The sequence below is a fragment of the Puma concolor genome, chromosome C1 (genome assembly GCF_028749965.1).
Source record: "Puma concolor isolate L17-30 chromosome C1, mPumCon1.1.hap2, whole genome shotgun sequence".
In the NCBI taxonomy this organism is placed as follows: domain Eukaryota; kingdom Metazoa; phylum Chordata; class Mammalia; order Carnivora; family Felidae; genus Puma; species Puma concolor.
Genome location: NC_141674.1, coordinates 31,169,014 through 31,271,569, shown reverse-complemented (window position 1 = coordinate 31,271,569; position 102,556 = coordinate 31,169,014). Strand labels below are relative to the sequence as shown.

General features: G+C 38.6%; 2 protein-coding genes across 2 annotated transcripts; both read right to left on the bottom strand.

The window, feature by feature from the left end:
- Window positions 1–5,787: 5,787 nt before the first annotated feature.
- TMCO2 (transmembrane and coiled-coil domains 2) lies at window positions 5,788–9,843 on the bottom strand. Its single transcript, XM_025912721.2, has 2 exons — window positions 9,509–9,843; window positions 5,788–6,191 (listed from the first exon to the last, which is right to left on the bottom strand). Exons 1-2 carry the CDS (start codon window positions 9,749–9,751, stop codon window positions 5,877–5,879), a joined length of 558 nt encoding a protein of 185 aa, XP_025768506.1. The 5' UTR covers window positions 9,752–9,843; the 3' UTR covers window positions 5,788–5,876.
- Window positions 9,844–16,596: 6,753 nt separating this feature from the next.
- On the bottom strand, window positions 16,597–102,331 carry RLF (RLF zinc finger). The gene is made up of 8 exons (XM_025932997.2): window positions 101,817–102,331; window positions 68,467–68,621; window positions 67,307–67,388; window positions 63,649–63,781; window positions 56,231–56,433; window positions 38,714–38,850; window positions 28,825–28,966; window positions 16,597–21,720 (listed from the first exon to the last, which is right to left on the bottom strand). Exons 1-8 carry the CDS (start codon window positions 102,315–102,317, stop codon window positions 17,077–17,079), a joined length of 5,997 nt encoding a protein of 1,998 aa, XP_025788782.2. The 5' UTR covers window positions 102,318–102,331; the 3' UTR covers window positions 16,597–17,076.
- Window positions 102,332–102,556: the final 225 nt, after the last annotated feature.

Here is a 102,556-nt window from a genome sequence, read left to right as displayed (position 1 = left end):
GTCGCCTCTGCCACTCCACGTGAAGGCGGGGTGGCATCTTGCCTAAGAGTGTCCTGGAACAAAGCAAGGAAGGCGTGGGTTAAAAACACCTGAACTGAAAGAGCCTTACTTTCCTTAGGGACCAACCCCTGTCAAAGCTCAGTGCCATGTTTATCTTGGGATTGAGAAGTTACATGTGGTCACGGGGGCGCCTGTTAACACATTTATTTGACTTGAAAAGGGAAATTTTTTTCTCCCCAAAGAGAAGCCTAATTTGGTTAGTTGGTTTGTCAAAGAGACTGGCGTTGCTAATTTGCATAATTATTATTTACAATAAGTTGAGCTAAATCTGCAGCTGCAACTAAAATATATTTAAATTACAGTAATATTGTAATGCTAAAGATGTGTTGAAATTAACAATATCTCGAATTTCCCAACTCTTCCTAAATGCCTCGAAGAGAAAAGTAATCAGTATAATTAAAAATCACTTGAGAAAGTGAAGGACTCTAATGACTGGATAACAAGTTCTTTTGTTAGATTGTTTCCGGGTTTTTGCTTGGTTCGCTTTGCTTTTAACAGAATTAGTAGTAGGTCTATTTGAACTGCCCACTGAGGAAGGAGCATTCTTTGACTTTTGGCGTGTCACTCAGAAGGAAACCAAAGAATTGATCGACAATTCTGTAACAGAATTACCAGCATTCCCTCGTGAGTCATATTTCTTGGCACTGTATCTATGAAAACAAAAAAGAAAATTGAAGCAAAAACCCTGTTAATCTAGCAGTAAGAAACAGTCATTTAGATACATGAATTAATTTCTGGGGAATCCCCATCTATCTCACTGAGAGATGTGTTTCCAGTAGAATTTTACCTTTTATATTTATGTACTATCAAAATTTATAATCATGTCATTTTGAGCAGCTGTATATTAAAGATAATTGTAATATTACTCAGCTCAGAATAACTCAAATACATAAAGCCATACAATTACAGGGAAAAATGTTTTTAATTTCCCTTGATACATATTTTTATCACGAATAAGTGATCAGTAAAAGGTTTTTGAAACGTAAAAATTATTGTCTTTGGATAACATTTTATGGAGTAAATTAGAGATGAAAGAACAATATAGAATTACCAAATATTAAAGAGCTCATGTGTAATTTTAAATGGATGATGGTGGTCACTAAATTGTAACATAGAGTCTGTTGGATACATTATAAAAAGTGATTTGACAGTGCTATCTTAAATTGTCATTATTTACAGTTTGCCAGAGTTTACATTCATTGCAACTATTTAAATTTGTGATCGGGGGTCCCTGGGTGGCTCAGTCGGTTGGGCATCCCTTTGGCTCAGGTCATGATCTCGTGGTCTGTGAGTTCAAGCCCCACGTCAAGGCTCTGCGCTGACAGCTCAGAGCCTGGAGCCTACTTCACGTTCTGTCTCCCTCTCTCTCTACCCCTCCCCCACTCACACTCTGTCTCTCTCTCAAAAATAAAATAAAAACATTAAAAAAATTAATACATTTGTGATGAAAACTTTAGCTATCAACTTAAAAAGATGAGGGGATAAACACTTTTTCAAAATTCCCTATCCCTTGGGCTATGATTGCCACGCTCTCTTTGTTTTTCTTGCCTTCACCTGTCTGGGTTCATCTAGCTCCATCCTGCTGCAGTTTGTCCAAAAGCCTCACGGAAACTCCCGCCAACCAAATGCTGTGACTAAAGCGAGCACAGGTTTAGAATCAGGCTGCTTGATTGCCAGCCACGGTTGCACCACATATTAGCAAGTTACTTAACCTCTCTGTGCATTGGTTGCTCATCAGTGAAATGAGAATAATAGTACTTACCGCCTCCTATTGTGAAGATCAAATGAGAAAAATCATGTAAAGCTTTCAGCAATGTATACGGCTCTGAACAAGTGCCTTATAAAGACTAGCTACTAGGGCACCTGGGTCCCTGGGTCGTTCCGTCAGTTATGTGTCTGACTCTTGATCCCAGCTCGGGTCTTGATCTCAGGATCATGAGTTCAAGCCCCACGTTGGGCTCTGCACTGGCGTGAAACCTACTTTCAAAACAAAAAACAAAGCAGGGGCACCTGGATGGCTCAGTCAGTTAAGCGTCCAACTCTTGATTTTGGCCCAGGTCGTGATCTCACGGTTTGTGGGATCAAGTCCTGCGTCTGGCTCCGTGCTGACAGTATGGAGCCTGCTTTGGATTCTTTCTCTCTCCCTCTCTCTCTCTGCCCCTCCCCAACTTGTTCCCTCTCTCTCAAAACAAAACAAACCAAACAAAAAAGACTAGCTACAGGCTCCCCCAGCTCTGTCACCATGTATCTGAAGAAATGGAGGAACAGGAAGCTGCTAAGAGGTTGCTAAAAGTCAAGACTGGAATTCGCTCATTCATTCAATGAATATTGAATATCTGCTAAGTATTAGGCATTGTTTTGAGTGCCTGGGATATAACAGTGAACTAGACAAAACCCCTTTGTCTCCTGAAGCTTACGTTCTTAGTAGGCTGGGGTAGATAGAGGGGAAGACAGATTATAAGCAAATGCATGACAGTAGAAGTGGAGGAGGTGATAGGTACTGTGAAGAAAAAGCAGGAAAAGGGGGCTATACTATGTTGGCATGAGGGGCACCTTCTTTACATAAAATAAGCAAGGAAGACCTCTCAGATTGACAGTTGAGCATACACCCAAAGAAAGTAAGAGAAGAAGCCACATAGGTATCTGGGGAAAGTGCAGAGACCCTAAGGTCAGATAATGCTTAGTATGTGAGGAATAAGAGGGCGTGGAAAGAGGAGAGAGTAAGAAGGAGGGTGAGGCAGATCATGTCATCAAGCACAGTCCTTTAGACAAGAATTTGACTTCTTCTACTCAGGGTGAACTAAGAAGCCATTGGAAGGTTTTAAGCAGAGGAGTAATGTATCTTTGCCCTCTGTGTGGAGAATAAATTGAATGGGGACACAGATGGAAGCAGGGAGTCCAGTTGGAAGGCCATTTTGAGAATCCAGGTGAGAAATGATGGGGGCTTTGACTAGGGTGGTAGCAGTAAAGGGAGAAGTGAATTATGGAAAGTGAATTCTTTCCTACCCTGTGCTGAGAGATAGTGTTTGTAAATAGAAGCGTTGGTGTGTGTGAAGACTGAAACGGGAGCCTCCCAACAGGCTGTCGTCAGGGTTTTCCCAAAGGAGGCAGACTGAATGTGGAGGGGAAGGATTCTCCTCCGTATGGAGTGGTGGAGGATAGTTGGTCTAGCCCAACTGACCTGAACGACAAAGTAGCTCTCAAGCCCTTTCCCCATTTTGCCTTGATTTTCTGCTCGCCACACATCCAAGTTTCCTTAATTGATGCCCTGGACATAAGTACTCTGGTCTCAAGAATGACCCACTCCCCACACTGGGAACGAACACTTGGTATCAGTTTCTGGTGACTGTGGTGTGACCCACACACCCTTTCTGGAGAGCTGAGAGCCAGAAACAAGGTGACTCCATCAGTTTCTACCACACCGTGCATCCTCATACAAGCAGCCAGCCTGTTTTATCTTTTACATCTAGATCATTCTATTCTGTCTCCCATATGGACTACCAAATCTATGTCACTCTCCTGTCTAAGAACCTACAATGACCCATTTCCAACAATATGGTATGACCTTTAAGGCCCTTCATTACATGATATCAGTCTACTCTTCTGGGCCCTTCTTCTGACACTTTCTTTGAAATACCCCAGAAAAGTAACTGAAACAAGATGACTAGAACTATGTAGGAAGACACTTAAATGTGGACTGTGCAAAAATGGAGATAATGACTTCAATTAAAAAACAAAAATTTTTTTAAAGCAGTCTCCTATCCAACATGGGGTTCAAACTCAGGACCCTGATATCAAGAGTCACATTCTCCACTGACAGAGTCAGCCAGGTGCCTTGAGACTTTGACTTTATTTAAAAGATTGCATGGAACTCTTTAAGCAGCATAGTGAACAAACTCCTCACCTGCACTAACAGATAATGCATACTTGGTAACTTCCGTCTGTTCTGTTCACCACATCATGAATTTTTTTTTTAATGTTTATTTATTTTTGAGACCGAGCATGAATGGGGGAGGGTCAGAGAGAGAGGGAGACACAGAATCTGAAACAGGCTCCAGGCTCTGAGCTGTCAGCACAGAGCCCAACGCGGGGCTTGAACTCATGAACCACGAGATCATGACCTGAGCCGAAGTCGGACGCCCAACTGACTGAGCCACCCGGGCGCCCCCACCACATCACGAGTTAAAAAAAAAATGTAATGTTTACTTATTTTGAGAGAGAGAGAGAGAGGGAGACAGAGAGAGACAGTGTATGAGCAGGGGAGGGGCAGGAAGAGAGGGAGACACAGGATCTGAAGCAAGCTCCAGGCTCTGAGCTGTCAGCATGCACTGACATGAATTCACGAACCATGAGATCATGACCTGAGCCGAAGTTGGATGATTCACCGATTGAGCCACCCAGGCGCCCCACCACATCATCAATTAAAGCTGATCTGAGGATGAAGTTAGTGTGTCTTACCCTGAAGCCCAAATCCTTCATTGTAGCTTAGAAAATAGCCAGTGCTTTAGCCATCCTGAAACTCTCCTTCTCCAGCCAAGCCACCCTCTTTTTTATATGGCTCTGTGGTGATTCACCAGCAGAAATACCTTCCATTTCATTGTCTGCCTATGTAACCCTTTATGGGACTACTCAGATGTCACTTCTTCTGCAAAGCCTTTCCTGGCCCTACCTTGTATTTACTAACCTGTTTTTACACTGAGTACACTATGCCATGAGGTCTCATCTTACAGAGGTTGCATTTCAATGCCAGTGCACTGGAAAAAACTTATGATCAAAATTATCCTTGGAAATCCCTTAGGAAGATGCCAGCTTGGGAGATTGTTATATCGTATCCTGTTGAACAGCACAGCCAGTTTTTCTCCAGGATGGCCATAAATCACTGCTGCTTTCTTTGCCCAAGTATTTCATTTGGGTGGCAGAGAGTTGCAAAGTATTTCAATGACTGTAATCACATTTATTGTGGCAAAAATGCACACACTATAAGGCTTGGGGAATCTGAGTCCCACCCACTGAGGGGATGATTTACTACCATCCCTCTCTCCGTGGGCCCTCCTTCCTATGGGGGGGGGGCACACCCATCAAGTGAAATGGCAGGTAGTTGCCTCCTTCCCTCCCTGCCTAGCTGGGATTCACATAGGAGAATTCAGCTAAGTTCAAGTTGGTATAACCCCACTGTATCACATATAACTCCTTGTTCTGAAATTAACTGCCCAACCAGCCAAACTGGGTGCTCCTGAAGCACTCAGGACAGATTCCCAAGGGTTATAATGCTTAGCCCAGATTAAGTATCAATAAAAGTTGGATAAAATTATAGTGTCCTTTATGTCCACCCCACCCTTGTCCACCTCTGAGTAATTAATGAACAGATTTCCAGGCCACATTATTTACCTTTAGACCAAAGACCAGCACAAGAGCCAGCCTACCTCTACAGGACAGTCCACACCATTGCCCTTCAACAGCACTTTCTTGCTGTTTTTATCATATCCAATCCAACCTCTTCAGCGTGGAACCCAAGGTTGCATCCCTGACCCACTTTCCCTTCTTTTCCCATCCCACATATTCCGGTTTGGTCATCCTTGTCGCAATATGCCTGTTTATGGTCTCCAGCCTACCAAGTGACACCAGTATCTCAGAGACATTTTTAACGACGACTATACCCCACATTACCCCACCGCACACGTCAGTAGAAGCTGGGCCCTAGTGAATAGAGAGCCCGTCCTTGCAGGGTAATTTCAATATAGTTCTCTATCTTTATTGATACACCACCACACACATGAGGGAAAAAACAGTGCTTTTCTGGAAGAGATTGGAGTCCGTCACATTTCAGATGTGGAAGTAAATCCTGATGCGGGCAAGGGACTCTGGCAGTCAGAGCAGCTGCAGTAGGGCTCAGAGGAGCAATCCCTCTTTGTGGCAGGTTTGTGGGAAATGATCATCCCCTCCAGGTCCTTCACTTTGTTTTCCACCGTCTGAAGTTTTTTCAAAATTCTCTCTTGCAGACCCAAGGACAGGAAGAAGTTATTGTCTTGACCTGGGAGAGCGTTCCCTTCTGGGTTGACCAGCAAAGCCTGAAAAAAATCTGCGCTCTTCTTGTAAAGTTTGTAGAGTGTGATGATAAACAACAATATTTTCTAAAATAAAACAACAGAAGTTGAACGTTACTTGTTTATTCGCAGGAATGCCTCAGTTTACTAACAGAGTCAAAACAAAAACCTAACAGTAACAATAATTCCTCATCCCTACGCCAAGGCTTCTGTTTAACAAAACACCTTCACATCTTTTTTGTCTTTTGATCTTTACCACAAAACACAGTGATACGCAGGTCAGGGATTATTATTTGCATTTAATTAGTGAAGATGATAATAATAGATATCATTTACTAAAAATTTGTCACAGGCAGGGATCTGTGCTAGGAGGGCGTTTTGCCTATGCATGACCTGTTTATGTAGGAAAAAACCAGAACTGGGTAGCCATTTAAATACCTTCCAGTTTGGACCCTGCCATTGTCCAAGGTCGTATACTTGGGAATGGTAGAGCCAGGACTGAAACCCAGGAATTCTGACTTCCGTGTAGGTTCCCTCAGGACACAGTGGTCTGAAAAACTAGGTTTCCTGGTCCTGGGGGAAAATTTTTTTTTTTTTTTTCAATTTAGCCTACCTTACCTTTTTTTTTTTTTTTTAATTTTTTTTTAACGTTTTTATTTATTTATTTATTTTTTTAATTTTTTTTTTCTCAACGTTTTTATTTATTTATTTGGGACAGAGAGAGACAGAGCATGAACGGGGGAGGGGCAGAGAGAGAGGGAGACACAGACTCGGAAACAGGCTCCAGGCTCCAAGCCATCAGCCCAGAGCCCGACGCGGGGCTCGAACTCACAGACCGCGAGATCGTGACCCGGCTGAAGTCGGACGCTTAACCGACTGCGCCACCCAGGCGCCCCACGTTTTTTATTTTTGAGACAGAGAGAGACAGAGCATGAATGGGGGAGGGTCAGAGAGAGGGAGACACAGAATCTGAAACAGGCTCCAGGCTCTGAGCTGTCAGCACAGAGCCCGACTCGGGGCTCGAACTCACGAACTGCAAGATCATGACCTGAACTGGAGTCGGCCGCTTAACTGGCTGAGCCACCCAGGCGCCCCTGGGGGAAAATTTTTAATGATCTAGGATAGATTCCTGTCAGGATAAAAAAAAACCCAAACAACCAATCATCTTTCTTCCTTGTTATGATAACTGGCCCTGTTTATTGAGTACTTAGTGCGTGCTGAGCTTTACATACACAATATCTCCTTTAACCCTCACTACAACTCTAAGAGAGGCACTGTTAGCAAACCCATCCTACAGATAAAGGAAAGTGGGGTTTTGGAGGCTGGTTGCTGTCAGTCAACACAGCAAGCGACGGAACCAAGGTTTGAGCCCCCGCAGTCCGACTCCAAAGCCCTTGCTGTTAACCACTTGTTATACTACCTCTTTTTCTTGGCTGAGGTGTCCGCAGGGCTGAGGGTTCATCTAATTGAGCTGAACATTAACCAGACAAGAGCAGAACCCAGAATTATAGAAAACAGTTTGGGGGGCGCCTGGGTGGCGCAGTCGGTTAAGCGTCCGACTTCAGCCAGGTCACGATCTCGAGGTCCGGGAGTTCGAGCCCCGCGTCGGGCTCTGGGCTGATGGCTCAGAGCCTGGAGCCTGTTTCCGATTCTGTGTCTCCCTCTCTCTCTGCCCCTCCCCCGTTCATGCTCTGTCTCTCTCTGTCCCAAAAATAATAAATAAAGGTTAAAAAAAAAAAAAAAAAAAGAAAACAGTTTGGGTTTTTGGCCTTATATTCTTCTATTAGCTAACTGAAGTGCATGTATACACACATATCTCTGTTGGGGATTTACGTTAGTTAGATTACATTAAATGAGATTTTGGAGATTTGAATTTGGCATCCTAAACGTTGGGTTCAAATCTCAGATTTGCCAGTTTTTACAGTCTATGTCAACTTGGTTCAGTGATAACCAAGTTCGCTTGCCTACAAAATGGAGGTGATAATGAAAATGAAACCTCTATATGAAAACAACCTCTATCCACTTCATGTTATTGTTGGGATTCTAAAAACATTTTGACTAGGGGCTTCTGGGTGGCTCAGTCAGTTAAGTGTCTGACTCTTGGCTGTGGCTCAAGTCATGATCTCACGGTTCGTGGGTTCTGCTTGGGATCCTCTCTCCTTCTCTCTGCCCCTCCCCCGAGCACACTTTCACACACACATTCTCTCTCTCATATAAACTTAAAAAAAATTGGGGGGATCCTGGCTGGCTCAGTTGGTTAAGTGTCAGACTCCTGATTTCAGTTCAGGTCATGATCTCATGGTTTATGGGTTAGAGTCCCCCATTGGGCTCTGCTGACAGGCAGAGTCTGCTTAGGATTCTCTCTCTCCCTCTCTCTCTGCCCCTCCCCTGCTCTCTCTCTCTGCCCCTCCCCTGCTCTCTCTCTCAGAAACAAATAAACATTAAAAAAAAAAAAAGCATTTTGACTACCTTGTAAATATAGCTATTATTGCTGGTGATAAAACTATGAAGTTATTATTATTGGTGATTAGAAGTATGTAAAATCCTCAATGTTTCTTACAATCCCAGCCAATTATGCTCCTGTTCCCCAGAAGAATCCCTGTTTATTGAGTCTGATATTGTTGGTTTTTTTTTCAATGTTTTATTTATTTATTTATTTATTTATTTATTTATTTATTTATTTATTCATTCATTTATGTGTGTGTGTGTGTGTGAGAGAGAGAGAGAGAGAGAGAGAGAGAGAGCGCGAGCATGAGCAGGCGGGGGTGGGGGCAGAGAGAGAGGGAGACAGGATCTGAAGCAGGCTCTGTGCTCTCAGCGGAGAGCCTGACGTGAGGCTCAGACTCATGAACAGCAAGATCATGACCCGAGCTGATGTCAGATGCTTAACTGACTGAGCCAGCCAGGTGCCCAAGCCTGATATTGTGAAAACAAAGAAATAATGAAAATATCGGTGCCTAATGAATATACATGCCTTGACATCAGGTACAGAGCAATGTCACAGTAAGAACGCAAAGCCAAACCCAAGATCCCAATTATCCTTGCAATGCCTATTCTATGAAAAGGTGCCCCTAATGGTGTCAGGCACATAGTAAAAACTCAAAGATGAATATGTGATCAAATAAGTTTGAGGTTAAGCTGCCTTCTCAGTTTATAAGCTTGTTTCATCTGTTTTATTCTAAAACAGGCCAAAAACCACTGTGAGAGAGAGAGCATTTTATGCTCGAAACCTAACTGGCAAAAGTTTTTAAGGATAACCTAGTTTCAACCAATTTCAGAGATTAGTGTTCATCCTTTCCTCATCTGCATGGTCTTAAAATACGGGTATAGCAGCAATGTGGGAGAGAACTAACCAAGTTTCAATTTCTAACTATTTAAATTCCTCTGGAACAAAAGAGTATGACCTGAATTGACCGAACACTTCGTTTCCATAAGATATATACTCCTACTCCCAACAAAAGCAAAAAAGAAATCCCCAGGATAACTTGCATAATTGGAGCAAGGGTATCTAGTACTCCAAAATTTGTTTGCTGAGGTGGACTAGTCTCTCCCAGAATAGTTGCTTGTAGCCACTTCCATATTGAGCTCAGAGAGAGATATTCTACGAGGTTGTCCCAGACAGAAGATGAGGACAAAGATGTTGACATTTTAGTAAGACAGCAGCTCCTGGAACTACATGTGCAGAGGCTTCAGGAACCTAGATATGGGCTAGGGAGCGTGGCCTTGGAGCCGAGGTGTTCTGGAGCCATTGTGAACTGTACATTGTGATGTCACTGTTTCAAAGGTCAGCTTGCTTCCCACTCACCCGGTGAACTTTCTCACTCAGAACAAACCAGCTACTGGCCTGGATTTTCGGTTCAGTCATACTGCTTTCTCTGATCTTTGGCAAGTTCTAGCTCTAGCCCAGCACTGTCCAATTGAACTTTCTGCAATGATGGGAATATTCTGTATCTGCTCTGTCCGATGTGAATAGTGTGGCCAAGGAATTGGATTTTACATTTTATTTAATTATAACTAGATAAATTTAATTATTTAGCCAATGTGGCTAGCGGTCACTTTCTTGGGGAGTGTAGATATAAAACGCTTCCAACAATACACTGAAGAGACAGCAATTATTAACTGAGGTTAAGTGGAGATTTGAGGATTTAAAGAAAGTTTTCCTGAAGAGTGAATAGTTTGCTCTTTAGGGATTAGGTAAATGTGGAGGGGGGATATTACTAGATCATTTTGTAGCATTCCCTTTTTTCACATGTCACTATTGTTTAGAAATTGTGATCTTTGGGAAGACTTTAAACATATTTGAGCCTCATTTTGCTCATCTCTTTACAGATGGGAATGCCACATCTTTTGCAAGGTTTATGTTAGAAACAAATGATATCATTTTCTAAACACTTGGTAAACAGTAGCGTGCTGTACAACAACTTAAATCACATGTTATCAAAACAATTATTTATTGGCTACTACCTATGTATTTTCAGCAAGGAGGTATGAAAATACAAAATGTATGGTCTGTACCTAAAAAACTTACATGAAAAGAGTTCACACACAAGCGTATGAACTGTGAGATCAATTGTGAAGACAACCAAGAATCCAAAAGTGGGTTTGCACCAAGAAGAGGGAGAGGCAGAAAAAGGAAGAAAAGGGGTCAGTTATGACAATTTTTGGAAAAACATTGTGTGATGCTATTCCAATCTGCTCATTCTGGTCGAAAGGACAGCAAGAGGGAGGCCTGGTAGAGGCAAGAACTGTTTTGTTCTTGCAAGAAGGGGAGGTAAGGCAAGTTGCTTGAGGTGCCAGAGACACATCCAGAAGACAGAGTCCAGAGTGCCGTTGGAAACGTACTTGCGTCAGGATGAAATGATCTACTGGTTCAGGAGTGAATGCTATTGATGTTAAACCCACAGTCTCCTAGTGACTGAACGCAAAATCTTTTCTAGCAAGGAATAAAAGGGACTCAGATAAGACTTTGGATTTGGCTATTAAAGGTTAAAATAGGTCAGAAACTATTAAAGAATGCCAATCAGAAACTTTTTGGAGAAAGATAGGGCTGTGACAACTAAATCATTGCTTGAGAATCTCTATACTAGATTAGACCCCCTGTTACATGGCACCTCTCACTTTACTTTCAAAGCACTTAACACAATTATAGTTATTTGTGAAATTTTTGGTTTCACATCTGTCTTTCCTATTATCAACTTGAAGACAGGGACCATGTCCCTTTTATTGACTACTGTATCCCTAGGGCTTGGCACATAGGAGAAGTCTAAATATTAAGTGAGGGGTGCCTGGGTGGCTCAGTCTGTTAAGTGTCCAACTTCAGCTCAGGTCATGATCGCACGGTTCATGAGTTCAAGCCCCGCATTGGGCTCTGTGCTGACAGCTCAGAGCCTGGAGCCTGCTTCAGATTCTTTCTCTCCTTCTCTCTCTGCCCTTCCCTTGCTCACACTCTTTCTTTCTCAAAAATAAACATTAAAAACTTTTTAAAATAAAATATTAGATGAATGCAAAGTCCCCTGGAAGAATTCAAAATATCTTTATGGCCTACACTGTTCATTCATCAAGTGCGTATTACCGTATCTGTGCACTTGTTTGGGTAGAATCCTTTTATTTTTATTTTATTTTTTAAGTTTATTTGAGAGAGAGAGAGAGAGGGAAAGAGAGAGAGAAAGTGGGGGAGGGGCAGAGGGAGAGGAAGAGAGAGAGAATCCCAAGCAGGCTCCACACTGTTAGCTTACATCCCGCTGCAGGGCTGGAACTCACAAACCACAGATAATGACCTGAGTCGAACTTGAGTTGGATGCTTAACTGACTGAGCCACCCAGGTGCCCCTGGATAGAATCTTTATAGAGTAACTGTTAAGAGGATAGGCCTTTGGGAATACAATGGATCTGGGTTAAAACTTTTGGCTCTCCTATTCACTAACCTTGTTACCTTGAGCAAATTACTTAACTCAAGCCTTAATACCTTGTGACGTGGGGTAACTTTTACCTTGTAGGCCTAGAGTGAGAAGTTGAAAATTTGTGTAAAAGAATAAGCTACCCATAGAGGTAAGTGCAACTATTATTTGTAGTGACATTTACAAATGCAAGGTATTGTAAATCTCCATAGTATAACATACCTTAAAAGAACCTAGTCGAGGGGCACCTGGGTGGCTCAGTCGGTTGAGCGTCCGACTCCGGTTCAGGTCATGATCTCGCAGTTCGTGAGTTCAAGCCCCGCATCGGGCTCTGTGCTGACAGCTCGGAGCCTGGAGCCTGCTTCGGATTCTGTTTCCTTCTCTCTCTGCCCCTTCCCCGCTCATGCTCTGTCTCTGTCTCTCAAAAATGAATAATACATGTTAAAAAAAATTAAAAAGAACCTAGTCCAAAAACCCATTTATAGTTTGACTCCCTTCTTAGACACCTGAACATATCCAAAGATGAATTATCACTATGCAAGACATCTCAGCCCACATTTTTAATTTTTTTTAATTAAAAAAAATTTTTTTTTAAATGTTTATTTATTTTTGAGACAGAGAGAGACAGAGCATGAATGGGGGAGGGTCAGAGAGAGGGAGACACAGAATCTGAAACAGGTTCCAGGCTCTGAGCTGTCAGCACAGAGCCTGACGCGGGGCTCGAACTCACGGACCGAGAGATCATGACCTGAGCCGAAGCCGGCTGCTTAACTGACTGAGCCACCCAGGCGCCCCCCACATTTAATTTTTTAATTTTAAATATTTACTTTTGAGAGACAGAGGGACAGAGCATGCCAGCTGAGCTGTCAGCACAGAGTCCGACGCGGGGCTTGAAGTCACCAGCCATGAGATCATGACCTGAGCTGAAGTCAGACAATCAACCGACTGATCCACCAGGCACCCCTCAGCCCACCTTTAGATAGCGTCATCCATCCATCTATCTACTGGGCCAGCCATCAGTCACTTCCACATCAGACTGTATTAAGACTTTTTGACTTACATGCTGCAATTTATGAATCACGCAGTGCCTACTTTTAAACCTTCAAAAGGTTCTTCATTGACTTTCAAACAAAATCTGAAATCTAGAAGCTAGTTACTTGGCACTAAAATATGGTTGCTGCTTACCTATCTATCCAACCTTCTCTCTTTTCCCTTTCCCATTTTTTCTCTCAGCATGAGCTATACCAGACTTGTCAAGGTCATGAACACACCACAAAGCCTTTCCACACAACAGGATTATCCTCTCTGGATAATTCCTATTGATTCTTCAGGTTTCAGTTCAAACATGGCTTCCTCAAGGAAGCTCTTCCTGGCCTTTTTGTTTTTTGGCGGGGGGGGGGGGGGGGGGGGGGCGGGGGGAGGCTATCGCAGCCACAGATTCTTTTGTAGCACTTTATGTAGTGTTTTGTTTATTGTCTCTTCTTTACTAGACTCTAATCACCATGATGCAGGAAACTCACTGCCTCATGTTCATCGCTCAGGAGCTAGCAGATAGTGTGTGCTTAGTGAATACTTGGCTATAGCTTTCCTGTACCTCCAGTCTTCTTTTCCAGGCTAAACCTGTCGAATACAGGTGAACAGGTTTTTAAATCTCCTGACTATCCTGCTTCCCTTCCTCAAAGTGGTTCAGACCTCCAAAAGCAGTCTGTCACAGAATCTATTCCTGTAGGTATAGACCAAGCAGGTCAGACTAAGGCAGGCCCCTCTTTCCAGACTCAGCTCTACATAATGGGAGGCTTTGCCTCTGAGTCAGCATATAAAACCAGGGGTATCACAGTTTATTGTGGGGTAGCAGGTGGGGAGAAGGGATTGGGCAACCTTTCAGACTTTTAGAAGTTTCTCTCTGAGAGAACCATGGACTTTTTAACAGTTTACAAATTACTCACTGAAACCATATGAACTAGTTTTCCTTTTTCCTCAAATGAGAAAATGTCAGTAATAGATGTATGATTGGCATTGGATTCGCATGAGCTTTTACTTACATTTCAAACTTTATTCTCCACTATTCACTTTTACAAACCATATACTCAGTTTAATTACAGAGCTAGGGTGTTTTTGGGACTTTAAATACCACCTGCAACCTTCTAATATTCTTCCTTCACATTAACTTCCCCTCCCTGATACCTTCCGTCAGATGAGATTGGAAACTAGGCTCCACCTATTCCTAGCTTTTATCAGCTAGGCAAAACACTTTATTTCTATCTTTTTGGTTGCCAAATAAGGGTAACTGCACCTACTTCATGAACTTATGAAAATTCAACAAGATAATTTTATGTAAAGTGCTTTAAAAAAGTGCAATTACCCTGAATTCTCACAGTGCTTTCCACTTTGTATTCTAGGCCATTTCTTCTCAAATTTTTCTGTGCCTATGAATCATCTGGAGATCGATCTTACTAAAATGCGATTTGGGTCCAGAAGCTCTGGAGTGGGACCTGACATTCTCCATTTCTAACAAGCTCCAGGTGATGCCCACGCTGCTGGTCCACTTACCACACTTTACAACGTTTAAAGCTACCCCAGCCCTCACATGAAAGCTCCACACCGCCAGATGCCTTGATAAATTTACTTTACATTTTTATCTTTTAAAGCATCTGAAACCGTCACTAAATATGTGTGCACTTAAGTATTTGGTTAATAACTATGACTATGTCCTTGGCAGTGCAGGGCAGAAGTAGGCAACCTGGGACTAAGAGACGATAGGTTTGGGATGGAATACTGTGAATACTAATCAAAAACTTTCTTTTCCTTCATTTCCCACCCCACTCTCTCACACGTGTTCATCAACATGGGGAAACACTGAAGTAAGAGAATTCTGGGTAAAAGGACAGAATGAAAGTGTCTGGTACTCTGAACTTCTACCCATTATTTAGGGGGCATTCTTGACTTTAAAAGGGCTTTGAAAACAAAGTCAATGCTTCCAGGTTTGTGCTAGCATTGGGACAAATCCCAAAGACACATCAAGTAAAAATGACAGTATGGAAAGCTAGAAAAATAACTGTCCGACCTTCTGTATTATCATAGAACTACACATGCTGGGTTTGACATAAAACGTGGTCTTATTAAAAAGTCAAATAAAGATGCTCCAACTGGAATAGAAAATAATCTTAGGATGAACCATTTAGGCTTGTACTTGAAGCAAACTTTCAATAGTGTCCAACTAGGGTTTGGTTCCACTACAAACGGACCTACTTGGCCCTTTCTGGGGGTAGAAATTAGGAGTGGTCGAATGGATGTAGTTCAGTCTTAAGCAAATTAGCAATCTTCTCTTGTTCTGGGCTAAAAATGAAGCCGCCAGCTGTTTCTCATGCTCAGATCACAGAAAGTGACCTGTCAAAATATCCCATACCTCTTCACTTTATAGGTGAGGAAACTGAAGCCCACAGAAATTAGCTAAAGGTCCCAAGGAGTCAGTAGTAGCCTCAGCCTCTAAGATGTCCCACTGTCCACTGTTTCTGCCATTTTTTCTTTCAACAGATGCTTGAGAACCCTATGGTTACCTACTAGGATCTGAACCAAGAAAGCACTTAGGCATTGTGTGTCCGTGTGTGTGTGTGGGTTTTAGGGGTCAGAGAAAAGGTCTTAAAATCCTAACGACAGACATAAGAAAGGGATATTAGGAGTGTCTGAGTCACTTCATTGCTAGCTGATGAAACTGAGAACTTCACAAGAACAGAGAATAAAGCTGCTGTATTTATAAGAACACACTGCTTTGTCATTAGACATACAGGGCTCATAGTCCACTGAGGTTCAACACATCCAAAGACCAAGCTCACCTTGGCTTTCCATCCTCTTCCCCAAAATTCATTTCTTCCTTTTGTATTCCAACCTCAACTGGACGCATCACTACTAAATCGGTTTTGCTCAAAACGTTTTTTTCACCATCCAACCCTCTCTTTAAATTTCATCTCCTCTTCCTTGTGCTCCAACTGATAGTATAAACTCTCATCAGGTTGGCCTCAGTTACTTCAACAGTCTTAATATCTACTGTTTCCATTCTCAGCCTCTCAAATCACAATCATTTTAAGACATCTACAAATTGTTATTAATTTAACATTGCAATTAACGTCATGTTATTTTGTTCAAATCCTTTAAAGCCTCTCAGCTGCCTAAGGACTCGAGTCCAAACTCAATAGCATTCATGGTTGGGTCCTTGCCCATCGATCTCTACAGTCATCTCATCCACCCCAGTGCTTCCCTTTCATTGTAGCCTACCACATTCTTTGTAGGTCCCTGGAAACATGACTGCATCCATCTATGCCCTTCATGTTCTCCTTGGTATTCTTTCTATCTGGACAGCTGCCGGGCATCCTCTTTTGGGAGCTATCTTGACCCTCAGAACTAATTACTCAATTTCAGAATTTTCTCTACACAAAAACTTTATGACAACAGTCATTCAGAAAGAAACTTGATCTGAATGGTTTGGTTAATAAGAAACGAGAAACTACTGGGGTAAAATGTAAGTGCACATTCCAGAAAATGCCCAGTGCAGTTTCAGTTAGTGTATGGTATGAAAACTCATTATGAGTAAACAAGAAATGGGTGAAAAATTGTAATTTATTGAAACTCAACTCAAAAAATATAAGATGCTGTAGTGTACAATATATTACACAAAGCACCCTCAGGTGCACATTCAAGTCAAGTAAGAACTCCATATCCCTTTCCCTAGCCCTCCCACCCTGGGATCTTAGTATTTGTTCCATATACAATCATGCACACTTAATTTGAAAAAGGAAGCCCCAATATATTTTGATGTATTAATTAGCACCAAACAAGAGTACAGTTCCATTTCTTTTTTTAATAAACAAAAACAAAAACAAAAAACCCCAATCAATAAACCAACTGGAGAGCTAATGGACTCAGCCAATACTGCTGACATAGATATTATACATTCATGTAAATACACAGCCTATTCTACCCTAAACAATGGTGTGGCTGGTTCGCAGCCTTTGTTCAAATTGGCAATTGTCCCCATGTTGCAGTGTTGGAGCCAGTCTGTTTCTAAAACAAAATTGCTATTTAGGAACTTCCTACACAAAGCTCATCTGTCTTTTTTGTTGGAAACAAGTCTAAAATTGGTGTGGAAAACTTAGATCTTTCAAGGACAACCACTGGCCGAAGATAATGAAGCTGTTTTAAGGCAAGCTCTCCACAGTCTGTTAATGCTTTGTCCAATACAACCCTCAGGTTTTCCAAGGAAGGAACTGTTGTTGTCTCAGCTACTATCAAAGGTGGGATTGCAGTCAGGTTCTCATGAATTGCAGAGTCACTGGAAGAATGAGGTATGTCAACTTCAGGGTCATTGTCATTCACCATATTATTTGCCATAACACTCCCTGTTAAGTCATTACTGGGTTGTGAAGAATTATTTAATGTTAAGTGCTCCGAAGGTTCCCAATCATCAAAATCGTCTTCTTTCTCTTCACTTTCCTGAATAAATTTCAGAAATGAAGATTCAAATCCCATAGGTTTATAAGTCTTCAAATCAAATGACCTGGGCTGTGGATGTTTCCTAAAATTCTCTTTTGGAACAGGGGTTGAATTTTTTACAGTGTTTTCTTGCCCTGAACTTGGCTGCCCAGTTTCTGAGTCTTTGATCCTTGGTAAAGGCAGCTGGAAACTCGTGAAGTAAGTCCCACTCTCAGTCCCACTAGGATTAGGTATGGAATTTTCTATTTTACAAGGAGGAGGCTGAACTATATTACATTGTTCCAAAGAAGTGGTTTCTGAACTATGGTTACATTTCAAAGTTCCTCTGTAGAGGAGAGTATCTGCATCAAAAACTGGTTTGCTTTCTGTACATCCTTTCTGACCTCCATCCCTTTCGCCTGGATGAAGGGAATCCGTGTTCTGGACAGGCACGCTGTCACCTGGGGAATGGCCGTGCTTTGTGTGCTCTGATTCACAGCTATTTTCTTCTTTCTTTATATAGGGCTCTGCTTCAGAAGGGGGCTCCTCCTTAATTTTGGTACCATACTTCACACAAACGACCAGGTTTTCCATCTGTTGCTCTAAGTAGGCACTACTCATCTGATGGGTGCGTTTATAATGCCTCACTATGCTGCTTTCCAACTTCACCACAGATAAGCATCCTTGAACCATGCAGGGGTACTGTGTGTGCTCAGACTGTTCCACACACATATGGAGGGCTTCAGCTCTTGTTTTAAAACTAATCGGAGCCTTCTTTTCTTTGATTAAACTACATTTTTTAGCCTTAGCATTAAATGATCTCCTGGTAGTCTGATGTTCATGCCCCTGAGTGAGAGCTGTTGGACACACCTTTTCACTCCTCAGTAGCCTTTCATTTGCCACTTTCTGACTTCTAAATAGATCATCGTAATAGTCCTTATGTCGGTAATATACATGTTGAGAATAATTACTGCGATGGGTGAAAATCTGGCCACAGCCATTAAGATCACAATGAATTTCATATTCTGAATGTATTTCTCCTTCAATATTATGCTGTTCCATCAAGTGGTGCTTCAACTTGCTGAATGTATAAAAAACAGCAGGGCACTGAGGCTGGTTACAGGAAAACCTTGCTGCAGATTCAGCTTCAGAAAGCACTTTAGGCTCTTCAATATGATCTAGGTTATGAGAGTCACTACAGTGCTTAGCAAGAGCTTTGGAACACAGGAAGCGTTTGTTACATTCCTTGTATTTGCAAGCAAATATCTTTTTACATTTGACAAGTTCCCTTTTGGTTCTTGCTTTGTCTTTTTCTAAACATAATTGTTCTTTGTTGTACTGATGTACAGTTCTGTAATGACGAATCAAGCCTTTTAGATTAGTGAAGGAGGAGTTGCAAGTTTTATGGATACAATGGAATGGTTTGTGGTACTTATTCAAAATATAGCAGAGGTTTCCTTTAGCAACAGTCCTCCTGCTACCTCTTCCCTCTCGTCCTTCTCGTTCTTCTCTATGGCTACCCATGGGTGATGAAATATCAGATGTTTTACTTTCTGTTTCTTCACAAGACGACTCCAAATCTGTTTCTGAACTGCATTCATCCTTTTTAGAGTGACAGTGTGGCTTCTCAGAGTTACTGCCGGGGTCACCACCAAGTTCTGTAGAGCAATCACCTTTCAATCTGTCTACTGAGCATGGGCCTTCATGATCACATTTTTCATTATCTAGTAGTTTGTGAGTGACTCTGTCACTGCCAATTTGATGTTTATTTTTGTAATGAATCCTAAGGTGTGTTTTTCTTGTAAATGACCTTTGGCAAATATGACACTGGAATGGGGAATACCGATGTTGAAACATGGTTAACTGAAGGACTTTTTCTTTTGAGTAATTGTGTTTTTTAAGATAATGCATTAACAAAGCCTCTCTGGTCACAAATTCATATTTGCATCCTTGAAGCTCACAGAAAAAAGGCTTAGCTGCCAACTGTGCAAGGTACTGACTTGGCATATTCTCATCTTGATTCTGAAAATTAAGGTCGGAGATAGTAGGTGAAACCGACTGAAGAGACTTAGCACCACTGGATGGGTACCCCTGCAATGACCCTGAGAATGATCCATGCGTTATTGAGTTTTTCAAGCTTAAATGTTTCAAGCGTAACAGAAGTTCCAACATGGTATCCTCTGTACACGGCCTCTTAGAAGCACAGATAGAAGCTTCTGAGGAATAACCTTGATATTCTCGTTTGCATTTAGTATGAATATTGTGGTCTAGACCTTCATCTGGGGAGTCACTGTTTGTATCTGAACTGGGTTTAGGTTCTGCATCAAACTTTTCAGTTGCTTGATTGTGTTCATTACCCCCACAGGGAAAGAGATCTTTTGTCTTTATCTTTTTGGGTTTGAAGTGGTACGGATGGACCTTGCGGAGATGCTTTTGCATCCCTCTTGCATTTTTGTACGTGGAACCACAGCCATCAAAACCACAGGTGAACTTAGTCCCATCAAAGCAAACTGCCACATTGGAACATTTCTCTTTTAAATTGGAGGGCACAAAGACTTTCTCATGAGATAATAATATATCCTGCATTTCCGAGTGATCCAGTGTATCAATTAACTCTTCATTCATGGAAGCTGAAGAGCTATGACTTAACTGATCACTAGAATTACTGTCACTGTTTTCTTTCAGATTTTCTGCAGTTTCTATTTGAGAACTAGCTGATCCGGCACAGAAAAGAAGATCCTCGGGTAAATGTGATTTATCAGTTTGGTCAAGTAGATGGGGCTGATCAATACAATCTTGCTTTTCACCTGGTGCAGCCTCCTCAAGTTTCACCGATTTCTTCACATCTCCATTTGAACTTTCAACATTATGCATTGAGAGGTGATCCTGGTATTCAATTTTGGAATAATAGAATTTTTTACAGCCAACAAAGTTGCATGTGTAAGATGCATCCCTAAAGTGTTGTGCTTCATGGTGGTAAAGCTGTCCCAAGTCACTGAAAACAATATTACAGCCATTTAATTCACATTTATAACGCAGATCATCATGTTTTTGTTTATGGTTAAGTAGTTCATTCACTGATCCGAACCTTGCATAGCAATCTATAGATACACACATATAAGGTTGAGGACCACAATGCACTTGTTCATGCTCCCGCAGGTGAAAAGCAGACATGAAATGTCGTCGACAATAAGTACACTTCTCTCTTCTATTTTTCATATCCAAGTAGTGCTTGGCATTTTCATCATTATTTTGGTGTTCAGCTTTAAGATGCACACTTAAGTATTTAAACTGCTTAAATACTCGGGAACAGTCTGTGCCAGGACATGGGTACAAATCTCTGTCTTGCAGGTGGCAATCTTCTAATTTGCTGAATGTGACGTATTCATGAGACTCTCCTTTGGCTTGTTCATCCAATGATTGGTTTTGCTCCAGGGTTGCAGAGGGGCTCTTGGGACAAATTCCCTTCTGAGAGCCTTTCAACAGTAATTTCTTTCTAGAACGGTCCCTTCTGCTTGGTGGCATTTTAACATGCTCCATCACATGAGGAACAAAAATTTCTTTTCTCTTGAATTTTTTAATACAAACTGGACAGGTGTAAATTCCATCTTCCATATGCATCTTAGAATGATGAAGAATCCTGGCCTCTATACATTCCCGCTTACATAACAAACAGAAAAATTTATACTGAAGCCACCTCTGGTATCTTTCAGAAGAACCAATGGGTTTTTTGTCTCTTTTCTCCTTATGCTGATCTGTCAAATCTCTTCTTCTATATTGTTTATCTTCTTTACCTTCCTCATAGTCACTGAGAAATGACTCTAAAACGTCTGTGTCATTAATAGACATTTCATAGCCACTTAGATCATCATCAGAATCTGAGGCCTCTTGTCCTAGCAGTTGGTGGCAGTGTCGTTTTAAAGTTTTCCAGTCCCAAAATTCAGGATCAAAAGGCCAGTGGGCCTTTAAAGCTAGTAAGAGCTCACATCGGAGAGAATTTGGAACTGGTGCATTTTCTTCATCAAATTTTTGATCTGGTTGCAGATACAGTTCTTCCAACATATTAAATCCATCCAAACTAGGTTCAATTAAGAATTCTGTAAGCTGACAGGCTCGTCTGACCTCTAAATCTTCTGGTAAAAGACAAGCAATTGTTTTGCAAACTGATGCCTTCATTTCCTCATCCTCGCTTGATCTGAGTTGAAGAGCTCTGACACATAGTAAAATTGACACTCCGAGACCAGCGTCTTGTGCCTGTAAGACAAACAGGGGTGGGGGGGGGGGGGGGGAGAGTTATTACTTTTTCATTATGAAGTATTACCTAACTTTCACTGGTAAGATACATACTTCTCGAACCTTTTAGTGTTCTTAAATTTATCTTTAAACTTTCTTCCTCCAAGTTACATTTAGATCCTTCTCCTTTTTAATTTTTAAAATGATTTATTTTTGAGAAAGAGCGAGAGCAAGCATGAGTGGGGGAGGGGCAGGCAGAGAGAGAGGAAGACACAGAATCCAAAGCAGGCTCCAGGCTCTGAGCAGTCAGCTTAAAAGCCCAACCTGGGGCTTAGACCCACGAGCCTTGAGATGATGATCTGAGTCGAAGATGAACACTTAACCGACTGAGCCACTCAGGTGCTCCAATTCTTTTTGCCTCAACAAGCAAAGAAAGGACTGGATTAGATGTTACAATGTACATTTATAGTGTCCAACTTTACAAGACACTGCCTTATTAAAGCACTGTCTAACCCTCAAGGAATTTATTTATATGCCAAATGTATAAATAATAAAGGTACATGAATTCAAAGGAAATCAGGATAAATAAGGTCACTGAAGGATTCAAAAAAAGAATTGTCTTAAGCTGGTTAAGAAGGACAGGGCTTAAATAAATGGGTGAAAAAGGAAACAGCTGTATAAAACTCAATTTAAGAAATTCAACTGTTATGAACAGCTGCGTGTTTTCAAAATCTCAAGGTTGAAATGATTCTCCCTCTTTTCTCCTAAAAGAATTAGTACTTTATAGCTATAGGTATACTCAATCTCAAGCTTCCCACGGGAAAAACAACAAAAACTTAAAATTCTTTCTATATAGTGCCTGGGTACTCGGTTGGGTGTCTGACTCTGGCTCAGGTGATGATCTCACAGTTTGTGAATTCGAGCCCTACGATGGGCTCACTGCTGTCAGTGCAGAGCTTGCTTCAGATCCTCTGCCTCCTCCCCCTCCACCTGCCCCTCCCTGGCTTGAGCTCTCTCTCAAAAATAAGTAAACATTGAAAAAAAATCAGGAAAAAGATCTGGTCATATATGATACAAGGCATACAAGAAGATGACTTACGTGAGAGGCTGAAATGGAATATGAAAATACTATGAGCAAAGAAAAGTAGGATTGTATGGCAGAGTGGCTTAAAATGCAAAACATAAAAGTTTTTAAAAAGTAATTTCTATGCCTAAAATGGGGCTCAAACTGATGACCCCGAGATCAAGAATTGCATGCTCTATAGACTGAGCCAGCCAGGTGCCCCAATGGCATAGATTTTTGAGTCAGACTTATACTGCTTTTGAACCCAGCTTCACTGCAGTGACAAGTTCTTAATCCTAAGCTGTAGCTGCCTCATCTATAAAATGGAAACAGTAGTGGTAACATTAGATTTTCCTCCTAACATTGTTATAAAAATGAAATAAGCAATATAAAGTGATTACTACATTGCTGGCACATAGTTAGTATTCAACAGAATACCATGTAAAATAACAGGATAAACTCTACTCTTCAAATTGATAATCAATTTGTTAAGCAATTATACTGTGTTGAGCATCATTCATTCTAAGTTCTAGGAACACAGAGAAACAACTATCATCAATTTACAGAACCCTACCCTTACTACATTTTTTTTTATTAAAAAAATTTTTTTTAATGTTTCTTAATTTTTGAGGGGGGGAGGGACAGAGAGACAGGGAGACAGAATCTAAAGCAGGCTCCAAGCTCTGAGCTGTCAGCACAGAGCCCGACATGGGGCTCAAACCCATGAACCACAAGATCATGACCTGAGCAGAAGTCAGATGCTTAACTGACTGAGCCACCCAGGCATCCCTGAAACCTTACTACAGTCTAGGCACTACTCCAAATACTATTTTCCCACATTATCCTCATTTTATAGATAAGAAACCAAGGCTCGGAAGGTTAACTGCCCAAAGTCACCAGCTAGTGAGCAAAGGAACAAGGATTTAAACTTAAAGCTATCTTTGTGCATAACCAGTTTACAACCTTTATGAATTCCAAAGCCTGATATGGCTATATCCTATGTGCTCTTCATACACTATGTCTGCCACTCTTTGTTCCAGCTACCTGGTTTAAAATCAATTTAGTCTTATCTTCAAAATTCAGTTCCACATTTCATATCCTATAATTTATTCACTACTCTTTTAACAAGTAACTTCTTGGTATATCTGTTTAGAATGCATAATGGTACAAAGTCTGTTTTTTTGAAAAGTGCTCTTAGTGATTTTGTAGATTTTACCATTTCATCCAGATTGGGCTATTTAAGAAAGAATGGACGGAGCCTGGGTAGCTCAGTTGGTTAAGCATCCGACTCTTGATTTCAGCTCAGGTCATGATCTCACGGTTTGTGGGATCAAGTCCTGCGTCCGGCTCCACGCTGAGGGTGGAGCCTGATTAAGATTCCCTCTCTGTCTCTCTGTCTCCCTCCCTCCCCCGCTAATGCACTTTCTCTCAAAATAAACATAAAAAAAAAAAAAGAATATTCTTTGCAGTTTATCTCACTCTTCCAAAAAGAATAATAACTTGTTGAGAACCTATGAATTATTTTAAAACTTACCTGACCCTCCAAGACCTCTGTGCTCTGATTTACAAATGATAATCATATCACATTATGCAATTTGTCAAGATACCCATGATCCAGTCCTGACTCTGCTGCAACTAGGTTTACAATCTTTACAAGTCATACACCTCTAATTTTCAGCTTCTCTATTACTAAAGAGAAGGAATCAAAATAGACAAAGTCATGTTTTGCAAAACAGTAAGCACTAGATGTTCCACCAAAAAGGGCCATATGGCCAAATAAACTGGATTCAAGTTTCTTGAATGTTGCCCTCTTCTTTAACTTCCACTTCAAAATATAACCTCATCTACCTTCATTCATACTATTTTTAAAGTCTAACAACTCTAAGCACCTTAGTTTTTTTAACCAATTAAGCAATTAATTAGAGAGACAGCATGCACGTGAAGGACTGGGGGAGAGGAGAGAGGGGGAGAGAGAGAATCCCAAGCAGGCTCCACGTACAGCACAGACCCCGATGTGGGGCTCAATCCCATGACCCTGGGATCATGACCTGAGCTCAAATCAAGATCAGACACAACCAACTGAGCCACCCAGATGCCCCTAAGCACCTTTAAATGATCTGGTTTAAGCTCTTCATTTATAGAAAATGGAAGCCCAGAAAATAAAGAGGTACCATCATAAGGCCCTCTCCATTATACACTGTTGCCTTCTGCAAAAGACCTAATGCCCACACAAGCTTTTTAGCATCATTAACCTGTTCCATCCCAAGGACTAAGTCATTGGTTATAAGCTGTCTCCCAATATCCTTTGCCTCTTCTGCTACAAAAACAGAATGCCTGGTTTCTATCTGGTTACAAAGTAACCTGAAATAATAAATATATCTCCTGTCTCCCTTGCAGCTAGATGGGGCTGTGTGTATTAGAGGGGATGAGGAAAAGGTGTTATCATGGTGTGGTTTGCCTCCCCACTCCCAGTGCCCTGCTATCAGAAATGGACATGACAGCTAGGATTGGAATAGTCAGCTTTTAGAACATGAGACGGAAACTATGTGTTGATGGCAGACAAAAAGGAACCTGGGTTTCTGACACGTGGAACCACTAAAAGCAACCTTGGCCTGTCTGCCTGGATTATCTACCTACATGAGAAAAGGAAAAATTTCCACTTTCTTTAGAGCACTACTATTGTGGGATATCTACTACTCGCGGCAGAACTAGATCCTAACTGATACAGGTTAGATCCATCCCTCTTTAAAAACCCAGAGGTGAGTCTCTCAATTTGAAGGGAATTCTCCACTCACTGCCTTCCACCTACCAGTCCACATCTTTTCTACCCTTTAGGCCAGTTATCATGAATGATTATAGTGGAAAGTACCTGAAATGAGGATTAAAGAGGAATGGGTCTGGTTATGTAGGTGGACAGCAAATTCCTTGGTCTGTGTCAGAAACCCACTTTTTTTTTTTTTTTAAAGTAATCTCCATGAACTCACAACTCCAAGAACAAGTCACATGCTCCACCAAGTGAGCCAGCCAAGTGCCTCAGAAACCCACTTTCCCTAGTCCTCTAGCAGCTTTCCCATTTTCTGTGGTTGTTTGAGGTAAGCAGAATTCCAAAATGACCCTCACTTTTGTATAATCTCCTCCATTCAAGGGTAAGTGGATCCTGTAAGTATAATTCCTATGATTATGTCATATGGGAAAAAGGACTTTGTGGGTGTAATAAAGGCCCCAAATCAGTTGATCTTAAAACAGGTGGATTACCTAGGTGGGCCTGACCTAATCATTCAAGCCCTCTACATCTAGGTGTCTGGAAATCAGATTTAGAGAAGGTCAGATTCAAATTAGGAGAATTTCTTAAATGTCTGCTGGCTTAAAAATGCAGGTATGGAATGAGGATGGCTTCTAGTAGCTGAAAACAGGCTGCAGCTGGCAGCCGGCAAAAAATGAGGGCTTTAGTCTTACAACTGAAAGGAAGAGAATTCTGTCAACAAGAATGAGCTTAGAAGTAGATTTTCCACAGAGCTTCCAGATAAGAACACAAACTGGCAAAAACCTTGATTCCACCTTCTTGATACTCTGAGCAACAAACTTGGCCACACTGTGCTACATTGTGTCCTACAAAACTGAGCTAACAATTGGGTGTTGTTTTAAGTGCTAGGTTTGTGGTAATTTGTTATGCAGCAATAGAAAACTAATACTCTCCTTAAAACTTACAAAATAAAACTTAAAAAAATTTTTTTTAGTGTTTATTTATTTTTGAGACAGGGAGAGACAGAGCACGAACAGGGGAGGGTCAGAGAGAGAGGGAGACACAGAATCTGAAGCAGGCTCCGGGCTCTGGGCTGTCAGCACGGAGCCCGATGCAGGGCTCGAACTCACGGACCGTGAGATCATGATCTGAGCCGAAGTCGGACGCTCAACCGACTGAGCCACCCAGGCGCCCCCAAAATAAAACTTTTTAAAGGCCAATTCTAAAACTAATGAAAAAATGTTTTAATGTTTATTTTTTTTTTAAATATGAAATTTATTGTCAAATTGGTTTCCATACAACACCCAGTGTTCACCCCAACAGGTGCCCTCCTCAATGCCCATCACCTACTTTCCCCTCCCTCCCACCCCCCATCAACCCTCAGTTTATTCTCAGTTTTTAAGAGTCTCTTATGGTTTGCCTCCTTCCCTCTCTGTACCTTTCCCCCCCCTCCCCCTCCCCCATGGTCTTCTGTTAAGTTTCTCAGGATCAAAATAAGAGTGAAAACATATGGTATCTGTCTGTCTCTGTATGACTTATTTCACTTAGCATAACACTCTCCAGTTCCATCCACGTTGCTACAAAAGGCCAGATTTCATTCTTTCTCATTGCCAAGTAGTATTTCATTGTATGTATAAACCACAACTTCTTTATCCATTCATCAACTGATGGACATTTAGGCTCTTTCCATTATGTTTATTTTTGAGAGAGAGAGAGAGAGACAGAGACAGAGAGACAGAGTGCGAGTGGGGGAGGGGAAGAGAGAGACTGAGACACAAAATCCGAAGCAGGCTCCAGGCTCTGAGCTGTCAGCACACAGCCCGATGTGGGGCTCGAACTCACGGAATGCGATATCATGACCTGAGCTGAAGTCGGATCCTTAACCAACTGACCCACCTAGGCGCCCAGCATGTTTATTCATTTTTGAGAGACAGAGAGAGACAGAGTGTGAGTCAGGGAGGGGCAGAGAGGGAGACACAGAATCCAGAGTAGGCTCCAGGCTCTGAGCTGTCTGCACAGAGCCCGATGTGGGGTGCGAACCCACAGACCACGAGGTCATTACCTGAGCCAGTCAGATGCTTAACCGACTGAGCCACCCAGATGACCCTAAAACTAATTTTTAAAAATAACACAAGTTTGGTAATTACTTGAACATGTTCTTTCTGTGACAGGAGATACAACTTCATTCACAGTGATTAGAGATAATTATCACCAGGGGCGTCTGGGTGGCACAGTCGGTTAAGCGTCCGACTTCAGCCAGGTCACGATCTCGCGGTCCGGGAGTTCGAGCCCCGCGTCAGGCTCTGGGTTGATGGCTCAGAGCCTGGAGCCTGTTTCCGATTCTGTGTCTCCCTCTCTCTCTGCCCCTCCCCCGTTCATGCTCTGTCTCTCTCTGTCCCAAAAATAAATAAAAACGTTGAAAAAAAAAATTAAAAAAAAAAAAAAAAAAAAAAGAAATAATTATCACCTAACATATCTGACCATGAATTTACTTTTTAATAACTGTTTTACCTTTTCCTATCTTCACTGGAGAAGACCAGACCAACATATTTCAAATAAAGTCTAGGATATAGATGTTTACATTAAAGGAGAAAGGATGTATCAAAGATACAACTGTGCCTTGGCTTTAGTATAAACAATCCTTGGATGTTGTCAAAGAAGTAGCCCATGAAACATAGCCATGAGCCATTACAGCTATGGGTATATGGAGAGCTCAGTCATGAGCAGATACTAAAAACAAAACAAAAACAAGGGACAGTATAAGATTTGTGCTGAATCTCTAAGCTAATAGTCTTCTATATCTATAGGGCTCAACTCAAAAAACAAGGCTTTATATATAGCACTTCATTTCATTTTAGGAAATATTTACTTCCTAAAAATATCTAACTTGTTTCCTGTTGTGGACAGATTATAATTTTTGTATAGCTAATTCTGGAACTGTTATATTATTCCAAAACCTAGAAAATGTATTACTCTATTCTTAAGGAAAATATAGTTATATTTTCTTCATTTTTAATAATTATGTTAATATGCAAACAAACATGCTGCATAAAATAGAGAAAACTGTTCTAGGAAAAGTAGATATAGGGTAGTTGAGGTTATAGCCCAGAAACATAATCTTCCCTTCCTCCAGTCACTCACTTTACATCACTATCTTCCATTAAGAAAACTGTGGATTCTAAAAGGTCAATCTGCAGAAACACCTAGGTACGTCCAATTCCATAATCTTTCCTCGTCTAAAAGGAGTTGTCTGAGAAGTAATCTCCCCACTCATTTCTTCAGTTCTAGGACAAGCATCATAAAAAGCAAAATTACTCACTTCTGTTTGTATAACTCTAATCAGGCAAAACAAATGCTGTTGTGTTTTAGCTATGACACCAAATTGACGACAGCGCTCCAAAAAAGTGTCTAAAGATGGGTCAATTCTTCTCTGCAGTTTACTCCAAAAGAGAGTCAATTCCCTATAAAAAGAAAGATTAAGGTAAAACATTTAAAGCAACTGGTATTTGCTGTCCACCTCCCCACCCCACTTTGGTTTGTAAAGATAAATTGATAGTGAACAGAAACTAGAAGGAAAAAAAACTGTCTACATTCCCTATTGGGTCCTCTCAAACTGGTAAAATTGTTAAACTCTATCCTAGTGGGCAGAGATCATGAGACATCCCGACACTGCTAACAAAATGTATACAACTAATAAATATTCTAACAGTACACCTCTCCACTTACGTGGCCCTTTCTAGCTCTAAAATGTCATGAAGCTACTTAGGCATGCATTTTGGAATGTTTAAATACTACTAATAAAATTAGCAAAATGGCACTTTTAGAAACAGCTAAAATACGAGAATCTTACAAATTTTCATTATGGAAACAAAGAAAGCTTGAAAAGAACAAGTTAATTAAAGGCACTGAATGGGTTAAGAGAAAAAACTTTTTTTTTTTTAAAGTTCATTTATTTTGAGAGAAAAAGACAGAATGCACGAGCAGGGAGTGGCAGAGACAATCGCAAGTAGGTTTCACGCTGTCAGCACAGAGCCCAACATGAGGCTTGAACTCACCAACCGTGTGAGATCATGACCTGAGCCGAAATCAAGAGTCTGACACTGAACCGACTGAGCCACCCAGGAGCCCCAAGAGAAAATTCTCAAGGAAAAGCACTAGTAACTCAAAAATGTCCAGGATAAAAATACTAATATGAATGCAAGGGAAGTTACTTAGTAAAACTAAAGAGAATGTTACCACTTTAAAAAAGTGACTCTTTTCTGTACACTGCAATACACACTGTAATTATTTCTTAAACAATTTTCATAAAAAAGTATTATTTTCACAAGCCAGTTTTAGAACACTAATATCTTACTGCTATTAACAGACTATTCTAGGAAGCTGGGTACAAATACAAAGCTTAATAAACGAACATACCTCAACAGATTGAAAATAAACATATTTAACAGAACTTATTTTATTATACTTTATTTAATTTAATTAATTAATTAATTTAGAGAGCATGTGTGTGAGCAGGAGAGGGGCAGAGGAAGACAGATAATCTCAAGCAGGCTCTGTGTTCAGCACAAAGCCCAATGCAGGGCTTGATCCCATGACCCTGATATCATGACCTCAGCTGAAATCAAGAGTTAGTTGTTCAACCAACTGATCCACCCAGGCATCCCTATTATATTTTTAAAGAAGTAACTAGGATTCTCATATGGTGAAATTCTTATATACATACAAAACTTGCCTCAAAGATCTAAATGAATATATTCCTTAAAAGATACATGATTAAAGCTTTTAATATTTAATGATGGCAAATTTGAGCTATGATAAATAAAATTAACTTAAAATGCTTTTAAGTGTTTGTCTTTGGTGACTAGTGTTGCTTTCCTAACCAGGAAAAGTAAAAAACTGAGACAGGTCAGCTTTGAAAATAGCTACTGGCTAGGCAAGTAATTGGGGTGACTGTTCATTTTTTTAACTCACAAGATTGCTGGGCACCTGGATGGCTCAGTCAGTTAAGCATCCGACTCTTGGTTTCGGCTCAGGTCATATATGATCTCATGGTTCCTGAGTTTGAGCCCTGCATCAGGAATATCTACTATCTAAAATACGTCAACTAGCTATTAGTTTAAAGTTAGGCAAATCTGATAAAGTGGTAAGAGGCAAGTTGAGTATTAAAGCCTCTTAAATAATTTTTTTTTAAGTTTATCTATTTATTTTGAGGGAGAGAGAGAGAGAGAAAGAAAGAGAAGGAGTGCAGGAGGGGCAGAGAGAGAATCCCAAGCAGGCTCTGTACTACCAGCACAAAGCCCAATGCAGGGCTTGAACTCATGAACCGTGAGATCATGACCTGAGCTGAAACCAAAAGTTGGCCACTTAACCGGTGAGCCACTCAGGAGCCCCTCAAATAACTTTTAAAATATATATCAGAATGTTTATGGCCCGATTTATTCCAAATTAAATATTTCAAGCTATAGTTATTTTAATTCCAAATAACCATGATCAAAAAAGGGTATTTTGTTTTTAAACATACTTACACAATTATGATCCAACAATTTAAAACTACCACTCATTACCCAACCAAATATACAAATCTGCCTGACAGCAAAACAACCAGCTCATGAAAATGCTACCATGTCATCCATTCAAATCTGTACACTGGAAAACGGAAACCACCAATAAAATAGTAACTCAGAACCTGTTGGATCATACGTGCACTGGGACGAATATCAATTACTATAATGGTACGATTTTTTTAAATGGACAACCATTAAAGAATATACTGAAAATGATTCCACTGTATAGATGCTTCCAATTAGCCCACTGCCTACTTCAAGTCAACAAATTATATACAAATTCATAAAAACTGGAAAGGAAATTTAGTTCTATTAATGGTAGGAAACATACTTCAGCAGAGATCTAGCTACCATGCAAGAACTTTAAACTACACTGGGTTTCTGCATATCAGGAAGCCCAAAGTCCAGTCAGTATGTCACACGGTTATCTAGAATTCAGGCATTGTGGAAATGAGTCAAAGAAAACTTTGTGGCATTAAGGGATGACCATCTTTAAAGGTGGCTCCTGCAGATACAGTATGTGATTCTCATGACCACTTTTTACTTCCAACAAAATTCGGTTAAATAAAACATATATGGATATGTGGTCTTCGTCAGGTACTGAGGACAACACACACATTGACCCTGGCATATCACAGTCTAGCCTGGGAGAGAACAGGCATGAGATTACATCAAAGAAACACAAATGTACAAGATTTTTTTATACATATATTTTGAGAGAGAGAGCATGTAAGCGAGTGTGGTGGGGAGGGGCAGAGAGAGAGGGACAGAGGATTGGAAGAGGGCTCTTCCTGATAGCAGCGAGCAGGTGGGGCTCAAACTCACGAACCATGAGATCATGACTTGAGCTGAAGTCAGATGTACAACTGACTGAGCCACCCAGGTGCCCCAACATACATTAAACTCAGATCTAAGAAAGCAAAGGTCAACCTATCAAATACTTACTGAAAGCTTTGTGTGGAGGTTTAAGGCTCACCTGTATGAACTTTATTTGTTTAACGTTTATTTACTTTTGAGAGAGAGAGGCACCCCTGTATGACCTTTAATTTTTTTTATATTTATTTTTGAGACACAGCATTAGCGAGGGAGGGGCAGAGAGAGAGAGAGAGAGAGAGAGAGAGAGAGAGAGAGAAACAAAATCCGAAGCAGGCTCAAGTCTCCAAGCTGTCAGCACAGAGCCCAACACAGGGCTCGAACTCACGAACCTTGAGATCATGACCTGAGCCTAAGTCGAACGTTTAACTGACTGAGCGACCCAGATGCCCCATGAATTTTATTTTAATTTTTTTAATGTTTATTTTTGAGAGAGAGAGAAGAGAGACAGAGAGACTACAAGAAGGAGAGGGACAGAGAGAGAGACAGAGGGGGAGACACAGAATCGGAAGCAGGATCCAGACTCTGAGCTGTCGGTAGAGCTCGACGAGGGGCTCGAACCCACGTGCCATGAGATCATGACCTGAGCCAAAGTCGGACGCTTATCCAACTGAGCTATCCAGGCACCCTGAACTTTATTTTAAAAGCAGCAGTAGTAATTAGACATCTATATGTACACTGTCCCATTCAAAAATGGTTATCTTTCTTATTTGCTTGGCTACTCTAATGGTATTATCACTGCAGACATCTATAGGAAACTCATTCCTCCAGCACATCTTTGATTTTTGCAGAGCCAAAATTCTTTTGGGGCCATGGTTAATTAATAAGCTGAGTAATATACCTTTTGAGATCAAGCATATATATGGTGGCTGATTTAAAGTAATAGGATATATTTTATTGTGATTTGTAAGTATCTCTAAAGGAAATTTCTAAGGAAATTAAAAAAAAAAAACTTTTGGGTAACAGTTACATAGTTAACACTTCAAATACTATCTTCTGTGATGGCCACATTCAAGAATGATACTTCCGATAAATAAATTCTAGTATATGTGTTTAAAAATAAGTGACTGCTTTTATCAGATTCCAACTTAGTCACATGTTTTACAGAATTCCTAAGTTTCAAATATCCCACTCCAATATCCCATTAGCAAAACAAACAAACACCTATGAAAACAACAGAAGGGGTTAAAAAAAAAAAAGATTCCAAATTTCAAAATTTTAGATTCTATTTCTCTTTAAACTGCTTGGAAGAAGCTTACTTTTACCCAAGTGTGAAGTGACTAAATATTTTCTTTCCTTTACTCATTCTAGCTCCTCAGGAGGCCAACAAGAGGGAAATCCTTGTTAATCCCTTCCTGCTGCGTGGAGCAGCATTAATCCTACAGCTGCTAACATCCTTGGAAGGGCTAATGTGTCAGAGTAAAGAAAGGAAGAAGAATAAAGCTATAGGTCACTCTAGAAGGGAAGCTCTATTAGGAATATTAAAAGAACCGTGTGATTATAGTTTTAAAATTACTTTATAATCAAGAAAAATCTCAAATGACCTAAACTTACTCCTTGAGGAGCTAGAAAAAGAACAAAGCCCAAAGCCAAAAGAAGGAAGGAAATGAAAAAGATTAGAGGAGAAATAAGTGAAATAAAACTAAAGAAACCAGGAGGTGGTTCTTTAAAAAATGCAACAAAATTGATAAACCTTTAGCCAGAATCATTAGAAAAAAAAGGAGGATGCAAACAAATCAGAAATAAAAGAGGAAAAATAACAACCTACACCACAGAAATACAAAAGATTATACAAGATTATGAAAAATTGTATGTCAACAAACTTGATAACCTGGAAGAAATGGATAAAGTCCTAGAAACATATAACCTTCTAAACTGAATCAGAAAGAAATAAGAGCATTTGAACAGACCAACTACTAGCAGTGAAGTTGAATCAGAAATCAAAAAATTCCCAACAAACAAAAGTCCAGGACTAAATGGCTTCACAGGTGAATTCTGTCAAACATTTAAAGAAGAGTTAACACCTATTCTTCTCAAACTATTTCAAAAAAAAAAAGAGGAAGGAAAGATTACAAATCCATTCTACAAGGTCAGCATTACCCTGCTTCCAAAACCAGGTAGACACTACACAAAAAGAAAACTATAAGCCAATATCTGATGAACATAGATGCAAATATCCTCAACAAAATATTAGCAAACCAAATCCAACAACACTTAAAAAAAATTAGTCACCATGATCAAGTGTGATTTATTCCAAGGATGCAACGTGATTCACTATTCACAAATCAATCAATGATAGGTCACATTAACAAGAGAAGGATAAAAAGCATGTAATCATCTCAACAGAAGCAGAAAAAGCATCTGACAAAGTACTACATTCACTCATGATAAAAACTTTTCAACGAAGTAGGTTTAGCAGGAACACACCTCAACATTAATTAAGGCCATATATGACAAACCTACAGCAAACATCATACTCAATGGTGAAAATCAGAGCTTTTCCTCTAAGTTCAGGAAGAAGACAGGGATGTCCACTCTTACCATTTTCATTCAACATAGTTTGGACATCCTAGTCACAGCAGTCAGATAACAAAAAGAAATAACAGCATCCAAATTGGTAAGGAAGAAGTAAAATTTTCACTATTTATAGATGACCTGATACTATATACAGAAACCCTGAAGACTCTACCAAAAAACTACTAGAACTGATACATGAATTCAACAAAGTCACAGGATACAAAATTAATATACAGAAATCTGTTGCATTTCTATTTTTTTAAAATGTTTACTAATTTAGAGAGAGAGAGTGTAAGCGCATGCATGCATGCATGCACGCTTGATCTCACACAACATGAGCTCATGACCTGAGCCAAAATCAAGAATCTGAAGCTTAACCGACTGAGCCAGGCACCCCCTGTTGCATTTCTATATACTAATAAAGTAGCAAAAGAAAAATTAAGAAAATAGTCCCATTTACAATTACACCAAAAAGAATAAAATTCCTAGGAATAAACTAAACAAGGAAGTGAAAGACTTGTACTCTGAAAGCTGTAAAACACGGGTAAAAGAAACTGAAGATGACACAATGGAAAGATTCCATGCTCATGGATTGGGAAAACCAATTATTATTAAATTGTCCACACTACCCAAAGCAATCTACACATTCAATGCAATCCCTATTAAAATACCAACAGCTTTTCACAGAACTAGAACAATAATCCTAAAATTTACATGGAATGAAAAAAGATCTCAAATAGCCACGGACGCCTGGGTGGCTCAGTCGGCTAAGCATCTGACTTCAGCTCAGGTCATGATCTCAAGGTTCCGGAGTTTGAGCCCCACACAGGGCTCCGGAGCCTGCTTTGGATTCTGTGTCTCCCTCTCTCTCTGCCCCTCCCCTGCTTGTGTTCGCCTGCTCTCTCACTCTAATAAACAAACAAACAAACAAACATTAAAAAAAAAAAAAAAAGACCTCAAAATAGCAATCTTGACAAAGAAGAACAAAGCTGGAGGTATCACAACCCCAGATTTCAAGATATACTACAAAACTACAGTAATCAAAACAGTATGGTACTGGCACAAAAACCGACACACAGATCAATGGAACAGAATAAAGAAGCTGGAAATAAACCCACTTTTATGGTCATTATATGACAAAGGAATATACAAGACTATACAACAGGAAAAAGACAAGCTCTTCAACAAATGCCGTTGGGAAAACAAGGCAGCTACAGGCAAAAGAATGAAATTAGACCACTTTCTTAGACCATACACAAAAATAAATTCAAAATTGAGAAAGACCTAAATGTGAGACCTGAAGCCATAAAATTCCTAGAAGTAAACACAGGCAGTAATCTCTTCAATATCAGCCATGGAAACATTTTTCTAGATAGGTCTCTTTTGGCAAGGGAAACAAAAGCAAAATTAAACTACTGAGACTACACCAAAATACAAAGCTTTCACACAGCAAAGGAAACCATCAACAAAACAAAAAGACAAACTACTGAATGAAAGAAGATATTGGTAAATGATATATCTGAAAAGGGGTTAATATCCAAAAATATACAAAGAAATTACACAATGGAACACACCCAAAAGCAAATAATTCAATTTAAAAACAGGCAGAGGACACAGGCATTTTTCCAAAGATGACACACAGATAACCAAACAAACACATGAAAAGATGTTCAACATCACTAATCACTAGGGAAATGCAAATCAAAACCACAATAAGATATCACGGCACACCTGTCAGAATGGCCAAAATAAAAAACACAAGAAATAAAAAGTATTGGCCAGGATTTAGAGAAAAAGGAATCCTCATGCACCACTGGTGGGAATGCAGGCTGGTGCAACCACTGTGGACAACAGTATGAAGGTTCCTCAAAAAATTAAAAATAGAGGGGCGCCTGGGTGGCTCAGTCGGTTGGGCGGCCGACTTCGGCTCAGGTCGTGATCTCGCGGTCCATGAGTTCGGGCCCCGCGTCGGGCTCTGTGCTGACAGCTCAGAGCCTGAAGCCTGTTTCAGATTCTGTGTCTCCCTCTCTCTGACCCTCCCCCGTTCATGCTCTGTCTCTCTCTGTCTCAAAAATAAATAAACGTTAAAAAAAAAAAATTAAAAATAGAATTACCATATGATCCAGTAGTTCCACTACTGGGTATTTACCCAAAAAACATAAAAACACTAATTCAAAAAGATATATGCACCCCTACATTTACTGTAGCATTATTTACAATAGCCAAGATACAGAGGCAGCCCAAGTGTCTATCAACAGATGAATGGTTAAAGATGATGTGGTATATATATACAATGGAATTTACTCTGCCATAAAAAAGATCTTGCTATTTGCAATGACATGGATGCATCTAGAGGGTACAATGCTAAGTGAAATAGTCAGAGAAAGACAAATACCATATGATTTAAAACATATGCAGAATTTAAGAAACAAAATAAATGAACAAAGAAAAAAGAGACAAATGAAAATATACTCATTATATAGTATAGAGGACAAACTGGTTGTCACCAGAGGGGAGATGGATGAAATCGGTGAAGGGGATTAAGAGTACACTTATTGTGATGAACACTGAATAATGTATAGAATTGTTGCATCATTATACTGTACATCTAAAACTTAAAAAAAAATCCAAAAATACCCCCATAACCCTCTGTAATGTATAACACATCTCATATGTAATTTAGTGTATTTCTTTGCCCTGAAAATCTAGCTATCACTAGCAGATATTTTTTCATTGTAGGCAAAGAAATTAACTGTAACAAGATAAATTGGGGTTTGTTCCTCAAGTAAATACATCTGTTTTACTGAGGCTGAAATCTCTAATCTCTAATGCATGGGGGGGAAGAAAACCTCTTCTACTTAATTTAATGATCAAAACCCTCACTGCTACTTAATTCTTTTCATTTTTAGCACCACTTTTTTGGTTTCCTAACAAAATGCCATAGTGATTATTACAAAATATGTTTAACTCCCTGTTCCACTATCTCCCTTCTCACAGGAGATATAACTCTGGCATAGTGGACTCAGTGGTAGAAGACTGCAATCTGCATTCTGGCCCTGCACCAAGAAAACCACCACAGGAGAAGAAAAGCACTGGATTAGGAGTCAAAAACCCTGGATGTGAATCTCAGCTCTATCACTTTAGCCTTAAGACCCTGGGCAATCACAAGACTTCTCTGATTCCTCTGGTCATCCACTGCCTCATCTGCACAATGATAATTATGAGGATTATTATGAGATAATTTACAGCACACAAATAATATTTCTATATAAAATAGTAAACAGGAAGAAATATAGTAGCATACAATGTTAATAATAAAACTACAAATACACACAGATGCTCCAAAAGGAGATCAATGAAGGCTAAAGCACACGAAGGGCTTTACTGGGTTTTCCTACAATCAAAATGTTCGTTTCCAACTTCAAGCCATCCTTAGGTTCTAAATCTCTCCATGCTCCTCTAATCAAGATCATGCAAATCCAATCCATTCTTTGAATTAAAGCTCTGATATAACCTCTCCCTTGACACCTTTCTTAAACAGTGAGCACCTTCCACTAATATCCTATGGCATTATCCATATCACTAATCTGATACTTACTGGCAGTCTTACATTCTAGAACTCTCCTGTGTATCAAGTCTGCCCTTTTGGCCTAAACAGATTCTGCACAGTTGGAATGAAAGAACCGTAGGTTACACTTACTGTTTTCTTTTTAGCAACTAAGTACTCTGTAGGCAAACAAGATATAAACTGAATTAAAACCCAATTAATATAATTCTGCTGCTATATAGTACCAAAGTTTCAAAAGAGATTACCTATTCAAATGGATTTCCTTCTCTAGTGCAAGACTGACCTAGAAACCTAGATAATTAATGGGTTTCCAAATAAGAGGGGAAAATGACTACCAAAAGATATAGTAAGTGTAAAGGAAAATGACCTAACACTAATTTGTCTCATGTTGCCATAATTTTATTTCCAAAGAAGACCTATATTAAAGTTAACAGACAACCCTCTATATAAGATGATCAAGAGGAGCTCAAATTCTTTACCCTCTCTTTATTTCTGGACTCTTCTGGAAAAGATTAAACCAGTAACATTTTTTATTAAATGGTTTAGCTTCTAAGCAAGATGTAATTCACATGTCATCAATTAATTTGCTTAGGCTTTAAATTTGAAAGAAGCCAATGTTTTACATAAACTCTAAATGCCATACTATGTACTAAACAAATAAAGTGAAAAAAAGTAAATATACTTACCAAGAACAATATACACTTGCAGTTTGGAGCTGCTGAGTGAGGTAAGTCGTACAAAGAACAAATGCCGTGTTATCCTGACCCTCGGATTCCAGATTACATATGATGTCTAGTATTTCCTTACAGTCGACCTTTGCAATCTATCAAAAATGAGAAGATGGAGTCAAAATAAAAATGGTGACTTTCCTGTATATTTTGTTATGTAACAAGAAGCCTCTTTTAAGGTTTTCTATCTTTGACAATTGATGAGGCAATTAGAGGGACACAATTTTCTTCTATTAACTTATGACTAAATCTCCTGGACTATATCATATTAGAAAATATTAAAGAGAAGTGAATAGACTGAAGTTCCACGGCAGTCCTAACACAGACAAAAGCATTTTTGTACAGTTCAATTATTCATGAACTTTGCTACCATATAAATAAGTCAAATTATGCATAATAACTTCAGATTATTTTCACTTGAAGTATAATTTTTTTTGTTTTTTCTTTCTTTATTTCCTTTACAGTTTTATTCAAGTCACTCTAGTTACAGATAGAAAAACACAAGGCTTATCCTCACAGCCAGTAGGGCTAAACGAGGCCAGTTGAGAAACTTGTATCACTTTCTCAGAGTTAAGGAGAAAAAAATAATACTTGGTATAAGTGCGTTCAAACAGCTAAAACACTCAGAAATACATCTTTTTCATTAACACTATTTTTTTTAAAGGATTCAATTTTTTTAAAGCAATCTCTACACCGAATGTGAGGCTCAAACCCTCAACCCCAAGGTCAAGAGTCACGTGCAGTACCAAATGAGCCAGCCAGGTGCCCCTCGTTGACACTAATTATAGAAATCTTAAAACCACCTCTGGGCAAATCAGAATTTTCTGGGGCTCTTTTTACATACTAATGAAACAGGAGATTAAGACCTCTAAAGAGATCCTTTCTCAACTCTATCACTTCCCTGTCTTAACAAAGAATATGATTAATCTCTTTGTCATATGTCAGCCTTATAAATGTGAATTATACCAGACACCAAATGTACAAAACAGTGATAAATTTCAGGATAAATGAAGTGAATATCAGGGTGAATGAGGCACAAAAGAGTTTAGTTCATCTTTTCCAAAGTGCTATTCAGTTCCAACAGGTGATCGAAACATCTAATTTTAGTCATACCCTCAAGTAGGCACAGAAAGACTTTTTTCAAAGCTTAGCTCACATGCTATTTTCTCATACAATCCTTTCACTTCTAAGACTAGGTCAGAATCTCCAACAAAAACTCGATTCTCATCCATTGAAAACAAAAGACAACTCCTCCAAAAGTCAACTGTACTTCAATTAAAAAACACCCCCACATACAAAAACTCTACTCTTAATTCCTCCTTTGTAACATCTATCACAACTACAATTCAATCATTAGGCAAAGAACTTAGTATCTGTCTTCTCTGCTAGAATGTAAAATTAATGAGATCAGGGACTTTGTATATCTTGTTCAAAACTCAGCACATAGCATTGTCTGGAACACGTTAAAAAAACAGTAAACAGGTGATGAGTGGGATAAACAAATCAAGTTTAATGAGGGTAAAATGTTCACATTTACAAAGTGAACCTCATACAAGTCTGTTTTCTAGTCTTTTAAAGACAATGTGATGACACAATAAGCAGTATGATATCGTGGTTAAAAGCAATTATTCTTTTTTTTCCTTTTAGATATTTTTATTAAGTTTATTTAGTGTGTGTGTGTGTGTGTGTGTGTGTGTGTGTGTGTGAGAGAGAGAGAGAGAGAGAGGGCAGGAGAGGGGCAGAGAGAGGAGGAGAGAGAATTCCAAGCAGGCTCTGCAGTGTCAGCACAGAGCCTGACGCAGGGCTTGACAAACTCAAGAACTGTGAGATCATGACCTGAGCCAAACCAAGAGTCGGTTGCTTAACCCACTGAGCCACCCAGGTGCCCCAGAAGCAATTATTCTAAAACCAGATTGTGTATATTCTTTTCCCAGCTCTATAGCTACTAGCTGTGTGACTCTGGGTAAGTCATGTAACTTCTCAGTGACTTAGTGTCTGTTTCCTCATGTGTAAAATGGAAATAACAGAACCTCCCTCATGGAGTTATTTTAAGAATTTAATATGTTTTAGTACATCATGGTGACTATAATTAATACTGTATTGCATATTGGAAAGTTATTAGAATAGATCTTAAATGTTCTCATCATAAGAAAAAAAACTTTTGTGACTCTGTATAGTGACAGACATCAACTAGACTTATCTGGATATCATTTCACAACCTATATAAATATTGAATATTATGTTGTATACCTAAAATAACACAATGTCAATTATGCATCAATTAAAAATGTGGTATGTGTGCCTATTAAAGTTACAGTTAAGGTTTAAAAAATATATATTCTAACAGGGATTGACAAATAGGGAGCACATCAGAAGAGCTCTTAAGAATTTTTCATGAAATATATGAATTTTAAAAATAAGAAAAAGAAAAAAAGAAAATCAACCTTAAGAATAGTAGAAAGCATTTCAAAAGATCACTCGCAGATGCAAGATCACACCTGATTTAAATTTATATCTAAAGAGCACTGGGAGGCAAAATTACGTTGGTAAAGCCTAGAACACAATTTAAATTCAGTTTTCAGGTTAAAAAAAAAAAAAGACCGTATCAGACTTAATGAGGATGGAATTTTAATGATGCCCTCAACAACCATGTCCTCATCCATAGCTGAATGAATTAGAAGGGTCATCCAGAGACAAAAGACCCACCACAGGGTATTCAGAACTGAAGTGACCGAAGGACTGAAATGAAAATTCCTCAGCAAATGAAAACAGCTATTTATTCCAGGGCAACCACCTACTATCCACACCATGTTAAAGCTCCTGTCAAAAACCCAGAATTCTAAAATTTGATTTTGCAATGTAACAGCAATATATAACATTTCCAAGCTGAGAAATAGCATGAGAAACCCTCTAAGCCAGACATATAAATTAGAATGGAAATAATATACAATTTGCATTTCTAGAACATTTTTTATCCTTTTCAAATACCTTGAATGAGATATCATCTCACTTTATCAGCATGATAAATCTGTAAGATTAGCAATGCAGGTAATATTATTTCTACTTCACAAGTAAAAGATGAGCCTGAGAAGAGACTGTTTCTTGTCTCTAGTCACCTGTGGCTAATAATAAAAAGTAACAGTAAATAAAATGAAAAACTAATCTCACGTCATTTTATTCCTACAGGGAAGCTCATTTTAAAAGGGTATACTTCAGAGAGATATGAGCTTTCACCTTGGAACCAAAGTATTAAGAGAAAGGGACAAAACTGAAATAAATTAGAAATGTAGATTTCAAGTCAAAAATCATTAACCTAAAATGACAGGGGAGGAGGAAATGATATGAAAAATCCCGACTAGTTGTTTAGAAGGTATACGTAGTTCTATTATTTCTATTTATTACAAACACGAAACATTTATTACAAAAATGATTTATTACAAAGATGAACACTACCAGTTAGTGTATAAGCCTAAACAAACAGCCCTCCTCCTCTTGCCTGCTGAACCGATCCTCCCCATCCTTCAACATTCAGCTGAAACTTCCTTCATAGACTACTCTAGCATCCAACGATCTCTTGCCTTACTCTGAATTCACAGCATCTTATCAACATTTTTAATTGGGCTATTTTTTATTCCATTTTGGGCCAACTTCTGAACTAGTGACTCACAGTGGCCTTTACCTTTTATTATTTTACTTTTTTTACATGTGCTTTGAACTTTGGCTTTCTAACTAGACTATGAATTTCTGAAGACGGTCTTATATCCAAAATCCTCTGTTCACAAAATGCCACAGGAAAAAAACATGTTAAAATTAAAATGCACATGTCTTTCAAAGCAGTGCTGTGTATTACTAAGCACCTGTGCTGTGCTAAGTACTGGGGATACAAGCCAACCTGACTTTTGCCTTCACAGAAGTCACAGTCCAGCCACAGATAACAAATGAGGCAGCAGCAACTGCTAAGAATTACAGTGTATATTAACTGTTACAATGGGGATGTACAGAGTATTTTTCCTACCTTTGATAAAAAGAGATCTAACCCAAATTTGGGGGATCAAAAACAACTTCCTGGATGAAGTCACATTTAAAATGAGAATTAAAGAATGAATAGAGATAAGCCATGGGAAAGGGTAGAGTGAAATAAGAAAACTGTTCCAAAGAGGAAGAAAAACACATCGCAAGGGCCAACAGGTAAGAATGAACAAGGAACTGGAGAAACAGAAATAAATTATTTCTAGTCAGCTAATGGTAATTTAGCAATAGTGTTGGAGTATCAACTCTAGTGGTTTCCTAAGAGTAGACGCCTTCTGCTCTTCCAGTATCTTAGTGCCTTTTCTGAGACTACCACAAAGATTGCTGGTAACCTTGCCTGCTCCTGTACCAATCTAACCTCTACCAACTTCTCAAACTTAACCTCAACTTTCTCCAAATGTTACCCATTTCCTAGTAAATTTTAAGAACTAGCATGCTTTTATGGGGCGCCTGGGTGGCACAGTCGGTTAAGCGTCCGACTTCAGCCAGGTCACGATCTCGCGGTTCGTGAGTTCGAGCCCCGCGTCAGGCTCTGGGCTGATGGCTCGGAGCCTGGAGCCTGTTTCCGATTCTGTGTCTCCCTCTCTCTCTGCCCCTCCCCCGTTCATGCTCTGTCTCTCTCTGTCCCAAAAATAAATAAAAAAATGTTGAAAAAAAAAAAAAAAAAAAAAAAAAGAACTAGCATGCTTTTAGTTCATGCTTAATATTGTTGTTTACCTGACATTTTAGAATATATGCCTGATAAAGAAGTTTCTAAGAGGTCCGTAACACCTAATAAGAATGGTAACTTACATATATTTTTTTTATTATCCATTACCTTCATTGTTTTACTTCCATCAAGGTTTCTACTGACAAAACAGGACTAGTTTATAGTGGGGTTTCTGTACAACCTTCCAATTCAAGAACTCATTTGCCTCACACATACTCATCTATGCTAATAACACAGGGGCATCCATCTAGACTTTTTTTTTTTACACTCTCATTTAAGTAATGAAAAAAAACCTCATCATTCTTCCAAGTGAAGAAACTGAAGCCAGAGTTCCTTCAGTCTGTTACCTACTCTGCTTGATTCTAAGTCCTTTGAAAGCTGGTATCTTATCTCATGCTTTTAACCTACTTAGTGCCTGCTTTAGGATCTTTACGTGACAAATAAGCAAGCACTCAGATAATATTTTTAATTGAAGAGGATATCAGTATTTTGCCCCAAATACCTGTATTTTCTTGAATACAGAGGAAAAAGAGTTATGATAAAGTGACAAAACTAAATAAAAATTTTTTTAAATAGAAAAATCCAGGTAAATTAAAATGACATATTTTTTAACACTTCACTAATAAGACACACTATGGTCCCCAACCTTTTCTAATAGAATAGCTTAAGACCACATTAAAAACCAAATATATGCCACAAAATACTTTTCAGCTACAGTAAATTAAAATGAGGTCACTGACAAGCTTCTGAGAATTTCAGTGAGTGTCTAGGAAATTCCTGGATAGGTACTGAAATAATTTTTTAGTTCTTTTTTAAAAATTGTTTTAAAGTTTTTTCCCCCTTAATTTATTTAAACATCTCTACACCCAATATGGGGCTTAAACTCACAACCCCAAGATCAAGAGTCAGATGCTCTACCGACTGAGCCAGCCAGGTGTCCCAATACTTTTTTTGTTTACTATCCATCTTGCCTATGAGAATATAAGTTCCATTTGGGCAAAACTTTGTTTTTATTCACCACTGTATCTTCAGTGCCTACAATGGTACCAGGCACTTGGGGGAACATCAATAAATATTTGTTGGAATAAAAGAGAACCACAGATAAATAACAGTGGCCACAGAATAAATAAATGGGACCGACTGGAGATAAGAATAATGCAGACTACAGTAAGCAAAGAAGGCTTCAAAGAAAATAGCTCTTGGGGGGATATCAGGGTACAGTTTCATACTACACAGAGGTAACCAGCTAAGTATATTAATGGAGGCTGAAATTCAGTCAGCTTGCCAAGCCCTAAGTTTTGGCATGAGGCTCTTCCTCACAGAAGGGAGACCTTTGGAAGCAATCGTATGAAGGAGGACATAGTGGAACATGGTCCTTTTTGCCAATTTCCATAAAGGATATAGGCTAATGATAGCAGGAGACTGGAGGACACGTTGATCATTTTGTTTCTAAGGGCTGTCAATAAACATTTATTGAACTGGAATGGAAGGACAGTGAGCAGAACCAGCTAGGAACTTAAAAGGACCTGAAAGATTAGTCAGGAACATTCATTCCATACCATGTTCTCACCTTCAACCTCTTCAAAATCCTAACTAGTTCCTCCAGATCTTTCCTTACTAAAATCTACTTCATAACAAAGTCTGCTACACTTAATAATACAAAATTATAAATCATGCATAAGCACTATCAATGCTATGTGTATTTACAAAGTATCACAACTTACAGCGTAAGGCAAAAAGTGGCTAATGCTGGAAATTCTGGTGGCAAAGATGAAACATACCACCTTACCCTGTCAATTTAATATATAATGATTACATACCTTCCTGCCAGTCCTGAACAAGAGTAATGCCTGAAAATTCTCCTGTGGCAAAACACTTAGAAATCCTGGGTAAAACAGAAATGCCTTTTATAGAACATACAGCCGAACATTAAAGAAGTAAAAGAAATCATGAAGGGGGAAAAAAGTGTTCAAGTGTGACTGGACAACCGCCCTAACTTGCTGGATCACTGCTAATCTCACTAAGAGGCTTGTGTTTTACAACTCATGGATAGATGATAAAGCTTGGACCTGGAGACAGGAAGTTGGCAGTGAGACTTCTGCATACAACTGGAACCCCAATAGAGCTACAAACTCAGAGAACGGGTGGACCAAAATAAGGCACACAGCAGGAAAACTTGTATAGCAATCTCAACCTGGGTTCTGGTGGGATAAAAAAAATACTTGAGAATTTATAACCTGTCCTTCAAGCTTGGAATTTGCCCTAACGCTACTCCGTTGTCTAATAATGCCAAACTGAGAAAAATGATATAAAATAAAAAGAAGGTTCTGGCTGGTAACATCTCTGAATCACCTGGCAGAAGGAAAACTGAAACTGATTTATAGAGACATATGCTAACTAAGCCCTATTAGAATTCTCAGAAATAAAGCACTCCTTGCTTCCACCCACTACCATCAAAACTGAGCTCACAATCCCAAACTATAAAAAGTACAACTAAACCAGCCATTCCAGAAATGCAGTATACATAATAAGCAGCAGGACTAGACTCCCAAGAACTTCAGATAACAGAACGTACACCACAAAGACTGAACCCTAACCATGGACTTTGGTTTGTTTAAAAAAAAGAAAAGAAAAGAAAAAGAAAAAAGAAAGGCAGAGAGGAATATGAGTTTGGTGAAGGAAGGAAGGAAGGAAGAAAAGGAGGGAGGAAAGAGGAAAGAAGGAAGCATGAAGTCATAAAATGATATGGTGAACCTTAAACGCATACTGCTCAGTGAAAGAAGGCAATCTGAAAAGGCTACATACTACATAATTCCAACTATATGACATTCTGGAAAAGGCAAAACTGTGGGGGCAGTAAAAAGATCAGTGGATGCCAGGGGCCTGGGGAAAAAGAGGGAAGGATAAATAAGCAGAGTACAGGACATTTTCAGAGTACAGGACATATTCTGCATGTTACTGTGATGACAAATACACACAATTATATGTTTGTCACAACTCACAGAATGTGTAACACTGATAGTGAGCCTTAATGTAAACTATAGATTTTAATTAATAATATACTAGTTCAACAATTCTAACAAATGTAACACACTCATGGCAAGATGTTAACAGGTAAAATGTGGGGTAAGGGCTTTGTGTACTTGCCACTCAAACTTTCTGAAAACTGTTTCTGCTTTTAAAAATGTATTAATTTTTTTAAAAAGTCTATTAATTTAACAAAAAAAACCTTTAACCATTTTTAATATTAGATTATTTGTCTTTTTACTGGTGACTTGTAAGAGTTCTTCATTAATTCTAGATTCAAATCCTTTATAAGATATATGGTTTGCAAATATTTTCTCTCATTCTGTGGATTAACTTTGCTGTTCCTTGATGTTCTTTCACAAAGTTGGATGAAGTCTTATTTTTCTTTTGTCACTTGTGCTTTTGGTGTCAAATATGAAACAACTGCCAAATCCAAAGCCTTAAATAATTATTCCTGTATTTTAAGATGTCATACTTTATATTTAACATTTATATATTATAGCATAATATTTACATATTATATGTTTATATTTTAATATGGATTATATCTAATATATTTTATAGATAATATATTTGTATATAAATTATGTATTTATAATATATATTTGTATTATATGTATATATTTATATCTACAATCCATTTGGAGTTATTTTTTTGCATACAGTATTAGGGATCAAACTTCATTCTTTTGCAACTGATATCCAGTTGTTAAAGACCCGTTCATTGAAAAGATTATTCTTTTCCCCATTGAACTGTCTTGGAATTCACATAGATAATCAACTGGTGGTAAGTGTGAAGGGCTTATTTCTAGATTCTGGATTCTAGTCCATCGATCTTTTTGCCTGATGGTTTAGGGACTTTCCTAGAATTAATTCTGTAAAGTCTACATTCTTTGTCATGTGTGGCCACTACAGCCTCTGCTTGGTTCGCTTAATGGTCAGCTACATGTTCAATGTATTGAAGACATTTACTTAAATGCCTGAATAAGTCTCTGCTTTTGCCAAGCAGCTTTGTGTATTGGGGCATACTTTCAATATTTCAGTAGGCAGTTTAAAACTCTGCCCTGCCTTTCATTTCCTACCTGTGCAGAGCCTCAAGATTAGGGCCATTTTAGGTCATTCCTCACCAGACACAGAGCCCTGTTACCTTCCAGAATCCTAGCAATACATCAAAGTTTTCAAAGTCCCATATGACGTCCCATATCCCAGTTTTTCTTTTTTAATCTTTTTGGGCAGTCTCTTGTTAGCCTGACTCGTAATGCCTCCTCTGACCACTGTCACATTAAACAATTACCACTGATTGTTTCTGACAAATACATACTGAGGACACAGCTTTTGTCATTGTGAGCTCTGAGTCAAATAAAGACAAGTCTTGAGAATGGAACTTTTTAGAAGTTGCCACAAAGATCAAATAGTGACAATGCTAGGTATGGGCTTTTGCAGAGTTCCAAAGCTCATTCTGCTTCCTCAGCTGGTTGCTAGGCTGCTGGTTTTCATAGGCTACTACTACTGTAGCTTTGAGGCTGTTTGTTTTCAAGGTTACTGTGAAGCTGGGGAAGAGACAGGAAGTAGGACAAGTTAAAAAGGCATCAAGTTGTTCTTAGGGAGATTCATCGGTTTTTCTTGAATAAAACCTCTTTGGATTGTAGTAAGCCTTTAGTTAATTTCCAGGGTTCTGAAATAGTTAATCTTATTCGCCCTGTGGTTTCAAATGCTGATGACTTGAACACCTCATTTCCAACTCAGAACTCTGCCCTCAGTCTCACAGTGTATGAATACTGTTTGCTGTTCCTCTCCCTTGTGTCTTGTTCATCCTTGTATCCCCACTGCCTAACAGAGTCCTCCAATGAATATATGTTAAATGACTGGAAAGTATGTCTATATTGTTTCTTACAATAATATGTGAATCTAAAATTATCTCAAGGGGCGCTTGAGTGGCTCAGTCAGTTAAGTGTCCGACTTTGGTTCAGATCATGATCTCAGTTTGTGAGTTTGAGCCCCACATGGGGCTCTGTGAGGACAGTGAGGAGCCTGCTTCAGATCCCATCTCCCTCTCTCTCTGCCCCTTCCTCGCTCATACATGTGTATGCGCTCTCTCTCAAAAATAAACAAAATATATACTTTTATTTTAAAAAGGAAAGAAAAAAGATCATCTTGGGTATTGTAGAAAGTGAACTGTAGGGACAAGAATGCAATTAGAAGACTTTCATAATAATCTGGCAATTAAATACCACTGGTCTAACAGGTAGCCAACTGGCATAAGAGAAGGGGAGTAGAGGCAGCATATCTGCCTTCTTATTTTCACTATTAGGCTACCAAGGCAAACCAGTATTCTGGCCAGTGCCATTACTGGAATATTTTATCATTTATCTTTCTCTAGATTACTGGTTTTGAATTTAGTATTTTCCTGATCTTTTTCCTTTTTTTTTCCCCTGATCAGTTCTGAGGCACAATGCAAATCATTTGTTCCTCATAACAGACTCTTTAAACTGAAGCTGATGTTTTCTCAAAAGGGAATCAAAGTGGATTTCAGGTTATCCAGATAATAAGACTCTTGTCACGTGTATCCTCCAACAGGAAAAAGGTAGGAGTTACAGTTAGCAAGTCTACATTTCACATAAACCTGGGTCTACCTTTGGGAGAATCATCCCTGTTAGGTTCAGAGACACAACACAGAAAAAAGGCCATGCTCCTAAAAATCAGACTTCTTTTAAACTGCAATAATACCACAGACCAGCACTAGGTTAACACCAGTGGTTACCTGCATGTAATGGTCATTGATGCTTCTAATTAAACCCTATCGCTGTGTGTATGTAAGCCTGAAATGTCCTACTAAATTCTTGAAAATTATACATCTAACTCTCCATGACTCACTAGTATAATCTTACACCAACCAAAATACCCACACATAACCCACGAAAGCAAGACTAGATGCAAGATCCAGATGTAAACTGCCCTGGGAAGATGTCTCTTCAAAGCTATTTGAAAGACCTCTGCATTAGGAGAGAAAATATTTAAATACTCAAACCCTCAACATCTTCATACAGCCTTTCTACCTTTAATGTATTTAAGTTTATTTTGAGAGCAAGCAAGAGAGAGAGAGAGAGAGAGAGAGAGAGAGAGAAAGAAAGAGAGAGAGAAAGAAAGAGAGAGAGAAAGAGAATGAGCACAAGCAGGGGAGGAACAGAGAGAGAGGGAAAGAGAATCCCAAGCAGGTTCCATGCTGTCAGCACACAGCTCAACATGGGGCTCAGTCTCACAAAGTGTGAGACCATGACCTGAGCCGAGATCAAGAGTGAGTCAGAAGTTTAACCAACTGAGCCACCCAGGCATCCCTTTAATGTATTTTTTGAGAGTACGTTTCATTCCCCATACAATAAAGTAAAATTATTTACACTTCAATTTTAAATGTAATTATACACTTTGTTATTATTCCTTGTTTAGGATCGATCTTAATCTTGATTCTTATTTAAGCTACACCTGAAATTTCTATGCTCCTGTTTACTTTTTCTTCTACTCCCAAACTGAATTCCCAATGGATCCTGCTTAAATGTATTTGCTGTTTATCATCTATACCTAGTGATTATGTCAATTCCCAACAGTGCTAGACTAGTGAGTAAATTAGGTACTGTTTGTCTTTTTCTTCCCACATCAAGAAAAGAAAGAAGCCTCTCCTGTTGTGTCTATTAACATTAGACACTGAAGAAATAGTTCATTCAGGGATTGAAACAGAAATGGACTCCTGCCTTAACTGTGCCAAGAGTTCTACTGACAGATTCCTTGGCTCTTCGTAATAATAGAAGGGCTTCATGTTTACAATCTCATTATCCTTCATATTATATGTGGAAAACTTGATCTTTGCAAAGATTTCCTCCTTCAGTAATGAAAAAAATATAGGAAACATCCACTTGGGACACTAGGCCATGACCAAGTCTGTAACTTTCATTAAAAATCTTTCATGTGCAGAACTAATAGTAATATCGTATCATTCAATTCTAAATGAAACTGAAACTTGAGGATTCCACTGAGGTTCTGAGTTTGGGGTTGTGAATTTTGGCTTTCAAGGTGATCCCCTCAAGTAATCTTAATTGTATGTGTCTGGCTAAATCTTCCCCAGCAGAGGTTTCCTATTACACACACCCATTATGGTGATACCCACAGGAGCCAACATACAAATACTCTTATTCCCAGCTGTTGCTCAAGTTAATTTGACTCTTCTGAACTCAGTTGAAGTAGATGGCAAATGTGTATAGAACTCTGCTACTTTAGAACACATGCTGATTTTAAACCTGATTAATGAACGTCTAGTGATTCATTATACTTTTCCAAAGCAAATTTTAAAGATTCTCTTTAATTCTATTGTCAGTTGCAAAAGAAAGCACAACTGGGTGAGACTAATTATGATGGTACCAGTGTTCCTTTTAAAATTTTATGATGTGTGCTAAATGTTTTTGCATTGATATATTTAAGTAATTAATCTCAATCATTATATAATGTTTTAAATCACACCTATACATAAATGTATAAATATGAATAGATGATATACCACTAAGATGTTTCCTATTATAACATGGCTCGTTGTATTTACCAACTGGAAATAAGTTGTACAGTGGAAAAAAAGGCTGGCCAGAAAGCAAGGAGATCTGTGTTCTAGCCTGGGCTTGGACTCTCTAATTAGCTTAATGCAAGTAGGGCCTTGGAAACATTATCATCTTGGCTTCAGTTTCATCACTGGTAAACCATGCAGGAGTAGACTAAATGATAGTCAATGTTTACTCTACACTGGAAAATCTGATTCTTGCAGAGCAAGGACTAGCAAACATTTTTTATAAAGTGCCAGGTAAAAAATATTTTCAGCTTCGTGGGCCAGGTAGTCTGTTACAGCTACTCAACTCTACCACTGTAAACACATCCATAAACAATAAGCAAATGGGCATGACTGTGTTCCGGTAAAATTTTATTTACAAAAAAAGGTAGTTGGGTGGATCTGGCCCACATGCCATAGTTTGCCAACCTCTGTTGTAGAGAATCAAATCACATTTCCTCTAACTTCGTTCCTTACAAACTCAACAAATTTGTTGAAAGGAATTAATTATGTAACTTCAGGAAGAAATCCTGTTTTGTTGTCTTGTTATTAATAAACCAGGAAAGTCATGGACAAAACAAAGCTGATTATTCTCTCAAGTCCTCCTTGTTGTCCATATCTTTCTTCTTTGCCATTCTGATCAGTTAGCGGAACACTGTCATTCTTCCAGTCTCCCAGGCCTCACGAGTCTCTTGACATTAAGTCCTCTTGCTAACTCCAATCAATCTCTTCTAAGCCTGATATATCTTCTTTCTAAGCTTCCTAAAATACTGTTTGTCATTTCAATCCCCACCTTCAAAACCTTTCTAATTTCTACTGCATCAAATCAGTTTTAATTCACTAGAGTTTCCAAGGCCTCCCCCTTCTCCCCACCCAACAGGTCTTATTTCTCACAAGACCTCAACACCCACTCTGCCATGGCAAGGTGTTCCCTAGTGGGCCTCAGCAACATACACATTCATTTCTCCGCCTTCACTACCAAAGTCAGCTATCCCCAAACCATTCTTTCTACCCATCCAAACCCTAACATTATTTCAAGGTCCAAATCAAGGATCAATTTTTATAAAGCCTTATATGCCAGTCAACAAAGATTCTCCCCACTTCTATTGAATTCAGGGGCAGTATCATACAGCTTAGTACTTATCTTCCTGTATCTGTTTCTGGCAACCAAAGTAAGCCATACACACGCTTCTGTTTTTGCCAGTACCTCACACAATGCTACAAACAAAAGTTTTAAATAAACAAAGGCTGAGACATTAAAGGAAAAGTTGTTATTATTATAGAATGAAGAGGAATCAAGTCCATGATCTAGCATTTTTGCTTCTTCTGAAATTTTCTGGCATGTATCAGGTGCTGAATGTAACCATTACTACAACTTAACTCTGATTAGGTTTCCCAAACACAAAATACTACAACTGTTATTAGAGATAAGCAGTCTCCCATCTCCTTACCCTTCCCAACACTGCAAATAAAAAAATTAGCATATGGGCTTATAGTTAGTCGCTTATGAATAAATGCCCATTACGCTGCTAACTATTCTTCCAGAATGTAGAGATATAGTGGTGAATAAACCAATGTCTTCATCCTTACAATGTTTTCAACCTAGTGGGAGGAAACAGAAAAGAAGCAAATATGATGTCCAGCAGAAGTAGTAATATAAACATAAAGAAACAGGTAAGTAAGGGGACAGAGAATGACAGAGGCCATTTTAGATGGACGTCTATATATTTATAATAACGATAACAGGTATTAAGAAAAAAAGGACAGAGAAGGGGGATAGTATAAATTTTCTTTTATTTACTCGAGACAGTGTGCATGCACACAAGCAGGGGAGGAGCAGAGGGAGAGAAAGAATCCCCAGTGGGCTCCACAGCAGCATGGAGCACAACCCAGAGCTCAATCTCACGATGGTGAGATCATGACCTAAGCGGAAATCAAGAACCGGATGCTTAACCCACTGAGTCACCCAGGCACCCTGATAGGACACTATTTTAGATGGGACAGTGAAGAAGGTCTCTGATAAGGCAATATTGCAGTGAGATGTGAATGCTGTTAAGTGAACGAGCCATCCCAAGTATCTTGTGGACGGGCATTCTAGGCAAAAGAAATGGCAACCACAAAGATCTAAGGCAGGAATGTGTTTGGTTTGTTCAAACAACAGCAAATTGCTATGGAGCAATGAGCGTTACATGGTAGAAGATACTGTCAGAGATGTTTAGAGAAGTCTCCAGGAGCCATGACACACAGAATAAAGCCTTCTGGATTCATTATGAAGAAGATGGAAAGCTGTTGATAAGGAAGTGACATGACCCCACTTTAAGTTTTAAAGATATTATTCTAGTTAATTTTGGTAAGAATAAAATGTAGAGAGTGAGAGTAAAAAGCAAGTAGGTCACTTCAGAAATTTCTGAATTAATTTTTGTAACACAATGCCTAACACTGCATTCGGCATATAAACCCTTAGGTATTTATCACCTAGGATGATATATATTATCCTGCATTTTTAATACTAGTAGTAGTATACCAAACTCAGGTTTGCATCTCACCTTAACCACTTTAAGCTTTGTAAGCATGAACGTATTACTTGATCTGAGCCTCATTTTCCTCACCAATAAAAATAGAGTTAAGAGTTGTGAGAATTAAATGTGACAAAATATATATAAAGCATTCAGCATAGCATTTAACATACAGTAAGGACTGAAAAAAAAATGGTAGCTGGTTATTCACTACCTTCCCCCCTTCACCTGCAACACTGAGACTGGACAGCAACTGACTTCATTTGGAAGAAAGCGCATAAAAACAAAGCCCGAATATCAGGTAGATCAGGAGCTTAGTTATGGACATATGAAGTCTGAGATGCTATTAGCCATACCAGTAGAGATAGTGATTAGGTAGCTGGATATGTGAGTCTGGAGTTCAGAGGAGAGAACTGGGCTGGAGATAAAACATTTGAGATGCAGACAACAGTTGGTACTTAAAAACAGGAATCTAAAAGAAGTCACCAAGGGCATGCTTGTAGGTAGAAAAGAGAGGACACACAAGGACAGAGTCCTAGAGTACTGTAACATTTACTCAATAGAGAGATGAGGAGGAAGAACAGGTTAGAACTAAGAAAGACTGACTAATCAGTTAGATGCATAGAAAACCAGGAGAATGCAATACCCTAGAAAGTGCCTGGGTGGCTCAGTCAGTTAAGCAGCCGACTCTTGACTTTGGCTCAGGTCAGGATCTCATGGGTTCAGGAGACTGAGCCCCGTGTCAGGCTCTGCACTGACAGCTTGGAGCCTGCTAGGGATTTTTCTCTCTCCCCTTCTCTCTCTGTCCCTTCCCTCCTTGTGCTCTCTCTCAAAATAAATAAATAAATAAACCTAAAAAAATGTTTAAAAGACAAAGTTAAGAAGTCAGATTGAATAAGATGAAAGCTGAGAAATCATCATTGGATTTAGTGATGTGATAGACTGGCAGGGGTGAATGCCACATTATAATGTGTTCGAGGAGAACGATGTTAGAACAGTAAATTCACACAATTCATTCAAGAAATTATGCTGAAAGGCCAGGAGAAGAATGGGGTGGTCGTTGGATGGGGAAGTGGAATCTAAAGATTTCTTTTTTAAAGATGAAAGAAGTAATAGCATAAATGCTGATAGGATGGTTGCAGTAGAGGGGGAACTGATGATACAGTAGAGAAATAAGCATTATCCTTGAGGGGGCAACAGCAGATGGGATATGATACTGAAGTCAGGGGGGGACTGGCCTTAGGCAGGAGAACAGATACAGTTATCTTTAGTAATGGAAGAGAAGGTGCGCACGCACAGATACAGGTAGGTGAATAGATGTCATGGAAGCAGCTTACAGAAACCCCCTTCCAACTGCCTCAATTTCCTCAGAGAAATAGGGAGAAAGTTCATCAATGCAAAGTGTGATGGGGCAAAAGGCATTACAGTATACATTTGAAAAGAAAGGACACAGTATGAAATAGTACTTTATGAAAGTGGGAGAGCAAATAGCCTAAAAAAATATAGTGTGACTGATTACTGGTAAAATCAGTAGGCTGGTTTTCTCCACCCCAGTTTGACCCCAATGGTGCAGGAAAAGATAGAGAGTAGGTAAAGATTTAGAGATAATCAAGATGGTGGTTAGTCAAATAAGTACAATTAAGGGAGAGACCAGTCGAGAAACTTAGGGAGTGATAATATTGATTGACTATGGAAAAGCAGAGTTTAAGGAGGGAAAGGAGTACATGAGGAGGATGAAGGCAAGCGGGATCAATAGACTTTTGGTCCTGGAGTGAGTGAGCTGGCAAGAGAGAGTTGCATTTGGAGTAGGATATTATAAATAAAACTGTAAGTTGAAACTATCATTAAAGTTTAAGAATTACTACAGCATAAAATCAGATCCTTGGGATTATTACCTTTAATAGGAAAGGTTTAACAGAGAAGTAAAATGAGAATCCATGTACCAGATCTAGGAGAATTATAGGTAGATGACAGAATATAGCTAGAAATTCTTCATCTTTTCCTATGTAATTTATCAAAAACATTAGAGAAAACGAATTCCAACATTTTAAAGAAAAGGGTTCGGGTTAAAAAATGCAATGTGACTGATAAAATAATTTTTAAAAAAGATTCAATTATTTTATTATTTTCCACGGTACCCAGCTTGTGCATTTAATTATAGTTCAAAACATATTCACAGGTTCTAAAGTCCCATATTTCTCTGCTTACAGTTACATGTGTAAAGTACCTTAAATGAAAGCTAAGTGACATTCCTACTTTAGTTTATCCCTTGATGTTAGTATTAATAATTTCTGTATTTCCCAAACATATAGAAATCATTACTTTAAAAAAAAGAAAAACACCTTTTACATTTGAAAATTTCAAAGCAAACCATTGCCCTAACACATAAATACCCACCTGCATATTCTTTAATTATCTACTTTCAAATCCACCTATAAGACATAACTTTATATTCACTCTGTTGAACAGTTATATACAATTAATACGGCACTTTTCAGTAGCCAGAAAAAAATAATTCTTGGTTTTCATCCTGGCATGCAACATTTATCAAAATCTATTAACTTCATAGTAAGCGTGAGTGACAACCAGCACTTATTTGCTTTACTCACCTCCTTAATAGCATCTTCATTCGGGAGAATGGAACATAAGCATGTGATATAGGCTTGCTGAAAAGATGACACATTTGAAATTTCCTTAGATTCTGCACACAGTTTTGATAAAGCAGTGGCCTGAGGGATGCAGTTAGATTTCAACAAATGTTTTATTCGCATTTGCAGAAAGGAAGGTCCTTCTTGTGCAATCAATTTATTGACTAGGAGAAAGGAAAAATGAAAGTCTGATAACATACCTCATAACATGTCAAGGTTAAGACGATAGTTTGATATCTTTTGTTGTTGGTTTGTTTTTAGTGAATAAAAATTCGGTTGATATAACTTGGGAAGTATATTCTGATCTCAGTTTGATATCTTTTGTTGTTGGTTTGTTTTTAGTGAATAAAAATTCGGTTGATATAACTTGGGAAGTATATTCTGATCTCAATACTCATCTAACAGAGCAGATAGCAAGATAAATTTTGCTAATGATTCCCACATTATTTGTAGTTTTATTCTAAACACCAAACCTCTTAATAAAGCTACTAACACTTTATTAAAATTAATTATTTGACTTTCTCCTCCCTCACTTTCTGATAAGGATATTAAGGAATATGGATATGAACAACAAGCATAAATGCAAGAAAAAGAAGTAGCCTATGTAATATTAACAACTACCACTCGAACACTTTTATGAGGTACCAAGCTTTAGGCTGAGTGTTTCTATATACCTCTCACTTATTCTTCACACCACCACCAAGGCAAGTATTATTATCCCCAGTTTAAGGTTAGGAAAATTAATATTCAGAGAAATTAGGTAACTTGCCAAGGATTCCAAAGCCAGTGGTGTTCTTTCCTCTAAACCAGGAATTTCTCAAAGTGTGTTCCACCGACCAAAAGACCTGAGAGATAGTCCTAGAAAAAAAAAGGATTCCTTGGTCAAATCTCTGAACAGTCCTGCAATAAAGAAAACTGTTCACTTTTATTTAACCCAATGTCTCCCAAACTGATTTGACCAGAGAACCCTTTTACACATATTATTAGCATAATGTAAAATATATGTTCCTGGTTCAGTACACACTTTGGAAAATGCTGCTCTGGGCAGTACTAAATATTAAGCATCTGAGCACTGATTTTTTACAGTGTTCTAGACAATCCCACGACTTACGAACAGCATACACTCAACAAGTGTGTGGCATCGTTACTATTATTTAAAGAACAGAGGTGAGAATATCGTAGGTCAAGACAAGTCATGAGTAAACAAACTGCTTTAGATGTTCCATCTAAAATAGTGTTTCTCAAACTTGAAAGTGCCTTCTGAATCACCTGGGGTATCTTAGTAAAATGCAGATTCTAATTCAGTGGGTCTGGGATGGGACCTGAGATTTTGTTTTTCCAACAAGCTTCTCAGATGATACCCATGCTGCTATGTCTACAAGCATGAGATCTATGGAGTGGAAATCATTGTATTAATGATAAACCACTGTGGGGACAGGGATAAACTACTGGCCCAGTCTTTACATCCGAACCAACTGTACAGTTTCTGAAATTATTTTAAAAAACAAGTAATACCATATATGCACATGACATAAAATTCAAAAACACAAAAAAAGTTTATAAAGTTGTCTCCTTTCTGCCCTAACTCCAGTCCCCCAGTCTCCTTCCCCCCAAAACAATAACTGTTTCCAATTTCTTCCAGAAATATTCTGAGTACAGAGGACCTATTTCTTTTCCCACTAAATATATCATATAGGTCATTCTATATAGGTGGAAGGTGCCTATTTCCTGTGGTAGCTCAAAAAGGTCTAGATTCTAGAGCTCTAACTGCAGATTTTGATTTAGCAGGTGAAGCCTGGGGAGGGAGAGAGGGGGATAGAGAATGTGTGTCTGTGTGTGTTGGTTTTAAATTCCACAGATACTCTAATAATGTAGTCAAGGTCAAAAAGTATGGCTGGAAAACAGATCACTTTCACTTGGATTTTTCCGTTTTAGTCCCATAGGCACTAAATTCCACAAAACGAACTCATAATCACATCTCCCTCTCAAATAGCTCCTCATTCCTTACTTCTATTTTCAGTAATGATATTCTCTCAATCATACAGAAATGAACGTTTAGCATTATCCCTCCTTGCCAATTCCATCCCTCAATTATTATTATATCCTTATTGTATGCTAGCAGTTCTTTTTAAAACTCCCCAATCAGGGGCACCTGGGTGTCTTGGTCAGTTGAGGATCTGACTCTTGATTTTGGCTCAGGTCATGATCTCCCAGTTCATGGGATTGAGCCCCACATTGGGCTCTGGACTGCTTGGGATTCTCTCTCCCTCTCTCTCTGCCCCTCCCCCACTCATGTTCTCTTGTGTGTAAATAAATAAATAAGTAGATCTATATCTATATATCTATATACATATACATATATATACATATAGATACATATATACATATAGATATAGATATATAGATCTGTACAGTTTCTTAAATTCTTTTAAAAAATAAGTAATACCATATATGCACATGACATAAAATTCAGAAACACAAAAAAATGTTTATAAAGTTATCTCCTTTCTGCCCTAACTCCAGTCCTCCGGCCTTCTTCCCCCCAAAACAGTAACTGATAGATAGATAGATCTCTCTCTCTCTCTCTCTCTCTAAATATATTAGGGGCACCTGGGTGGCTCAGTCAGTTACGCGTCTGACTTCAGCTGAGGTCATGATCTCACGGTTCATGAGTTCACAGTTCACGGCCCCGCGTCAGGCTCTTTGCTGACAGCTCAGAGCCTGGAGCTTGCTTCAGATTCTGTGTCTCCCTCTCTCTCTCTGCCCCTTCCCCACTCATGCTTTGTCTCTTTGTCTCAAAAATAATAAACATTCACAAAAATTAAAATAAATAAACATTTAAAAAAACCTCCCAATCTAATTCTTTCATATTATTTCCTGCCACATCTGTCACCCCAATATCCTATTCTGCCTATCATCAGATTCTGCTCTGTGTATCTGCCCTATAAGGCTATAAGCATTTTCACAAATCTCACCCTGAAGAGCTATACAACCCACCCTCTTCTAAATTCTTACAGCATTAAAAAAAACAATTCCCACAGTATTTTACTTTCTTCACTGTACTTATTTTTCTCTTTAACTACAGGAATAAAGGATTACAGTGTACAGAGATTACTACCTCATGTTTTGGAATCACATTCAATGTGAGGGTGAATCAGGACTCTGATACATACTAGCTGTGAGACCCTTAGACAATTAACTGACCTCTCTGAGCCTCAAGTTTCTTCATCTGTTAAAAAAAAAATTAGTAATATCCACCTCACAGAGCTGAATGAATCATAGATGAACTACCGTAACACAGATAAGACACTTGGCACAGGGCCAGGCACAGAGTAAATGCTCAATACTAGTTGCTATTATCTGTTTCTGTCTTCTCCCTTACTACACCATCAGCAATTTGTGAATACCGTGTCTTGTTAACTTCTGTATTCCCTGCAGCACTAAACACAATGCCTTACATATTAGAGAGGTTTTACAAAACCATATATTTAGCAACTGAGTGGTTATCATGCTTCAATCAAAAACTTTCAATATCTCCTCACCTGTGTTCAAATTCTGCCTCCCAATTTTAACCACGTGGCCTTAGGCATGTGTAATGTCTCACCTGGTTTATGGACTAAATGAGATATGGAAAGCACTAATATGGTACTTATCACATAACAAACACTCTAAATTATAGAGGTAAAACTAATTTACTCAATGTACTATAGTTAAACCACCATATCGACTTTGAACATACAGACCAATCTTGCATTTTAAAATTCATTTCAGGGCTGCCCGGGTGGTGCAGTCAGTTAAGCATCCAGACTCTTGGTTTTGCCTCAGATCATGATCTCACAGTTCATGAGTTCAAGCACTGCGTCAGGCTCTATGCTGACAACTCAGGGCCTGCTTGGGATTTCTCTCTCCCTCTCTGCCCCTCCCCTGCTCAGGCCCTTGCATGCTCTCAAAAAATAAACATTAAAAAAAAAAAAAAAAAAAAAACAAAAAAACAGGGGCACCTGGGTGGCTCAGGTGGTTAAGCGGCTGACTTTGGCTCAGTTCATGATCTCATGGTTCAGGAATTCAGGCCCTGCATCCGGGCATCCGGCTCTGCACTCACAGCACAGAGCCTACTTGGGATTCTCTCTCTCTGTTCCTCCCTCAGTTGTGCTTTCTCTCTCAGGATGGATAAACTTTATAAATAAATAAGCTTTATAGATAAATTCATTTCAAGTTATGTATCTTAACTTCGTTTTTTAAAACGAAATCCATCCATACATTCAATATTTAAAAATGATATAATAAAGTATAGAAATCCCCTTCCTAATTGGGACTCTTTCTGTATTTTTTTGGTCATTTTAGTATAAAATAATTTTTAATCACATATCCTTTCTTCCATCCAGATTCAACAAATGAACTGTTTTGTCATTTCTTTACTTCGCTTTTCTTTTCCTGAACCATTTAAAAGTAAACTGCAGGGGCGCCTGGGTGGTGCAGTCGGTTAAGCGTCCGACTTCAGCCAGGTCACGATCTCGCGGTCTGTGAGTTCGAGCCCCGCGTCAGGCTCTGGGCTGATGGCTCGGAGCCTGGAGCCTGTTTCCGATTCTGTGTCTCCCTCTCTCTCTGCCCCTCCCCGTTCATGCTCTGTCTCTCTCTGTCCCAAAAATAAATAAAAAACGTTGAAAAAAAATTTAAAAAAAAAAAAAATAAATAAATAAATAAAAGTAAACTGCAAACATCACGATACTTCATCACGTAAAAAATGGTTAACATTTAAGGTCCAATTAAAAACAGCCATTTTTTTTATTTTTTAACAGGAAAGCCTGTTTTTATTTTTACTGGAAGGCTCAAGTGGCACCTGACAATTCATAAAATGGCTTCCGAGGTAGGGGGCAGAAGGGACACAAAAAATAAACTGGGGTGGGAAAGAAAAACAACCAGGAGGAGGTATAAGAGCTGGTTCCTTATCAGCCTGATTTGGGAAAGGAGTTGGTGACTCTGAACAAGGATGTATCTGTTCCTTCAACTTCTGGGAGGGGAGAGAGAAAAAAAGGAAAAGACTGTGGCTTTGGCCCTCCTGAGTCTCCTACTGGCATAAGTTATGGGAAAGGGTGGGGGCGGGGGGCTGGGTAGGTGGGTAGGGTACAGGTCAGTTGGCAAAACTGGCAGATATCAGATGGTGGCTCTGGGTGTCCTCTGAGTTGTAGATGGAATCTCTCTATTATGGTAGTGGGGGCTCCCCACTGATGGTAGCTGAGGTCTCCTAGTCTGTAGGTTACCTGGATCCAGGTGGCTGCTGCCATTGCCACCGTGAGGAGGGGTAGTTTTGTGACTCCTGGAGCTCAGGACGGAAACTACGAGTGAGACCTTAGCTGGGCTTGGTCTTGCCATCCCCATCATCTGTGGCAGGCTGCTGGGGTAGCCTGGGGTGGAAAGGCCTTCAGTACCTGGGCTGGAATCTGGGTGGGAGAACCTGCTATTTCCCTGCTGATTATGCCAGGCAGAAGTGCCAACAACCGATACTCATTACATACTTCAGTAATAAACTTTGGGCGGGGGGCGGGGGGCGGGGGGGGGAGGTCACAAAATTCAAGAATTCAAGGCAGGAAAAACAAAACCCTGACAGATCTTTTTTTTAAATCCACAAAAATAAACTGAAAAGCATTTACTGAGTTCCTTGGAGGCTTAAAATGTGTACTTTTATGCTTCTGATGACTACATCATTGAACAGAAGAGAATCAACGAGAGGATAATCACTGCTTTCTAATTTCAAATATATGTTAATACCTGGGCTACAAAGGGCAGTGGGACTATAAAAGAAGCTTTCTTTAATTTCTGTAATGTTTATTTTTGAGCACATGCACGTGTGCACACGAGCACGAGCAGGGGAGGGGCAGAGAGAGGGAGACAGAGGATCCAGCAGGCTCCATCCACACTGTCAGCGCAGGGGCCGATGTGGGGCTCAAACTCACAAACCATGAGAGCATGACCTTAACCAAAACCAAGAGTCGGCTGCTTAACTGACTGAGCCCCCCAGGCTCCCCTAAAGAAAGCTTTCTAATCTTCTGACCTGAAATTAGAGTCAGGGCCAACTGAGAAAGCAGGCAGACTATATAGGCTGCCCACCATTTATATGCTAGTTCACAGAATAATTCCTTAGACATGTCACTGTTCTGTGCACAGTCTTACAGATAGTTGGCACTTCATCTTTACTGAATAGATAGGATACCACAAGATGTTAGGTGAACAGTGCTTCTCTCCATCTCTTGATTTTTTTCTATGTGAAAAGAAATTAAGTACTGTTAACTCCTGAGGTGGGGTGATGTATTTGACTCGTACATCAAGGGAAAATAAAGTGGGGACATTTAATGCTACTCTAGCCTTCTTCCTGTTGAGCTTAGGCCTGCCTCTAGAGAGTAACAGAATAAGTGCTCTTCTCTGCCCTAGTCAGACTTTATCTGGACTGGGATCTGCCTAATTCTGGGATTCTTCTGAAACTATTTGGCTCTATCCTCTAAGCAACTTATATTAATAAGAAAGGTGATATTTTAGCCTCCATTTGCCTATATCCACAAATGGGATGACATATACTGGGAACCTGAACAGAAAACAATAAAACCAACCTCTTTTCTATTTAACAGCTCTTTCCTTTATTCTTTTCCTCTTTTGTCAATGTGACTAATAAGCAGGAGAATTAGCAGAGGAAAGGGATCAAGAGAAAACTCTAAGTACCCTCCTTGCCAATCTTCTCACTATACGGAAAACCCAAACAGCATGTCTACAGTAGGCTGTCAAACTTGGTGAATGAATAAGCTAACTAGGATATTTTAAGGCATCAACATTCAAATGGTCTGTTCAAGACCTAAGTTAAAGATATACCAAAAGTATAAATAAAAACTCTTCTGAAGCTCATTTTTATTCCTGAAACATACTTAACAGAATGTGATCCTTTTAATTTTCTACTAACTTAAAGCAAATGAAATCACAATTGGTCGTGGTACCAAATGAAATAACTTTTTGTGTCTAAAATGCAAATACCAACTCAATTCCATAAATCTTCTGGTGTTAAACTGACAATTTTGTAAATAAAATTTTCATTCTTAGCATTTCTCTACAAAATGCTAAATTCCAATTATTTCATAAGTTTAAAATAAAAAAGCAATTTTTCCATGGTCCTTAGTTGTAGTAACCAGTGAACAAAACACGAGCAAAGCTCTACCATATACTAAAGACTAGGAAGACATTAAATGCTAACGGTTAGTTTTTACTATTCAAAGGAGAACAGACTGGGTAGGGATACACAGGTGATATTTACAAAATTTTAAGCCATAAATGAATTCTAATTCTCTTAGATCTAAGTCTTCCTTCAATATAGTCAGTAAAGTTTTATGGCTTACCTTCTTCTGTTTCTACTGGCTGTTGAGACAGAATTTTAAGAAGAACTGGGTTTTTCCACACTCCTTCCTTGGTAACATGAACCAATATTTGTAGGTTATTATTCCCAAATTCCAATAATGCATCATGTGACTCCTAAAACAAAAAACAGCATATCCAGAAAACAGACTAATAAGCAATATAAAATGTATTTTTTGCCTTTTCAATGTATCTGAATGTCTATGAAAGGAACTTAGATTTCCAAAAGAGAAATAAGCAGGAAAAAAAACCATCCTCAAAGCTCTGTTTATTTTTAAAAGTGAAACTAGAGGGGCGCCTGGGTGGCTCAGTCATTTGAAAGTCTGGCTCTTGGTTTCAGCTCAGATCATAATCTCACAGTTGGTGAATTCGAGCCCTGTGTCAGGTTCCTTGCTGACAGTACAGAGCCTGCTTGGAATTCTCTCTCTCCCCCTCCCTCTCTCTGCCCCCCAACTTCTCTCTCTCTCAAAATAAACTTAAAAAAAAAAAAAGAAAAGAAACTAGGGTATTTTCACTAAAGAGCACCTTTAAAATGTTTTCCTAGGGGTTTCTGGGGGGCTTGGTTGGTTAAGTGTCTGACTCTTCGTTTCAGCTCAGGTCATGATCTCATGGTTTGTGGGTTCAAGCCCCGTGTCGGGCTCTGTGCTGACAGCACAGAGCCTGCTTGAGATTCTCTCTCCTTCTCTTTCCCTCCCATGCTCACACACACTCTCTCAAAATAAAAATAAAATAAAATGTTTTCCTAAATTCTCCTTAGGTAAAATTATGACCATAATTCAATTTACAACCTCACATTAATAATTTTATTTAAAAAAAAAATTTTAATGTTTATTTATTTTTGAGAAAGAGACAGACAAGTGGGAGCCAGGAAGGGCAGAGAGAGAGGGAGACACAGAATCTGAAGCAGGCTGAGCTTTCAGCACAGAGCCCGATGCAGGGCTTGAACTCACAAACTATGAGACTCATGAACCATGAAATCATGACCTGAAGTTGGAGACTTAACAGACTGAGCCACCCAACTGTCCAATTACTAAATTATTTTAAGGCTATTCAATACCTTTCTTTTAAAAGATTCCACAGTATTCACAAGGCACTTTGATGGCTCAGTTAGTTAAGCGCCAGACTTCAGCTCAGGTCATGATCTCGCGGTTTGTGAGTTCGAGCCCCACAATCGGGTTCTCTTCTGTCAGCAAACAGCCTGCTTCAGATCCTCTATCTCCCTCTCTTCCTGCCCCTGCCCTGCCTTGCACACTCTCTCTCTCAAAAGTAAACATTAAAAAAAACTTTTTTAATAAATAAAGGGTTCCATGGTATTCACAAAGGCAATGTATTCCTTCTAATAGAAATATTAATTTAATGATGCCAACTGATAAATTTTTTCATTGTTTAAATTCTTCTATCAAAAGACGTTATTTTTTTATTATTATTATTTTTTTAATGTTTATTTTTGAGACAGAGAGAGACAGAGCATGAATGGGGGAGGGTCAGAGAGAGAGGGAGACACAGAATCTGAAGCAGGCTCCAGACTCTGAGCTGTCAGCACAGAGCCTGATGCGGGGCTCGAACTCACGGACCGCGAGATCATGACCTGAGCCGAAGTTGGACGCTTAACCGACTGAGCCACCCAGGTGCCCCTCAAAAGACTTTTTAAATGAAAAGTGGCTCTATATAAAATGTCATGGAAAGTCTAGGTTATCAGCTATCATTCTATCTCCTCGGAAAACAAAATATAATTGCCAATAGTTTGTTCTTTAAAATATTTATGTACACAAAGGGTCAGGAGAAAGGAGTCAGAAATTTAACTTGACATAAATGATTAAGTATATGTCTCCAATGTCCACTATTACTAGTGAGGATTATTGGTTGTTCCCATATTCTGAAATTTTAATGTGTTTGCTCTTATTCATTGTCTCCCTTCATCTCTACCCCTCCCCTGCTCATTCTCTCCCTCAAAATAAATAAACTTTAAAAAAAAGTTGCAAAAAACAGGATTGCGGTTTTGTTTATTAGAAAATTCATTTCAGGATGTATTTTCATATTCACATAGGCAAAAGACGTGGAAGGGTTACACAAGTTGAAAATAGGGAATGAGCGTGTTCTACTTGTGGCCTGCTCTGATAACAACTATTCTCTTACCAAAAGTTTCCTCAAAACTATCTACTGCCTTGTTCATTTATCACTAAAATAAGAAAACTTCAGGGTTTTACCTTTTAGTGTGCAACAGGGACCACGTCTTACATTTATCTGTACCTCTACTACATTTATTTTATTGAACACATATTCAAAAATATATCCTGTATGATAAATACTGGAAAAAGTTACACAGGTGTAGGGGAAAGACAAATATTTTGTGCAGGCATACAATCTAAGAAAAGAATGAAGAAACAGGACAGTATTCTCTCTGCAAAGGATACTAATATAAATAATAGTAATAGCCTTAACAAGAATAGAGAGATTTGCCCTTCTAGACTGTTGTATGCCAGGACAAAACTACTGGCAAGCCTCAAAACACAGCATAACAAAATCAGTGTGTTATGTATGAGAGATGATTTTAGCACCCATATGAATATTTGAGGAATTAGGACCATGTTATAGGGATTAAAACAGGCCAAAGACATGAGAAAAAAAATCCTCTTTTCCCCAAAAAGAAAAAGATTAACACTGTTATCATTTCATTTTGAATTATACACCCCAGAAGAAAGAAACTGCCAGATAAAGAAGTATGTCTGTTAACATCTAAATATTTACTGTGCCTACATGAAACAGGTCTGGGCTACTACAGAGTTATGTCCTCGAGGAAGCAGTTAGCAAAACAAGCTCTGGATATAAATCTGGGTGTAACTTTGGGTAAGCTAATCAACACTCTCCATGCCTAGTCTTCCTATGTGTAAATGGGGATTCAAATGATCACTACATTATAGGCTTGTAATTTGATTAAAAGACACAAAACACATTAAAAGACACAAAACACACAAAACAATGTAGAGCAGTATTTAGTACATAGTGATAACAAACTATTTTTTTTTAAATAGTTTTTCGGTCTCTGTCAGTAACAGGCAAATTTGCCTCCTGTTACCGGCATTTTACATGCTTTTCCTCCTATCCTATTATCTCCTCCACAACTCGTTACTTTCTGATGTGCTGCTCACCTTTTACGAAAGTGGATAATCAAGCCAATATGAGAGCCAATGGAGCTCTTCTGCAAACAAAATGCATGAACAGAATCTATGATGACTATTTTGGCTGTTTGAGAGACTTATACTGCTAGACATAATCCCTAATGTTAGAGGGAAATTACTAGATAAGTGTACAAAGAATGATCCAAATACTGCTACCTTATAACCAACCATATATAACTTTACATTTTTAATAGCTTTTTTCTGTCTAAAACTTTGTTTTTGAATAATGAAAACTTCTATGTTGATTCCTAAGCTATATAATGGCTAACAAAACCAAATGAAAGAATAAAACAATTTTTAACACACCCCCTTCATTTGGAAGGCATCTTTCTCAAAATTTCATGAAATTAATATACAGTATACTTGTTTTTCTTCCAAGTTTTCAATTTTATTTGCTGGGAGGAATTAACTAAGTGTCTTGGATATCTAAACAGAGAAGTTTTTTGAGCCCAAATCAACTCACCTGTAGAGACTGAAGGAAGAGTACCCAGACTTCACATGGCAGTTCACTTTCAGACACTGAAAGCAATAATTCAAAACAGCTCCTATAATATAAAATAATGAAGTCAATATACAAAGGTGGTTATAGTAGTTATAAGCATAATCAAATACAGTACAACAGTGATACTGAATATACATTTTACATTTGTTTAGATTATTTGAAATTTGTTTCTCACTCTTCAAAATTTTCTTCAACACTGTTATATTGGCTTTTCAACTTTAAAAAAGAGAATAAAGAAAAACCAGGCATCTTTATAATTACATTGTGGCTTTAGAAGTCGGTAATAATATATTCCTTTTAGAAACCATATTGCAAGCAGTTTTATTTAGTTTTATTAGGATGTGGGGAGGGCACACAAATAGGAACCATTCTGATTCCTGAAGACAAAAATAGGAGCAAAATATTGTCAATGCAGCTGATAAAGAGATAAATATTGTAACTGTCATCTATATAGATTCTTGTCACTTGCAGAGGAAGCAGAAATATTGACAAGGCCAATTCTTTGTCTTTAACAAATCAAGACTACCCAGACTAGAATCCTTCCAAACAATCTGTAAGCTAAACCAATCTAAAAACTGAATAGTTGTACCTTTTCAATTTGCAGATGAAAACTGCATTAAAGGTGTAATTTTATCTGTTACTACAACAGCCAAATATTAAAACAACAGCTAAATTATCATGGACTCAGGGTAGTAATCTTATACTATATCCTGATATTGTCCGCTAATAAAATTATTCTTGGTTCAAATAATGTAATTGAATTGTAGAATTTCAGAGTATTTCTCCACAAAGTGATCCTCAAAGACCACTACAGTTTCCAGATACTGTCACTTAAATTGATCTATACCTAAGAACAGAGAGAAAATGTATTATTCTTGGATGCTAAGCCTGAGTAGAAGAGACTCTGGAGGCATTTAAAGATTACGTTGTTTGGCTGGAGCTTTGCTTGCACTTTATTTCCTGGGAACCAGAGTATGAAGGCTCAGAGCAAAGGAAATTTCATTCAAAGGTATGGCTTTAATGGTGCTCTGAATAATGTGATTTCATAGTAAAGAAAAGTCAAGCAAACATCACAACCAGAAGTACTCAATTTTAACAGTGACTTAAGTACTTAAACTTACAGTACTAATCTGCCAAGCACTAACAGGACATCTTCACATTCAGTAGTTAAATATGGGCGTGCACTGGCAAAGCTTTGGATGGCAAGTCGATATACCTCCAGAAGATACACCATATGTTCTGAGGCATTCTTGTTGCTTGCGTACTGCAATAAGGTCTAAAAAATAAAATTAGAGTATTAATTATTTAAGAAATAAAAACAACGAGGGGCGCCTGGGTGGCGCAGTCGGTTCAGCGTCCGACTTCAGCCAGGTCACGATCTCGCGGTCCGTGAGTTCGAGCCCCGCGTCGGGCTCTGGGCTGATGGCTCAGAGCCTGGAGCCTGTTTCCGATTCTGTGTCTCCCTCTCTCTCTGCCCCTCTCCCGTTCATGCTCTGTCTCTCTCTGTCCCAAAAATAAATAAATGTTGAAAAAAAAATTAAAAAAAAAAAAAAAAAAAGAAATAAAAACAACGAAACAGACTGTCTTTGTTCTCAAATACTGTCACTCCCCTTTTTTCTAACAAATGCACACACCTTTTATTTGCCTTTTTAGCCTCTCATTTGTTTACAGGATTCTATTCTCTCTCTCTTTTTAAATGTTTGCTTACTTACTCTGAGAGAAACAGAGTATGAGCAAGGAAGGGGCAGACAGAGAGGGAGAAAGAGAATCCCAAACAGGCTCCGCACTGTCAACAAATTGCATGATGCAGGGCTCGATCCCATGAACTGTGAGATCATGACCTGAGCTAAAATCAAGAGTTGGATATTCAACTGACTGAGCCACCCAGGCACCCCGAGAAGACTCTATTTTCATCATTTAATGAATTGTTTCTGCTGAATTAAAGAAAAGCCAGAACTGCTCTTTTGACATGAGAATAAATCTAAAGGTAAAGCCATAAAATCTCTACAGTTATTCTCACTAGAAGTCTGGAGTTATGATCTCTGAAATTCAATAATGAGTTTCATTAATAGATTAAATTGAGCACCAGCCAGTAGTAAGCACTGGGTATATGAGAATAGGACTATGGTTCCTGCCTTCTACAAGAAGACATTTATTCCTGAGTATGGCCCTCAGCTCTATAGCTCTAAAAATCCATTTTTCTCTGCACACACAGAACTGATTAGGCTTAATTTACACCAACCAATTTATGAAAGAATGATGTTATATTTTTATTTTCAATGAAGTTTATTTTTTAAAAATCCACATATAGGCCAAATGCCAATTTATTTGTTTATAATAGGAGACGGTCATATTACCACCCAGAGTAATGCCTTACCCATAGTGTGGTTACCTAAGAGGGTGTATCTGGTGAGTATGAAATCTAAAACAAAGGAAAATGGAACTACAATCAAGCCTAATAAATTACATGTGTCCAACACGAAGAATTTGTTAAAATGATGGTGGAAAGCTGGCTTATGTTCTCTCTGGACAATGCTAGAAAATCACTGCAAAATTCTTGCTTGGGGACTCTAAGTTCCACAGGGTTGTGCTCTCTTCTATTAATATATATATCTTCCTTCCAACAACTGCTTAGGTTTTGCTTATGCTCAACTGATATATCTAGTTAGGTTACCACTTGAATTATGCATAGGCAGCATACAAGTTTTTTCCCTCAGAATACACATTCTGACTGGACCAGTGTCTTATTTTCAAAGGGTAGCTTTATCTTGAGCGAATTACGTATGATTTGAATTCATTACCCCCAGTATAATTTCTTCAAAAAGTCCTAACTTCTTGTCTTCACTTTAATTTTTCTGCGTGAAGAACCACAAATAGTTATAGTAGCACTACAGGATTCCACTGGATTTTTTGCAGCTTCAGTTTCTAAAAAGGCCTTATATCAGTTCTGATAATTAAGAACTGACTAGTCTTGATTGCTTAAAAAAAAAAAAAAAAACTTACAAGGAAATACATCATAAACAATTATACCATATATAGTAAAACTCTTAGCTAACACATTGGATTATCTGGTCTTTGCATACTTGAGTGATCAAGCCAGTTGTTTTAGTATACCAATTCAATTAGGTATCTTGCTTCTTTATCACAGTTTACATATGAGCTCCTTCTGTATTTTCAGAGGAGCATTATGTCCTCATTTAATCAAATCCCAAATTTTAGGGGCGCCTGGGTGGCTCAGTCAGTTGAGCGTGCAACTTCAGCTCAGGTCATGATCTCACAGTTCATGGGTTCGAGCCCTGCATCAGGCTGTGTGGTGACAGCCCGGAGCCTGGAGCCTGCTTCGGATTCGGTGTCTCCCTCTCTCTCCATCTCTCCCCTGTTTAGTCTCTGTCTCTCAAAAATAAATAAACATTAAAAATATATATTTAAAAGAAATCCCAAATTTTAATAAAATAAAAACTTAATAATATCAAAGGTTCTGGGGCGCCTGGGTGGCGCAGTCGGTTAAGCGTCCGACTTCAGCCAGGTCACGATCTCGCGGTCTGTGAGTTCGAGCCCCGCGTCAGGCTCTGGGCTGATGGCTCAGAGCCTGGAGCCTGTTTCCGATTCTGTGTCTCCCTCTCTCTCTGCCCCTCCCCTGTTCATGCTCTGTCTCTCTCTGTCCCAAAAATAAATAAACATTGAAAAAAAAAAATTAAAAAAAAAAAAAAATAATAATATCAAAGGTTCTTAAAACTGAGCCGACAACAATCCTTTTTGCAGCTAAATGAGTACACAAAAGGAATGGAGATTATGTGATTATCTGTTATATAAATAAAAATTCACATAATCTCTCTTAAGAAATTTATTAAAATCTATGTTACAAACAAAGTCTGTTTCAGGTCAGCAAATTACTTAATTGTCTGCATTGGTTAAACCAGAGAGCTTGATAAATTTATACTCAATACCAGATTTTATGCTCCCTGAGGTCAGATATTATGTGTTTTCAATCTTTACAGGACTAACAATTCTCCACCCACTCCCACCCCCATAGAACATTCTCAAGTCTCACTAAATGTTTGCTAATCCATTCATCATTTTATTCACTGGACAAATATTTACCGATAGCTTACTCTAACCTACACTGTTAGGTACTGGGGGAAAAAGACATGGACGCCTATCCTCATGGAGCTTTCAGAATGAGTCAACAGTGTGACAGTTGAAACCACACATGCAAATTAACCAACTGCTGCCTAAAGTATACAAAGAGAAGGGTTGAATGCATACAGATGAAGTGGGTCTTTCCAGTCCACCTTCCCACTAAGAATGCTCCTGCCACCAATCTAGTATCTTATGACACATTTCATGAAGACTTCCACAAGCTACACAATTTCAAAGATTCAATACCCCATGGATATTTATGTTTGTAGCTTGCCCTATACTGATTTATATATTTTTATATTCCTAAATCTTTTCCTCCTTATGTGTTAGTCCAATTAAATAGATCTTAACATTATCCACTATGACATACTCTGAGCATTTGAAGATTCACTGAAACAATCACCTTTTTAAAAAAATTCAAGATTAAGCTGAATTACAGCCATCCAAATAATATTTAAGTATCTCATGTAAACAAAATTCCATCAGAAGCAGTAAAGAAAAATAGGTCTTATTTCTCCTTAGAAATTTTATTTTAGACACCAAGAAAACTGAAAGAGAAAGGGAAGATAAATAATAAATATCACTTCCTCAAGCTCATTAGGATTCTACAGAGACCAAATTAATGTCCCCTCTCTGTTTCAATAAACTCATTTATTCCACAAACACCTACTATGTGGTAATACTGTGCTGAGTAGTAAGGATGGAAATTCTACTCCTGCCCTTAAACAGAAAGGTGTACTGAGAGGTCAGATACACGTGCATCTCTATAGGCGCCATCTTTGATGATTTTAAACACTCTTACTGGGGTGCTCTCATGCATATCCCAGGCAGATTACCTCTCAAGTCTTTGTTAAAAACCTCAACTGCCTATTAGACATTTCCATCTGAATGTCCTACTCAAATCGCAAACTCAACATGTCCAAAACAAACATCTTCCCCAGCAGATATGCTCTTCCTCCTATGTTCCATCTGCCTCTTTTCAGGAGCCGGAGCTAAAAAACTAAATCACCACCCCACAGTTTGTTGATTCAACCTCAGAAATACTTTTTTTTCCTACCTCTATGCTTTACTTCTATAGCTAGTGACCCTGACCAGGCCCCCAACATAGTTTACTATGGACTCATCTGGACTTCTACAATAGTTTACTTCTCCAGGCTAAATACCCTCCAGTTCTGTATGCTATAATCACAACATATATGTATATTAAAAAAAAATAATAATGCACAGGGGAAAACTTAGAAGGAACTCAACTAAAATGCTAATATGGTTAGCACTGGGACAGTAGTAGCATTATGAACAATTTTTTTGTTGTTTTCATATTTTTCTGAACTTCCCAAATTTCTTTTTAAAATTATTTTATTTTATTTTTAAAGTTTATTTATTTATTTTGAGAGACACAGTACAAATTGGGGGTGGGGGTGGGCAGAGAAAGAGGGAGAGAGAGAATTCTACGAGGGATAAGGGGCTCAAACCCACAAAGCTGGGAGATCATGACCTGAGTCAAAACCAAGAGTGGGATGCTTAACCAACTGAACCACACAGGCACCCCCAAGTTTCTTTTTTTTTAACTTTTTTTTTTTTTTTTTAATTTTTATTTTGGAAAGAGTGCAGTCACAAGCAGGGGAGAGGGAAGACAGAGAAAAGGAGAATCTCAAGAAGGCTCCATGCTCAGCACAAAGCCTGACTGGGGCTTGATCCCAAGACTCTGGGATCATGACCTAAGCTGAAATCAAGAGTTGGATGCTCAACCGAGTCACCCAGCCACGCTCAAATTTTCTTTAGTGAACAATTATTATGCTTACAATGAAAGGGGGAAAAAATCTCCCTTCATCTGAATTCTATCTACATTCCTCACTACATGGTTTCAAAGAGACTGGCACATCCTATTTTCCGAGAAACTATCTAAAAGGGAGCATTTTCTCAAGTTTATTTATTTAAAGTAATCTCTACGCCCAACATGCTCAAATTTACGACACCGAGATCAAGAGTCACATGCTCTTGCAATTAAGCCAGTCAGATGCCCCAAAGAGGGAGCATTTCTTACAAAATAGTCATATTTTATGCAGGGATGTACTGCAATTTAAAACTCAAGTGGTTTAAGACTATTTTCTTTAATAGAAATATTCCCAATGGAATTCTCATAGTATTTTTGAGCACACAGTATTAGCTATGTATTCTCCTAGGAGTTTTCCATGCTACTAACACAATTTACAACAGCCCCTTTTTTTTTTAAAGTTTATTTATTCCTTTTGAGAGAGAGAGAGTGAGAGAAAGAGAGAAGAGAGACAGCACGCATGCAAGTGGGGAAGGGGCAGAGAGAGAGAAGGAGAAGAGAGAGAATTGCAAGCAGGCTCTGCACCACCAGTGCAGAACTTGATGCGGGGCTCAAACTCATGAACCATGAGATCATGACCTGAGCCAAAGTCAGACACTTAAACGACTTAGTCCCCCAGGTGCCCCTATCATCAGCCCATTTTATTTATTCTTTTTTAAGCTTTATTTTATTTTTATTTTTATTTATTTATTGACAGCATGTGCACATGGGGTTGGGGTAGAGAGAGTGGGGGACAGAGGATCTGTGCTGACAGCAGAGAGCCTGATGTGGGGCTCAAACTCATGAACTGTAAGATCATGACCTGAGCCAAAGTCAGATGCTTAACCAACTGAGCCACCCAGGTGTCCCCAGCCCATTTTAAAACTGAAGAAACAAAAGGGTGCCTTGTTGACTCAGTCGATAGAGCATGCAAGTTTGAGCCCCACAATGGGTATAGAGATTACTTAAAAATAAAATCTTTTCCTTTTTTTTTTTTTAAAGTGAGGAAACAAAGAGGGGCACCTGGGTGGCTCAGTCAGTTAAGCATCTGACTCTTGATTTCGGCTCAGATCATGATCTTGTTTATGGGTCTGAACCCCGCATCAGGCTCTGCGCTGACAGTGCGGAGCCTGCTTGGGATTCTCTCATTCCCTCTTTCTGCCTGTTCCTCCTCTGCTCGCTCAGTCTCACTCTCAAAACGAATAAATAAACGTACGTACATACACACATAAGAAAGCAGAGACACAGATTAAGTTGTCTGCCCAAAGTCACCCACTAGCTAAGTGCAGGATTCAGAATTTAAATTTGAATTCAGAGGTACCTGGCTCCAGAGCCCACACTTCATCACTTTGCTGCATGTCTTCTCAGAATGCACAATTCTACAACTATTTTAAATGTGCTTTTATTTTTTTAAGTTTATTTATTTTTGAGAGAGACAAGGAGGGAGAGAGGGAGGGAATCCCAAGCACGTTATGTGCTGTGGGCACAGAGCATGACCTGGGGCTCAAACCCATGAACCGTGGGATCATAAACTGAGCCCAAACCAAGAGTCAAATGCTTATTAGCCAACTGAGCCACCCAGGTGCCCCTTTAAGTTGCTTTTAAATTCCTTTTTTCCCCTAAGCACTGTCTTTAGTATTTTGTAGTATCATTAAAGTGACTGCTTCTGGGAAGGTTTTGCGGCAGTGATGCTAATTAATGCCCCACACTTTAGAATGCTGGTGGCTCACAAAGAAATGAAAAAAGGTATTTACTGTTAAGGCTGCATGTCCCAAGGCAAAAGGAAATTATGTCACTTTTAACAGAAGAGATTTGCATTATTTCAAATTTTGCACATAAAGCGAGAAACCTTATTGATTTTAATTTCTCAACATAAGAAATTCCCAGAATTAAAATAAATTTGAGTAAAATGTGATCGCACTATGACAGACAGGCTTCCAACAAGACTAAGTCTGATTTCTGAAGTATGGCTCAAGTTTGAAAAAGCAAAAGGGAGAGGAACAGGAGGACTCCAAATAGACAGCAACTTGAACAGTCAGAAAAGATGACTAGAACAGATGGGGGCAAATGGTGACAAGACTTAACGTCACTTGGTGAGGAAACACTGGAGGTTTCCCACGAAGAGACTAAGCTGGGTGTGAGATGAAATGGAAGGGGAGGAAAATGGCTGGCTGCTCACACAGAAAGAGCGGGTAGAGTCAACTAAAACCTTTAAGTCTTTTACATACGTTGCTATCAGGCTCCACTTCACACTTTCCATATTGAGTATAGTTGGTTTTTCAAACCCAGAAATATGACTTACTTATTACTCTATCTTATCTACCTAATTCATCCATCCTGATTAAATTTCATTGGATTCAGTCCATCATCCCAGCCTACCCAGATTATTTTTAGATACTGATTCTGTCATAAGATTTAACTATGGTTTCTTGCTTCATTTCATTTTCAATTGTAGTGTATGTGCTGCTGAGGCAAGCACCATTTTCAATTCTAACAGAATACCTTTTCCTGTGTTGTCCTAAAACTAGTATCATTTACTGTTTAAAAAATAGAGAGATGGAGAAGTAGAAATAATATCAAGAATCCACACTACCACCACCCAGAAACAGACCACTGTTAACAGGTAATATTAAATCTGAGGGGGTTTTAATGCCTAAATAGAAACATTTTAATGGAGTCATACTATACATTATCTTGTAACATTTTCCCCAACATCAGTATGTTATAGTTGCACAGGCTTGTGTATGTATCACAATTTATTACCCAATTCTCTTTTTCTGGACATTATAGTTTTTAACTTTGTACTGTTACACATAATGTTGAAGGCATTCCTCTAACTTCTTGCATGTATTCTTCATGACAATTTTCTTAGGATAATATCCTATAAATGGGATTGCTAGGTCAAAAGATGCAGAATTTTTAAAGCTTTACATTGTGCCAAATTCTGCTCCAGAAAATTTGTTCCAATTTACATTCCTATTATTAGTGTTAGACAGTGACAGATTGGGAGCTGTCACAATTATTGTATATTACAATCTAAATATGATTTTTTGAGGGTCAACTGGATAGGGGAAATACAATTATTTTGTTTATTCAATTTAACAATCCTTTCATTACTGGTGAAGTTGAATAAAATTTTCATATATTTCTTTTATGACGTAATCTTAAGTTACTACAGCATCTTATACAGTATCTTCATCTGAATTATCAATAACAGTAAGGAAGAGAGCTTGGATGGGAATAGCTCCAACAGTTAACTTCAATCTTTCAAAAAACCAAAGAGGACAAAATACTTCTAACTCATTCTATATGGCCAGCACTATTCTGATACCAAAGCCAAAGAAAGACTACAAGTAGGAAAACTACAGATCAATATCCCTTATAAGCACTGATAAAAAATTCATTGGGGCACCAGGGTGGCTCAGTTGGTTAAGTGTCTGACTCTTGTCATGAACCCAGGGTCATGAGATTGAACCCCACGTCAGGCTCTGAGCTGTGTGGATCCTGCTTGGGATTCTATCTCTCTGCCCCTCTCCTACCCTTGCATGCAGGCTCTCTCTTAAATTAAAAAAAAAAAAAAAAAAAAAATCAGCAAAATACTACCAATCTAAATTCAATGGCATATTAAAATGGATTAGATACCATGACCAAATGGGATTTATTCCTGGAATGCAAGGATGGTTCAGCATATGAAAATCAATGTAAAAACTACATTAATAGAATAAAGGGGAAAAAACTTCACAAGATCATTTCAACAAATGCAGAAAAGGTGTCTGAAAAATTCAAGAACTTTTCATGATAAAAAATAATCAACAAGGAACAGAAGAAAACTATCTCGGTGCGCCTGGCTGGCTCAGTCAGTTGAACATCTGACTTCAGCTCAGGTCATGAACTCAAGGTTCATGAATTCAAGCCCCGCATCAGTCTCTGGGCTGAAAGCTCGGAGCCTGGAGCCTGCTTTGAATTCTGTGTCTGCCCCTCTCTCTGCTCCTCCCCCATTCACACTCTGTCTCTCCCTCAAAAATAAGTAAACATTAAAAAAATGTTTGAATAAAAAAGAAAAAACTATCTCAACATAATATACACCAATAATAGATGAAAACCCACAGCTAACATTATACTCAATGGTGAAAGACTGAAAGCGTTTCCTTTAAGATCAGGAAAAAAGATGCCTACTGTCACCACTTCTATTCAACATAGTACTGGAAATCATAGTAAGAGCAATTAGGCAAGAAAAAGAAACAAAAAGCAACCAAACTGGAGAGAAAGTAAAAGTTTCAATGTTTTGTAAACAACATGATTGTACATGTAGAAAGTGCTAAAGATTCCACATTAAAAAAATAATAATAAATTTGAATAATCAAATTGAGCAAACTTGCAGGATACAAAATCAACACACAAAAATCAGTTGATTTTATACACTAACAATGACATATCTGAAAAAGAAGTTAACTAGTCCATTTACAATAACATCAAAGAAATAGGAATAAACTTAACCAAGGAAGGGAAAGACAAGCACACTGAAAATTATAAAACTCTGCTGAAAGAAATGACAGAAGACACAAATAAATGGAAAGACATAACATGGAAATGTTCATAAATTGGAAGACTTACTATTGTTAAGATATCAATACTACCCAAAGCAATCTACAGATTCTATGCAATCCCTATCAAAATCCCAATGACTTTTTTTCCCAGAAATAGAAGAATCCATACTAAAATTATGGAATCTCAAGGGACCAAGAATTGCTAAAACAATCTTGAAAAGAATAAAGTTGCAAATCTCACATTTCCTGATTTCAAAATTTACTACAAAGTTACAGTAATCAAAGCAGTGTATATTGGCATGAAAACAAGATATACAGACCAATGAGACAGAAAGCCCAGAAATAAACCCTATACATATCCGGTCAATGAGTTTCCACAAGGGTGCCAAGACCATTCAATGGGGGAAAGGGCAGTCTTCTTAACAGTGTTGGGAAAATTAGGTAACCATATACAAAAGAATTAGATTCACCCTATACCATATCCAAAAATTAACTCAATACAGATCTAAGATAATTTCTTGAATATGATACCAAAAGCACAGGTAACAAAAGTAAAAACAGACAAATTGGACTATATCAAAATTTAAAACTTTTGTACACCAAAAGACACTACCAGTATGGTAAAAAGGCAACTCACAGAACAGGAGAAAATATTTGCACATCATATATCTGTTAAGACTGATATACAGAATATATAAAGAAGCCTTAAAATTCAACAACAAAGGGCACCTGGGTGGCTCAGTAGGTTAAGCGTCCAACTTTGGCTCAGGTCATGATCTCACAGTTGGTGGGTTCAAGCCCCACACTGGGCTCTGTGCTGACAGCTCAGAGCCTGAAGCCTGATTTAGATCCTGTGTCTCCCTCTCTCTCTGCCCCTCCCCCACTCACACTTTGTCTCTCTCAAAAATGAATAAACATTAAAAAAAATTTTTTTTTAATTCAACAACGAAACCCAAACAACCTAATTAAAAATGGGCAAAGGACTTGAACAGGCATTTCTCCAAAGATACACAGAAGGCCAAAAAGCACATTAAAAGATGCTTAACATCACTAATTAAGAAATGTAAATCAAAATCACAATGACATAACCACTTCATTCCCATTAGGATGGCTATTACCAAACCAAACCAAACCAGAAAATACCAAGTGTTGACAAGGATATGGAGAATTTGGACCCCCTGTGTGTTGCTGCTGGGAATGTAAATGGTGCAGCCACTGTGGAAAATGGCATGGTGGTCCCTCAAAAATTAAACAACTACCTGGGGCACTTGAGTGGTTCAGGAGGTTAAGCACGTGACTCCTGATTTCGGCTCAGATCATGATCTCATGATTTGTGGGATCAAGTCCCACATCAGGCTCTGCGCTGACAGTGCAGAGCCTGCTTGGAATTCTCTCTCCTTTCTTTCTGTGCCCCTCCTCCCTACTGCACCCACATGCAGGCTCTCACTCTCACTCTTTCTTTCTCTCAAAATAATTATTTTATTTTTAACTTTTTTAAATGTTTATTTTCAAAAGAGAGAGAGAGTGTGAGTTGGAGAAGGGCACAGAGAGCAGGAGACATAGAATCTGAAGCAGGCTCCAGGCTCTGAGCTGTCAGCACAGAGCTCGACTCAGGGCTTTAACTCAGGAACCATGAGATCATGACATGAGCCAAAGTCGGACACTTAACCAAGTAAGCCACCCAGGCTCCCCAAAATAAATAATTATTTAAAAAATAAACAACTATCATATGACCCAGTGTTCCACTTCCAGATATATACCCAAAGGAGTCAAAAGCAAGGACTTGACAAGGTATTTGTGCCCATGTTCATAACAGCATATTTATAAAAGCCAAACCCATCAACAAACAAATTGTAGTATGAACACATAGTGGAATATTATTCAGCCTTAAAAAGTAAGGGAATTTGACACATGCCACAACATGGATAAATTTTGAAGCCATTATGCTAAGTGAAATAAGCAAATCACAAAGAGAAAATAATGTATGTTTCCACTCATACATGGTACCATAGTCAAATTCTTAGAGACAGAAAATAGAAGGGTGGTGTTAGAGGCTAGGGAGAGGGAGAAATGGGGAGTTAGTGTCTAAAGGGTTCAGAGTTTTGGTTTGGGAAGATGAAAATGTTCTGAAGATAAATCGTGGTGATGGTTTCAGATCAATGGAATATACTTAATGCCACTGAATGCGTACTTAAAAATGGTTAAAATGGTAAATTTTATATTATGCATACTTCACTACAATTTAAAAAATACCAAAAAAGAGAGCCAACTTTATGTCTTGAGATTTTAGATTAGCAACTTTCAAGAAACATAAGTGCAACAGGAAGACAGGGAGAAAGAAGAGGATAAACTCACATATCCTCCATTTCTACTTTAGTGAGTCATTACTGATACAAGCATTGACCTAGAATACTAGTAAGTCTGGAGATTTTAAAATCCAAGCTTTATCATGTTGGGGAAAAGTATTACAATTCAGATGTAGCTATGTAATAGAGTGAAATAATATGCCTTTTGGCTGTGGATTCAAACTTCTTACCCTCATCATTTGCTAGCTAACCTCTTTGGGTCTTTTTTTTTTTTTTTTTTTTTTTTTTAAATCAGTCAACTGAAACTGAGTATTCATTCTGCCCCAGACATTGTGCAATATAGCTTGTAATAAATCATGGCAAAAAAAAAAAAAAAAACAAAAACTTAGCCATTAGATGATAAAAAAATTTAACATCTCAGACATTTAAAAAAATACAGTTCTGTGGCATTAAGTATATTTATGGTATTGTGCAACCATCACCAACATCCATGCATCGAACACTTTTCACATTGCAAAACCGAAACTGAACCCATTAAATAACTCCCTATTATTACTACCTCCCTTCAGCCCCCTGACAACCACCTACTTCCTGTCTCTATGTGCAATATTGCTTTCATATTCTATTTTCTGTTTGAAAAAGCAACACAAGATAATAATAATGGCATTAGGGTAGACAAATAGATCAATGAACAGGACACAGTCCAGAAATACACCTATATACATATGGCTACATGATTTTCAACAAGGTGCAAAGGCAATTTTTTAATTCAATGAGAAAGGAGTCTTTTCTTTTTCTGAAGTTTATATATTAAATTTTCAGAGAGAAAGAGAGCATGTATGCACGCTTGCAAGCAGGGGAGGGGCAGAGAGAGGAGACAGAGAATCCCAAGCAGGTTCCATGCTGTGAGTGCAGAGGCTGATATGGGGCTTGAACTCATAAAACATGAGATCATAACCTAAGCCAAAGTTAGACACTTAACCAAGTGAGCCACCCAGGCACCCCAGAGAAAGCAGTCTTTTCAACTAACAATACGGAACATTCGGATATTCATTTAAAAACACAAAAAACTTCCATCCACCCATCATAGGATATATAAAAATAAGCTACAAATGGATCATAGATCTAAATGTAAAACCTAAAATAAACTTACAGAAGACAACATAGGGAAAATCTTTGTATGTAACATGAAAAGCATGTTAAAAGATAAGAGAGAAAGTTGATAAACTGAACTTTATCAAAATTAAGAATGTGTGTTCTTCAAGAGATACTGGTAAGAGAATAAAAGGAAAAGCCTAAGAAAAAAAGCCTGTGTGTTTATAGAAGGGTTCAACTTAATAAAATTAACCATGGCTTGGCTGGCTTGTATGCCCACCATTAGTTATGTAGGACTTTTCATTCCTGTCTTACCCAGTATCCTAGTAATTCTTGATGGTATCTCACACGAGTTCAACAGTTATTCCAGAATGTGTGACATCCACGATGCTGTTCTGCCTTAGTTCATCCTTGTGATTTGCTCCCTATAAGCAGGTAGACAGTACCTTAGGCTTTCCCCATGGCCACATTACCACAATGGAATCTGTGTCATGGCCAAGGATGTTCCCTCCAGAGAGTCCCAAGTGATTCAGGGTCTGAATGTGTATACCTTGGAAGTGAAAATCACCATTCCCATTCTGCCCACTCTCTGCCATCTAAGCTTCAACATTAAAATAAAGAATAGGTGGAAACCAATTTGACAATAAATTTCATATATAAATAAAAAAAAAGAAAAAAAAGAAAAAAAAAGAAAAAATAAAAAAAAATAAAATAAAATAAAGAATAGGTGTGCCTGAGGGGCTCGGTCGGTTAAGTGTCTGACTTCAGTACAGGTCATGATCTCACAGTTGTTAAGTTCGAGCCCCACACTGGGCTCTCTGCTCTCAGCACAGTCTACACTTTGGATCCTCTGTCCCCCCTCTATGCCCCTCCCCACTCTCTCTCTCAAAAATAAACATTTAAAAAAAGGAAGAAAGAAAAATATATTTCATGAAGGGTTTATGTCCAGAAAAAAAAGACAGACAGACAGACAGACAGACAGACACACACACACACACACACACACACACACACACACACACACACTTCTCAAAACTCAACAATAAAAAACAATCCACTTTTTTTTAATGGGCAAAAGACTTGAAAAAATATTTCACCAAGAAAGATATAAGAATGGCAAATAAGCACATGAAAAGATACTCAACATAATAAGTCATTAGGGAAATGTAAATTAGAACCACAGAGAGCACCACTAATTTTAGAATGGCTAAAATTAAAAAGACTGATCACACCAAATGTTGATCAGGAGATAGAAAGCTAGAACTCTCATACATTATTGGTGGGAATGTAAAATGATACAACTACTCTGAAAAACTTGTCATGTGATACAACCATTCCACCTACATATTTACCTAAGAGAAAAGAGAAAGCGTTTGTTTTTTTTAAATATATGAAATTTATTGTCAAATTGGTTTCCATACAACACCCAGTGCTCATCCCAAAAGATGCCCTCCTCAATACCCATTACCCACCCTCCCCTCCCTCCCACCCCCCATCAACCCTCAGTTTGTTCTCATTTTTTAAGAGTTGAAAGAGAGGGGCGCTTGGGTGGCGCAGTCGGTTAAGCGTCCGACTTCAGCCAGGTCACGATCTCGCGGTCCGTGAGTTTGAGCCCCGCGTCGGGCTCTGGGCTGATGGCTCAGAGCCTGGAGCCTGTTTCCGATTCTGTGTCTCCCTCTCTCTCTGCCCCTCCCCCGTTCATGCTCTGTCTCTCTCTGTCCCAAAAATAAATAAACGTTGAAAAAAAAAAAATTTTAAAAAGGGTCGAAAGAGAAAGCATTTGTCCACACAAAGACTTATAAATACAAATGTTCCGAGCAACTTTATTTGTAACAGCCAAAAAGTAGAAACATGCTAAATGTCTATCAACAGGTGAGTGAGCAAAGCATAATAGAACCATACAATGAATACCCAGCAATACAGTATATTAATTACACACAACATGAATTTCAAAATAATTATTGTGTAAAAGAAGCCAAAGGCACAGCATAGTTTATAAAAGAATGATATAAAATTCTTAAAAATGGAATCTAATCTCTAGAGAAGGCAGATCAATCGTTGGATGAAGATGAAAGATGGTAGGAAAAGACAGACAAATGCAACGGGGTAGGAAGGAACTTCTAGGGGTGATGGATATATTATCTTGATTACAGTAATGGTTTCACCGGTGTTTTGCCATTAGATATGGCAAAGCTTATCAAACTGCACATTTTAAAACAAGCAATTTACTGTATATCAATTATATCTCAATAAAGATTGTAGTTTTTCTTAAGTTTATTTATTTTTGAGAGGGAGAGAAAGAGCGTGAGTAGGGAATGGGCAGAGAGACAGGGAGAAAAGAATCCCAAGTGTGCTCTGCGCTAATAGCATGGAGACCAACATGAGGCTCGAACCCACAAACTATGAGATCATGACCTGACCCCAAATTAAGAGTCAGATGCGGGGCGCCTGGGTGGCTCAGTCGGTTAAGCGTCCGACTTCAGCTCAGGTCATGATCTCATGGTCCGTGAGTTCAAGCCCCACGTCAGGCTCTGTGCTGACAGCTCAGAGCCTGGAGCCTGCTTCGGATTCTGTGCCTCCCTCTTTCTCTGCCCCTCTCCTGCTCGTGCTCTGTCTCTCTCTGTCTCAAAAATAAATAAAAACATTAAAAAAAAAAGAGTCAGATGCTTAGCCAACTGAGCCATCCAGGTGCCCCTCAATAAAGTTGTTTTTAAAAAGACATATGGCCCAGGAGGTGTCTGGCTGGCTCAATCGGTGGAACATGCAACTCTTGATCTCAGGTTTGTGAGTTCAAGTCCCAAGTTGGGTGTAGAGAGTACTTAAAAATCTTTTTTAAAACTTATTTTTATTTCTTTGAGAGAGACAGTGCAAGCAGGGGAGAAGGGCAGAGGGAGAGAGAGAAACTTAAGCAGACTCCACACTCAGTGCAGAGCGCAACGTGGGGCTTGATCTCACAACTGTGAGCTCATAACCTGAGCCAAAATCAAGAGCTGGACGCTAGGGCACCTGGGCGGCTCTGTCAGTTAAGCATCCAGACTTCAGCTTAGATCATGATCTCACAGTTTGTGGGTTCAAGCCCAACATCAGGCTCTGTGCTGACAACTCAGGAGCTTGGAGCCTAGAGCCTGGAGCCTGCTTCAGATTCTGTGTCTCCCTCTCTCTCTGCCCCTCTCCCACTGTGTGTGTGTGTGTGTGTGTGTGTGTGTGTGTGTGTGTGTGTGTGTTTAGCACGCGTGCTAAACATTAAAAAAAAGAGCTGGACGCTTAACCAACTGAGCCACCTAGGCACCCCAAAAATAAAATAAATTTAAAAAAAAGACATGGGCCAAGAAGTACACAAAATCATAAAAATAATTTAAATAAATTTTATGTTTCAGTTGTCAGATTTATAATTTTTACTGTAAAAAATGTAAAACCTCTGTGCATAAATATAAAAAAATGAAAAGATAAATTGGAGAGAAGATAATTCCAAGGTATATGGCCAGCAAAAGATTCATATTTCATAATACAAAATTTCATAAAAACTATAAAGTAAAAGACAGCTCAGTCGGTAGAGCATGTGACTCTTGATCTTGGGGTTGTGAGTTTGAGCCCCATGTTGGGTGTGGAGATTACTTAAATATAAAATCTTAAAAAAATTTTTGGCTCAGGTCGTGGTCTCCCATGTTCGTGGGTTTGAGCCCCGCCTCCGGCTATGTGCTGTCAGCTTGGAGCCTGGAGCCTGCTTCAGATTCTGTGTCTCCCTCACTCTCTGCCCCTCCCCTACTCAGGCTCTGTCTCTGTCTCTGTCAAAAATAAACATTAAAAAAAAAATTTTAAGGCAAATAATGCAACTAAAAAATGAGCAAAAAACAAGAAAAGGCAATTCACAGAAGAGGAAATATGAATAGCAATAAATATAACTAAACAGGTAACTCCTTACAAGTAAACAGAAAAAAGAAACAAATTAAAACCACAATGAGATACCACAGTCCACCCACCAGAATGGCTAAAATTAAACGAACTACACCAATTACTGGCAAGAATGTGGGGCAATGTTAACTTTCATACATGAATAACTGGCATAAATTGCTACAAATACTTTAGAGAATAACTTGGCAGTATTATAGTTGAAGGCAGGTCTATATATGAACTCAGCAACTCCACTTTAAGCATATACCCTAAAGAAATTCTTGTACCAATGTATCAAGATACATTGGGAAAATGTCAACCCCAACAGTCAATGTAAACAAATGCCTCAGGGTGCCTGGGTGGCTCAGTTGGTTAAGTGTCCAACTTTGGCTCAGGTCATGATCTCACAGTTTGTTGAGTTCCAGCACTATGCTGAGCTCTGTGCTGACAGCTCAGAGCCTGGAGCCTGCCTTGGATTCTGTGTCTCCCTCTCTCTCTCTGCCCCTCCCCCAATCATGCTTGCGCACGCGCGCTCTCTCTCTCAAAAAAGGCATTAAAAAATAAAAATAAATAAATAAAAACAAATGCCTCTAAGTCCATTAATAAAAGAATGGACAAATGAGTTATATTTATATAATAAAATACTATACATCACTGAAAAATGAAGGTACCAAAGCTATCCATGTCAATACAGATAAATCTTAGAAACATTCTGTTACATTTATTTTATTTTTCCATTATGTTGAATTTAAAAAGCTTCAGAAGAGGGTACCTGGGTGGCTTAGTTGGTTAAGCACCTGACTTCGGCCTGGGTCTCACGGTTCATGAGTTTGAGTTCTGCTTCAGGTGAACTAGAGCCCCACTTTGGGTGAGCCCCACTTCTCTCTTTCTGCCCTCACTCACTTGTGCCCTCTCTCTTTTTCTTTCTCTCTCAAAAGAAAAAGAAAGAAAGAAAGAAAGAAAGAAAGAAAGAAAGAAAGAAAGAAAGAAAAGCTTCAGAATATAGTACACCATTTAAGTAAAGCAGAGAACACATAAATGTGTTAAAATGCACAAATACTAAGTAAAGAAATTCAGGACAATCATTAAATACCAAAATCAGGATGGTGGTAGGAGGCAAATGAATCTATGAAAGGGTACACAGGTAGTCTCTATCATTTTCTTAGGTCATGGCTCATTTTAATATACTCTTTACTACTTTGTATGTTGGAGATATTTTGTTTTTAACATATGCTCCAAAATTCTGAGCAAAACTGATTTTCAACCTAGATTCCTACACCCAGTCTAACACAAACAAGAGACAGGAGAGATCTTAGAAAGCTACCAGAGGGTGGTATTCCTTCAGATCCAAAGCAAGCGAGTAAAACAAGAAAATGACACAAGGGCTAGGAAACAGAAGGGAGAGAAACAAAGACAAATACTAAAAAAACAAAACAAAACAAAAACAACAAGCAACAACAACAACAACAACAGAGGATAAAATGAAAATTAATTTGAGAGGGTAACAGATAGGGGCACCTGGCTGGCTTAGTTGGTGAGCTGATTTCCAGGTTAAGTTTGGGCCCCAAGTTGGATGTAAAAATTGCTTAAAAATAAAATATTTTAGAGGGGCACCTGGGCGGCTCAGTTGGTTAAGCACCCAACTCTTGGTTTCAGCTCAGTCCATGATCCCAGGATTGTGGGATTGCGCCCCGCACTGGGGTCTATGCTGACAGCATGGAAGTGGCTTGGGATTCTCTCTCCCTCTCTCTCGGTCCCTACCCTGCTCATGTGCTCATGCTCTCTCTCTCTCTCAAAATAAATACACATTTAAAAAATATTTTGAAAAATGATATAAAAGGGTAACAGGTTAAGTACAACCTGTATAAAAACACAAGAAAAATGGATATTCCACTAAATCTTGACTGAAATGCAACCCATAACATTTTAGTAATTCAGAACTTTTTCTATATACCACTGCTTTATATAATGAGATAATTTTCTTTAAAAAAAAAAAGAACATCTTGGGTATCCTTTCCTATCAATACATATAGCACTACCTTATCATCTGTTTAAATTTTATTTGAAAAAATACTGAAATACAGCAAAAAGGTAAAATTCACCTACAATCCCACCACATTAAAATTTTGTACGCAATAAAGAAGTGAAAAATCACAACTGTATTCCATCTAATTTTACTCCCATTCCCCACATCCAAATAACCCCTATAAATAATTTGGTACAAATGCTTTATAAACATAAACAAAAGCTTTCTAATTCTTTATAATAATCTCCTGGGCTCAGATGTCTTATGGTTTTGGGACGTTCAAAGGGTATTTATTTTTTGGCATTTCCAAACCTAAAATAAAAAAGATTTCTGGCATTCTACTCCCCCTTAAATTAGTAAGGTCTTCCCTTCTTTTTTTTTTTTTTTTTTAATTTTTTTTTTACATTTATTTTTGAGAAACAGAGTGAGACAAAGCGTGAACGGGGGAGGGGCAGAGAGAGTAGGAGACACAGAATCTGAAGCAGGCTTCAGGCTCTGAGCAAGCGGTCAGCACAGAGCCTGATGCTGGGCTCGAACCCACAAACTGTGAGATCATGACCTGAGCCGAAGTCGGACGCTCAACTGACTGAGCCACCCAGGCACCCCAGGTCTTCCCTTCTTAAAAATATACTTGCTTCAAATTTTCAATTTGGCAACCAAGATCAATGAAACTGATTATAGAAAAGTGGCATGAAAAATTGTTTCTTTATCATCTATACTAATTGGAAAAGAGAAATCATGTTCAATATTCAAATATTCAATGTTCAAATATTTAAAACCACTTATATTAGACCTCAAAATTATTATGCAATAATAATAGCTCCTGTTTCACTTATGTTCCTCTTACCTAAGGACAAACTAATTGTAAGGTGGATAAATATATATGATCAAACACTGACTACTGCTCTACTGTATCAATAAGCAAACATAATACAAAAATTGTTTAACGTTTATCTTCTCCACTAGATAATAAACCCAGAGGGCAAGAACCACATCTGTTTTGTCATCAGTGCAGATCAGAATCCAGCATACTGAGTAGTATATAGCAGGTATTCTTATAATTACTTGCTCTTGAGGCTTCGCACTATTATTAAAGGATATGCTAAATTATTTTTGAAGTTTGATTAAGATAGTTTCTCAGATACATATCTTTGAAGAGAGTGAAACAATTGTATATTAAAACAGATTTGGGGTACCTGGGTGGCTCAGTTGGTTGAGTGTCCAACTTCTGCTCAGGTTATGATCTCATAGTTCGTGAGTTCAAGCCCCGTGTCTGGCTCTATGCTGACAGCTCAGAGCCTGGAGCCTGCTTCGGATTCCGTGTCTCCCTCTTTCTCTTTCCCTCCCCTGCTCATGCTCTGTCTCTCTCTCTCTCAAAAATAAACATTTAAAAAAAAAAAACTTAAAAAAAAAAAAAACAGATTCAACTAAGTAGATTTGGTTCCAAATTCTTACTGCTTCATTCAAATCCTTGTAAAGGAGGAGAGCAGCATAATGTTGACCAAACTGCACTTCTGGGAGTTTTTAAAAGAAAATGCTTAAAAATAAATAAATAAATAAATAAATAAATAAATAAATAAATAAATAAATAAATAAAAGAAAATGCTTAAATCCTATTTTTTACAAGGGTGTTCACATCAGATTAATGACACACTAGTCATGAATTTTGTTTGGTGGTAAATAGATATATCAACGTTCAGAATTTTATTGATATTATCACCTATTCTTATCCTCAGCTAACATCCTACACTGAGAGGGAGTTTCCCTCTTAAAAGTTTTAAGCTGAAAGGGGAGTGAACTAAATAACTTCTAAACTTCTTCCCTCAAACATGTTTATAAAAACATGGCCACCTTTTTTCAGGGACTCAAATCCAACGTGTTATAAATTCAAATCACTTTTTAAAAAAGTTTATTTATTTTGAAAGAGAGAAACAGACAGACACAGAGGGATTGCGAGTGGGGGCAGGGGGCAGGGGGCAGAGGGAGAGAGAGAATTCCAAGCAGGCTCCGTGCTGCCAGTGCAGAGCCTGACCTGGGGCTCTATCTCAAGAATCATGAGATCACAACCTGAGCCCAAATCAAGAACTGGATGCTTAACCAACTGAGGAGCTACCCAGGCACCCCTCAAATCACTTCTGATATGCTCAGATTTCAATAAAATGAAATACATAATTTAAATGGCAAATAATAAGCCAAGTTAAAACCAGTAGTCAAATGAATCAAAGAAATTTTTATATAGAATGATTTGTTAGTTACAACAGGTCAAATCCATTATATCCACTATATGTGGATCCCAAAGGACATCCATATTGTTTCAACATAAAAGAAATTTACTGTAAATTACACTTCCAATCTACAAAGCTCATCATAGGCTCTCTAAAACTATATTAGCAAATGCTCTATAAACATCTAGGAAACCTTTTTTCCCCCCAATGGGCTGTACATTGACAGGAAAATGGTGGAAAGCTGCTCTACATGAAATATTTCTTTAAAACATTATTCGTGATGAAATGGATATAAAGAAATTGATACACCAGGTACCTATCTGCTACCAAAAATTATGCTAAGAGCAGTGTTATACTGTCCCACCTGATATTCACAACCACCTATCAGGGAGCTTTCTATTACCCCCAATTTTAGAGACAAGAATAGAGATCCAAGGCAAAGTTTAAAGTCACAAGAATGTTAGAATGAAATCTTCTAACTTCAAATCTACTTTCTATTAGATATGTTCTTCATGTCATAAGATAGTAAAACATTAAGACTGCCCAAATTTGATGTCGTATCCACACTTACTGTTAGAACTTTATGGGATCATTTGTTCTAGATTTAACATTTTCATTTACCAAGACCCTTAAAGACTGTAATCAAGACTTCACTTTGAAGAAAGAAGCCAGATAAGGATAGTAAACATAACTAATGTAAACGAATAACTTCAGTTCAAATCAGTAGAGTGGTTTCCACTGGTATAGGCATTTACCCTAGAGAGAGAAGTAATAACCCATTGGGGGCAGAAACATAATACTAACACTTATTTAAATGACTTTCAAAAATCTTACCACTTTTATGTTTTTCTGTGGTTGCTTATAACATATAGTTACTGCATAAATAAAACAAGATTCATTTATTTCAGTAAGGATACGTAAGACCAAAGTCAGGAGATGACTTAGAAAATAATCCTTAGCAAACATTTTTCAAACGAATTATATAATTTCTAAGGAGAATCAAACCTTAAAGATCATCTGATTTGAGCAGCAATCTGAAGTCCCCAAAACAAACTGATTTGGCCCAAGGTCATACATACATTCAGTGACACCTTATTTGGTAACATAAAAATAACAATATAAGAAAAATTTAGCTAATGGAAAGCACTAGGGCCTTTCCAGTTATTCAGCTATGACTTAAGTCTTCCTAGAGTCTAATAGCATTGATATATAAAACATCAATAAATGTCTGTTGGAAATGAGTAGACCGACAAATTTCTCACAGCACCAATCACTAATTTGTATCATACATTCCAATGGCTTCAGATTCTTGAGAACCTCAAAGCAGCATGGGATCTTAAGATTACATGATCATACTCAATGATTAAACACAATCAAATTTTAATGACTTTTAGCCGGGAATACTTTAAAATACAGTTATGTAAAAAATAGTAAAGACAAATCTCACAGAAAAAAAAAATTCAAATATCTAATACACATGAAAAACATACAAATGCTACTCAACTTTCTGTAGGCTAGTATCCACCAAAATTTAAAATAAACATTCTCTTTAATACAGTAATTTCAATTCCAAGAATTTATGCTATAGGTATAAATAACTAGTGTTTGATGTTTAAGGATATTCACTGCAACCTTACTTATGATAACAATAAAAAAGAACACAACGGTTTAATTATGGTACATGCTCAATGTGTGTCGATATTGAAAATTGTTCTCATTAAATTAAAATATAAATCACAGAAGAGTATTTGAGATTTTAAGAATACACAAGAGACTTAACTCTTTTGGGGAGTGACTGGAGGGAGTGAAGGCAGAAAAGGGCTTTTATTTTTTCCTTTCTGTAGCAATATATATTTTTCTAGGTAAAAAAAAAATTTTTTTCAATTAAGAGTGTTGAAGGTTTTGCTACCTGCAGAATTTAAAATCAAGGCAGTTTTCGGGGCACCTGAGTGGCTCAGTCAGTTAAGTGTCCAACTTCGGCTCAGGTCATGATCTCGCAGTCCGAGAATTCGAACCCCGCGTCAGACTCTGTGCTGTTAGCTCAGAGCCTGGAGCCTGCTTCAGATTCTGTGTCTCCCTCTCCCTGACCCTTCCCTGCTCACACTCTGTCTCTCTCTCTCTCAAAAATAAACATGAAAAACATTTTTAAAAATATTTAAAATCAAGGCAGTTTACAATAAAATATTATACAATTTTTTAAAGTAATAAACGTGTGTATTCCACAAGACAGATTATCTACAATATCAATATATTAAGTTTTATTTATTTATTTATTTTTTCAACGTTTATTTATTTTTTTTGGGACAGAGAGAGACAGAGCATGAACGGGGGAGGGGCACAGAGAGGGAGACACAGAATCGGAAACAGGCTCCAGGCTCTGAGCCATCAGCCCAGAGCCTGACGCGGGGCTCGAAATCAAGGACCGCGAGATCGTGACCTGGCTGAAGTCGGACGCTTAACCAACTGCGCCACCCAGGCGCCCCTATTAAGTTTTAATATATAAGCTCAACATTATTTTTCTAAAAATATATACATATATAGAAAAATTCTCTAAGTATATATTACCAAACTGTTAACCTAAGAAAACTATTAACCTAGAAAAATGTAGTACTGAAGTATTAGGGTATATGTGACAGTTTTCATCCTTTACTCTCTTCTTTTACATTATTCTAATTTTTTTTACATGAATTTCTTGGACAATTAAAAATTCCAATATTTAAGCAATCTTGAGAAAGAAAACCAAAGGTGGAGGTATCATAATTCCAGATTTCAAGATATACTACAAAGCTGAAGTGATCAAAACAGTATGATACTGGCATAAATACAGACACACAGATCAATGGAACAAAATAAAGAGTCCAGAAATACATGCACGCTTATATGGTCAATTAATCTATAACAAAGGAGGCAAGAATACGCAACGGAGAAAACACAGTCTCTTCGGTAAATGGTGCTGGGAAAACTGGACAACTACATGCAAAAGAATGAAACTGGACCACTCTCTAACATACACAAAAATAAACTCAAAATGGATTAAGGACCTAAATATCCTAGAATCCTAGAAAAGAATACAGACATTAATTTCTCTAACGTCAGCCCCACCAACATTTTTCTAGATATATCTCCTAAGGCAAGGGAAACAAAAGCAAAAGTGAACTCCTGGGACTACATCCTTTTGCATTTTGAAGGAATAAGTCAACAAAACAAAAAGGCAACCTACTGAATGGGAGAAGATATTTGCAAATGACATATCTGATAAGGGGTTAATATCTCAAATATATAAAGAACTTATACAATTCAACACCAAAAAAACAAACAAATCCAAATAAAAAATGGGTAGAGGACCTGAACAGACATTTCTCCAAAGAAAACCTACAGATGGTCAACAGACACATGAAAAATTGCTCAACATCTCTAATCATCAGGGAAATGCTAATCAAAACCAAAATGAGATATCACCTTACATCTGTCAGATTGGCTAGAACCAAAAAGACAAGATATAATAAATGCTGGAGAAAAAGGAACCCTTGTACACCATGGGAATGTAAATTGGTAGAGCCGCTGTGGAAAACAGTATGGAGGCTCCTCAAAAACTAAAATTAGAAGTACCATTTGATCCAGTGGGCACCTGGGTGGCTCAGTTGGTTAAGCATCTGACTCTTGATTTCAGCTCAGCTCATGATCTCTCATGGAATTCTCTCTCCCTCTCCCTCTACCCCCCCCCCCCCGCAAAGATAAATAAACTTAAAAAAAAAATCTTAAAAAAAAATGACATACCATTTGATCCAATAATTCCACTTCTGGGTATTTACCTAAGGAGAAAACATTAACTCAAAAAGATAGACACTCCTAAGTTTACTGCAGCATTATTTACAATAACCAAGATACAGGGACGCCTGGGTTGCTCAGTCGATTTAGCAACCGACTTGGGCTCAGGTCTTGATCTCACAGTTCGTGGGTCTGAGCCCTACATCAGGCCCTGTGCTGACAGCTCAGAGCCTAGAGCTTGCTTCGCATTTTGTGTCTCCCTCTCTCTCTGCCCCCCCCCCCCCCGTTCATGCTCTGTCTCTCTCTCAAAAATAAATATTAAAAAAAAAAAAGATATAGAAGCAACTTAAGTGGCCATTAACAGACAAATGCATATACATACACACAATGGAATACTACACAGCCATAAAAAAGGATAAGACCTTGCTATGTGCAACATGGATAGACCTAGAGGGTATTATGTTAATTAAAATAGGGCAGATTGAGAAAGAAAACTAACTTATGATTTCACTCATATGTGGATTCTAAAAAAACAAAACAAATGAACAAACAAAAAGCAGAACTGGACCTATAAATACAAAGAACAAATAGATGGTTGCCAGGGGGAAGGGAGGTAGGACAAAAGAAAAAAAGGGTGAGGGGGATAGGAGATACAGACTTCCAGTTATAGAATGAATAAGTCATGAGAATAAAAGGCACAGTAAAGGGAATATACTCAGTGACACTATAATAGCATTGTATGGTGACAGATGGTAGCTACACTTGTAGTAAGCATAGCATAACATATAGAGAAGCTGAATTACTATGTTGTACATCTGAAACTAATGTAACACTGTGTGTCAACTATACTCAAATAATTTTTTTAGTTTTAACCTTATATATACACGTATACTATATACATATTTTCCCAAAAATCAGAACAATACACCAAGCTATTCACAGTGAGATTACATGGTGGTTTCACTTTCTGCACTTATACATCTTGTCTTAAGCTTTTAGAATGAGCACATACTAGGCAGGAGTCACAAAACTTTAAATATATATCTATCTATATATACATATATATATTCAGTTTTATTATTTTAAGATACTTTATGTATTCTAAGCATATATGTTAAAAAAGCAAATTAAAGTAAATGAAATTATGAATAAAAATACACCTATTTTATATAACCATGTATCACAAAAATGCAATTCCCAAGCTAGGCCATTCATTCCAATATACCCAGTAATAATTCTTAATGCGTGTCCATATTAATAAAGCATTATTGTGCTGGCTAATGTGACACACTCCGGCTATTTCCTTGGGAGTAAAAATACTACGAAATCAAATGTCAGCATGCTGAACTAATAGATCCCTCCCAAAAAGGACAAGAAAGGCATTAAAAAAAAAAAAAATATTAAAGAATTCAGACATAGCACAAAAGTGAGAAGAAATAGACAAATACATTAGTTCCCAAGCTAGCTATGTTGCAGAGATAAAGGTAAACCCAAATGAATAACCTTGACCTCAAGATATGTCTAAATAGTATTCATTTCCAATTTACAAAAATTATAATACATTGAAATACTTTTCATATGTGACAATAAGTATAATTCAAAACCTGCAAAAACTTGGAGGGAAATTTTTTTCATAAAAAGCTCACAGTTGTTTTAGGCTGAAAGTAGGGAATCAAAATTCAGTGGTATATAGAAACATAAAGCAATCCACTCTTCCACATAGTGTTTTGCTTTACTATAATGAAAGAAAAACATGTAATTTGGGGATGATATCAGGTTTAGAACACAGCAAAATATTAAATGTCCCAGACCTGCTAAGTTTGGCAAATGCTGCATAACAATGTCTCTCTAGGAGGTTCACAATGCATCTTAACATATATGACACATAAAAAAATATTTATCCCAACATTATCCTAACTTACATGAACATAGAATCCTTAATTCAGTAAGTACTTACTAATACATATAACTCATGGAACAAAACAGTTTAGGAAATGCTGATATAAGAAAAAGAGCATGGACTTTGGAATCTGAAGACTCTGTCACAGCTTACTCGCTGTGTGACCCTGGGAAAGTTTATTTCCCTGAGCCTCAGTTTTCTATCTGTAAAATGAAAATAAAAAATAACACCATCTACCTGAGTGCTTGGCACATAAAAGATGATTGATTAGTTGATAGATAGATAGAAAGATTGACAGATAAATAAATAACCCCTCTAATTTTTCATGTAATGGTTTATATGTTGGCTTTAGGGATCAACAAAAGTTTTAGGAATCTATTTTTTTGTATACAATCTTGCTCAATCCCTTATCTATGTTCAAATTTTCCAGTATGATATCAACCATATCCAAAATAAATGTTTCAACCTAGCTAGGCAAACCCTGTTGAAAAGCTCTTTAAATATTTGTGGAATACAAGCAACCATGGGAAATTCTTAGAAAACATAAATAAGGGGCACCTGGGTGGCTCAGTCGGTTAAGCTCCGACTTCAGCTCAGGGCATAATGTCCCGTCCATAATTCGCGCCCCGTGTTAGGCTCTGTGCTGACAGCTCAGAGCCTGGAGCCTGCTTCAGATTCTGTGTCTCCCTCTCTCTCTGCCCCTCCCCCCCCTCAAAAATAAACATTAAAAAAAAAAAAGAAACCATAAATAAAATTTAGTTATACTCTTTAGTAATTAGGATACAAAGAACAGTAAGACCTGATCCCTGCTCGGAAGCAGCATAAACTGGCTGACCAAAACATGTCCCTATTTCTTAATAAAGAAAGATAAGACTTGTTACTCTTTTTTTTTTTTAATTTTTTTTTCAACGTTTATTTATTTTTGGGACAGAGAGAGACAGAGCATGAACGGGGAGGGGCAGAGAAAGAGGGAGACACAGAATCGGAAGCAGGCTCCAGGCTCTGAGCCATCAGCCCAGAGCCTGACGCAGGGCTCGAACTCACGGACCACGAGATCGTGACCTGGCTGAAGTCGGACGCTTAACCGACTGCGCCACCCAGGCGCCCCAAGACTTGTTACTCTTAAGAAGTCTAGTCAGAGATTTAAGGAAGGAAGGAGATAAAAGATCAACAAATATTGACTAAGTACCCATTAAGTGCCAGGGACAATTCTAGGCACTGGGTAAACAAAACAGTCAACACCCTCTTGATGCTTACATTCCAGGTGCAGAGACAGATAAATAGACATATTTGTCATAGACATCAGATAGTAGTCGGTGATTTAGAGAAATATAAAGCAGTGTTCAGGAGTTGAAGATGATGGGGAAGTGTTGTTTTAGACAAGACAGTCAAGGAAGGCCTCTGGGAGAGGTGACAGGTGTCTAGAACTAAGTGAAAACAAAGCACACTTTAGTTGACCAATGCCTTTGCAGGCTTGAAACAAGTGGTGCTTTCTACTTAGATTTTTTATTAAAATTGTTCAGAAGAGCATGAAGCACAGGTAGACACAAAAATCACTAGTATGAAAGAGACTGGGTGGTACCAAGTAAATGACAGCATCCAAAATTCCCACTGCTTCATAGTCACATTTATAATTATGTTTTGGTCATATGCGGTGCAAAGCTAGTTTATGCCATTATAACCACCTGTCATCTAGTTTCTATTTAGAATGCACAAAAAGAAAAGGTAATGTATTAAAAATCCTTTAAAATAAATGAGAAGTAAATCTCAAGAGTTTTCATGGTCACCAATCTCAAGGAATTAACTGAAACTCCCCATCTCAACATTTCCAAACTGTTGCCTTATTAGGCTGCTAACTCTTCTTCAATGCTATAACGCCTCTAATTTTCTCCCTCCAACACTACTCCTCATTCCACACATGTAAATGTGTACCTTGTATGAATGCAGGCTAAGTTCACAAGTACGCCTCCAAGAGATGAGCTAAGAGTGTCTATCCTGTTCCTTTATCCTGTTTCTTATGATAAAGTTGCTTTTTACATCAGATTTTACATCAGGTGTTTCTTTTGAAGTACTAACCTCTTCAGTATATCATGAAGTTCTACAATATAATTCATTCAACAAATTAGTTTTGTGTGCCAGGCATGGTATTAATTGCTAGGTGCCAAGTATACAAAAAAGACTAAATAAGACCTCTACTCTTGTTGGTTTGCTAGCCAATACAAGAGACAAACATGGAAACAACTATTCAGGTACCATAATTATGTACAAGATGCTACCGGAGTACACGAAGAATCACCTCATTCTGTCTGCTGCAATCATAAAACACTTCTCAAAGACTTAATGTTTGAGCTGGTCTTAAAGGATAAGTAAGCAGATGGAGAAGGGAGGACCCTAGGTTAATCAGGCAGACTTAGAGATGGATACTGTAGTAAAGGTATTTAAAAAAAAAAAAAGAAAAGAAAAAAGGTTGGAAAGGTGGGAGCTGGGGAAGGGGAGTGGGGGCAGTGTCCAAATTCTAAAAGGCTTTGTCTGCCAGGTGAGGCTGGTAAGTCTGAATTCTATCTTGTCTTTGGCGTAAGAAACCATTGAAGAATTTCAGGGAACAAAGTGACTAACGAGATTATATTTACAATTTAGAAAGAATACCAGAATGGAGTGTAGATAAAGTCAGTCAGAAAGCAAGGAAGCTTGGTGAAGAGGTTGCTGCAACAGGACATTATTTATGAAACCTGGACTAAGCCAGTGACAGCAAGAAAAGCAAGAGTTAAAAGTATGTACAAAGCATCAAAAGAAGACAAACATCTAAGAGGAAGTCTAGAGAAATTAGAGAAAGCTTCACAGAGGAGACGGTGTTTGCACTGGGCCCTAAACAAGGAAAATTCGCCATATAGAAAATGAGAGAAAAAAGGAGAGAACAGCACAATGAAAGGCAAAGGCAGACTACTTGACCTGAGATCTTGCTAAAGTATCCTTCTGGAGATCAATCAATTGGTAAATATTTACCGAAGCCTAATATGTATCTTGGATCTTGAGGAATCAAATGAAAATTAAAGTCAGCTTTCCCAAAATAATGTACTTGGAGAAATTTTGGTCCAAGGACTCCAAGTAAAATACCTCTGAATAAGAGTAGGATTATGGTGATGGGATTGGCTAGGTAAGAGCTGAAAAGTAAACTGGAGGTAAGGGGGTGAAGACTTTCTATTCGAAAGCTAAGAAATCTGGAAAACTAGGACAATTCCGGGAACACTGTTTTTTAGATTGTCTTATTTAGTCCATAAACAATATGTTTACATAGATAATAGTAAGTACTATTATTGTTCCATTTACCAATGAGAAAACTAAGGGTTAAAGAAAATAACGTACCCAAGGTCACATAGCTAGTTTAAATGGTGAAGCCAGCAGACCCTTTGCATTCAATCACAAATCCAGGAGAAACTGAAATATATGCAGTACTTACTTTAACACTTAAAAATCTATAAAGTCACTATTAGTCTAGAACCTAAAAGTTTCATATCAACAAGATTTATTCATAAACTACTTTGTCTGGTATTCTCAAAGTATGATCATTCACCCAATAATTTCAAGTCTGTTAATGTTACTTAAAAAGCTTTCAAAATTTGTATTACAAATAGAACTACCAGTTGTAAAACTTTAGGAATCTTGATTCCCAAAATATAGCAAAAACTTGAGAGGATAGCCATCAATTTTTCAACAAAACAAAGAAAGACTATTTTCTGGAGTTAATCTCATCCACACTGTTTGGCAGACAGTGTTTTCAGAAAAGAAATTGAGGGAAAAGAGGGAAAAGCCACATCCCATTGTCATTGAATACAAATGTTCACTGAATACAAGTTGATCTAAGTATCATTTTCTTAGTAACTATTACTTTTCAAGTTTCATTTTTATCATCTTCACAAACTTCTGAAAATTGAAAACATGCCCAGAATGAGACAAGCTACTCTATCCTTTCATATGTTGGTTTATTTCTTGATTTGGTGCAATTCCAAAGATAGACCCATTTCTTTTAAGTACTGCAAGAGCTGGAGAGAATATGGTCCCAGCCTGTTGCAGGAGGGATGTGCTTGGTACATCTAAATCTCTAGATTTCTAAACTAAATACCTGATGAAAATACTTTTGTGGCAGTTAAGTATCCCGGAGAGCACAAATCAGGCCTTTATGATGCTACTACCTATCTTTACACATTAAGTGCTCCTAGAGGGCATGTTCCTATATCCAGCACTTAGTGCAACGTCAGGCACACCACAAAGAGTGGATGAATAAATCTTATTCTGCCTTTCAAATGTGAAACCAAGAGCTATCCAACCAAATCTGAATGGTGAAATTGTTCCTCCTTCATCATAAAATGTTGAATTTTTTTTCTGTATTTGGTGAACAAGGGCACCATGAGTTGATTTTATCTGGACTACTGGGAAAAAATGTGACCAAAATATTCTGACAAATATTGTGAAGAGTTGTATATAAACTTTCTCTTCTACTGTTTGTATAAAGCATTATAAGGAGATAAAGGCCAGGAAACAAAATAAATTCCATAGGCACAGTGTGTCCAAGGTTATTAACTAATAAGCGGTAGAGTCACAAATAGGACCCGACTAGCTCCCAATCCAATGTGCTTCCTATTATAACACATCATGATTACAGGAACATCTTTTCTTATTACATTTATTAGTCCAAAAAAGTGTTTGGGGAAAAACCTCAGGCCAAAGGAAATCTTCACAGAAAAGACAAATTACAGAAGTACTTTGCTTTTTAAATTCCTCTGTGCCCTTACATTTCTAGGTGTCACCAAGACTCAAGACATTAAAACATTCAGTTAAAATGAGATGAGGGCTGCAAGCACTAGGCATAAAGCAAAATATATAGATATGTAGATATATACATGGTATCCTCTGACAAGCTTCAACTTAAGTAGTTACATCCATTCTTGTTATCTTTCTAAGATAATAACACAAGCTTAGAAGACTTCCCCAAACCCAGATTTCTTCTCCTGTCGTCCTCCCCATTACTCCTGTCCAATCAGCTTCCCATTCTCCCAAAGCTTCAATTTTCCTTCTCATCTCTACCTTTGGCATTCAAATGCTCCCTTCCCCTCCCCCTACAGTCCCAAGACTCATTTTTTACCTTTCAGCCTTAGGGCCTTCCTGGACCACCCTATCTAAAGAGGCCTCTCCCAGTTACTTCTAAGTACACAGTACGGTCCACAGTTAAACTTTTAATTTGTTTTTACTAGTTAATTGTCATTCCATTCCATTAGGATGTGCCATGATGGCTATCCCCTTACCACTGTCTCTACAACACCTTTTCCATCATTACCAAAACTGTTCTGGAAATAATGTTACGTCTACCACCTCCTTCCAACTGTAAGCTCATCATGGGTAAGTGCTGTCTTACGTTTCCTCAGCACTCGAGGAAGTGCCTGGCATCATCCAATGCAGTCAGTAAAAGTTCGCAGAATAAACGTATTAAGCACCAATGCTCATTACTAGCATAGAAGCAAAGAAGAATTACACCGGGACTTCCTAGTGCAGACAAATGCTGCAGGTTGTAGACATAAAAACTGCTAATGATACAATGTATAGAAAAGATGAGCATGGACAAAATTCCATTCAAAGAGATGAGGTGTCTCTGGCTCAGCAAAGAGGAAGGAGAAAAGCAAGAAAGCAAGCCAATTTTTTATTTTCCACTGGACTAAGAGAGCAAAATTGTCCCCCCCAATTACAACTTTGCAACAGCGCAATGTATTCGGCACACTCAACTACTCATAAAGAGTCCAAGTACCAACATACTACCATTATTTTGCATTCTCTCAGATACACCAGGTGAGGAGCAGAGGGTTGGTCCTGAAACCCGATAGAATAGCAGAAGTGGAAATAATAATGGCATATCTTTAAATTTATAGACAAAAATCTGGAAGTGACCATGGAGACTATAAACTAAACATACCAATAAATATGTATGTAACCACAGGTTAGGACCCACTATAGCACAGAAATGGTCATACCACTGCCAAGAGACCACACTCCACATCTTTCTCAATCCTCTTCCACTCAAAGACCCTAAATAGCCACCGCTAGCTCACTAGCCTCACTGCTGATAGCACAATCCTCAAAGGAATCCAGAAGAAGAGAAAGAACAGCTTAAAAGTCTCCCCACCCCGCCTCTCAAAAATAAATAAATAAAATAAGAAAGAAAAAAAACAACACAACCAACCAATGGGCTCCGCAATCACTAATGAGAAAGCCCAAGACGCCTTTCAAAGCCAACTGTCAGACCTTTTAGGGGCCCAGATGACGTTGACTCCAAAGAGAAGTCTCTGGCCCCGACACATATCTCCGGATTATTCAGGAAAACTCAGGTTTTCCAGTTTGGAGATCTGCACTCAAAAAAGGATCTCCCAGCAGGAACGAGCAATCAATCTCTCTGGAGGCAATGGCGCTCCAACCAACCACCCGGCAGGGGGACAGGCAACGGCGACAGGGCACGGCCCTTCCAGGGAGCCGCCGGCGCCCTCCGGGCTCTCAGTCTGGCCCAGCGCAACCCGCCCTGGCGGTGACCAAAGTCGGGCAGTGGTGAAGGGGGGCCAGCGGTCGAGCTTCCCGAGCTGGGCCTTCCCGGCCTGGGGGCGCGGCGAGACACGGAGGTGGCGCCTCTCAGTCCAGCCCAGGCTGCGGCAACCGATCCGAGGCCTCTTCCCCTGGCCTCCCCACCCCGCCGCCTTCAGCCAGCCAGTCAGCCCCTCACCTGGCAGAAGCTCCGGCAGTAGTTCAAAGATGAGACCTCCGACACCTCCTGCTCCCTCAGCTCTGTCTCCAGCTGCCACAGACACGGTCGCAGTCCCGGGGCTCCCAGAGCCGGAGATGCAGGGCGATGACCCCGAGCCATGGACTCAGTCTCGGTTCCGTCCCCGGCTCCGGCTCCTACCGGAGCCTCAGCCCCGGCCCCGGCGGCGGCGGCGGCTTCTCCCTTTCCGTCCGCCATCTTCCCACGGCCCAGCAGCGCGTAGGCAACCAAGCCACGTGATTCAGCCCTGGCCCCGCCCCCGTTCGACCACACGTGGTGACGCACTCCTTGGCGACGCGGGCGCGGGTCGGATTCCGTCACTGGGTTTCTGGGTGCTCCTCCTCTCGGCGGCCTTCCCGACAGCCGCCCTGGCAACAGCCTGGCGGCAGCTGGCCAAACACCTACTTCTCTCAGCCTTTCCAGACTCTCTGGAGTCACGGGGTCACCGAGCCGGACATACATGTAGACATAACCTAGACAGGAGCGGCCTGACGCTTAAGCTGCGATCGGAAGGAAGAGAGAATAAGGATCCCCCGGTGGAAAGAAAATAAGCAAAGGTTATGAAGACTAGGTCCGTGGGAAGGTGGTTTATAAGAATGGGCACTACAAGTCAGTAGGGAAAGGATGACCTCTACAGGAAATGGGGCTGAGGCAACTTTTTCAATAGGAAGAAAACTTAGATTTCTACTTTAAACCATATC

Coding starts and splice junctions, on each gene's coding strand:
- TMCO2 (XM_025912721.2), bottom strand. CDS start 9,751: ATGTCAACATCTTTGTCCTCATCTTCTGTCTGGGACAACCTCGTAGAA. Junction 6,192..9,508: donor GAAGTGTTCGGTCAATTCAG/GTCATACTCTTT, acceptor GTTTTATTTTAG/AAAATATTGTTGTTTATCAT.
- RLF (XM_025932997.2), bottom strand. CDS start 102,317: ATGTATGTCCGGCTCGGTGACCCCGTGACTCCAGAGAGTCTGGAAAGG. Junction 67,389..68,466: donor GTGCTTGGCAGATTAGTACT/GTAAGTTTAAGT, acceptor TTTATATTATAG/GAGCTGTTTTGAATTATTGC. Junction 56,434..63,648: donor GCCAGTAGAAACAGAAGAAG/GTAAGCCATAAA, acceptor CCTTTCTCCTAG/TCAATAAATTGATTGCACAA.